This window comes from Marmota monax, unplaced genomic scaffold (genome assembly GCF_021218885.2).
Source record: "Marmota monax isolate L192 unplaced genomic scaffold, Marmota_monax_Labrador192_F-V1.1 WCK01_AAM20220418_F8-fsc00014, whole genome shotgun sequence".
Classification (NCBI taxonomy): Eukaryota; Metazoa; Chordata; class Mammalia; order Rodentia; family Sciuridae; genus Marmota; species Marmota monax.
The window spans coordinates 7,812,721-7,956,899 of NW_026695222.1; the positions used below are offsets into that span (position 1 = coordinate 7,812,721).

The 144,179-nt window shown below is 39.2% G+C and overlaps 1 protein-coding gene, 2 non-coding genes and 1 pseudogene across 4 annotated transcripts; 1 reads left to right on the forward strand and 3 right to left on the reverse strand.

Annotated features, from left to right (window-relative positions):
• Positions 1 to 7,129: 7,129 nt before the first annotated feature.
• Gpcpd1 (glycerophosphocholine phosphodiesterase 1) lies at positions 7,130 to 59,572 on the forward strand. Of its 2 annotated transcripts, none has more exons than XM_046433102.2 (20): positions 7,130 to 7,290; positions 13,191 to 13,267; positions 15,406 to 15,502; positions 20,516 to 20,600; positions 26,814 to 26,889; positions 28,734 to 28,775; positions 29,523 to 29,646; positions 33,557 to 33,788; positions 34,927 to 35,089; positions 35,405 to 35,537; positions 36,970 to 37,024; positions 39,979 to 40,071; positions 42,106 to 42,183; positions 42,903 to 42,942; positions 44,358 to 44,419; positions 48,040 to 48,105; positions 50,615 to 50,751; positions 51,171 to 51,306; positions 51,676 to 51,836; positions 58,190 to 59,572. In XM_046433102.2, exons 2-20 carry the CDS (start codon positions 13,219 to 13,221, stop codon positions 58,365 to 58,367), a joined length of 2,007 nt encoding a protein of 668 aa, XP_046289058.1. In that variant the 5' UTR covers positions 7,130 to 7,290; positions 13,191 to 13,218; the 3' UTR covers positions 58,368 to 59,572. The 2 variants fall into 2 exon arrangements, with proteins under 2 accessions (XP_046289058.1, XP_046289059.1); XM_046433103.2 differs by having other exon boundaries at positions 13,195 to 13,267.
• Positions 59,573 to 68,713: 9,141 nt separating this feature from the next.
• Positions 68,714 to 69,515, reverse strand: LOC124085353 (MAPK-interacting and spindle-stabilizing protein-like; annotated as a pseudogene).
• Positions 69,516 to 70,829: 1,314 nt separating this feature from the next.
• Positions 70,830 to 71,015, reverse strand: LOC124085992 (U2 spliceosomal RNA). The gene has a single exon (XR_006849668.1). It is a non-coding gene; the product is annotated as a U2 spliceosomal RNA (small nuclear RNA).
• Positions 71,016 to 90,832: 19,817 nt separating this feature from the next.
• Trnaa-cgc (transfer RNA alanine (anticodon CGC)) lies at positions 90,833 to 90,905 on the reverse strand. Its single transcript has one exon. It is a non-coding gene; the product is annotated as a tRNA-Ala (tRNA).
• Positions 90,906 to 144,179: the final 53,274 nt, after the last annotated feature.

Genomic DNA, 144,179 nt, shown 5'->3' on the forward strand with positions numbered 1-144,179 from the left:
GCACATAATTAATGCACCACCAGTGCCAAGAAGCCCTGACTCCCTGATTCCAGTCCCAGCTCGCTTTGGCTGGCTGCCAGCCCAGAGTTGGCAGCTGGGTTTTTGAGCCCAGACTATTAGACATCTTTTGTTCACAGGAAGGATATGTCCTGAGAACAGCAGCTCATTCTGTGGACAGTCATCAGTATTTTCATAAAAATGACAAAATGATGGCTGACCAATCATGGAGCCATTTAAGCAGGAAAGGGAATTCCCATAGGGAATCTATTTGAATAGGAATGCACAAGACCAGGAAACATTTGGAAAGATAAAATAGTAATAATAATAAATAGAACAGGCGGGACACAAAATGGCTCAGTTTTCCAGTATAACTTTTGCTTCTTGGCTTAATAAGGTCTTTACTCCTAAAGAGTTCATAGGGCCCTTGTGTTCTAGGATTGCAGTTATGTTCATTTATGTTACATGTAGTAATGTTTCTTTAAAGCTTCTTGATACTGGGCTGGGGATATAGCTCAGTTGGTAGAGTGCTTGCCTTGCATGCACAAGGCCCTGGGTTCAATCCGTGGCACCACAAAAAAATAAAAATAAAATAAGAAATGTCATTTACAAATGTTATCTCACTATTTGGGATATTTCCGCAATGCTATCAAAACATGAACAATTGAACTAACACCTTGATGGGTCAAGTTATCCCAAATGACTTATTTCCAGTTAGTCAAAATTGAATGGAAAGTTTTCCCAATCAGTTATGAAAAATAATTGTCCCTTTCTGTGGGGAAGAAAACTTTATAGAGTGACAAATATTTTAAGACTATTCTTCCATTAAGTAAATTTAAAAAATTCTTTCATGCTCTTGCTTTATGTTTATATGGATTTAAAATATGGGTAAGGAGCTGGGTGAGGTGGCTAATCCCCGTAACCCCAGCGGCTCAGGAGGCTGAGGCAGGACGGTGGCAAGTTCAAAGCTAGCCTGAGCAATTTAGCAAGACCATAAGCAACTCTGTGAGACCCTGTCTCAAAATATAAAAAAGAGCTGGGGATGTGGCTCAGGAGTAAAGCACCCCTGGATTCAATCCCTAGTACTCAAATAAATTGATAGATAGATAAGTGTAAAGAAATCTAATTGGTAGATACTGGAGTTTTTTTTCTTCTTCTTCTTTCTTTCCCTCACTAAGCAAATAGCTTCATTGCCATAATTCTGTGATTTAGAGCAGGTATTACTTTATTCCAACTACTCTTGGGTCTTCATAATTTTTTTCTAAGTTTTAAGAAAGCATAAAGGTATAGTATAAAGAAGAGCCCTTTTTGATTCTTAGTATTATCTTACAATCAAATCAAATTTCATGAACTTGGTGGTTCTGATAGGGAACAGATTTGAGTGGTGGGAACAAGAGGTTGAAGAAATAATTTTATAAACTGGGCCTATTGTAATGATCCCTATATATTTTCTTTTTCTTTCTTTCTTAATATTTTTTTGGGGGAGGAGGTACTGGGGATTTAACTCAGGAGCACTTTACCACTAAACCATATCTCCTAATCCTTTTTATTTTTTATTTATTTATTTTTGGTACTGGGGATTGAACTCAAAGGTGCTTAACCACTGAATCACATCCCCAGCCCTTTTAAAAATATTTTATTTAGAGACAGGGTCTTGCTGATTTGCTGAGGCTGGCTTTGAACTTGCAATTTTACTGCCTCAGCCTCCAGAGCCACTGGGATTACATGCATGTGCCACTGTGCCTGGCTCTTTACTTTTTAAAAGCCATTTACCTGTATCCCTGCCTGGCTTAAGTCAACAGGATATGTTAAATTCATCAGCAAACACCCTTTCATTCACAGGAGAAATGTAGGTGAACTGCTGATGAAAAGAATACAAGTTACCCCAGAGAGGGGACTTTTGTGACCCTTACACAGACCAGATCCTACAACTCAGGGAGATAAGGATAATTCTCCCTAATCATAAGAATAGGTTACAGTCTGGTGCAGTAAAACACACCTGTAATCCTAGTGACTTGGGTGGCTGAGGCAGAAGGATTGCAAATTCCAGGCCACTTTGGCAATTTATAATGATCCTAAGCAATTTAGCAAGACACTGCCTCAAAAAATAAAAAGGGTTGGGGCTGTAGCTTAGTGGTAGAGTGCTGCTGGGTTCAATCTCTAATACCAAACCAAACAAAACAAAAAACAAAACAAGCCGCCACCACAAATAAGATTCCAATTAGAACTGATCAGCATGGGTCAAACTGACCTAGAACTGCCATGCACAGTGGAGACTTGAAAATTTGATATCATTTTGCTGTGAGCCAAAAGGTGGACCTGAGCAGAACTCTCTGGAAAGTTCCTTGGGACTCTATGATGGTCAACTTGACCAGTCAACTTGATTGGATTAAGAGATGCAGAAGATTAAGAGGCTTCTGGATAAGTCAGTAAGGGTGTGTCTAGGAATGACTGGCATGTGGGATAGCAAACTGAAGTGTCGACCCTCCCTAAGTGTGGGCAGCACCACCCAGGAGGTTGGAGGCTTAAACAGAATAAAAGTTGGAAGAATTAGGAAGCAGCAGCAGATGGAAGCTTGGTTCTTCTTGATTGCTGCCGTGATTCCCTGAGGACATCAGACTTTCATTCACTCTTCCAAAGTAGACTCTGCCAGTGATTTTTCAGGGACTTTCCAGAAGCCTTCAGTCTCAGACTGGGGAGCATCGCTGATTCTTCTTGTTCTGAGGTTCAGCATCTTGGACTGTGCCGCTGCTGGTTCCTCCAGCTCTCCAGCCTGCAGAAAGCCATTGCGGAATATCCGGCCTCTGACTGTGTAAGTCAATCTAACAAATCCCCTTTTCATAATCATACCTCCTGTTGGTTCTGTTCCTCTAGAGAACACTAACTAATATAGACCCCAATAAAACCAGAGGGCAGGAGAGGCATGCAGCCCTTTTCCTTTCTGAGAGGTCCCACTCTCTCTCTTGAGAGTGTCCCCTTTTTTCTTTTCCTATCCCTTCAATAAACTCATGCTTACTCCTCTTAGCCACATGTCTGAAATATTTCTGGCATGAACAAAAGAACTAGGGTGAAGAGGGGGGTCTTCATTTCTGCTTCAGTTTTCTTTCTTTTTTGGTAACAGGGATTGAACTCAGGAGCACTCGACCACTGAGCCACATTCCCAGTCCTATTTTGTATTTTATTTAGAGGCAGGGTCTCACTGAGTTGCTTAGTGCCCCAGCTGTTGCTGAGGCTGGCTTTGAACTGTGATCCTCCTGTCTTAGCCTCCCCAGCCACTGGGATTACAGGTGTGCCCCACTGCACCCAGCTCTGCTTCAGTTTTGTGGTAAGACTCTGCCCTAGAACAATTCCTTCATGGAAGGGAGGTTTAGTGAAGCCTGGAAGGGACCTCAGCATTATAGAGGAGCAGGCACTGTGCTAGGTGGCTGCTGGGTGCCTTTTCAACCTTCATCTGAAAAATCCTGTGGTGCCTGAATTTACAGTTAACTGGAGAGGAAATGAATCAAGGATGACAATTGATCTTGCCATTTGAATCTTTCTTGTTTCAAAGATTTTAAACCTATAATGGGCTGGGTTCAGTGGCCCAGGCCTGTAATCCTCAGAACTTGGAAGCCTGAGGCAGAAGGATACCAAGTTCAAGGCCAGTCTCAGCAATTTAGTGAGGCCCTAAGCAACTTAGTGAGACCCTCTCAAAACAAAAAATAAAAAGGACACAGGGGATGTGGCTCAAAGGTTAAGCACCCCTTAAGTATCAAAATACAATAAAATGAACCTAAAGTGAATTTGAGAACTCTGAAAGCAACATGGGAAAAAGCTGTAGCCAGTTTGAAATTGGTTTTATGGTTCAGGTTTTTATTTTTATTTTTGGTATTGGGGAGCAAACCTAGAGGTGCTTTACCACTGAGCTACATCCCCAGCCCTTTTTATTTTATTTTGAGACGGGTCTTGATAAATTGCCCAGACTGACCTTGAACTTGAGATCCTTCTGCCTCAGCCTTTCAATTTTCTGGGAATTCAGGCATATGCCACCACACCTGACTTGAAGGCTTACCTTTAAGTCACTTGAATTGCTTTGGAACCCAGAAGTTACTTCGATTTCCTCTGTGTGGGAGTGATCTTTATATGAAAGAACAATCAATAGTTAGCACTAACATTTTGTCACATTCATGAAGCATAAGTAGTGCATATTATAAGTTGGGGAATTATCTGTGATGGCAAACAGAGGAAATAAATCCCTGAATTCAGCGGAAAGGCTTTTTGAGGTACAGGGCTACCAGTGAGTTGCACAAAACACAAAAGTGATAGCATTTGAGTCTGATAGTGGAGCAACTGGAATACCGGAGGAATACTCACAATATTTCATAGATTGGGCAAGAGATAAGTATCAGCAGTGAGTGTTTTATCTAGTCATGATGAATGTTTCTGGGAGAAGAATCAGAACAACAAAACTGATAATAGCTAAAATTGCCATGATAAAAATGTGCTGTTATGTAAACATTATTGAAAGAATCAATACTTTGTGAAAAAAATACATGTTTGCAAAATTAAACTCAGTAAAATAATGGCCACAAAAAGAAACTCACAGTGGAAGAAGCTATAGTTGGTGGTTTGTTTAAAAAAATAATGGTATGAACATAAAAGTAATTTTCTGTGGTAAAATACACATGAAAGGTAAAATGCATATGAAAATATTGAACCTAATAAAAATAATTTCAGCAAATAAAATGGAACATATCTAGAAGACATAGAAGATATAAGCATGTGTTCTAGATAACCTAATTAAGAAATTAAATGGGCTCACCAGATTTTTCTGTCAAAATTTATCAATGGCAGTAAAATTTACCAAAGATTTTATTTAAAATGTCACAGACAAAATGACGTAGTAGTAAAAAATAAAATAAAATAAAATGTCAGAGACAGGTAAAATAGAAGACAAGTCAGGGGGTCTGGCTCCTAATCTTGCAGTTCTAATTTCAGCTGCAGCTCTTTTGGAAACAGTGAGGTAAGACTTAAATTAATCTCATCAACCATGTGTCTAGAAAATTACAATATTCCACAGAAGTGGCAAGAGAAAGGAATATGTTATTTATGTTCTACTTCAATATCTCAATCATAACCAAATAAACAGCATAATCTAAAATATGTTCTATAACAGTTTGTAAGCAAGACTGCAAAATAGCATCTCCAGGAATCCCTTTTTTCCCTGTGTAGGTCCATGTTCTATGTTCATCATCTAATGCTATTGGCTTGTTTCATATCTTTTAGAAATTCCTTAATTTTTGGCCCAGTCAGGGGATTTTTGTTGTTGTAGTTGTTGCAGGATTGGGGGTTGAATCCAGGACCTTGCATAAGCTAGGCAAGTGCTCTACCGCTGAGCTACATCCCAGCCCTTAGGATATTTTTCAAAATGTGTATACAGTTGTCCCTCCATATCCATAGGGGATTGTTTCCAGGACTTCCTGGGATAACAAAATGATTAAGTAAGTCCCTTATATAAATGTAACTGTTTTAGTCTAATTTCTGCACATCTTCCACATTTTCTTTTATATTTAAATCATCTCTAAGTTACTTATAGATGATGTACTCAATACAAGGCAAATTTTGTATACTCTGTTATTTAGGAAATAATGAAAAGAAAAAGAACTCTTTAAATGTTTAGGACAGATGCAACTTTTTTTCCTGAATATTTTTGATCTGTGAGTAGTTGAATATGCATATATGTAGGGCCAACTGTAATTGTTATTTCAACAGGATTTAAGGAAGGAATATGGTTTAGGTCTATCATTGAACTATAAACAATTAGGCAAATAATAGCTTGACTAAAAAAATAACTTGACTAAATGGTGAGCACAGGAAAATAAAGATCTATAAACACTTAAAGAAAGCAAATATATGAAAAAAATCATCACTTAAATATGACTAACAGCAGAGGAATGAAATTGATTCCAAGTTATCTAAGGACAGTGAAAGCAGCAGACTTTAACAAATAAAGGTATATAATAGGAGGAAAGTTTAATTCTTCAAGAAATTTGGGATTAAAATGAGTGCAATAAAAAATGAAAAAACATTGTATCTTGTGTCCAGCAAAAAGCAAGCACCCATTAATTATTTAATAACTGAATGACTTTGTCAGAAATGTCCTGGGATCTAATCCAAGTTCAAATATCAAATGTGGCCATAAACAATCTGATTTATAAGACTAGAAGCTGGGTCTATAGCAAGCAAGAGTTTTTGTGTTTGTTTTTTTAAGCCAAATACCTTTTTAGAAGGCCCAGTTGAATCAACTTGTAACTACAACTATCTTTTACTGAAGATAACATCTCCCAAAAATGTGGTTCTTAATTTTCAGTATTTCACTAAATTTAAATGTTAACATAATTTTACTTGAAATTAAGCAAAGGTTAACCCTGACGCTGGTAGCAGTTTGATAAATACTGATTAATTTTTTGAGGACCATCAAAGGAGAGGGAAAAGTTTTTTTTGTTTTTTTAAATAGGGTTTATTTTTAGAACATAAGAGACTACAATTTCCTCAGAAAGGGTCTTTCTACTTTTAGAAAAGTTCCTTCATACTTTCCTTGGCATACAAATAGCCTCGGGGTGTTGTTGAATGCAGATTCGGTTAGGCAGGTCTGGGATTAGATGGGAGCTGTCTCTTGATGCTGCGGGCCTGTAGACTATATTTTGAATGGCAAAGGATCAACTCTGAACCATTTTAGGTTTCCTGATCTTTATCTTCAACTTTAATGATTTGATCCCAAAGTGACTGCTTTGTAACTGAATGAAAGTTTCTAAGAAACATCAAGCCTTCTAATCTCCCTCACTTTCAAACGTGGAAGAATTGCCGCTTCAGCCTCCGCCCTTGGTCCTTGATGAACGCGGCCGGAGCTGGCGGAACCTCTGCAAGCGCGTTTACCAGCCCAGATAGGAGTAGTAAGGCAGCCGCGGGGAACCCGGGGATACCCGTCCACCTTCGGCCGCCGTCGCCGGCCCTTTCCAGGAAAGCGCGGGCCCGCCCCTGGCGCGCGGCCTCCGATTGGCCGGGACAGGGCCGGGCGTGACGTCAGGCCCCGCCTCGCCGCCCTCCGGCCCCGCCCCATGGGGTGGCCTGGCCGTTTGGTCTGGAGCAGCTGAAACCGGTTTGAGCGGAGGCGCTTCCTACCGCTCTGCGCTGCCGCGGATCGCCTGGAGGAGCGCTGGCGAGGTGTGGACGGCGGGCGCCCGGCACCGCAGCCTGCGGCCCTCGCTCTCCGGCGCGGCGGTGCCGCGGACCGCTGACCCGGGGACTCGGCAGGTAAGGCTGGCGGGCCGGGCGCCGGGTGCGGGCCGCGGCGGCTGCTCACGTGGCAGGCGAGGTGTCAGGGCAGTCCCAGCCCCGGGACGCGGCCGGGCGGGGGGCGCCGGGCCGAGGGGCTGGCGGGGTCCCGCGGCTGCGGCCGGGGCGCCTCGTCGGGAGCCTCGGCGGCCTTGACGTTCGCTGCGGTGGTAAGTCGGTGGGTGGGAGTATTACCCGCTTTTGTTCGCGACCACGGTTCCCCGGGACTGTCCAGTGCTTGGTTCCCTTTTGAAACATGTGGCCAGAATTTATAGAGCGTAGGACCACCAAGAATATACACAGTACTAAGTTAAGGAACAAAGAAACACAAAATGCAACAGAAGTCCCCTGATACCCCTTTCCCACAGCAGTCCCCTTGCCCACTACCACTGTGTCCCTAAGTAACTCACAGTGTCTTGACAACTGTTTTTCCCTCCCAATTGCCTAAAAATAGTGACCACAAAAGAAAACTCCCCAAAGTAGCAGAGTGAGCATTTGATATGGACCAGAAGTCTTGGGCTTGCTTTTAAGTCAAGTTCTTCCAAGGAACCACAGTGCCTTTCTTTACTAGGAATATTCCTATTCCAGGAATAGTCATCAGTGCCCTCGATAAAATTTTGAGGCTGCTGTCCTCCTCCACCTCTCTTAAGCTTTGCTTATTCCATATCTCCCCAAACCTGAGTTTTCGGAAAAAGCCTCATGAGTTAGGCGCTTCTTCTGGCCCCTTCCTCCCTCACGCACTGCCTAGTTGGAAAGGAAATCTGGCAGGAATTGTAGATACTTCTTTCACCTTGAGGCAGCTGTTGAGTCTGTAGTACCAGCAAAGAGGAACTGATCAAACCAAGCAAAAGCAGGATGTTTGGATCTGAGGGTGTTTTCACACTCCTTTCTGTCACCCTCCCGGTTTCTGCCATGCTCCTATCAACTTACTCTACCTCTTAATGCTGCTGCTTCTATTTGCTACATTTCTAACAGTTATTACATAACTAAGAAAAAAATACAAGCCATCAGTCTTTTTCCTATTTTTAGTGCTCTAGATACAAATAGCACAAAAATCAACCGAGGCAGGACTGCATAAAGCCCAGTCCATTGCTGGTTTAAGATCTAGACAGTGTTCTATACAAAATTTAAATCTGCAAAGTAAGACAGGAAAACTGGGCTCAAAGAAATGAGGACCACAAAAGCAAACTCATAGTGAATAAAATTTGGTATGTAAAAAAAGTAGGTTGATGAATCAAATTTTAATCAAACATTAAAGTATATGAAATACATATGCAATATACATGTATATGAAAGTATATGAAATATATACATCAGAAAATGAAATGGAAAACATTTGGAAAAAATGTTACTGCATTGTTTAGAAAGTTAATGTAGCTTAATGAAATCTACTTCAGAAATACTTTCTAAATAAAAATCCATTAATATGTACATTGTGTTGGATTAAAACATCGAGTTAAAGTATGTAGAGGTCAGAAAAGTGGGATCATGATCCTCCACCCAAAATAACAGATTAATTGTAGGGATTTCATATGTTCCTTTACTATAGCTAGTTAAGAGGATCACAGCTGCTGGAGTCTAGAGAAGAGCAAGGCTAATTGGAAATAACTTTTTCCTTGAAGAATTTGGAAAGAAAACAGATTCTTTTTGGCCAGACATACACTCTTTAGCAAAAAATATCTGAGTTCAGTTTACCTCTAAACTAAATGTTCCTGTACCTTGGTTTGTTTAAATCTTTTGTTTCCCAAGCTTGTGAACTGGTAAAGTCAAGTGTTGGGAAAGTTTGTTCGGTAAAAAGAATACAGTAAAATTTATTTTGACAGGTAGTGTGAACTCTAAAATTTTTAAAGATTTAAATTAATTGCAATATCATTTTGCTAAAGTTTTAAAAATGTTACAATAGTTTTAAGCACTACTCAATCTCAGGTGAGATTGCCGTTTATCTTTTAAAAGCCCAGTTTTGTTTTTGTTTTTTTTTTTACTCAGCAAACAAACCAAAACCTGTCTCAGGAAGTATATGTAGTCTGTGAGGTAATAAGTGAATTGTTTTAAAATATCTACATAGTCAGCTCGGTGCATACAGTGACTAGCTTTTTTTTTTTTTTTTTTTTTAATCTTATTCTAGTTTTCTGTTTATCTGGAAGACCTCCCCCTCTGTTTTGGGATGGTTTTTGTTTGTTTGGGAGAGGAAGAAGTACCAGTGGATGTGTAAATTTTGTGGTCCGCAGTAGATCCGTTTTTCACTTTGTCATTGCTGTTTTGGTGATAGCTGGGTGCCAAAACTGTATGCTTCAACCCTGCACCAGAAGCAGCTCTCTCTTTTGTTGGGATGATATTTATTTTTGGAGAGTGGATATTTGAACTACTTTGCTTGATTTGACTTGTCAGTTCAATGGAAGGTGATGCTTTGAGTTTTGGGGAGGTTTTTTGGGGGTGGGGCAATTTTGTGCTTGTATATATAACTTTGTACAGTACATTTACTGCAGCTGTTTACTGCCAAGTTACTATAGCCACTTTATAAAACAACTTTAGGAATGAAAAGCCCAATTTTAATAATCAGCTGATTTATTTCCCTTTTATTAGATTTACAACCTTTCCTGTTGGTTTTAATGTAGTAGAAATCTAGGGATAGTTTTGTACCAGCAGTTGTTTTTAAGATATAGAAATGGTTACATCTGATTTCTCTCTTTAAAAAAAAATTTATTTTTTAGTTGTAGTTGGACACAATACCTTTATTTTTAATTATTTTTATCTGGTGTTGAGGATTTAACCCAGGGCCTTGAACATGCTAGGCAAGCGCTCTACTGCTGAACCAACCACAACCCCAGCCCTATATCTGATTTCTCTTATTGGTTGAATTGGTTATTTAAAATTGGTCAGAGAATATTACGCTAAGTGAATTTAGCCAATCCCCAAAAAACAAATGCCGAATGTTTTCTCTGATATAAGGAGGCTGATTCATAGTGGGGTTGGGAGGGAGAGTAAGGGAATATTAGATGAACTCTAGATAGGGCAAAGTGGAGGGAGAGGAGGGGAGGGGGCATTGGGGTAGGAAAAATAGTGGAATGAGATGGACATCATTACCCTAAGTACATGTATGAAGACACATATGGTGTGACTGTACTTTATATACAACCAGATATGAAAAATGATGCACTATATATGTGTAATATGAACTGTAATTCATTCTGCTGTCATATATATAACAAATTAGAATAAAAAATTTTTAAAAAGCCAAAAAATAAAAAATAAAATTGGTCAGCAGTGATATATCAACTCTGTAATCATGTAGATGAGATTGTTCTTAGTTGAGAATTGTGTTAGTAAACCCTGTTAAAGTACAAGTTATAGGGCTGTGGTTGTGGCTCAGAGGTAGAGTGCTCTCCTAGCATGCTTGAGGCACTAAGTTTCAGTCCTCAGCACCACATAAAATAAAATAAAGATTATGTCCACCAATAACTAAAAAATAAAAAGTACAAGTTACAGTTTAAGATTGAAGTTGGCCATTTAGCCATTTTGTTGGATGATGAGGTTTATGCTCTCAAAATTAGTTGCTTAAAAATCAAGATTTTTTTTTTTTTGCTAGCCTTAAGGTTTCTTCTTCATATGATAGAGGTATGTTAAATGTAAGATTGTAGTGCTTCAGTGAACAATTTTATTCGAAAGAAATATACTCTTACGGTTATACTCAGATTAATATCAGATGTCGTCTTAAATTATTAAAGTATTCAGATAACAAATTAATGAGGGAGTAACAATCTAGAGCTCTTTATTTTGAGAATGTTCTTTGACAATTCCAGAATTGGATGTATATACTTTAAATTGATGGTGTTTACTCTTAGACACAGAAAGTAGAATGACATATCTTGGAAATTATTTTGATCAAGGACAAGTTTTCTCCAGTCTTGAATTTATTAACTGAAATAGTAGAGTCATCAAATATGGAATTCTTTGTCTAAGTACATCATGACACCAGTATTATAAAAGTATAAAGTGTATTTTTAGTATTACATTTTATAATTGATATAAATGTGATGATATATAGTTTGTAGCTCACATTGAGCTCTGACTCTTTTTTTTTTTCAAGAGAGAGGAGAGGGAGAGAGAGGGAGGGAGGGAGAGAGAGAGAGAGAGAGAATTATTTATTTATTTTTTTAGTTTTTTGGCGGACACAACATTTTTGTACGTGGTGCTGAGGATCGAACCTGGGCTGCACGCATGCCAGGCGAGCGTGCTACCGCTTGAGCCACATCCCCAGCCCCGAGCTCTGACTCTTGATCCTATTTCTATAGCTATTATAGGTCAGGTTTCTGAACTTCAGCCTTATTGATATTTGGACCTGAACATTTACATGGAGGGATGTTCTGTGCACTGTGGGGTGTTCAGCAGCACCCTTGGCCTCTATCCACTAAATGTTAGGAAGAACCCTCTCAGTTGTGACAACTAAAAATGCCTCCTGATATTACCCATATTCCCTAGAGGGTAAAATTGCCTTTAGTGAGAACCAATGATAATAGATACCTTGATGTTGTTAACTGTTGGGTAGCAATATTTATTAAATGACCTTTGTAGAGTTATGCATTTGTTCAGAGGGAGGGAAAGGAAGCAGAGAAGAAATAGAGGAATGAATAGCTATGAAAATAATTTAGGATTATTTTATAATCTATAGATGTTAATGAAATTTAGGTGATTAGTTAATGGAAATGATGCAGAATAAAGACATTGAAATTCTTTTAGGAACTTTGATGGATTGGGATTTATAAGTCTTGGAGGTATTAGAAGTTATAGTATGATATAACCTTATGGAGAGTATGTGTTTTAAACTATGTAACTATTTGTGTGTGTGTTTATATATCTAGATATCAATATGTATGTATGTATTTAAAGCTGTTTTCTGTCTTTCCTCAAGTTACTTAAGTTAGGGGATGGTTCCTTTGACCAAGAAAGGGAAGAAGGAAAAAATTAGAAAATGTGAAAACAGTAAAAGATCTCAAAATCTTAGAGATTTAGATTTCTATAAATCATCAAAGTGATTCAAAGTCAGGAATGTAAGGACGAATATTCTAGTTGACATAAAATGTGTTACTGGAAAGAAAGGGGGAAAAAAAACTAGTTAGTTTCAGTGAGTGATACTTTTGTTTGGTTGTTTCCTTGTTACTAAAGTCAGCAGGTCAGGGGTCAGGGTGGTTTGTAATCCCAGCAACTAGGGAGGCTGAGACAGGAGGATTACCTATTTGAGGTCAACTTCAGCAGCTTCACAAGACACTCAAAAAATAAAAATGTCTGAGGATATAGCTCAGCATTAAAGCATCCCTGGATTCAATCTTCATTATCTTAAATAAGAATAAAAATAAGAATTACATTCCACACCTTCTTATTGAAGTAGAAATCCTCTTGAGTCAAACTTTTTTGTATTTATATTCCCCCCACCTCCCTAATAACATGAATCTGGTCAGGAAAGATAGGTTGAATTCAGAACAGCTACTTATCAGAAGAGAAAATGTGTGGCAAGAAACTCTTGACTCTTCTTAAGTTTGGACAATTTTCTTAGCAATATTTCAGGTGGGTCCATTCTTACAGAATAGGTTTGTTGTAAATTTTACTTTAAATCTTGTTAGGTATTTCCCAATTAATGCAGTCATTTTATATATAAGGACTCTAAATTAATGAATGTTTTGGTCATAGTTGAGATTGATTTTTCATTTTTTTGCTTTTTGACCTTTTTTCTTTGAATATACAACCCTCTGTAAAGCTGCAAAGACATTAAATGTTCTTTTACAAAATGTAAACATAGTTCTTGGTTTTACTTGTTTCCTGATGATAACTGTCTAATGCCAGTATTTTAATGTACTGTAAGTAACTTTTCTTTTTCTTCCTAGCAAGACATCCTAAAACAAATCCATCAAAATGACACCTTCTCAAGTTACCTTTGAAATAAGAGGAAATCTTTTACCAGGTATTGTACATTTTACTTTAAAACAATTTTTAAAATTAAATGAGCATTTTTCCCTATCTAAATTATTTAAATATGGAGTTGTTATTAAAGTGGTCCTAAATTTTAGATGAAAATATCTATAGCCTTGCTTATCAGAAATGTGCTGTGAGAACAGTAAATGCTTAGGGGAAAACCTTCCTCTAAGTGTCTCATTCTCATGTTTGAGAAAAGCTGTAGATTTATTTAATTTTGCACAGAAGGAAAATGGTTGGGCTGTGATTTTTAAATTAACATGAAAATTAGGGAAATTGTGCTAGCTAGTCCAAGAAGCTGGTGAAATATTTAGCTAAAATAACTTTGGATACTTGTAATTATCTTTTAGTTTTGTAGAAGTACTAAGAGTACTATGAGTAGTCTGTAGAAGTACTATGAGTTAATTTTAGTTTAGATAGCATATCAAAACAGTGCTACATCCAGTTTATGGACCTCTCTCTTTAAAATACTGAGTATACTGGCTACCTTTCAGTTCCTCAAATCTGCTATGTTCCTTCTCCTTTCCTCTTGAGTTTTTCTCAAATGGTTTCCTATGTCTACTCTGTGTCCCCACCCCACTCCCACTCCTAACTTCCACAGTCCACAAGGTAAGGACCCCTGCAAAATTTTCTTAATGTCTGGCACTGTTTTGTAGCATATTCTAAAGATTTTATTAAAATTATTTCAATAATTTTTTATTGTTGTGGGCAGATTGTAAACTCTGTGAAAACATGGTCTTGTTTATGTCAAGTTCCTGCACCTAGCATAGTGCTTGGCACAGACTAGGCGTATAGTAAACATGTATTCAAAGAATAAATTAGTGACTCACTGTGTAGCTAACATCTTTATTCTAGCAACCTTCATGGCAATTGGCAAAGAGTGTGTGTGTGTGTGTTTTCAAGTTCATGTTGTCAAGATTATCTGGTACAGCTCTACCTCTGAGTAGATTTTGCAGTTTGAAGATTGCTAGTCACCTGACTTATTGACTCTAGAGGGCCAAGTGCTCACCTCTGGTCCTCTCCTGGAGAGAAGACAGAAGAACTATATTATACCCTTTAAGGGAGTTGTGAATAGGCAGTTTTAGCTTGAAGGAGCTGGCCATGTCAGGCAGATGGACTGGCCACAGAATTTCAGCTTTATGAGGGGGGACACATTCTCAGGGACTAGAATGAAGTAGATAATTGTGCCTATTGACTCTATAGGTGGGAAGGAGGAAGTAGAGGGATAGGGAAGAGACATGGGAAGACCCCACTCCTACCTTCCATAGCATCCCATCGCCTTGATTTCCTCTTTGCAGCATGATCACTGTTGAATGTGGAGAGTAGGGAGTATGATTAGAAAGAAAAGTGAAAGGGAAGGAACAAGTAAAAAGGATATGTATGGGGGGGAGTCCTCTACAAATTCTCTTTAGTTAGCATTCACATCTTTGTACTGTCTTAAAAATGAGGGCCAGTTAAAGATAGAGGTGGATTTGTTTTAATAAAATGTTTCCTTTTTTTTTCAGAAATGTATTCCCAGGGAATCAGTAGAAATACAAAGTAAAATTGGTAAAATGCAGGCATACCTATATAGATGAGAAGTATTCAGGTGAAAAAATAGTCATTATTAGAGTGAGGAGTACTGGATTTTTCACTGTCTTTGTTTTGAGGGTTTTATAGTTAAATTGCTGCTATTGTCCCATTGATAAAGTTCTTGATTAATAGTTAATAGTCACTATTTGAATTCTTGGAAAACATTGGTTAATATTTCTTTAGAAGGCTTACGTGCATTTAGGGTTTGCCTTTTTAGATTGGAAACTGCCTTGAAGGCAGTAACTGTGGCTTGATCACTTTGTATTCTTGAGTGCTTGTTACTATCTCAGTACGAAGTTGAACAAATGAAGAGAATTTCTTCTGTGTGCCTTCCCATTTTCTCTGACTTTGGTTCTAGAGAGGTGAGTCAAGTTAAATAAAATATAGGTACTAGTGGGTCCCTGGATCTTCCCCATGTTTCCATGTGAAGCTTTTCTATCTTGGCCAAAGAACACACAGCCAGTTGAACTAGTGCAAAGGGTTATTCTTTTCTTGTTTCCTAAACTTGAAATTTGAAACTTTCCTGCTTAGGAAAAGACTTTTGTATTTCTTTAGGCGAAGTTTTTGCGATATGTGGAAGTTATGATGCTTTGGGAAACTGGAATCCACAAAATGCTGTGGCTCTTCTTCCAGAGAACGAGACTGGTGAAAGGTAAGCATGGCAATGTCAGGTTACAGAGTAATTGTGACATTCACATTATAAATGGAGGAACTACTAAGATACTTTAATATACTTTTAATATACTTTATACTAGTGTATAATTTTTCTTTAATTTATGCCAGAATATTACATGTATGCTATTTAAAGAGTGAAATAGTTTTACAAAGTTTTTGTGAAAAACTGGTTTCTCTGTTCCTCAATCTCTTTCCTCTCAACCATTTACTTGACTGGTTCTTTGGATACTTACTGCTAAAGAGCAAAATTGTCTTTTTGGTTTCTCAGTTCAACTTTTTTTAGTTTTGGGGATCAAATCCAGGGCTTCACATGCGTTCTACCCCTGAGGTATATCTCCAGCCCTCAGTACATGTTCTAGATAAGACATCCAATTAATTTTGTTTTCACCTATGAAATTTATATCCTTGAGAAATACAAGATATTAATTAAAAAGATTAGAGAATGGAACACACACTTAGATATCTTAACTAATAAAAAGGAATGTAGCACTAAACAGCACAGATGCAGTGAACTATGTGAAGGGGAATCTGGGTGTCACCAATATTCAGTTAACTAATCTTGGGCAAGTCTAATGTCTGTAGGTCTCAGCTCATCTACCTAGTAAAGGGGTTAGACTCGTAGATAGTCAACAGAGGTGGCCCTTATCCCACTTCTCAATATTTGGAAGTGTTATGCATTGTCTTAAATAGTGTACAAATACATCCAGTGCCACTATAAAAAACCAGCTAAGCAAGCCAAGTGTGGTGGTGCTTGCCTGGAATCCCAGCATCTCTAGAGGCCAAGGCAAGAGGATGACAAATTCAAGGCCAGCCTCAGCAACTTAGTGAGACCCTGTCACAAAACAAAAAATGAAAAGGGCAGGGGATATATTTTAGTGAGAAAGCTTTTATGGATTTAACCCCCATTAACAAAAAATAAAAAAGAAACATCAGGTGAGGTGATTATTTAAGACTCCTTAGGCTCAAAATTAATTTTCCCATAAAGCAATGCTACTAAAAATATGGCTGGTAGACCTATCCAAAGGACTTTTTTTCAATCAGTGATATGAACTGATACCAAATTTTAAAGTGCAGAAATTGAGAGCAAGCATTCAGAAATGAACATGGTTAAACATCGTCTAAGGCTCATCTCATTGAACTACATGTGTAGATGTGGAGTATTGGTCATTGGACACATTGAATAAAACAAATCAGCAGACAAGAACTGGTCCTCTACAGTAGTGGCTTCAGGAGCACGGATGGCAAAATCCAGGAAAACAACAAAGAAAAGTAAATCAGTACCATATTGTGAGCCAAGGAAAGAAAAACAGAAGCACACAGAATACCCCTTTTCCTGTTTGTCAGTCGTGTGATCCACTTTCCCTTCTGGTCCTCAGCTGTTTTTATAGTTAAAGTTTTATTCATAGATGATATTGGTATATACTCCTTGTTAGACTCTCCCAGAGGGACAAGGTGTTTATTTTTTTCAAGTGGCCATTTTTTCTTTGATTTTTCAGATCAATTATTCCTGTCTGCATTGAAACTTTTCTGAACTTTTCTCTAAAACACACTTCTGCTTGTCTTGAATTATTTCAGCCACCCTAGTCAAAGTGACGTGGACCGAATGACACAGTACTTAAACCTATCGAACCTTAAGGGACCAGCCATTTATACATTGCCGATGTATGCCAAAATAAAGCCAGAGTCATAGGGAGTCATATATAGCAGATAAGATAGTGTGAGTGCTTCACAGGGAAAAAGGAAGTGCTTTTCAAGAGTACAAGAGAATCTGCTTGCCTTCAAATGACATTTTTTTTTTTTTTTTAAGAGAGAGAGAGAGAATTTTTAACATTTATTTATTAGTTTTCGGCAGTCACAACATCTTTGTATGTGGTGCTGAGGATCGAACCGGGGCTGCATGCATGCCAGGCGAGCGCGCTACCGCTTGAGCCAAATCCCCAGCCCCAAATGACATTTTTTTGTATTTTAGAAGTATGGCATATCTTTGGGATTTCAATGTGCTCTACCTCTAGGGCCTCTGTGTCCCTCTTGTTCACATTCTCTTTAAGCTTATTACTAGTTTTTGGTGCCAGGTGGTAGCTAGAGCTCTGTTGGAACTTTTTTCCTACTTACAGATCATTTGAAGGTTGTAGTATTGTTTCCTAAGAAGGGTGAAGATGTGGGTCACTTATGATTTTATTTGCTTTTTTTGGATATTTTATTGACACTTTAGGAGAGGATAGGAGCACATTTCAACCCTGTACTCAATTTCATTGCCCTTTTTCCTGAAATTTAATCAGATTATGTTCAATCTTGAATTCACTGAACTCATGAAACAGTTCTGGTTCATTTTTTAACTTAAGAAGCATTTTGTTCAAGAAGTGAAGTAAAAAGACGTGGTGTATTGATTTTTCCATCGCTTTATTTAGTAATTCTTAACCAGAGGAACACAGAGTCACTTTTAAAAAAATACACATGCCTAGATCCTGCTTCTGGATACTGCGAGGTAGTGGATGGGAGAGGAGCACCAGCACATTTTTCAAAGCTTATCACTAATTCTTCTGTGCACATCTGGAGCTAGTTCTATATATTCTGGCTGGCTGCATGCCGTATTCCTGGCAATCTTCCCTCTTCTGCCTTTTTTTAGATATGGTAGCAGCAGAAATAAGTTGATGAATCTACCTGAAGCCCTCTGTTGAAAAGGATTTTGAGGCTTACCCATGTAGAGCATTTGCTATCCTTGCTTTGTAGCAGTGATAGGCAACTGGCCATATACATCTGATTGGCCTGTAAAGTTTTATAAGTTCTGTGTGGCTAGGTGCCACCTAAAGACTCATGAAGTCAGAATCTCCCAGGGTGGATCCTGTGCAGGCAGGCTGGCAGGTAGGCTGGCATACATATAGGCATACACACGTGCACGCGCACACACACAAAAATCATTTGGAGCTGCTGTATGCACTGAACTACTCATGCTGAATTAATGATTAGGTAATGGTCTGTGACTGTGGCTCTCAACCTTAAGTGTTCATCAGAGTCACCTGGAACCTTGTTAAAATATAGACTAGAAGAACCTCTAAAGCACAGGAAATAATGCCAAGCATTAAGAGGGATGACATCAAATTAAAAAGTTCCTGCACAGCAAAAGAAGCAATTGGGAATGTGAAGAGAGAATGTATAGGATGGGAGAAAATCTTTGCTAGCTACTCTTCTGACAGAGGATTAATATCTAGAATAAAGAACTCAAAAAATTTTACATCAAAAAAACCAAATAACCCTGTTAATAAATGGACAAATGAGTTGAATAGATTCTTCTTAAAAGAAGAAATATAAATGACCAAAAAAATATGAAACAATGTTTAACATCATTGGCAGTTAGGGAAGTGCAAGTCAAATTACACTGAGATTTCATCCTATACCACTCAGAAGGGCAGTCATCAGGAATACAAAAAATAATACATGCTAAAGAGGGTGTGAAGAAAAAGGAACACTTTTACATTGGTGAGATTGTAAACACTGTGGAAAACCAGTATGGAGGTTCCTCAAAAAATATGACCCATCCATACCACTCCTTGGTGTGTGTGTGTGTATATATATATCTATCAAAGAATTAAAAGTCATTATACTACAGTGATACATGCATACCCATGTGTATAACAGCATAATTCACAATAGCCAAACTATGGGATCTGTCTAGGTGTCCTCAGTGGATGAATGGATAAAGAAAATGTGGTATATATACACAATGAACTTTTGTTCAGCCATAAAGAAAAATGAAATTATGTCATTTAGAGAAAAATGAATGGAACTAGAGGTGATTAAGCAAAACAAGTCCAACTCAGAAGTTCAAGTGTCATATATATTCTTTCATATCTGGAAGCTGGAAAGGAAAAAGAGAAAGGTGTTTGATAGGGGGAATCTCATGAAAATCAAAGAGAGATCAGTAGAGGAAAGGGGCCAAGTGGGTGGAAGACAGGAAGGGAGTGGGGAAGTGCTGGGGAGTAATCTTGGCCAAATTATATTGTGTGCATGTGTGAATATATAACAATCTCATCATTATGTACAACTATAATTCACCAATTAAAAAATGTGAGTTTCTAATTCAGTAGGTCTGGATGGGTCCTGAGAATCTGCATTTCTAACATGTTTCCAGATGATACTGATACTCCCAGGACTCCACTTTGGATATCAGTGGTCCATCATTTGAAGCTACAAGATCAGTTAAAATCATGAATCACAGTTGAGGCAGCTATAGCATAGTTCAGAGGAAGACATTGAGTTGAAGCAAGTAACAGATACTAAGTGGGTGACTTGGGAATAACTAGAGCCTGAGTAGTAATATGAGTGCAACTTGTCAGTGTTCCCTCCTTACTCGTGACCTAAAGCCTTTCAGCCCAAAGCCTCTTAGCAACCATGTAACATCCCAAGCTAAGTAGGAAGGCAAGAAGATTGTGATATAGGCTTTCACCTTTGCATTACTTGGATTCAGCTCAGATAGTTCTTCATCACTGAGGCCTTTGTTCCAAAGGCATCTCTAAAACTTGGAGTGTATCGCAGGGCACAGTGGTACATGCCTGTAATCCCAGTGGCTCAGGCAAGAGGATCAAAAGTTCAAAGCCAGCCTCATCAACAGTGAGATGTTGAGCAACTCAGTGAGACTCTGTCTCTAAATAAAATACAAAATAGGATTGGGGATGTGACTCAGTGTCGTGCCCCTGAGTTCAATACCTGGTACCCCCTCCCCCCAAAAAAACAAACAAACCATGCAGTGTATCTTGTTTGCTTATTTGTCTGTCCACATAGGAAAGCAAACTCCTTAAAGATGGGGCTGTCCTACAGTATAGCTGTGTTTCTGTTACCTGCTGTAGAGTAGGCCTGTATTAAATTTTGTGTAGGAATAAATGGATGGTATTGGCCACATACTGTATCTGAGAGGTTTTGTGAACTGTGAGTTGTTTATGTATAATTTTAGTTTGATATTGATGCTGCTTTGATTTTTTTTCCCCCCTCACAGCATGTTATGGAAAGCAACCATTAAACTCACTAGAGGCATATCAGTTCAATATCGCTACTTCAGAGGGTGCTTTTTAGAACCAAAGGTATGTTTTCTTTATCTAGTTTCCAATTTCTTTATTATTTGCTTATTTCAAAAGCAACTAGCTTAACTTTGAAAACATTAAAAATAAAATGAGTTTGTTTTGGTCAAATAAGGAATGGAGTTCTCAATAACATTTTAGTACCAAAACCCAAGTAAGTAGCCACTTCAGAGGCAGATGTTGTCTGCCATGGAATTTTTAAAAGACTGATAGTAAGTATCTTCTGCAATATTCTTATCATGAAATTTGTTTTAATGATGAATGTTCTGTAGGTTTGCATTTTTGGTAACTTTTGTAAGTTAGTAATCAGTTACAAAGGTTTTTCTTTTTCTTTTTTTTTTTTTTTAATTTTATACCATGTAGATATATTAAGAGGAGAACGTAGCCAGCTTTAAATGGTTAATTGTTTTAAAAAATTATTTCCCAGCAGTCATCTCTTAGTGACTGTGTTATTTAACTCCTATCAATATTGAAGTGATTCCTCCTAGATTTTTTTTACAAGGTAGTATTGATTGGCCAGGATCTTTTCTGAAAGTCTTTGGAATATCTGTTAATTCTCAATCTGCCTTTTCAGGTGATTTATTATTTTGGGATTGTTTTCATATTTAGATAAGAATAAAAGTTGATTCTTTTTCTCTTAGTCTACAGATACTTATTTGCTGAAAGGATTCTTTTCCTTCAGATTTTTACCTTTGACACTCTTAGGCTGCATGTGAACAAGAGTTTAGGCAGGGATCTAGGAAAAACACAGATTAGATCTTTTTAAAAAAGTATTTCCCTTGGGAGTCATTAGATTCTTTTGCTACATGTGAAAAATGCAAGCAGTCACTGTTACCTCATTTTCTTAGCCACCATTACAAAGAAGAAAGAAAACTGACAACCCCATTTCAGCTGTCTTTTGCACCTATTACGTTTTTTATTCCGAGTACTTTGTAAATACTAAGTAATTGAATTTAAATTACATTATGGTTGATCATTGTGTTGGCTTATCTTGACAATGATCTCACTTTAACAACCTAAGAAAAGAGCATCTATTATTTATTTGCATAGGGCCACAACACCATGGTGAAGATTTTCAGTATAAATTGAACTATTGTGTCTAGCTACATAGGCCACAATACTCCTGACTTTGGAAGTTTGAGAATCCTGGTGTGTGAAATCTAGCTTTGTATCATAGTAAATCAACTAAATTTTACTTGGAATTTGGAAAAGAAAAATCACAATAAGTCCTCGACATAGTTTTCTAAAGTAAGACTATTGTCAACAGGTAAAATTAAGCCAACCTGTAATATTTTCTACACTTCATTGAAAATGTAACCAAAATAGCAATCAGTCCAAAATGCCATTTTGAAAAATTGGCAAGAAGTCTCTTGAACAGTAAAACAAACAAATAAATAACAAACAAACAAACAAAAAACACAAGTTTATCCCCATGTAATACTTGCAAAAGTTTACAGTATGTGTTGGTGAGTGTGTTTCTTTAAGTAGGTGCTTGCTCTGTATCGTGTACACATGTACCGTGTGATGCAGGGGCTGCCATGGTAAGTATGTTTTTCATGGAATAGAGTAAATAGCTGCATAAAATCCCATGTATATGGCTATTTTTCCACATGCTGGCTTAAAGTGATACTTATTTTAAAATAAGTCTGTGGCACTTTTTAAATGAAACATTTTTACTATAAGTATTATCAAAGTTTGTCTCAATTGTGTATTGTCAAATGATAAATGTAATGTGCAGGGAATCTTAAATCAAGAAATGATTTAAATTAATGGATTATATTTTTATGATCATAAATAATGATAGGAAAGCAAAACAATGATGAAAATATTAAAAAACCGTTATGGGAAGTAATATTAATTTTATTGGATCAAAAGTTTAGGGGGTACTCTAACTAGGCAGTTGTAGAACCTAAGCTAAAAATCTGTTATTTTTGGACAAGTCACTTGGCTTGTATAGTTTAGCTGCTTTCAACTGTAAAATGAAGGGTTTGAACTCCAGGTTTCTTAGATTCCTTTCATTACTAAAATTTTATTGTGAGCAAATAAAATTTTACCATTTACATTTTCTCGTCCATACTTTGCTTTTTTTGGCATGTTCCTTTTAGTTTAGAATTTGAGCTCTGAAGTCCTTTTTTCTCAGATATGTATTTTTACATTTTGTAAAATTAGAGTGAGGTGTTGATATGTTGAATCTTAAAATAATTTTACACGTGACAAGGCAAACTACTATCTTACTTAAGCTTAGCAAATAAAAGTAATGAGTATTCCTGAATGAAAACATTTGAGTCTACAGTCCCATTAATGTCACATCTTCACCAAAGATACTTTTGAATTTTCATGTAATTTAAACATTTTTTTCTTTATTCATGTTCACCCCTCTTTGCTGGTAACTAGAATTAGGGGTGTTTTCTCATTGTGAAATGTTAGCCAGTTTTTAATTATCCTTTGAAGGCTTTGTTCTTTTTTTGTGTGAAAGTAGGTCTTTATGTTTCAGTAACACGTCTATTTCTAATGTTTACAGGTGCTAACATTCAGTTAGATTCAATACAAATTCTTATTTTGATCTTAATCTCCCTTGATTTTTCTTTAAATCCTTGAACAAGAAAATCATCTGTCAGAGGTCGATAATTGTTAATTTTTAAAATAGCTTAGGTTGTCATTTTGTGGAATGGTTTCTTATTATAGTGAAGTTCTGTGTGCTAACTGCTCCTAGCTATCCACTTGAGATTTGAGCCACCTTAGAGATATACCTGTTGACCTAGCTTCCTCAGTTCTAATCAGTTCTCATCAGTGACCATTTTTCTTACTGGTCTTACAAAAACTAGTGATTTTTTAAAATAGCAGTGCGTTTGGCTTCTGTATGACTTCATAAATAAAAATTACTCAGTCCTCTTTTACATACAAAATTGTGGTAAAAATGTTGGAAGTTCATATCTGCAGTGATAGAATTCACTGATAATTTTGCTTACTGGTTTGTTCAGAAACAAACCCCTAGTCAATGTGTTGAACAATCTTATTTCCTTCTCAGTGCTTGATGTAGCCAAGTAATGTCACTGTTTAAGAAAGCAATAATTAAGATTTTTTTCCCAGAAACAAATTGATTTTAAATGTTTTTAAATGTTTTTGTTAACATACATATTCAAAAACATTCCTATATTCATCTGATTTTAGATATACTAAATGTGAAATAACTCTATTAGTACTGTTTTATTGTCTTGGACTGGTATTCTTCCTTTTTTCTTCCAAAGATCCACCTTCTACCTTACTCTGAAAACTTAAAATCATTGCAGTATTTTGCAGAATAGAACTGTTCGTTTTCTAAAATGTTGACGAATGAATTATTATAGTTAGTATATTAAAAAGAACGGCATGTTTGAGAATTTGAATTTCCCAATATTTAGGTTTAGCTTTTATTTTTTAAAAGGACTTCAGTAAAGCTAAAATTTAAGATTACCTTCTCAAGTTTAATAAAGTAGTAATATCAATTTTGGAAGTTAAGATGTATTTTAAGAGTAGGTTCCCCCCTTTTTTTTTGGTTATTATATCACTTTGTATACCAGCCAACATGGATTTGTAATGTGAATGCTAGTGAACATCATCTTAAAAATCATCTGTTGAGCTGTACTTATGGACTGCCCCTCAGACACACTATTCAAGAACTGGGAATGTAGCTTAGTGGTTGAGTGCATGCTCAAGGCCCTGGGTTTGATTCCTGGCACTGCAAAAAATAAATAAATAAACAAACAGAAAAACAGCTCTGGGGCTAAAGATATAGCTCAGTTGTTAGAGTGCTTGCCTTGCATGCACAAGGCCCTGAGTTCAACCTCTAGCACCACATTATTTCTAGGTGATTTTATGGCATGAGTGATGGGTTTGTTACTAAAATAGATGAGTGGGAATATTAAAGTTGCTACTAAATAAGTTTCCTATCAAATATTTTAATACATACACAGAACTGTCCTTACGAGATAGACCAGTCTGAATTTTATGTTCTCCTGACACTTGAATTAAAAGAATGAAAAAAATCTTTTTCTGTATTCACATTTTTATTCCTGTTGACATATTAACAGCACGCCTTTCAAATCTAGTAATTTTTATGAGAATGTAATCCCATATAATTTGGGGGGAGAGGTGAAAGAAAGGCATAGATCATTTTGGCTGTTTTTCATTAGTAAAAAAAATTGTTCCTTTTTTTTTTGATACTTGGGATTGAATCTGTGGGTGCTTTATTACTGACCTGCCTCCCCACTCCTTTTTTATTTTGAGATGGGGTCTTGCATACTTGCTTAAGGCCTGGCTGAGTTGTTGAGGCTGACTTTGAACTTTTAATCTCTTGCCTCAGCCTCCTGAGTTGATAGAATTATAGGCATTCACCACCAAGCCTGGCTTTGTTCCTATTTTTAATGTATATATGTTTCTCTCTTTTATGGGTTAAAAGTTAAATGTTTAAAAAACAAACTTAAAATATATATCAGGAAAGAAGTTGTATTAAAAAATATCTAGTGGAAGGAAAATACATGTATTTCCTCTTAATATAATGGAAATGATATTCACATTTAAGATGAGTAGTTTAACATTATTATACTTTTTTTTTTAATCTACTCAGTCTACCAATTTGTAAATAAACCCTTACAGCAAGGAGGTATTTAGCTAGAGAAAGATCATTTCATTTATAAATTTAGGATTAACAATTTCAGTGAATAATGCTGTTGTAGTTTTTAAGCTTCAAAAGTTGCAAATTTAAAAAATTAACCTGGTTATTTGAAGTGATTGAATTATCTCATGTTTAATTAATAATGTCCCTCATTTGTTACATACTTGTTATCATTTGGCACACTTATCAAATATAGTCAATCAGTATTAAAATCCAGTAAGATATGTAGAAGAGTGTTTGACATCATCTAAAGATGTACACTCTAGAGATGGAAACTGTATGTTCCAGTATTTTTAGTATATGCTTAGGAAAGAGCTCAAAAGGTTTATATGAAAATATTGATAATGATTATCCCAAAATTATGTGCTACTAGATTTTTATATAATTATGTAATTGAATTTCTTTAGAATAAGTAAATAAAAAATAACAGTATCTTGAATTTTGAAATTTTGCTTTTAAAATGTGTATTGAAGGGGCTGGGGTTGTGGCTCAGTGGTAGAGCACTTGCCTTACATGCATGAAGCACTGGGTTTGATCCTTGGCACCACATAAAAATAAATAAATAAAATAAAGGTATTGTGTCCATCTACAACTAAAATTTTAATTAAAAAATTTTTTAAAAAATGTGTACTTAACAGCTTTATTTTAATTTTAATTATTTAATTTTAATTATTTAAGATTCTTAATTAAAGAGTACAATACTATAAAATTTCAGTCTTTTAGATATATTCAGGGAACCTGAACATACTTTAAAATTGTTGTATGTTAACACATACAGCTTTATTTTTTTCTTTTTTAGTAAAGGAATGTGATACCAGAAGACAGTATTAGGAATTGTCACAGTGTATGAATTTATAAACTCTTAGGCATAAGAATTAAATTTGGACATTAATTCCCCTATTATCACACTTGTTCTTCAGGTTTACCTGCCCTGTGTCCTTTCTTTAACGGGTTTTCTGTCTTTAAAGACACTGGTCAGAAATCTGATGTTCTTATTATTTCCCACTTAGTGTTCTTCAATAAATGTAATGAAAAACTTTATTATGCCTTTTAATTCTTTGAGTAACTTGTGATAATTGATCTCAAAGTACTCATTCCTACTATTTCTCATATTGTAGTCTTGTTTAAAGTGTTTTCCAAACACTTTCTTAAATAGAGGAGGGAGATGAATGTTTTATCTGGCAGTTCCTATGCTTGCCAACATTCCAGAGTATATTTGATATTAACTTATGACAGAAATAATATCAGATCAAAATGAAAATTTATTTGGAAAAAATTGAGTATTGTAGGCTCATTTATGAATGGGTTTAAGAGAGTTTTGTGTGCCAGTTCATCTCGTTTTTCTTTATTTACTGCCTCACTTTTTATTTTTTTTCCAGCATTACATCATATTTTGTAACCTGGGTACATTCTTGATTTTGGCATATAATATTGATAATTACCTAGATGAATCTCTTGGTCTCATATTTAGTATAAGATTTAGGCCACAAACATCTAATGGAGTCATGGGTAGAAAATAAGATATAAGAAATTATTGCAGACGTTTAACTTTTAAATTGCAGACTATCGGTGGTCCATGTCAAGTCATAGTTCACAAGTGGGAGACTCATCTACAACCACGATCAATAACCCCTTTAGGTATGGGCATTAACTGCATCTGTTTGAGGCATATGCATAAGTTACTAATATGCTGCACAATGGCTTAGTGGGATTTAATAAATTTTTATTCTAAAGTTTAAAATTAATGCATTGTTAGTACTACAAATTTCACTTAGCGTTTCATGAATCTTATTTTCAAAACTAAACAGTTATTAATTGCCTTTACAAATTTTATTAGAAATGCTTGCCTAGTTATTTTTGTTTTCTTGGATTAGATTAGTTTATTATGAAATACTTGCTTTCATTTTGAAGGGTTAGGAAGTTTATAACATTCTTCTTGACTGAGCATCCATGGCTTTATTTGATTGCTTGCTCAGGCTTAGTAAAAGAACATTTGATGAATGAATTAATCCAAAACAAAAACTTCATAACTTTTAGCTTTGAATAGTAAAGGTACTAGAATAAATTATTCTTTTTTTAAATGAGTAAATACTTGGATAAACTTGTATGAGTGAATTCAGATATCTTTGTAGTTGACATAGATTCTTGCTAGTTTATTTAAATTCTTGCTAGTTTATTTAAATTCCCTGCTGCCTTTGGAAGTGGTAATCCCAAGAGTTTGGTTTTATTCAGCTTTCTTGTGCCTAAAAATGGCATTTCTCTTCATACAAATATTTTTGAATTTCCTTTTCCATACTGAAAGTGGAATTTGAAGTTCATTTTACATACATTAAGTTACCCACTTGTATTCATCTATATATTAACGTAGTGCTGAAAAATGTATCTTTCAGTTCCTAGGCAGTTAAAATCTAAGAATGATAACTCATTTACTAATTTACTAGCTTACATTAATAAGGAGTAGGAGTTTCTGCTTTACCTTATATCAGGACACATCTTGTTTAAATAGATGTCTCATTCCATCCTCTTTATTGGATTTTCTTTTTATGTGTTTTATTGCATTTTTAATAGTGTAATTAGAATCTTTATGGTAGTATACTTAGAATTATAATAGTCCCATACTGAGGTTGGAACTTACTAGGTATTGAACATTTTAAGAAGTAATTTGCATTTGAAGCATCTTGTAGTTAAATACATTGTCTTATTGTGAGAAGTGAAATGATTTTGTTTCTTCTCTTTTAGAAAGAAATATATTCTATATAATTTTTAAACTTAGAAGCTGTGTGAAATCTACCAGAAAATTTGCACTAGCAACTGTAATACTTTAACAAGTATTTCAAACTCATGTTTAAATGAATATGGGAAGGGAAGTAGGAGGGAAAGACAATTAGTATTTAGAGGCTTGGATCTCAAAGCTTTTCTCATTTATTTGAATGTTAGGTGAAGGGGATATGCTAGCATTTATTCTTTTTTTGGTAGTTCCTCACAGCTCTGTATATGCAGGTAAGTTATACTGTTTGTAAAGCTTTTAGCTGGCTACAGATTATAGTTGGGATTTGAGAAGAATTACATTTTAGACAAGTTCAGAATATACACTGCACAAGAATAAGCATTTTAATTGTGCCAAGACTTTTGTTTTGAAAATTCACAAGGAGTTACCATTGTCCAGCAACCTGTTTTGTATATTGGTGGGTGTAGAAGTTCATCCCAGTGCCTCTAGAGCACCTCTCTGTGGAGTTTTCTTTCACTTCCTTATGTTATCATGGATAATGACAAAGTCTGTAAGAACTGTACTACTTGTTAGTCTCTTTAAAGGGAAATTCTTTATAGAGGGCTACAATAAATATGCTTATTCACTTTATGCTGCTTTTAAGTTGTAGAAAAACTTTAATATTTTAAACAGTCCTTAAAGTTTAATTTCTCAGTCGTTCATTTTTTAAACATTATGAATTTTAACGATGTCTTCTATTTTCCTTGAATTCTAGAAAATGAAATTATTATTGATGATGGACAATTTGGAATCCACAGTAAGTGAGAGTGAATTTTGAAATGTCCACTGATGTTTTTTGTGTGTATACACGTGTGTGTGTATATATATATATTTACACACACACACACACACACACACATATATATATATATATATATATATATATATATATATATAATATGTCTTTTAAAAGTTCTGTTGATGAAAAACCTTAGGTCTAGTTGACAGCTTCTTTGTTATTTATGAAAATTGTATTATATATAAATTTTATTATATATAAACTTCAAGTTAAAAATTGGTAAAACAATACTATTACAAATGTGACTTTTTTATGGCAGGATATATAAATAGGAGTCTGTAAAACTATAAAAGTTTTGTTCTTACCTTCTCGTATCTCAAACCCAGACTAGTGGCATAAGTAGTTTCAACTAAAAGTTTCTTATGGAACTTTGGGAATGTAATGATCCCTAATGGAACTATTGCTATGTTAGAAATCATTTTGGAACATGTTCTCTTTCATTGTAGATATGGATTACTTCAATAATGGATTTGATAAGAAGGCTTTAATTTACTAAAGTTGTTAAAGAATAGTTCATTGTTAATAGTCATTTAAATTCTCCCAATCATATAAAAGTTCTTTTTTAATGACAAATTTAAGGCTACAAGTATATTTACTTTGGAGGTGGTGTGTGACAAGGCCAGTGTTTTATAACCTCAGTGTATTAAAATGTGAATTTGAACTAGCATTAAAATAATTACTATTCTATCTGTTTACTCTTGACAGATGGTGTTGAAACTCTGGATTCTGGGTGGCTGACGTGTCAGACTGAAATAAGATTACGTTTGCATTATTCTGAAAAACCTCCAGTCTCAATAACCAAGAAAAAATTTAAAAAGTCTAGATTTAGGTATGACTATGTGCTTTTATTACTTAGCCCCCCCCCCCTTTTAAAAAAAGAATGCTGTAGAGTTTGGATCCATTTTGTTTTAGCCTTTAAGGGAATAAAATAACACAGCTGTTGTCACATTTTCTAATAATCCTAGAGATCTGTGATAGTGAATTGCTTTTCCCCCATAGATCACTACTGTTACATATATTTATGTTAGTATCTTTTTTTTCCCCCCCTTATGGTACTGGTGATTTAAACTAAGGGTGCTCTTCTACTGAACTATATCCCAAGCCCTTTTTATATTTTATTTTGAGATGGTCTCACTAAGTTGCCCAGGCTGTCTGTGAACTTGAGATCCTCCTGCCTCAGCCTCCTGGATACTGGTTACGTGTGTGTACTACCACAGACCTGTAATCCTATCACAGTATCAGTGTTGAATCTCAAAATTTTGAACCAGAAAAGTTAGTTTTTACAAAGATCAGTGGTTTCTAAGCTTGTGTATTTTTGTAATTTCTATCATTTAATATTTCTTAGTGTAGTAATAATTTGTTTTAAAATGAACGTAACAAATGATTTTGTGCTGAGGAGGGAATAGCATAAATAGAAAAAAAATTATTGGAAATCTTTCAGAGATTTAAACTTTACAGTGATTTGAAAATGGAACATTTCCATGAAGAAAGGTAGCAGTTTCAGAGTTTTTGTTTTTTTTTGTACCAGGGATTGAACATCTAGAGGCATTTAACCACCAAGGCACATCCCCAGCCTCCCCTCCCCCACACTTTAAAATTTCTCTTTTCTTTGAGACAGGAACTCAGTAAGTTGCTGAGGCTAGCCTAAAACTCTGTCCTCTTGCCTCAGCCTCCTGAGTTGTTGCTGGGATTATGGGCGTGTGCTTATGCCTGGCTAGATTTTTTTTTTAAAGTTGCTTCAGTTTTAGAGATAGAAATAAAGCTTTGTAAATGGTTAAATCGTAGCTTCTTTTTTCTGTGATATTATTGTATATATCTATGAGTGAACTGGCTTAAGACGCAGGGAGCCCTACACTAGAATTTTTGTGACTTTGGGACTGAAATATGTACCATAGCTTGATTGTATAACACAGCTTTTTCTGAATAAGATGTCAGGAGTGGGTTGAAAGTAACTGAAGATGTTTATCTTTTTAATAGCATTCATAATGATACTGATGTCTGTAAGTCCTTAAATATTTTAACTGTCTAAATATTACAGCACTTTTATCCTGATCATAGACAAGGAAAAGTGTGGGTGGCACTTCACAGCCCTTTGTGTTGGCTGTTCTGATAGAGTATAGGGTTTGGGGTGTGTGTACCTTGTCCTCCACATGGTCAATCTACAAGATCCACTGGACCTCAAACTCTTTAATAGTTATCTATACATATTTTAGTATTTTGCTTACTTGTTATTTTAAAAGAAGCAAATTACAGCTGTAAACTGACTAACAGAATAAGACATAGAAATAACAATATAAGGAAAAACCTTGGTTGGTTAGCTTATTAGTACTTTTATTTCCCTTGGATGCAGTTAAGCAATTAATAGCTAGGCATGGTAGCACATGCCACTTCTCTCAGTGATGGGGTTGGAGAGCTAAGGCAGGAGGAGGATTGCAAGTTTGAGGCCGGCCTCATCAATTTAATGAGACTTTGTCTCAAAATAAAAAGGACTTGGGATGTAGGTCAATGGTAAAGTGCCCTTGGCATCAGTCCCCAGCACAAAAAACAAATGTTTGGGATCTGATTTGGAATACAAATGAATACTGAGTCTTAAGGACATTCTTTGACTGTATATATTATTGAGTTGCTTAGGCTTAAATTAAAATGAAATGTACTTAGTTGGAGTCTACCTATTAAATGACTTAATTCTAGAAATTAGTGCTTGTTCCAATGATCTTTTTCCCCAAATTCATTTTAGTGCTAGACTAAGCCTTCATGGAGTAGGAAATAAAATTTATCTGTGAGGATTTCAGTATTTTAAAAACTTGGCAACAGCTTATATACTTTGTTTTATTTATTGTTTTGTGCTACAAGGGATTTAACCCAGGGGGACTCTACTACTATGGGGCACACTATTATTAAGCTATGTCCCCAGCCCTTTTTGTTTTCCTGTCTCAGCCTCCTGTGTTACTGGGATTGCATATGTGTGCCTCTATACCTGGCCAGCTTATGCATTTTTAGAATAAAATAGTGAGCATGCACTTTGTTATCAACAAGTTTTAAACAGTCCTTCCTTCCTTCCTTCCTTCCTTCCTTCCTTCCTTCCTTCCTTCCTTTCTCTTTCTCTCTTTCCTTCTCATTGTTTCTTTCTCTTTATCTCTCTCTCCCTCTCCCTCTCTCCCTGTCTCTCTCTCTCTCTCCCCCCCCCTTCCTCTCCCTCCCTCTCCCTCCTCCCCCTCCAGGGGCAATCAACAACTGGGCCACATTCACAGCCCTTTTTAATTTTTTATTTTGAGACAGGGTCTCGCTAAATTGCTGAGGCTCTCTTTGAACTTGCAATAATCCTGCCTCAGCCTCCCAAGCTGCTGGGATTATAGACAGGCACCACTGTACTTGGCCCCCACATTTCTTTTTGATTGATTATACTAGCAAATGAAAAGCAATGGAGATGTCTCTTTGTTGCAGAGTATAACATATATATAGCTATTTGACGAAAACATTTAATACAAATAAAATGAATTAAGTTTTATCATAGGTCCTGTCCCTTTAAGTTTGTTTATTTATTTTTCAAAAATGACTGTCTTGCCTACTAATTTCTTTCCATTTGTAGTTTCTTCATGTACCTCAGGGGAGAATGTTCCTTCAGGTTTACCAATAGAATCAATCTTCCAGAATCATTCCCAAGACAATTTGTTTTCTGGAAAGATGATGATTTTTGTGTTGAGTTATTGAAATACTACTTTAGATTTTATTGAGTGATTATAGACAGTATTATTAATGGAATAATCTATATGTCTGAAACCTCAGGAAAAAACTGTTAAGACAAAGCCTCAGCAGGGCTGGAGATGTAGCTCACTTGGTAGAATGCTTGCCTCGCATGCATAAGGCCCTGAGTTTAATCCCTAGCCCAGCAAAATACAAAGACAAAGCCTCAGCAGTGATTAGGAGGAGGGAGGTCAGGGTGGGCCACTATTGTAATTATTTGCATTCTATATTAAATCTCATTTAAGTGTCAAATGAAAAATTGTTGTAGTTTACCTATTACTCTCTATAATAACTTTGCATCCTATATTAACATTCAGATTGTTTAATCTATATGTGATTTAGTTGGTACAAGAAATATTCCAGAATTGAATTTACTTTTGGTATTACACATATTTTGTGTAAGTAATTGCTTTTTCATTGGGAGTAGATCAATCTTTGTGACCCCTATGGCTGGATAACTGGTATTTGTTTTCATTACTGTGAGACCAGTGAGAGGACTTCTTGGATTATTTGTTTCCTTTATTAAAAAGGCATAGGCTGGGGTTGTGGCTCAGCGGTAGAGCGCTTGCTTAGCATGTGCAAGGCCCTGGGTTTGATCCTCGGCACCACATAAAAATAAATAAGTAAAATAAAGATATTAAAAAAACTTATACTGTTCTGTCCAAAGATAAAAAACAACCTTAGTGTAGGCATAATGGATACCTATCTCATTTTAATATCTTGTAGAAATGTTTGTAGATAAAGCACATCTAATGCCTTAATCTATTTGTAGTCTTAATGTAATATCTTATTTTTGTTATTTGAGCATGTTGGAATGACACTTTTTTTTTTTTTGGTGGTACTGGGGATTGGAACAAGGGACTTATGCATGTGAGGCAAGCAGTCTACCAAGTGAGCTATATCCCTGGCCAGCGAACACTTAGGTTTAAGTAACATTTCTATGAAGTTATATTCTATGCCACTTTTGCATTTCGTTATTCTTTCCTATTTTTCAGGGTAAAGCTTACACTAGAGGGTCCAGAGGAAGATGATGATGATAGGGTGTCTCCCACTCTTCTTCACAAAATGTCCAATACCTTGGAGATATCTTTAATAAGTGACAATGAGTTCAAGTGCAGGCATTCACAGCCAGAATGTGGTTATGGCTTACAGCCTGATCGCTGGACAGAGTATAGCATACAGACAATGGAACCAGATAACCTGGAACTAATCTTTGATTTTTTTGAGGTGAGTAGTTTTAGGGAAGGTGTTGAAAAAGAATGCAAGCATGAGCTTACTGATTTGTGTAAAGCCATGATTTATAAGAACTCTTTAGGTGTTGGCTCCTATATAATTTTAGTAGATTTTAAAAACTCAGAGGTGACAAATTTTAAGTACTATTAGGAAAACAATTAAGAAAACTGCAGTAGAATTGATGTTTTAAATCAAGACTGGATTTGTTTTTGTCCATGCCTCTTAATCTAAATATAAATGAAATATATCTAAAGGAGCTTTCAAAGATAAGTTGAGGGCCAGGAAGGCTGTGTGACCCTTGGCAGATAATCTGATGTAATTAGCATTATTGAATCCTCTTCATGGTAAAAATCTGTCTTTCACTGAGGTATTTTATTACGAGGATTTGTTGTGACAGTGGACTATGTAATTTTACTCAGTGTTATAAATGTGTAATAAATCTAGTTAGAAAGTTTGTGCTAGATTATGCAGAATCAGTGCTGCCAACTTTCCAAAGCTACTTGTGTTAACTTACACTAAAACTTGTTATCTCACTAGCTGTTCAGATGCTCTCACAAATAATACCTGGTGTACCTCCCTAAGGTCCTTACTACAGTGTGATATGGTTTAGTGGTTAAGCACCCCTGGGTTCAATCCCCAGTACCCCTCTCTCCCACCCTTCCCAATAAAAACCTCTTAAACACCTAACTTTTCATTTGGTTGGCATTTTTAGAAACAACTGTTTTTTTTTTTTTTTTTCATAGATAAGGCTGATAAATACCAACTGTAATCTGAAAACATGTACTTGGTCTCCTTGGGAGTTACTATCCCTAGAGGCCACCATGTGGACATGTTTGTAGAGAACGTAATTTACATTATAATTTATTAGAAGTGTATATCTTGGTCTTTCATTGTAAAGTGTTTAGAGATTTTCAGACTGTGCTTTATATTCACCTAATACATATTAGATCAGAAGTGAAGAAAATATATCATTTAGAACAAAAAAGCTATCTAAATTACCTGGATATAAGTTTGATTATTTCTTCCTCATCAGTCCTTCATAGACTATCAGTTGATTTTAAGAGAGTTCTTTGATCATGAATTTAAAACATTTAAGAATTCAGAGTATTCTGTCTGAATCTCATTTTTTCAGGAAGATCTCAGTGAACATGTAGTTCAGGGTGATGCCCTTCCTGGACATGTGGGCACAGCCTGTCTCTTATCATCCACCATTGCGGAGAGTGGGAAGAGTGCTGGAATTCTTACTCTTCCCATCATGAGCAGAAATTCCAGGAAAACAATAGGCAAAGTGAGAGGTAAGTTTAGAAAAATAGGCAAGTCCTGACAAGTAAAGCTAAGGTTAAGTTAGAACTTTCATTATTTCTAAATTGAGGCTTTGAGAATGGTAATGATTAATAATTTACATTATTAACATAAGAATTTAGATTAACTAATATAATAAGAAGTTAAGTATGTTTATTGAATTTTCTACAACTTTGAATCAATTTTGACTTATTTTCTATTTGATAGAGATTAATTAAACCGGTTTAAGTGCTTTTTAAATGTCATTGAGCTCATAATGAACTTTTTAACCATTTTTCTTTGTCCCTCCCTCTTTCTTCCTATGGAAGTTGACTTTATCATTATTAAGCCATTACCAGGATACAACTGTGACATGAAATCTTCATTTTCTAAGTATTGGAAGCCAAGAATACCACTGGATGTTGGACACAGAGGTGCAGGGAACTCGACAACAACTGCCCAGTAGGTTGAATATTTGCATAGAATTGGCATTCAGTAGTTCATAAGGTTAGATTGGTTTGACCCACAAAAGGGTCAGATGATGCTTTTATTATCATCTGGGGAATTAAATGTAATTTCACAATCAGGATTACCAATTCAAAATAATTAAAGCCCAACTCTAATCTCCTAAGATTCTGATTAGTCTTTGATATTATACTGAATTGATGATGAGAAAGACATTAGAACCACAAAGCCAGGAAGTAAAGCTTGCTCTTGAGAATCTGTGTCTTTCTTGATTTGGGTACATTGCCATTCTTTAAAATGGAAGGGTTTGGATGTTCCCTAGTGTTCTGCTCCTGGTTAAGTATCCATGACTCCAAGAAAGTTTAAGTAAACTCAGGGTGTGTTTATTTGTTCAGCCAACACCTCATCAGAAAGATGCCTCATCTCTTCTCAACAGACACACAAATTTCAGCCTGGTACAGTTGGTTGTTCCTTCTAGTTTTGAGTTTTATTTATTTACAAGTACTCTAGCTTGTTGCCATTGGCTTTCTACTGGTAGTTTTAATTCCATTCCTTTTATTTTAAACTGCTGCTGCTGAGTGCTATGGCACATGCCTATAATTCCAGCTACACAGGAGGCTGAGGCAGGAGGAGCACAAGTTCAAAGCCAGTCTTAGTAAGACCCTGTCTCAAAAAATCAAAAGGGCTTTAGATGTGGCTCAGTGGTGAAACACCCCTGGGCTCAATCCCTGGCACCCCAAATAAATAAAGTGATGATGTGATAGCTTTAGGACTTGGTCATGATTATGATTAAGTCTATAAAACAAATCAACTACCATTTAAGAAAGAAGCATCCTTAGGCTCCATCAAAGTAAATTGTCTTCCCTTTTTTTCTTGTTCTTTAAATAAACTTTTCATACTTCTATCCTGTTGGTGTATCAGTGTTTCCCCCACAGTCTGGAGGTTTTATTTCAAAGAACAAGTTTCTACGTCTCTTTTTTCATGACATTGAAAACAATTGTTTTCCTTAATTGGTTACCTTAACTTGTTCCAAGGGGGGGAAAATCCTTATTATAGGAGAAGTATATGTTGTGGTGTAGCATGTGTCTATATTTCAGCTTATAAGTATCTATAGTTGTTAGAGCTTTCATTTATGGAATAAATGTACATTAGCCAAGTGTGGTTACAGTCCTTTTTTTTTTTCCACAGTCATATTTTGGGGATAGCAAAATTAGCTTCAAGATAGAATAAATACTATTTCCATTGTTAAAAATACAGTTGAGGGCTGGGGATATGCTCAGTTGGTAGAGTGCTTGCCTTACATGCACAAGAACCTGGGTTCAATCCCCAGCACCACAAAAAGACAAATAAAATATAGTTGACTTTTTAAAAAATATATAGTTGACTCTTTTTCTGTAGTTTGTGATAGCATGTTTCTTCTCTATTTCAGGCTGGCTAAAGTTCAAGAAAATACTATTGCTTCTTTAAGAAATGCTGCTAGTCATGTAAGTAACCTTATTTCTTTAAATACTTTGGGCTATTCAGTTAGAAAAATGTGGCTCAGGACGATCTCCTCCAGTCTACATTAGTATGTTAAAGAGGAATATTTATGCTTGTTTTGAACATGTTTCTAAGTGAAGACTATGTCTTGGCATTATATTTCAATCCGTGGTAAAGATTGGGATGAGAACAATAAGATCATAAGCATCTTTTTTTCATCTAACAGATTTTGAGTTGTTTTCTTTAAAAAAATTTCCACTAAGCATTGATATTTACTATCTGAATGATGTATTTATTCAGGTATTCACTTTTTTTAAAGGTCAAAACCAGATTGGAATATTTATTTACTGAACAGTGTATGTGCAGCTGGTGTTATGTATATAATAATACAAGGGGCAACTGCTTTCAGGTGGCCACTGTATATACTAAGATTATAAATTGAGGCGGGGTGAGTTTGAACCTACTGGCACAAGACCTTTTTTCTGAGATCTCAGTGGTGTTCTGTTCCCTCCTTTACACTCCTCTCTGGGGCCTGGGATCAAAGCAGCTGACCAGCAATATGGCATGAGGAGTTGGACAGGGCAGCTGTGACTTATGCCCTAAGAATGTGGTACACAGATTGTGTGCACCCCAGCAGGCTCTGTAAAGTTCATCATGGTCCCTTGTATTCCCCCTTTTTTGGGGGGGGGTACTGGGGATTCAACTCAGGGGCACTTAACCACTGAGCCACATTCCTAGCCCTGTTTTATATTTTATCTAGACACAAGATATTTCTGAGTTGCTTTAGGGACTTACTAAGTCAGCTGAGGCTGGCTTTGAACTTGGAATCAATCTTCCTGCCTCAGCTTCCTAAGACACTGGGATTACTGGCATGTGCTATTGCACCCAGCTGGTATTTACTTTTTACCAGATTATGTTACATTTCTTAACTCCTTTCCCAGTCTGATTTTTAGCACCTGCAGTTTGACATTTTTTAGTTGAACCTGGGGTTTCCTCCTTCACCCCTTCCTCTGTGCCTGACCAGAATGTCTCAGGTTCTGAAGTTAAACTAGGGGGAAATGGAGGAAGATCTCATTTTTGTATTTTCACTTGTTTCAGTGTCCTCCAGATCAATTAAACTTTGCCTTCTTAAAAATTGTTCAGCAAGTAATTGGGTGTTTATCACTTTTGTGAACCAACATCTTTTCTGACAGACCTTTTCATATCTTAACCTCTCTGAAATTGGAATAGGTTTTACGGTTTATCTTTGAGTCATGGTTTAACTGGAAACATCCTCACCAGTACTATAATAATGATACATTTTATAATTCATGGCATCCTAAATTAATTATAGTAGTTGTTTGATATTTAAAATTTTAGTAGTTTTATTTTTGTGTTAAAGATTATACTAATTGCTAGGTGTGGTAAGACATGCCTGTAATCTTAGCAGTTCAATCCCAGTACCAAAATAAATAAATAAGTAAATACAGCCCTTATTTATGTATATTGTGGTATATATTTCATAATTTGGAACCAGTTTTATTTAACTGTAGCCAGCTAGTCTAAGTATCATTTAACTAACGGTAAAAACGTGATTGACTGCTGTTTAAAGAATTTTCAGGGTCTCCATGCTTTTTTGGAAGGAGGATTTCATTTACCCTTCTATATTCTGACAAAATCCTTTATAACTCACATGGGTCACATTTGGTAATGTCTTATTTTAATTATTAATTGCTTATTAACTTGCTTTAATGTTAAAAACATAATTTTGAAGGTGTTTTAATCTGTTATTATTTCTTAAAGCTCACGTGAATTTTGGGATTAGATTTTATCTCTTAGTAAAATTTTTCCCAGAAGGATGATATGTACAGCTATGTACGATTAAACATTTAAACTAGAAAGATGTACATTAAAGTGTTAAGTAGGTGTTACTATTTATGGTGGTAGGGTTTGTTCTGTTTGGTAGAAATGGTTTGTGTTTTAATAGAAGTAGCTACATTTTCTGCTTTAGACATCAACAAGGAAGTAGACTTCATAGCCAAATTCTTGAGCTCCTTTGGTTGTAATCATATGTGCTGAGAAGATAGGTACCATTTCATGACTTAGACGCACTGTAAACACTTCTGTTGATCACAAGTCAGTAACATACAGAATTCTCAAATCTTGCTTCCTTTGATCCCAACTTTTGGTGAATGTACACATTTACATGTCAGTTTATGTTCTCAGTCTTTATCTGCATTAATTCAGAGAATAGAATGGATTTTTTTTGGTGATAGGACTCACCATATTGCCCAGGTGAGTCTCTAACTCACTGTCTTTCTGCCTCAACCTCCAGAATAGCTGGGATCACAGGTGCTCACCAAGGCCAGCAAATCTGACTTTTAAAAATATATTCTTAATGCTAATTCATGTCTTCCTCCTAATTTGTTTAGGTCTCCATCCAGGCATTTGGCATGTGCATCATTTTTGTTGCCTGATTTGTTTTATCTGTTCAGGAATAGTTGTAGCTTCTTTAATACACTATTGACATTCTCTAAGAAAGCGAACTAGGAAGCAGAGCAAAGGGTCTCTGGGTTACTCTTTACTCATATCATCTCTGAGGTCTAGCTAATGCTAAAGTATGCAGTGGCAGCAAGGAGGGGAAACCCTGTATTCTAGGTTCCTATTTTATTCCATTTCTGCTAATCGCAATAGCAGAGGTGATACCCATGAATGCTGTCACTGTTACTGACATGCCCTTGGATGTTTATCAGTGGATTCATGTCCACCCCTCTTTTTGGCCAGGTAAAAATTGTGCTTTTACAAAGGAGGGGGGCAGGTAATAAACAGCTTAATATGTAGTATTAAATAATTAGTGTGGTATTTTTGTGTACTGATCTATTAATTTTATAGTAAACATTAAGCTTCTTAATGTTCTTGTGCTTTTAGATGTATTGCACACCAGATAATGTTTTTCTAATACTTGGCTTCCTCCTGTCAGGGTGCAGCCTTTGTAGAATTTGATGTTCACCTTTCAAAAGACTTTGTGCCTGTGGTATATCATGATCTCACCTGTTGTTTGACCATGAAGAAGGTATATGGAAATTCCTTTATTTTAAACTCATTGTTAGCTAAAAGGTGTGAAACGAGGACATTTGTTATATTTTTAGTTATTTATTAACTGGAGTCAGCTCAATTCATTTCTTGGTGAATTATTGCCAGTATTTTCCTGTCTCTAGCTCTGGCAACTTTAAGATAGTGAAGAGATGGGTACTGATTTCCTCAAGTAGGGTCTCTGTTTTGTTCAATTTATATTTTTATTCCAGGTGGTATATGTACCAGTGTTTATTTTCTAAGCCCCCATCTGTTTTTGCTTTATACTGTTTCTCAAATTTATAGGATAGTTTGGTATAAAACAAGAGGAATCACAGTAAAAAATTGAAGGTCCCATTGAAGAAGGAATGGACTTAAGAGCCAGGGAAATATGAAAGACTTTTTAGCTGAGAAGGAAATGTCAAGAACTAAAATCCAGGGTTAATCTTTTAGTAAATAGAAATTTCAGAAAAAACAGACTGGAGGCAAGGGAAGTAGTAATGTGGACCATAGGTACAGTAGGGAAAGGGAGAATGGAGAAGAGGGCATATATGATGGAGAGCAGAATTCAGAATGAGATTTTGAAATCCATATAATTTTAAAAGTTTGTTGTCATTGTACAAACAAAATTGTCATTGTTTTTTCATCCCTGAGCTTCAGTATATACAAATTAACTAAAGTGATTTCTCAGGAACTTAACCTAGGAAGGTTCAATGTAGAACACTGTACCAGATATGTTGTATAAAAGACAACGCACCTGGGTCTGCCTGCTAGTGGATTTAAGAGTTCTTGGGGATTGGGTTGCTATGATAGCTAAAAAAAGATACTTCTGTTTTTGTTAAGTGTTATCAGGAGAGGGAGGGAAGGAAGGAGATACATGTATTCAGATGATGAAAGAAGTAGAATAATTAAAAAGAATGGAGCAAGTAGCTTTTGCTGTGGGAGAACACCATCTCTAAAAATGTTAATTTAGTGAAGAGTTACTGATCTCCAGTTTTCACCAGACTGTCTTGCTTTGACGTTGAAGCTGAATGAGTTAATTGGGGAATGAAAGTAGTGTATGTATTATTTTTAGGTTGATTTTAATTTTAAGCTGGCATTTTTCATATAAAAATTATTTGTCTATTTAAAAATGCAAGTAGTTCAGATTTATGAAATGAAAAAAATAAATCTTCCCCTTTTCCTTGATCTCATTCCCTTATTCTTAATAGTTTCTTGTGTATCCTTCCAGAAAAACTTTAGGCATACACAGGTTCGTACCAGTGTACATGAATAAATATATATGTACTTAATGACTTTTAGCGTGTTTGTTGAATTGATGATTTATTTATTGGAGGTACTCAACTAATTTCCAAAAGATAATGGTACCTCTAACAATGTGATGTTTGCTATGGCATTAAAATCTAGAAGAGTATATTTGCTTGTGGGGGAATCATGATAGATCTGAGTTCTTATTAAATAGTATTGCTTATAAAGCTAATTGCACAGTTTTGTTATGGCAATTTCTTTGCGTGGCTGCTATTTTTATCTAGACTTACATTTGAAAAGTTTTAGAAACTTAGAAACAGAAATTTGCATGTTGATTTCCTAGGCATGTAGCATGGATTATATGTCAAATACAAAGTATATAGCATGATAGAAAGCAGGGGAAAGGATGACTGACAGACATTTCCTTGTGTCCTCAGTTGTGTCTTCAGTGCCACAACTTACTCCCCACAGGCTTTTCTGTCCTGGCATTCCGTGCCTGCTTTGGGGGAAAAAAAAAAAGCCAGGGATTTGGGGGTAGGCTCATTTGTAGAGCATTTGCTTAGCATGTGCAAGAACTTGGGTTTGATCCCTAGCACCGCCTAAAAAAACAAGAGTATAAAACTGGGAGGTAATGTTAGGTAAAAATGATTTTTCTGCATGGGGCTTTCTAATAGTTACTCTTATTATTCAGTTAATTGAAATTATAGGCATATCCAGAGGAAACATTTCAGTAATAATGAAACAGGCCCATTTCTCTCTCTTTTTTTTTTTTTTTTGTGTTTTTTAGAAGTTTGATGCTGATCCAGTTGAATTGTTTGAAATTCCAGTAAAGGAACTAACATTTGACCAACTCCAGTTGTTAAAGGTAGTAACAGTAGCATAAATGTATATTACCATTTCATAAGTTCTACTTACTGATAGATGGCTATGTTTTTCCTGCACACAGGATTGACTAGTTAATATACATAATGTGTGCTTTACTTTTCTGCTATGATTTGGAAGATGCTGATTCATCCATTTTCTCTAACAGTTTTTATGGATGTCATTGATTTTTGTGTTTTTGAAAGAACTAGGCCATATGTCTTTGTAGGCCATAGGGGTTAGCCTTTCACATTCATAATCTTAAATTGCTTTTGTTCTGCAGTAGCCCTTTTCTTTATGGCTGTCTCTGTTTTATAGTTGGCCTTTTATTTGATAGTAGGTTTTGTACAAATGTTGATTAGGATCTTTGTATTTTGGGTTGTACCATGTAGTTTTACATGATTCTTTTTTCCATTCTCATTAGATACATAAATAGTTAAGTATGAGCAGTTTCTGGACTCAGGAATTTTTATATTCTTCTTCCCTACCTGGGCATTTGATCATGACCTTAGGTTTATGATCAAATGACCTTAGGTATATAAATGACCATGACCTTAGGTATATAAAATAATTAGCGTAGTGTTTATTCTTAATAAACTTGTAATTCTACATTTTATATTATTTTCAAAATTCCTGAGTTTTCAAGTTATAGTTCTATTAACCATCTCCTCATAAACCAGGATTTGTTTTTCTCATTGCATGTTGTGTGTTTGTGTCTTCTAGCTTGCCCATGTGACTGCATTAAAATCTAAAGATCGACAAGGTATGCACCAATATGGAAACCTGTTCATGGTCATTTTAATGAATATAATACTGGGCCATCTGAATGTATTTTTATAGATGTGATGGCTATACATGTGTTAATTTTTAACTGAAATATGTCATGTGTAATAACCATTCTGTTATTTTTCTTAGCAAAGCCATCAGAATTCTTCACAATTTTTGTACTTATAAATCTTTCCAAATGTTCTAATCATTATTGTTAGAGTATATCAAGTATAGAATTTGGCTACAGAGCCAGAGTTTGAAACCAGCTCTCTCAAATATCAGCTATGACCTCGGGCAGGTTACTTCAGCACTCTGCCTCCATTTCCTCAAAGCTTGTTGTTGCCTGCCATATCTCTTTGTAATTACACTTTGCTTTCTACTCACCTAGGGTTTAATAGGTTTCCATTCATTTGAGGCTTATTGTATCCTTTTTGAATCCTTTGTGTTTATGTTCTTGCTCTTCAATTAAGCCTCTCAAGTGTAGAAAAATGGTTTCATATTTCTAGAGATCTACTTTCACAGTGTTCTACATTTGATAGGCACTTTAGTAGTTTGTCTGCTGTTGTGTTATTGACACAATATGGATGCCTTTATGAACAAACTGTGAGGTGCTTAAGACTTAAAAGATTATCTCTGAAGCATAATTATAAATGCATAGTGTTACAGATATTTAATGACTGTAAAACTAATTTTGCCTTTAATTTATTCAACTGGAAAAATTTGCATTATTTTAGTTTTAGTTTTTTGAAATATACGTAAATTGGCATTTGTGTTTGTATTTTAAGAAACGTTTGATATTTTAATTTTTTTCTCAGCAAAATTATCTTCTAGATCTCTTAGGATGATTTATTGGTATCTATAGATTATTTTATCTAATTTCTGAGCTGATTTTGATATTTTAAATAGAAGTCTTAGCAAAATAACACAACTCAGTTCCATTGATAAATGACTGATTATTGCTTTTGACTACTTTTAAGAGAGTAGTATTATGATCAGGCACTGTGATGCACACTTGTAATCCTAGCAATTTGGGAAGCTGAGGCAGGGAGATAGCAAGTTGAAGTCCAGCCTGGCAACTTGGGGAGATGCTGTCTCAAAAAGGGTTGGGCATAGCAGCTCAGTGATAAAAGTACCCTTGGGTTCAATCCCCAATGTTTAAAAAAACAATCACTCTTGAGACCACAGACTATGGTGTTTATACTACATGTTTCAAACTAGTCTTTATGAGGGATGCTTGTTTAGAATATGCAGTTCAATGTTGAAAATAATCCAGGAGACTTCAGACGTTTCAGACATTAAAGGACCTTATGATACTTTCAGCATATGTTCATTCTACTTTTTTAGGGTTTGAAAAATCTTAGTGATACAATGGCATTTTATTTACTAAATTTTTGTTATTTAAAATTTCAGAATCTATGATTGAGGAAGAAAATTCCTTTTCTGAAAATCAACCATTTCCTTCTCTTAAGATGGTAAGTTTCCGAGGAAAACTAGGACAAGTCTATCTCATTAATCTTATTGCCTGAACAATTTATTTTGTTCTTTTAAATGGGCACTAAAAAGATGGTGTGAATAATGTGATTAATGCAAATCTGTTATCATTGGTGCTTCTAGAAGGTGTACTTTTGTGTGATATACTTGTGCTGCTTTTTTATCTTAAGAGTAACTTATCTCAAATAAATAAAAATTTCCTCAATGGCTTAATTTGGTAAGAATAGCATATGTACATATTTCTGTATATAGAGGAAGGAGAAGGCAAAAAAAGGGCTGGAAGAGGGTGAGATGTTTAAAAAAAATGATTGTTTTCAAACAATAGATTTCAAAAATTCACTGAGAAAGAAATTAGGATGAAAAATTTTAAAAACCAGGCAATTAATACAGGAATTCTTTTGAAAGCATCAGGAAAGCCCACATAGGTGCAAAAGAGATGATGGGTCTCCCTTGGTTTCTACTGTGCCTCTTAATACCTGCTCTTATGTGGTGTTTTTTTTGTTGTTTTGAGTTTTTGATACCAGCGATTGAACCCAGGGTCACTTAACCACTGAGTCACATCTCCAGCCCCACCCCCACCCCCTTTATTTTTGTATTTAGAGAAAGGGTCTCCTGTGTTAGGTCCTTGCTAAATTGCTGAGGCTGGCTTTATACATACACTCCCCTTGTATCATCCTCCTGAGCTGATGGGATTATAGGTGTGTGCCATCTTGCCTGGCTTGTCTTTGTTTTTTTGTTTTGTTTTGTTTTGTTTTTCCTGGTAATGTCAGATGTGGTAGATTTCTTAAACAAAAATAGGTGATTACAGAGTATTATGATGTGAAAAATGTATGTTTTAGGCATGGGGGCTTATTAGTGGAGGTTTTTTTTTCAGTTTATGATTCTTTATTTTCATATTCTCTTCTTTCCCCCACATTTTTTTATTGGTGCATTATAGTTGTACATGCTAATGGGATTTGTGGTTATATATTTGTACATGCAGAACAATATAATTTATATATAACAATATGTAAATATATAACACTATAATTTATATAACAGTATAATTTAGCCAATATCCCTTCCTAGCACTTTTCCCTTCCCTCCCCACCTCCATGCCTTTTGGACCCTTTCTCTACTGATCTCCCTTTGATTTTTAGGACATACAATCCCACCTGTTTTTTTTCTTTTTTCTCTCTAGCTTCCACATGAGAAAAAGACACATGACCGATAACCATCTGAGTTTGACTTACTCTGCTTAACATGATGGTCTCTAGTTTCATCCCATTTTCTGCAAATGCCATAATTTCATTTTTCTTTATGGATGAGTAAAACTCCATTATAGTATTAATGGGGTATTTTTTTTAATCTAGTATGTTATCTGGTTGCTAAAATATGAAGATAAATAATTTAGAAAAGGAGTGACAGTAAGGACCTTGTAATGAGGTATTTTGCTAAAACACTTAGGTATGTATTACCTGAGAAGACATTCATAAAACAATCTAAATAATTAAAGTAGTCAAAGTATTGATTGGCCAGCTATGGTGTTGAACACCTATAATCCCAGCAGCTCTGGAGGCTGAGGCAATAGCATCTCAAGTTCAAAGCCAGCCTCATCAATAGCGAGGCTCTAGGCAATTCAGTGAGACCTTGTCTCTAATGAAAAATACGAAAATAGGGTCTGAGGATATGGGTTAGTGGTTGAGTACCCATCTCTGGTACCCGCCCCCCCAAAGAAGTATTATTCATTCTGCAAAAATGTTGTCACAAAAGAACCCATAAGTCATTTGGTTCTCAGAAATCTCATGATTCCCAACCTTTTGAATTACTGAATAGAAAGAAAAGCAAATTTTTAAAAATTATGTTATACATGACACTAGAATGTATTTTGACATCTTACATACATGGAGTTTAACTTCTTTCTTTTGTGGTTGTACAGTATGTGGAGTTACACATCATAGGAATATAGGAGAGTTTATCCAGTTCATTCTACTGCCTTTCCCATTTTTATCTTCCCTCTCCTCTCCCCACTCCTATCAAATTCACTCCACTGCCTCACCCCATGCCCACTTGTGAGTCAGCATCTGCATATCAGAGAGAACATGTGGTCTTGGGTTCTGGGAATTGGTTTATTTCACCTAATGGTCTCTAGCTCCATCCATTTACCCGCAGGTGTCATAATTTCATTCCTCTTTATGGCTGGGTAGTATTCCATTGTGTATGTGTACCCTATAGAAATAGACAAATTTTAATTGTGTATTGAATGTTTGACAACATTTATTTAGCCTAATAAGTGACACTCAGATGCATCTAACACACTTAATTTGCCATTATCATTATGTAATCACAAAGAAATTTTAACAAAAAACTATCAAATATAATTTTAGTATAAGGACAATCTTTTTGCAAATTTTATGCTTTATAGTCTTAACACTATAACACACTTTTTCCTTATCCACTGAGCCTCATCTGTAGCACTGTTTTATATTTTATTTAGTGACAGAGCATCAATGAGTTGCTTATTTATGCCTTCCTTTTGCTTAGGCTGTAATTGAACTCAAGATCCTCCTGCCTCAGCCTGCCCACCCCTGTTCCCAGCCCCTGGGATTACAGGGATATGCCACCACACCTGGGTAGGCAGTGGGTTTTTTTTTGTGGTGCTGGGGATTGAACATAGGGCCTTGTGCATGCAAGGCAAGCATTCTACCAACTGAGCTATATATCCCCTGCCCCAGCTGTGCTCTTTACACTAACTTTTTTTGTTTGTGTTTTTATTTGCTTTTATAAAATTAAATATATATATTTTATACATGTTAATGACACTCTGAAGTTTTGAATCTGTTAAAGTAAAAACAATGTATTTTGATTCATTTTGCCCTAAGCATATTTGTGTGTTGCCCTATCATTTGTTTTAAGACTAAATAATTCAGATTTTTGTTTTTACTTATTGATGGACCTTTATTTTATTTATTTGTATGTGGTGCAGAGAATCAAACCCAGTACCTCACGCATGCTAGACAGGCACTCTACCACTGAGCCACAACCCCAGCCTCAGATGTTTTTTAATAAATAGAATAACTATTTGTTCATTTATATAGTCTTTTGCTTTATGAGTTTTAGTATATTGTTTCATTTGGAGATAACTTTTGGGGGGGTTATCAGCATGTTTTTTTTTTTTTTAGAGTATTATTGCTTCCAAAACAAGCTAAAAATCATTGGTTTTCATGTAATCATACCTTAGTATATCAATATACCTGAATATAATTTAGAATACATAAAAGATGTCTTCCTGAATTCTTGATGTTGTCTATAACTCACATGGAATGTTCTAAAAGGAATGGTGAAAAGGATTTTAGGTTAAGGATCTATCTTTCTGGTGGTAGTTATAAGTTATTACACTTATTGCTTGAAATTGCTCCTTTTGCTGTTTTAATTTGTCTTATTTAATATAGTGGTCACTAACCATTTTGTCAGTTTAATGAGAAAACATAGTAGTTTTTACTGAAGACATTAAACACTTTATCCTTACTAGTAAAGTATTCTTATTGATTGCTTCTTATAATAATTCTTTTATTTATTTGTTTTTATTCTACCATCTGTTTCACCAAAAACAAAACTCCAGGTTTTAGAGTCTTTGCCAGAAGATGTAGGGTTTAACATAGAAATTAAATGGATCTGCCAACAAAGGGTAAGTAATTCTCTATGCAATACCTGTCCCCCCTTTTCCATTTTTAAAGTTTTTTGGTTTCTGTGTTTTTGTTTTAATGCAATTAAGTTAAACTGAAGTTTTTCAACTTTATCCATCAAAGTACAGTACTTGTTAGATCTTTTTACAAAAGCCTATGTTACACTAGCTAATATGTGAGTACTTTTTAAATTAATGATGCATTTATAATAGAAGTTTTGATTTACATACACCTGATTTGTACATTAATGAATGGGTTCTAGACAGATTTATAAAGTAGACAATATCTCTGATTTAGTTAATACTTTCTAATTCTTCATCTATATGTTTATTTTAAATAATTTTCTGAGCAGTTTTCTGTTGAGGAGCAGTAGTTAGTAATAGTTACCAGGAAAAGAAATTTCTTCAGCTATGCTTTAAATTGTTTCCAAATTTAGTCATTTCTTTTTTTCAGTAAATATTTAATAGAAAGCTGCTACAGTCTAGGCATTTTCTGAATACAGTGGATAAGCAGTGAACTTTAATAAGGTTCTGTATTCTTGGAATGTATCTTTTAGTTGAAGAAAACATGAGAATCATGGTGAGAGAGTTAGATTGAGGACAGGTATTGAAAGTAGTTTATTCAGGTGTCATAATTGGTCAGTTGGACTGATTGATGTCCTGTATTTTGTTTTGGTCAGAATATTCTGACTCTTCAAATCATGTCTGTCTGTCTGTTTGTTTATTTATGGTACCAGGGATTGAACCCAGGAGCACTTAACCACCACCAAGCCACATCCGCATTCCTTTTTTTATGTTTTATTAGAGACAGGTCTCAATGAGTTGCTTGGCCCTCACTAAGTTCCTGAGGCTGGCTTTGAACTCCTCCTGTTTCAGCTTCCCCAGTCACTGGGATTATAGGCATGCACCACTGTGCCTAGCTAATCATAGCTGTTAAGACAGGCTATGATGGTCCTGGTTCACATAGTAAATGCTGGTCTTGCATTCATCTGTGAATATAGGAAAGTTATATTTGGTTCATTCTATTGACTTTCCTATTCCAGTCTCCCTCCCTTCTTCCCACTCCACCCTGTTCAACCCAGTGAACCTCCCCTTGCCCTGCCCCTGCCCCTGAATTATTTAACTATTTTTAAAGGATAGTTGATAATGTCTGAGACCCAATGAAGAAGAATCACAACTGTTATTTTTTTAAATAAAGGATTGTTTATAATGTATAAGGTTATTTTGATGTTTGTTGTTTTTTGGTAAAATTAATAGGTTCTCATTTAGCAAATGAAACAGTTTTTATGAAGATTATATAATATTTTAAATCAGTAGATTATAATTTTTTAGAATTTTATCTTTTAACATTAAAGTGAAGCCTATTAATGATAGTGACTTTTTATATGAGTGTCTATACCTGAATTATGATTTCTTTGCCATCATTGAATAACTGTAGTCTTAGGTTACTTTATCTTTTCAGGTCTTTGACTTCCTCATCTGTGAAATCAGGGTTGGTTAAAAAGCATTAAGAGATAACACTCCATACCTGTTAGGGCAGTTGTTATCAAAAAGTCAAAAGATAAATATTGGTGAGATCATGCTTAGAAGAGAACTCTTATATACTGTTGGTGGAAATGTAGATTAGTGAAGCCATATTGGGGTTTCTAAAGAAATTAGAAACAGAAGTACCATATGATCCAGCAGTCCCTTTTCTGGGTACAAATTCAAAGGAAATTAAATCATTACCTTAGAGATACTTTTATTCATTATAGCATTATTTATTCATTATAGTATTCATGATAGCCAAGGTATAGAAACCACCTAAGTGCCCTTTGATGGACAATTGGATAATGGTCCATTTGTAAGTTGGAATATTTATTATTCAGCCCTTGAAAAGAATGAGCTCACATTCACATTTGCCACAAAATAGTTGAGCCTGGAGGACATTATATATTAAATGAAACAAGCCAGACACACAAAAATATTGTATGATCTTATTTATATGTGGGATCTGAAAACAACTTAAAATTCACATACATGAAGAGAAAAAACAGTGGTTACAGGGTTGGGGAGAGGAGGAGGAGGAGGAGGAGGAGGAGGCAATGGGGAGATATAAGTCAAAGGATAAAAATAAGAAGTCTAAAGTGCTCATGCACAACATGAGGGCTATATGTAATGATATTGTATGTATGCAAAATAAGTAGATTTGGGCTGCTCTTGCCACAAAAGGGAAGAGTATAGGGTGTATCTTGGTGGTAGGCAGCATGTGTGTTCAAGGCCCTTGGTTTAATCCCTAACTCCAAAAATAGAGGAAGAGGGGCAACTGTGTGAGATGATTGATATGATAACTTATTTCAATTTAGTAATCTTTGTACTGTCTTTATGTATTCCATAATATTCTGTAGTATGCTTTAAATGAACATAATAAAGTATATTTAGTAATTTTTGAAAAATATGAATTAGATGCTCTTTTTTTTTTGCATTCTGATTCTAAGGTGTGCAATGGCTTTTCCCCCCCCCCCCTACATAGGATGGAATGTGGGATGGTAACTTATCAACATATTTTGACATGAATATGTTTTTGGATATAATTTTAAAAACTGTTTTAGAAAACTCTGGAAAGAGGAGAATAGTCTTTTCTTCATTTGATGCAGATATTTGTACAATGTAAGTAATATTCAATATTTTCCTTCTGTCCTCTTAGATTGTAGCTAGCACTCAGTACAGATGGTGGTTGGAGGTTGGGAAGTTGTTCGGCTTTCCCTTGATTTGGCCTCAGTCAAGTTCCCTGTGTTTTCATGATGGCTTTCTGATGGTTTCCTGTGAAATCCTAGAGCCTCACACCCTGTGGGCTTCATGTACTTGTGTGTCATGCCCTTCTTAACTTATGTAAACCTTCCTGGGCTTTCTCGTTGCTCATGCCTGAGAGTATTTTATATTTTTCTTGAGTTAATGGTGGTTATATATCTGAGTAGTTCGACTGTTTTTATTTTGTTTCAATTTCTTCATGTTTTTAATAATTTCTAAAATTTCAAATCAATATTATAGTTATTGCCCCACAGAAAGTATCGTTTTGTCCTTTTTAGGGTTCGGCAGAAGCAGAACAAATATCCCATATTATTTTTGACTCAAGGAAAATCTGACATTTACCCTGAACTTATGGATCTCAGATCTCGGACAACCCCCATCGCAATGAGCTTTGCACAGTTTGAAAATCTTCTGGTAAGTTGTTTGAACTTCCACTGTTTTGCTTCTATTGTTTTGTATCTTACAGTGGTAGTAAATAAATAAGGTTTCATGTTTATCTACCTAATGGTTAAAGATTTGACTGTGTCATAAGCAAGTAGCTCTATTTAGAAATGAGGATAGCCATACAGTCAACATGTATGTTTACAAATCACTTACATATATTAGCACTCTGTTTTAACTGCATTATATATTGAAAAGAATAAGGGAAATTAGAAGGAAAAAAATCTAACATTTTCTTTCCTTGCCTCTTCACTCTAGAAAGCATTGACCCATAGAATAAGTATTTAACATTTATAGTAAACATATTACTTTTTCATGAACAACTAACTTTTCTTCTTTTAGGGGATTAACGCACATACTGAAGACCTGCTCAGAAATCCGTCCTATATCCAAGAGGCAAAAGCTAAGGGACTAGTCATATTCTGCTGGGGTGATGATACCAATGACCCTGAAAACAGAAGGAAATTGAAGGAATTTGGAGTTCATGGTCTAATTTATGATAGGTATTTGGTTTTCATAAAAAATTTCCACGAAATGTTAGGAAAAGTGTAGCTTTCATCTTATAAAATTATAAATAAAATTAAACTTAGTTAAAATTCTGTAGTTTGGCCTGAGGTTTATCTTGACATTTGTCTGTCAGTGAGTTTTTTCAAACTTTGAAGTGTATCAGTCAGTTGAGAAGCTTGCTAAAAATGCAAATGAGTAGGTCCTAACCCAGATGTACTAAATCATTATAGGGGTTAATGGTTACTGTCTGCCACCTGTTTTCTGTCTATACAGCTTTCTCAGTGGTCTCGTCATACTCTGTGTCTTTTCATATCGTCATATATTTCTAACATTGTATGTGTCCAACTCAAGACAGTTTCCCTGATCTCTAAACATTTATGTCCAGGAACCAATACCTATTCCTCCTTTCATCTTCCTGATTTCAACATAAATGAAAAGTGTGGTTGTTCCAGTTCCTCATATCCCAGATCCAGTGAGACAGAAAATCTTGTTGACTCTGACTTTAATAAGATATCCTGAGTCTGTCCCCTCACCGTGTTTGCTGTTGTCACTCAGCTGAATCAACTCATCTCAGTGTGCACATCACTGAAGTAGCCCGCACCCCGGTGATTGCCTCCACATTTGTCTATTCTCACACTGCAGCCAGTGGGAGGCTTTTAAAACCTGTGTCAGATCATTTTGCTGCTAACATGGTTTTCTGTGCCACCTAAAAGGAAAAGCCATAGTCCTTAGTAAGGGCCTTGTGTGAGCTGACCCCCACCCCCTTTCCCTGTACCACCTTTCATTCCTCATTCCGTTTCTGACGTTTTCTTCCACAACTTCCCCCATTTGCTGTTTCTCTTTTCAGAGAAAGATTTCAACCTGTTTACTGTGTTTCCTAACTTTTCTCCATGTCTTCTCACCATCTGACATACCACATATGCATATCATATGGTACTTGGCTATTTTTCTTCCTGACCCCTTTCTCCCCAACTCTTCCCCGCTTTCTGATGCACACAAACAAGAACATAAACTCCATGAGGGCAAAGCTTTTCCCTGTTTTATTTACTGCCTCCACAGGCTGGATGTGTGTAACACAGTAGGAACTCATATTTATTGTACTGGTCTTTTTTAATATATTTTTTTAAGTCGGCTTCCTGGCTTCCTGACTGACACTATCTTGAGAGACAGATTTCTTTAATGTAAAGAAGTTTGGGATTAGAAAGGATGTTATTAAGGTGGTAAAATTGTAGGCATGTAAAGAGGAAGTAATAAAATCCTGACTGGACCTGCCTTTCCTTGAATTTAGTTCGTATTATTATTTGTCCTATAAATTTATATCACTTTCTTAATAAAGCTTTCCCCCCACTATTTTGTCTGAATTAGTCTGGTTTTTAAATTATAGCCAAGATCCTCCCTTCCTTGTTAATGTTTGGTTTAATTTTGCATAAAACAATATGTTCTGTAACTTAAAAATAATTTCCAGCTAATTAGATGAAAATTAAAATTTTAAATGAACAATTTGAAGGAAGTGCTAGCTTGATCAAATCTTTGAAGATTTCGTATATGTGTACACACATAGATGTGTGCATATGTGGAGGAAGGAGTGATTTCAAATATTTTCAGGCAAGAACAGTGTACTCTGAGATTATGAATGTATGGCTTTATAAGATGTATGGATTTATAAATTTTTAGGCAGCTCCTTCATCTCATGGGCCTTGGTTATTGGCATCAAATGTTCACATATAATGGAAAACAGGAGGCACTAAAGGAAGTTCTTCCTGGCTTGGAGTCTTAAAAGAAGAATTAAGTTAGAAGTTAGTTGAGGATAGATAAGATAGACATTTTAGGTAGAGGCAAGAACATAAATCAGGGTAGGACTCTGAAAGTGTGGAGAGACAGAATGGCACCAACTTCTTCTTAGAGTCTGATAAGAGATAAATTAGATTATGTTAACTCTGGATTGTCTTTCTAATGTAACCAAAGAACTTCATGTATTATAATTTAAAAATTCAAATAGTTTTGTAAGGCTTATAATAAAAAAGCCTCAGTCCTTTGTTCCAATTCCTTTCACTGTCCCTGGCCATGTCCCTGCCTCCTTATTTATTTATTTTTAGGAGACCCCCTATTTCTCTCTCTCTCTCTCTCTCGTGCTGGGGATCGAACTAAGGACCTTGTGCATGCAAGGCAGGCACTGAGCTATACCCCAAGCCCTTACCTCACTATTTCTAATTAATGTTTATTGCTCTTATAGTTACATTATCAAATTTAGACATGAAGACAGTTTTTTAATGTTTACTGATTTGGAGCTATTTAGGATTGGCGTGGTAAGAGTGGGTGTTTTAGATTATTAAAAAACTATTTTACTCTTCAAAGGCATTAAAACACAGATTTCATATTTAATCATATTTTTGTGATATATAAACTGCATTCGATTTTCTAATATTTTGTTTGAGAGTTTTACATTTTTGATAATTAGTGAGATGACCTTTAATTTACCTTACTCAAATGGTTGTCTAGTTTTGAGATCAAGGATAGTACTGGTCTGATAGAATTGCCCTCTTTTTTTTTTTTTTAGATGATGGGTCTTAAACACAGGGCCTGATGCATGCTAGGCAAGTGCTTAACCACTGAGCTATCCACTGAGTTCCCAGCCGTCCAATTTTAGTAAATGGCTATTTATCAGTTTAGATGATTAAAATAGAACACAATACAGTAACAATACAACAGATACCTGTGTTTAAAATAAATACCATTATAATTTTACAGTCCCTTTCTTTCTGCTTCATACATAACCACTTACAAAATTATTTTTTCTTTAACATTTTTAGTTGTTGATGTTCCCAATACCTTTATTTTTGTTTAATTTATTTTTTTTATATGGTGCTGGGAATTGAACCCAGTGCTTCATGCATGCTAGGCAAGCACTCTTACCACTGAGTCTGACAACCCCAGCCTGATTTTTCTCTTAAAAATTTAATCATCTTTCTTTAAATAATTAGCCATTGAGTTTTACATAATTTTTAACTTCATACTTTATTTGGAAAATAGCTATTATTCATTTTCATGGCTGTATAACATTCCGTTCTGCTTTTTAAGAGCATTTATGTTGTTTCCAACTTTTTGTTATTATGCACAGTGTTGCTGTGAACTATTTATTTATCATCACCATCATCATCATTTTTGAAATATTGGAGATTGAACCAGGGCCTTACACATTCATGTTAGGCAAGTGCTTTACCACTGAGCTACATTCCTGGTCCTTGCTGTGAACATTACTAACCAGGTTTCCTGGAATATATGTATAAGGTTTCTTTTTTTTTTTTTTTTAATATTTATTTCTTAGTTGTAGATAGACACAATATTTTATTTATTTATTTTTATGTGGTGCTGAGGATCGAACCCAGGGCCTTGCGTGTGCTAGGCAAGTACTCTACCGCTGAGCCACAACTCCAGCCCCTGTATTAGGTTTCTCTAGGACAGTATCTTTTTTATTTATTTTTATGTGGTGCTGAGGATTGAACCTGGGTCTCACACATGGCGAGGCGAGCACTCTACTGCTGAGCCACAACCCCAGCCCTAGGACAATATCTTTCAGAACTTTTTGACCCCCAGTCTATTTTGCATTGCAATCCATGACACACATAGATATGTATATTTACGTATGTTTATCTATATAAACAAAATTAAAGAAATGTGCCTTGAATATTTCATATTCATGAGTATGTACTTGTTAAATGCAAATGTTAACTTCTAAACTGATTTTGTGACCCACTAGGTCTCTAGCCCAGCACCATCAGGCATCTGCCTGTGGGTCAGGCATTGGAAGTACAACAGGAACTATTGGAAGTACAACAGGAACAGCCTGGAGTGGGCTGTTCTGTATTTCCTGCTGCATTGTAGCCTACCATCAGTTCTCAGGAGTAGGGCCAAGCATTCTAATCCTGTCAGGTATTGTAGAAACTGCCTCAGTACATGGTGCAGATGTACTGAATTTAAGTAAGACTGGTTCATGCTTCCTAGGACACCTGTCCTTAGGTTACAGGGCTGCTAGAGTGGCAGTGGCTCTCTTGGAATGGTATCCTTAATATGCCTTTCTCTTTACTGGGATAGCGCCACTACAAAATTGGTTGACCTCTGTGGGCACAAGTGCCATCCTGAAAATTTTCCATAAGAATTTTAATCCCCCTGGTGCTAAAGATGGAACCCAAGTTCTCATACATGTCAGGCAAGGATTCTACCACTTAGCTGTATCCCCAGTCCTGTTCTTTCATCTTAAAAGCTTTCTAAACTGTTTGGAAATCCAAGGTTTCCTTCCATGGTACGGTTGGGACTTGCAAAGCTTATTGGACATTCTGGAGGTATGAATGGGGTTGCTGACCTGGTCTTTACTGTGGGGTGATGTCAGTAGATTTAGAACTTTACCCCCCGACACACATTGCCCCAGTCCTAGGAATTGAACTCTGTCACACTCTACCATTGAGACAGGGTCTTGCTAAGTTGCCCTGGCTGACATTGAACTTGAAATCTTCCTGCGTCAGCCTTCTGAATTGCTGGGAGATATATGCCACCATTCTTGGCAAGAACTTTACTTTTTGACTGATCAAATTCCTCATAAGAAAAATCTGTATATTATTCCTGGGGCATCCAACACTGGCTGCCAGGAATTAAATGAGGGAAGACAGGTGGGCGAGGGAGGATGTATCTGGTTTTAGTATTTGTAATATGCTGTCTCCAAATTCCCCTGGTACTGTAGCTGTGGTGGTGGTTTTATAAAATGCTCAAACCCCCACCTTATCTGGTTATATTCTTTTGTGTGTGTGTGTGTGTGTGTTGCTGGGGATTGAACCCAGGGCCTTGTGCATGTGAGGCCAGCACGCTACCAACTGAGCTGTATCCCCAGCCCCAATTATCTTCTATTCTAAGAGACATCCAGTTAAATTCAGAGTCTAGTGTGAAGGAGGCACAGCCTCAGCAGCTGGGAGTAGAGGAAGAAAATGCTTATTGCTACTCCACATCTTCACCTCTTCTTTTCTTTTTTTGCTCCCTTCCCTTTCATTTCAGTTTAAGAGGAATTTGCTGCTTTTAGCCTAGCCTTTTTGTTTTTCCTACTACTGGCTTGTGAACTGGTCTTTTTAGGTTGTACAGAGAAACTTCTAATTGTTCATCCATCTGGTTTTTTTAACCTTCAGTTTTATTGCTGTCTCTTTGAGTTTTTCTCATACTCATGGAGAGTGTGTGTGTGTATGTGTTACCAACGAATGAACTCAGTGCTCTACCACTGAGCCATGGAATGAACTCAGTGCTCTACCACTGAGCCATACCTGCCATACCCTCACCCTTTATATTTTGAGATAGGGTTTCACTAAATTATCCAGGCTGAACTTGTACTTGTGATCCTTCTGCCTCAGCCTTCCCAGTAGCTGAAGTGTGCACCACTGTATCTGGCATACTCATGCACTTTTAAAAAAAAAATTCATTATTTTTAATTTTATATATTTATGTTTGTGGTGCTGAGGATTGAACCCAGGGACTTGTGCATGTGAGAAAAGCACTGTACCAACTAAGCTATATCCTCAGCCCAGAAATTCCCTTTATTTTTAACAGAACATAGGAAGGGAGTAAAGTTAGATGGTTCTGTTCTTTCTGTCTCATACCTTGACCCAGAGGTCACTTTTCATTCCCTCACATGTCTAATTAACAAAATCTGTTGTACTAGAATCAGATATTTAAAGATGTTGTTTTTAAATCTTGTTTAATAACTTCTTACCAACTGTGATGTTTGTAAAAGATTCTCACATTTCCCTGTACAGTTACTTGGCTTTCAAGTGTGGTGTGAGAGGCCATCCTATCCTTTCTCTGCTGATGGGTGATGCCAGTGCTCCTATGAGTCATGGGAGACTCTTTCTGGGCTCTGTACTACACAGAGTTAGGGTAGTTCCCACACTGGGCAGTTTTTTTTTCAGTTCAATCTTCAGTGACTTTGAAGTCAGAACAGGGTATGAATTCTAGCTCTCCAAACATTTCCATTTTGAAATTAAGGCATTGCCAGTTGAATCACTTAAGTAGCAGATACTTTCAAAAGTCACTAGTAATCTATACATTTCCAATTCAATTGCTTTATAATCAGCTCTTTTGTATCAGGGATATGAAAAAGCAGTGCTGGTGTTCAGGGTTACTAGACTAGGAAGAAGAAAAATTTTAAATGTCTCTGATGCTTTTGTCTTTAAAAACAAAAGAAAAACTCAGTAATCTATGGATGTTCCAGACATTTTGTAAATGAATTCTCATGACAATGTTAAGTCAGGCAGTTCTTAAATAAGCCATAAAATTACACTATTTTATGTATTCTGTGTTTGTTTCATCATAGGATATATGATTGGATGCCTGAACAACCAAATATATTCCAAGTGGAGCAGTTGGAACGCCTGAAGCAGGAATTGCCAGAGCTTAAGAGCTGTTTATGTCCCACTGTTAGCCACTTTGCTCCCTCCTCTTTGTGTGGGGAGACTGGTATCAATGGCATTGATAATGTGGAGAATGCTTAGTTTTTATTGCATAGGCCATTTTGGGGCATGCACCGCTGTTCTGGATAATCAGTTTTCATCATTGAGCATTGTTTATGCCTTTTGGGTTTCTCAGTCCAATGAAGCAATAATGAAGTATTTCACTCTTTCACTACAGTTCTTGAAAAAATTTCAAATATGCTATTTAAATCACTTGGCCAGGTATAATTTCCAGTCAGTCTCTAGACAAGGAGAAAATTTATTGTTTGGTAAATATTTTTAAACTAAATATTTAAGCCTATAATGTTAAACAAATCTTCATTAAAAGCATAGACTTTGAAATTAACTATATAAATATTTCATATTTACTCTTAGAGCTTTTCATTTGATCAGGTCTGAAATCTTTAGCACTTGATGAAAGTGACTACGCATAATTATACCTGACCATGGAACAAATAAGTACCTCAAATGCATGCATTTGCACTGGTGATTCCAGCTGCACAAATGTTTGTGCCATCTGTGTATATAGGTATTTTTTACATGGATTGACATACACATACACCATTTTCATTCAGTTTAAACCTTGAGGCTGCTGCCATTTCCCTCACTTAACCAAACCAGCCTGGAGGTGAGCCTTGAAACTCATTTCATTTTTCAAAAGTTGTTTTGCATAAATGTTAAAATCTCAAAATGCTGCAGGGTAATTTAATGTATAAAATATTAGAAGTATGTGTTACATATGTAGTAGAGTAGATCACAATATATAAATTTGATTCAATGCATGCTTTAGGTTTTGAGCATGAAATTATACATGTTTACTATTAAGTCCTTGCATCTGTGGTGCTAGGGAAGTGTGAGAAGATGTCAAGGACTGAAAATATTTTGTTGCCTAAAACAAAAAACAACAACAAAAAAAACTAAGGCATTTAAAGTATGCTTATTTTAGGAGTCTCTCACTACCTATTTCACACTGTTGCTTTGTGGGTTTATTTTGTGTGCATATTGTACAGTAGTTAAATGTCCATGCAGAAAAATAAATGTCCTAGATTCTTACATTGATTTTCTTTATTGGTTAATATATATCATGCATGTAATTTATTTAGAAATGTGGAAGATCTTACTGAGTGTATATGCATGTTTTTAAGATTATACTAAGGTTGCTTTCATTAGAAGCAGATTGTATTGACATCTGTAACTTAAGAATGAATGTTAAATAAAATGACAGATTTATTTTCTTCATTATAAAATGGAATTTCAAGAAGTTATTACTTTTTTAGAATGGTTTTATAATGTTATGAGAAATCATCTACCTTTTACTGTGTGTTTTTCACAAGGCAGTTTATTCATACATTGACATAATTTTGGTAGTGTCTGAAAACCTAGAACTTGGAAATTACACATCATCTTTTTATTTTTTAAACTAAGCAATGCACTTTTGGTTAGATCTTAGTTGTATATAAAGATAGGGTTGGAAATCCTATGGTATTTTGACATTGATATTTAGTGAAAAATAGTCTAAGGATTCTATATACATTTCCCACATGGAATGGTATTTTTAATATTTTGTTTTGAATTGGACACAACAATTAAAGTAATTAGTGTACTTTACCTGCAAACCTTTGTACAATGCAGTGACCATTCCCTATTAGAACCTGATGGCCATATATGTGTGTTTCTGTTTCCATCCTATTGCCCTTCCTGGGCCTCTTTACTTCCATTTCCACTATGATGACTTGGGAACAGAGGGGATGCAGATCATCATGGGGGTGGGCAGAAAAGAGATGTCAGGAAAGGAGAGGGGAGTATGTGCTGCCAAACAATTTAATTTGCTGAGAGGAGCTTATAGTAACTACTTATGTTATACTTATTTCCTAGCCACTCATTTAATTTTCTATTTCTTCCTGACATACAAACCAGTGAGAGTAGAGGGTTAAAACAAATGTTTTTAGGGCTGAATCCAGGCCTCTGTGTCACCCTCTGTTAACGCTTAAACTGTGCTCCAGCCATGTAGTACTTGGGCTAGAACCTGCACATACCATGACCCCACATTACCCAATCTGTGCCCATCTGCCCTCTGCCCAGAAGTCCTGTTCTTCCCAGGCACGTTCTCCCTGATACACCTTCTGTGCCCTTGCCAAACCCCATCAGAGGAAGGAATCCAGTTTTTCAACAGATAATATTACGTTCTCATGTTCATCATGCTGTGCCTCACACTACATTCTAGGTAGACGTAGTTGATGTTTGCTCACCTACCAGGCTGCAGCCTCTTCAAGGGCAAGGTTCTTTATTACTAATTATTTTTATTTCCATAGTACATGGAACATAGTAGATAAAAAAATGTTGGAATTACTGGGTTATTGACAGTTGGGACAGCTTATTGATATCAATTTTGAAATGTAGAGTTAATGTTAAATTATTTTATAGTTTCTGGAAGTACAGTGAAATGTTTGATAAAATGCCGCCATTGTTCTCTGGTATTTTCTCCTCTCTGGGATTGTGTTCTGTAACTGCACTTCAAAGTGGGTAGTGTCTGAGGGCTACAGCAGCTGGCTTCCTGCCGCCGTGTACTTCTTTCCATTTTTGTGTGACACTTGTCTCTTCTCCCCTCCAAAGCCACACTTCCGCCTACCGCAGTGCCACTTTCCTTGTCTGAAATGCCTTCTCTGCCTTTCATCAGTATCCCGCTTGGGTGCCACCTCCTCCATAAAACTTGCCTCAGCTTTTGATCCGAATCCTGATGGAAACAAGTGCAGACAGCCTCTAAATCTCACTACTACGTTTTTCTGCTGGGTTAATAATACCAGAGAGGTTATCTGATTTACAAGGTTGGAACTAGAACCTGGATTTCATGACTTTTAATCCTGCATTCTTAAACTACGCTGCCTTCTGAAGTCTTGTGGAACTTGGCATGAGCTTTTTTACAGTCCAGCTCTCTTGTGTACTTTCTATACTTTCCCTAGTAAGATTGTAAGACCCATAAGGGCAGGCACTACTATGCTTAGTTATGAACTAGATAAATAACAGTGGTGGCAACAATCCTATTTTCCTAACTCTGGTTTCACAGTAAACATAGTTTTGTGAGGCGTGCTTGACTGTATTGTCTGGAGTCTGTCTGCTCACATGTTTGTGTGTGCATGTGTTTATATATTTACATCTGGAGTTTTTCCTCTGCCCCAATTGCTTGGAGTCAAGTATTTGACATGTTACCCTACCCAATTTCTGCTTCACTTTGAATGAGGAGAATTACCAGAATCCTTATTATTTCATTGATTTAAGTGGGACATAAGAAGTTGCTGCTTTGGTTAGAACTTGTGTGACCTGTGGAACAGGTTTTCTGTCTTGGTGATTTCTCTGTAGCTGTGACTGATTTGTGTCTTCCACAATATTACTGGTTTGATTCTCTAGGTTGATAATGGAGTCCTGTTAATTTAGACTTGTATAATTGATTTACTCCTGGGGTTATGTATTTTGGGGGTGGAAAGTTAGTTATTTATATTAGAAAAAAACTATTATTTTTGCATTCATGATTGGAAATGCATTCAAATATAACCTCTTAGTGGGCTTATACAGTTAGAGAAACAGATTTGAGATGCTTAAATGCAAGAGAGCTTATTAAGACTGCCATACCAAATGTGTGTTGGAAGTAATGGAGAGGGAATCATAGGTTGGAACAAAGACTTCATGAGCTCTCGAGCTCTTACAGAACAAGGTGGTGATCTGGACAGTTGTGAAAGCAGTTTGAGTAACTATGGCCAGGGTGTAGTTGTAGTGTTTTTTGAGGAATGAAGGAGCCATTTTGACAGTAGAGAAGATATTGTGAATACCAGATAGAGTCTTCGTGTATGTGTAGGAGAAAATAAGCTTGTTAATGATTTTAAAGAAGGAAAGTGACATGAAGGGGAAGTGTTTAAAAATAATGAGGAAAATAGTTCAGGAATAATAAAAGAAGTACTTTAATTATTCTGTCTAGTCCTCTATTATATTAATCCAATATACTTCTATCCATTTCCTCAAATGGAAAACAGAAATGTGGGTGGGTAAACTTCAGAGACTAATTTGAAAATTCAAATGACATAATTTCAAAGGGAGGAACGTAATAAAGGCTTAGCAAAAGTTCAGCAGTATCTGATTTCAAATGTCTCTCTGCAACCCAGACCTCTCCCCCAAGTTCCAAATTCACCTATCCAGCCCTGTCCCCACCTCCACTTAGAATGAGCGGTTATCTCTTGCTTACTGCACTTCAGCGAGGCCCTTTATCCTTCCCTGTTTTCATCACTCTGCTCCCATCCCGCCCCTTCCCTTGTGCTGTGGCACATGGACTCCTCTCTGATTTTTCTCCTAGTGAATCCATATTCTTTTTTTTTTTAAATATTTATTTTTTAGTTCTCGGCGGACACAACATCTTTGTTTGTATGTGGTGCTGAGGATCGAACCCGGGCCGCACGCATGCCAGGCGAGCGTGCTACCGCTTGAGCCACATCCCCAGCCCCGAATCCATATTCTTAATGTGCCTTGTATTATGATATGTGATAGGGAAGTTGCCCAGATTTTTTTTATTTTTAAAAATTTCATAACATATCTTTGATAATTTGAGAATCAGCTTGTCAAAAGACAGAAAAATCTAAGTCCCCATGGGATTTTGGTCTGCTTGTATTGGTTGGCTATGTTGAAAATATGAGGGATAGATTGTTTAAAAATATGATGTTCTATTCAGAACACCGTATGTCTGATTTATTCAAAATGTTTTCCAGTAAAATGAGTTTTTGTTTAGATGTTGTTTGCTTTTTAAAGTTCATTTTTAGATTTTAAGTTTTTGGTACTGAGGGTTGAACTCAGTGCTTTATCTGAGCAATATCCCTAGATTTTTTTTTTCCCCCAGACAGGTAGTTAACCCAGGCTGACCTTAAACTTACTGAGCTGCTGCTGCTGTAACCTCGCAAGAATTGCTGGCATTGCAGGTGTGTTCCACTGTGCCCTCCTATTCTTAGAATTTAAAATAATACTCAAAATAGGTTTTTAAAATTTTGTTTTACATTTCCTCAAATACTTCAGTTACAAGCAGTAAATTTTTGTTAATTGGTCATAGCTGTAGCTACATTGCTGAATGCATTTTTTTGTTTCCATTTTTAAAAATATATTTTTAGTTTTTGATAGATCTTTATTTATTTTTATATGTGGTGCTGAGAATCGAACCCAGTGCCTCACACGTGCCAAGCAAGTGTGTTACTGCTGAGCCATAGCCCAGCCCCTTGTTTCTAATTTAAAAAATTATTTCATTAGCTAGTAGCAATCACAGGCATCCTTGTTTTGTTTTTCCTGATTATCATGGGAATGGAAGCTGTGCAAACTCTTCTCTTTCTTTTAGTAAAAATGTGATAAGAATTTGAGTTGCCTATTAGACATCTCAGTTGAAAGGAGGGATAAGTGTGTGTACTGTGTGTTGCATTTGAGGTAATTTCCTCTGTTCCAATTTGCTAGTATACTGTTTATTGTTTATTTTAGACACTAATTAAGCCATACATTTTTTTCCAAATTTTCTAATTGATTCTTCTTTATGTACATCCAATTTTATTTCATTCCTTTCTTTTTTTAAAAAATAGTTCAAAGTCTTTTTTTAAATTAAAGTGTAACTTCTATTTATCTCTTTGAATACCCTCAACTTTTGTTTTAAATCTTTTTCAGGATGTTCAGATTGTTGATTTTATTGGTTTTTCTCTTAGCATGTCATTTCCTCATGTGTGTTGTCATTTTGTGATTGTGTTTTTGTCTCTTTCCTTCCCTCTTCTAACTTCCGCCTTGCGATTGCCTCACTGGAAAGCTCCAAAACCCGATCTGAACCCAGTTAAATGATTTATAACTGGTAGTTGGTGAAGGACACCTGGGACATTGCACATCACCTTAGTGTCATCAGATGGCTTCATTTTGGTTTTTGGCCCAAGAACATTTTTATATTCTATTTTGGTCAATTTTGTTTTATCTTTTTATAATTTGTCCATTTTTCTTGGGCATAATTTTCTACTATGAGAGGCAGAATCTGTTGCTTACACCCAAGAAAATTAGATTTATATACTATGTACTCTATTAGACGCATATGTATGCATCTGTAGTGTATTCAGAGCCAAGACGTGCTTATTTGGCATGATTCTCTGATCATTATAACACTGTTAGAAATCACTACCATCCTAGAGGAGTGTGATATGGGTGCCGCCTTCCCTCAGGAAGCCCAGATTAAAAACATAACTGTAGTGGAGAGATTTGTGGTTCTGCAGCTGTTGAGTGCCTGCTTTCTTTTGGGAGCAGCATTTCCTTTTTGGGAATTCTCTCTCACATGTTGGGTGTAGTCTTTAAGAGCTGTAAGACAAAGTGCCTTCCTTTCCACCAACGAAGGACTAGGCACATCAATGGAGCCAGACCCACTGAATCTCTGAACTCTCCTGGATCATTATGTCTTCATCAGAACAGCCAGAAGCTAGAACAAGTACTTTGACTGTTTCCATTCCAGGATGTCAAGTGAATTTTGCCATGAAACCCATTAGATCATCTTGACTCATCCTTTCTGACCTCCAATTCTATGAGATCTTTCACATCCCTCTATCAAACTGCTTTCTTTTAATATCATTTAGAGGCAGATTCTGTTGCCTATCCCCAAGAAAACTTGGCTGATAGAATATGTCCCCTTGCAGACATAGCTGTGTATCTACAGGTACTTACATGTTCAAATGTGGATTTCATATACTTGCTTCAGTTCAGCAGCTTGCATTTTCTCCCCACGAGATAATCTATGTAATACTCAGTATTAGCAGGAAGCATTTATTAATTCAAGTAAGTTCTAATCTGACTAGCTGTGGTGATGAGGTAACAACTGGCAGACTCAGTTGTTCAAGTGAGTTCAAGTGCTCTTGCTGTATTAAAAGCAGAATGGCCAGAGTGGCTCTGTCTCATAAGCATTCTGCTTCCCTGTTGCATCACAGCCTTGTCTCCAGCATCTTTCACCAGGGCCTTCCTGTCCTATTCTGCTGCTCACTAACTCCAAAGTCACTAGTACTTTGCTTCCATCTCCATCGTTTTTCTTTTATTTCACCTCTCCTTGCAAGACACTCCATAGCCTTGGAGCCTTTTATGAATACCCTAGCCTAAGCACAGTGCCTTTCCTTCCCCTCTCTGAATTTGCAGAGTAGCTGGCTATGCTTCTCTTCATAGTTGCTTGCCTTGTTACTTTTTGTCTGAGTCCAAGAATAATGAGATTGCTTTGATGGTATGAATATTTTATCTCCCAGGTGCTGTGGTCAGAGAGGCTTGTGTGTTTTGAGTGCTTATTATGGCATTATATCTGTGCCCTTTGGTCCATTAAATGATTGTACACACACACACACGCACTTCTCGTTACACATCGCTAATGATATATAAAAAGTTAGGTGCCCAATAAGGGATTGGACCCACTTCTACCTCAGAAACCTGCTTCCTGAAAGTTCTAGCATGTAACCATCTTCTTAGCATCTCTCACCCAGCCGCAGACACTTACCTTCTCATGCCAACCTGTCTTGTCTTCCCACTTCATCCTTTTCCAGACTTTCTCTTTTGCCACCCCTCTAAGTTATCTTTTTTTTTTTTCTTTCTTTTGGTACCAGGGATTGAACCAAGGGGTGCCCAACCAATGAGAAACATCCCCAGCCCCTTCTATATTTAATTTAGAGTTAGGGTTTCACTGAGTTGCTTAGGGCCTAAGTTGTTGAGGCTGGCGTTGAACTCTGGATCCTCCTGCCTCAGCCTTCCAAGCCACTGCAATTAAAAACATGCACCACCATGCCTGGCTTATTTCTAAATTTTAGTTGTAAAGGACACAGTACCTCTTTATTTATTTTTATATGGCACTGAGGATTGAACCCAGTGCCTCACATGTGCTAGGCAAGCACTCTACCTCTAAGCTATAACCCTGTTTCTGGCTCTAGGTATCTAAAGGTATTTATTGTACCTCTAGCACCTAGTAATTAGAGAAGACAGCATCATCTACCTTAGGTTAGCCAGTGGGTGACATCCAATGGATGGTCTTGGCTGTATTCCCATAAAACTGTTTACAAAAATAGGCCGTAAACTGAATTTAGCTCAAGACAGTATTTTGCAAAACCCTGGTACAAAGGCAAATCAAAATTAGTGATTGCCTAGAGCTATACAATTAAAATATGACCCAGGGGCTGGGGATGTGGCTCAAGCGGTAGCGCGCTCGCCTGTCATGCGTGCGGCCCGGGTTCGATCCTCAGCACCACATACAAACAAAGATGTTGTGTCCACCGAGAACTAAAAAAATAAATATTAAAAAAATAAAATAAAATATGACCCAGCAATCACACTCCTGATATTTATCTCAGAGAAATAAAAACTTGCATCCACACAAAAATATGTACATGATTGTAGCAGCTTTATTTGGAGGAGCTCCAAATTAGAAATAACAAAAATATTCTTCTATAGGTGAATGGTTCAAACTGAAACATCTAGACCATGAAAAAACACTCAACAATAAAAAACAATGAACTGGGCTGCGGCTGTAGCTCAGTGGCAGAGTACTTGTGAGCCTGTGTGAGGTACTGGGTTTGGTCCTTAGCACCACTTAAAAATAAACAAAGGCATGGTGTCCATCAAAAAAAAAATTTTTAAAAATAAAGTAATGAACTATGACACTTCAGAACATAGCAACTTGAAAACATCTCAATGGCATTGCATTGAATAATAGAAAACCAATATGGAATCTCAAGGATCATGTATTATATGATTACATTTGCATAACTTTGAGGTAACAAATCAGAAAAGTGGAAAACAAATTAATAGTTTCCAACTGTTAGGGATGTCATGCAAGGGGTGGAGCTGGTTCTAAAAGTACAGCAGGTGGGAGACCTTTGTAGTGATGGAATTGTTCTAGATCCTGAATGTAGTGAGGGTTGTGTTGTCTGATTCAAAGACACAGAACTAACTACATAACCTTGTGCCAAATGTCAATTTTTAGGTTTTTATGTTTCTACTAGGATTATTTAAATGGAACCATTGGGGAAAATTGGGTGAAGGGTATATCTTTGCAACTTCCTGTGAAACTATTTCGAAAAAAAACTGTATACATGTATGTATATAGAGAGAAAATGAAAAATTTCCACATTACTCTTTAGCATTTTACAACTTCATTTTTAATGACTAATACTTCTGATGGTTCTGTTAACATTTTTAATTTCCTGCTTCCTTTTAAATGACTCAGGAGTGGTAGCTTGCAGTTTATCTTGGGGAAAATTGGGCCATGAGGGCTTCCCTCTTTGGAGTCTCTAAGAAGTATTCCCTGTGTCCCAAGAGCTTGGAGCCCTCTTGTGCCCGAAACAAGGAAGGCATCAAAGACTTAAGGGATGAAGTGAGAACAGATAAGCCAATCTGAAAGAGACTCCAGAGAGGACAGTCTTGACACTAATGGATGTCTGTGACCTAAAACATATCGTCCTGATACAATTACAAAATAAAATAACCAAAACCCTGCATTTGTTGCCACTAGAGCCTAACCTAGTTCTCTGTCAGTTTATAAACAAAGGGACAGAATCAAGCATTTATCCTCCCTTTGTGTTTCAGTTGTATTTCAGGAAAATCAAGGAGTTAATAAGGAAAATGTTTCCTTTATGGAAGAATTCCAACTAAAAAAAGCAAAGGAATGACAGAATTAGACAAATTGTCACCTTGTAAACATCAGTGGAACAGTGAATTGTAGGCAATGGTTGTCCAGAGATTCTTGAACCACAAAGTGAGAAGTTTATGGTGAGGAATGAATGTGACCCCTGCCTGAACCTCCTGAACATTTTGGCTTTGGCATCAGCAAGAGTAACAAAGTTTTTATGTGCCTTCTGGCACATGGCCGTAGCAAAAGCACAATATCTATTATCAGTTCTTTCCTAAACAGCTAAAACTGAATGTGAGTATGCCTTTCCCTGTACAGGAAATACAGGGAAAAGAGGACACCATAGGTCATAGATGACACTAAAGGATGCAAAAAGCCATACAGAGGACATGGAACATTCTAGAAGGCTCTCTGAAAGACGTGCATTTTGGATTCACATTGTGGAAAGGGAAGAGTCATGTCTGTTTGGCTAAAGTTCTCTAAACATAACTGGTATATGTTCTGATAGCAGATCCCTAGAGTGTGTCAGTTTTCCTTATAAGAAAGTAATCAAGAGATGTGCTCCTTCTAAAGAACTGGGGTAGTGTGAGGGGGCAACTACAGGAAATGGCCTGGGTAGAAGATCTACCTTCTTTCACAAATGCCTTCAAAAACATTCAAAGTGAAATCAGCAATTTTTATACAAGCCTTAATATGCATATATGCATGCAGTTTGAAAAATGCCATCTTTTCATCTGCTATCAACTTAATGGCAGGAAGGGGAGCTACCAGCTGTTGATGGAACACCAGAAAGTCCCCAAGACACCTGGAAAGGATTACTGGGAGTAGGAGAGAGTTCTGGTGTGGGATATGATCCTGCAGGTGCTGGGGGTAGTCAGGCTCCTGGTAGCCCCATGTCCCATGAAACGCGTTGCTGCTTCTGATGCTTGCTGAGGAGCAACAGTGAGATATGGCCCTGGAGATGGCTATGTAGTACATTAGGGAAAGGATACGGTCCTACCGATTCTGATGCACAAAGCCCAGAAGACATGAATCCCTGTGGCCCTAAAAGACCAGCTCCTGCTGAATCTGGGTGCACCATAAGGTATATCTGCAAAGGGCATATTTTATATAATATATAGCTGTATGGGGTCAGGGCCTGGCATGGATCAGGCTGGGTAAAAATCACCAGAAGGGGGCCATGATGATCCTGAAGGAGGAAAGGGCCCTGGGGGTCCTGGAGGGGGTCTGGTGGGAGGCACAGAAGGAGGCATTTCTGTTGGCGCTGGTCCAATAAGCACAGTGGAGGGTGTAGCACTTAGTGGAAGTCCAGATGGCACAGAAGGGTTGGAGCCTGGCCAGCCTGGAGGAGGATGGAGAGCTTCTGTGTTGTTCACAGTAGGGGTTTTGGCAGGAGAGTGTTCAGAAAATGTATCAGTCATTTTCCTGGCAAGATTGGAGCCCACTACAGGGTATAGTGGCACAAATGGGTCCAAGGAAAGTGGGTGCTGAAGAATGGGGTACAGCCTGGCTGAGGGCAGGGTGCAGGGACACCTGTAGGGAGGCATGGGGTTTCTGGAGGGAAGTGGAATGCAGAAGCAACCCAGGGTTGAACTGTGATAATCAGGAGTTTATTTGTGTTTTCTTAGCTAACTAGGGGGAAAAAAAAGGAAGAATGATTCATCTGATGCAATTTCCCCTTTTTCCTTCTCATTGCAATTTAGGCTGTTGGTTAATTTATGGGCAGAGAGCACTATGCTGAGGGTATGAACTGGAGATTTGCCTATTCACCAGTTGACCTAATGCAGCTGGGTATTGTGGGTGGTTCAGTTCAAAAGCCTCTCACTCAACATTTTGTTCATTGTAACAAGATTCCAAGTGTGCAGGGAAATGTTTGCAATGAGACAGGAATGAGGTGAGGGTGAGCAGAAGGTAGAAAATTCTGGATGAGCAGCTATAGTGTCTCTGAATGATGAATGTGGTAACGTCAGTCTAGTTTCTGGATTCTTGTACTACCTATAATCTGGTGTGTGTCCAGAGTAAATACGGTCATTGTAAAATTATATTAAGTCAAATATCATTAGATAATATGCACTTTCAAAAAAAATCACCTTTAAAAATGAATTGGGAGTTATTTATGCCATGGCTATTCAAAATGACGAACGTGACTATGAATTGATCTCTAATTGGTATACAATTATTTGATCTCAGAATTCATAGTCCATTGTCTTAAATACCATCTATATGCTGAAGATGCTCAGATCTATGTCTCTAGGTTCATCTTTCCTTTGAACCAGAGACTCCTGTTGCCAATTGCCTTTTTAAGATCTCTAGTTGGAGGTCTAACTGGAATCTCAAACTTCACAAATCCCAATGGGAACTCATGTCCTCCCTCTGTGCACCCCAACGTTTTACCAGCTGTCTCCCCTATCTGATGACATGTAACTCCATCCTTCAAGTTTGCTCAGGTCAGAGCTTAGAGTCACCCTTGACTCCTCTTTTACTTTCAGACCCCACTTCCAATCCATTAGTAAATCCTGTCGAGTTCTTCTCCCTGCCCCTTTTGACAGAGTGAATTGGGATTCCCAACTAGCACTGGGCCTCCTACCTACCTGAAAAAATTCATGGCCTCAATACCATGTCTGTTTTGAGAAAATCAGGACTTACCTCTTTATGACTGACTGTTGCCTTTGCTTATTCATTCCAGGCACCACGAGACTCCCAAGACTCCCTGGTGGTCCCTCAACCTTGAGGGACTTGTCCCATAGGACTGTGCATCTAACTCTCTGACCCCTTCTTCCATTCCTGACCATCCCTAGAGCCTTCCTCTGGGCTGCTTGGTCATTTGTCAGTGAAATGCCATATGTCTTCTACCTTTTCTTTTTTGGTGCATCATTCCTGGAGATACTGTAATCTGTTTGATGCATGGAGTATACAGAGCAGGCTATTCCATCTCCTATTTCCAAAAATCCATTTAATGTATTGTCCTTGGGTAGAGGACATATCAGATACTAAGCTGATAAGAACAGAAACAACATTTGATCTTAGCCAAAAGGCTGAGAAGCAATCTCGACCTTTCCCCTCCATGGTCCCTTCATCTTTCTCTAGGCTAGCACTGAACAAGAGAATGGTAGTGAGAGCCATATAGGCCTCATTCCAAATCTTCTAGTAGTAAATAAGAAAAAAAGTTGAAAGGTGAAATTAATTTTAATAACATTTTATGTAACCCAATATATTTCAACACACAAAAACTATAAAAATATTAGCTATTTTATATCCCCCACACTAACTCTTTGAAATCAGCAATGCATTTTATAGGTAGAGCACATCTCAGTTTGGATTTCCAACAGTTACAATGAAATGAAATCCTACCAAATCAATAAACCTATGTTTAAGAGAAAAACATTTGTTATAGTATGGATCTGGAATGTTCCCCAAAGGCCCATGTGTTAAAGGTGTGGTTCTCTGCTTGGTGTTATTGGAAGGGATTGGAACCTTGAAGAGGGTCTAGTAGGAGTTCTTGGGGTCACTGGGGAGGTAGCCTTGAAGAGAATGGTGGGACCCTGTCTGGTCCTCTCTTCCTTTCTTTGCTTCCTGACTGCCAGGAGGTGAGCAGCTAGCTCCACCACATACTCCCTGCTATGATATGCTGCCTCACCACAGGCCCAAAAGCAATGGGGCCAAACAACCATGAACGGAAATCTCTGAAACAGCCAAAATAAACCTTTCTTCCTTATAAGTCGATTACTTCAGATCTGTGATACAGTAACTGAAAGTTGACTAATACAATATTTTACTCTGATTCAGTTTTTAACTGAATTTGAATTAAGTTCTATTGAAAGTTCAGTTCCTCGGTCACACAAGTCACCTTTCCATTGTTCAGTAGTGGATGTGGCTGACTTCACAGCTCTGACTGCAACCTCTTTTTCCCTTCTCGTTCTCTCAGAATGCTGATGTCTTCTTTCATGCCCTGTTTGCATATCCATGGGCCTAAAGGTGGCTGTCTTCCTCACCATTCATTGCTCCTTTCCTGGAACATTCTCCCTGCTGCTATGATACCCCATTTCTCCCACCACCTTCCTGGTGACAGTCATCTACCAAAGCCTGCAGAGGACTTTCTTCCTTGAAGGTTCACTTCCTGCCTCACTGTCACTTTCTCTAACACTCTCTGTTTGGTGATGTCAATATCTTTGTAAATAACATTTCCAATATCCTGGCATCTCGGTTCTCTGCCAAAGATCTTGTCTTCTCAGCCATTCATTCCAATGGTCATTTCCCAGACCTGTCCTGACAAATACTGACAGCTTTCCCTAACAGAAATCTTGTGCATCTTGCTCCCTATCACAGCTCACTCCCTCTGGCACCCTCCCCACAGCCAGACCACCAATGCATTGGTCCCATCCCCTTTAACAGTGGCCTGCTACCTCCTCTCAGACTCTCACTTTCTGCCTCTTCCAGCTTTAATTACCCAGCCAGTTGTTGGAATTACTTCCTTGTATGTGCCCTCAAGGCCTTTGTCTTGCTTCACCACATTCTATTTCCATCTCACCTCCAAGCCATGGTCTGCACCCACACAGCTGAACAGAGCTGGGGGAAAGCAAGCAGCAGTCTGATGGGTCTCACATGGCTGAACTCACCTTAGAGGATCTGCAGGGCTGGTCTGAAACCTGATAGTCCCCCTAGTCACACAACTTTTATCTCATCAATAGAGATTCCACTTAGGGGTGCTTTACCCCTGACCTACATCCTCAGCCCACCACACTTTTTTTTTTTTTAAATAATATGTTGACTTTATTTATTTGGTGCTGGGGATTGAACCCAGGGTCCTGTGCATGTAAGGCAAGCACTCTGCCAACTGAGCTGCATCCCCAGCCCCCACCACACCTTTTTGAGACAGGGTCTCCTTAAGTTGTTGAGGCTGGCTTTGAACTTTTGATCCTCCTGCCTCAGCCTCCACAGTAGCTGAGATTATAGGTATGAACTACCACACCCAGCTAGATGATATTTTATTATGCTTGAAAGTCTAATTTTCTAAATTCATTGTTTCCCTGGATATATCACTTAGGAAAGCTACAAGTTTCTGGATTGGTAAAAAAGAGATAATGCCCACCTTAAATAACTTCATATCACATATGGAAATCACATATATTATAAATGTGCAAGTCAAAAATTAGAGATGTCTTTAGTGAAAATTCACATGCTAAATTCACTTTGATAGGATTTGGCATTTTCAGTTAAAAAAAAAAAAGACGGGGAGGGTTCTGATTCCCTATTTACTTTATCCTAAATTGATCTTGTTTCCCTTCTTCCACCAAGTTGTTGCCTGGGTTGGGGGGTGGAGGTATGAACATGAACTGCTGAGCTGGGATGGCAGTGAGTAGGCAGGATCCCCATGGGTTTTCTGTATGTAGATGAAATAGATGTATGTCCAATAGACTTTTCCTGTCTCCCTCCTACCTGCCTGCCTATCTTTACATTCTTTTCAGTATTCTATCACTTAAGTACTATGGAGTATTTGGCATCTTGATACCTCTATACTCCCAGATAGAAATGGGAATTGGAAAAAGTCAGCTTTGCAAAGTTAATTTTTAAAAATGTAACTATTGGTATCTAGCCATCTTACTTTCCCTCTGCTCAACACCAAACCAAATGTATGGCAGGAAACTACCATTTGAAGATAGCTGTTTATGCTTACTTGGGATCTATCACTTCCAGGAGTTGTTAATTCATGGCATTTTGGGTGTCTTGTAATTTTAGTTGTACAATTAAAGTGGGAAACAAAAAATGAAGTACTCTTGTAAAGAATCTTATGAACTTTTTTTCCGTATATTTTATTGGTGTATTATAATTTGGCTGTTGTGAATTGTGCTGCTATAAACATGGGGAGCATGTATTTCTTCAGTATGATGATTTTCTTCTTAAATCTTTATAATTTTTTAAAATTCTTTTTAGATACACATAATAGTAGAGTGTATTTTGACATATCATACATACATGGAGTATAACCTCCCATTCTTGTGGAGTTACATTGGTCGTATGTTCATATATGAACATAGGAAAGTTATGTCTGATTCATTCTACTGTCTTTCCTATTCCCACCCCCTTCTCTTTCCTTCATTCTTCTTTGTCTAATCTAATGAACGTCTATTCTTCCCTCCCCTCTTATTGTGTGTTAGCATATGCATATCAGAGAGAATATTTGGCCTTTGGTTTTTTGAGGATTGGCTTATTTCGCTTAGCATGATAGTATCCAGTTCCATCCATTTACCAGCAAATGCCATAATTTCATTCTTTATAGCTGATTAATATTCCATTGTGTATATATACACCACATTTTCTTTATCCATTGGTGACTTTAATTCTTTAGGATAAATGCTGAGGAGTGGTATAGCTGGGTCAATATGGTGATTTCATATCTAATCTTTTTGAGGAACCTCCATACTGATTTCCATAGTGATGAACTAATTAACAATCCCACCAACAGTGTACAAGAGATAAAACTTTTTCTTGATAATAAATTGCTAATTACTGTTATCACTAATTCCAAGCTAAGGGATATTCTCAATTGGTGGTGGGAATGAACATACAAATAATTAGTTGCAAAATATTTTTGATGAAGAGAAAGACCCTTTCCGGTTTAATAGTGTTGGACAGACTTCAAGGATCACCAACAATCACAGGTTAGACACGAGCACCACCTAGCGGAGATACGGTGTACTGGAGGATTGTTGTGGATCAGGCAAACGGGGTTAAACCGCTTTACACCTCAGTCTTCACCATCTGTATTCCATTACCGAAATTCCTAACGGCTCTAGTCCACCTTTTCCCCGTCTGTAAAATGAGGATAATCATCAGTATTCCAGATGAAAACAGTAAAGTTTAATAATGTATGTAAGGACTCGATTATATATATGCCTGACATAGGGTTAAATTCTTAATTAACAGATTATTAATTTACAGCAGCAATTACAGATTCTTTTATCAAGTATCATTCACTTCCGTCTTCAGGAGCAAATTTTACTGAGCACTCGGAAGGATTTTAACTACTTGATCTTTTGTCATCTTTGAAATCTTTGTATTTACCTCAACAAATTCTGCACGTGCTTACAACACATTATCATCATGCCCTGTAAGCCTTGGAGTGTAGAGTTTCCCAGGATGGCAGAGGAATTACCAGCGGAAAGTTCGGTTTCAACATTTTCTCAGTGGAAGAAAGTTTTAAATGCTGTGCCCATGTGCTGCCATCTTATGGTACTTTGGAGGAACATGCGTCCTATATACCAGAGTCCCTTGGCTGACTTGGTTAGTCCAATCCTTTTGGCTTATATATTATATGTACTTATACATCCTGCATAGGCGCCCATAACCCCACACACAAAAGCAACAACACAACGGGTCCACACAACGTCGTTCTATATGTAGGTAGCAAGTCACATCCTGCTAAAGAAGAAAAGCACATGCCCCTTCACCGCCAAGGAGGCTGCCCTATTGAAGCAGTATTCACAGATTTGGGAAACCTGTGACTTTAAAGATTCAGTTCACAATGTACCCAACTCTAGATTAACTCTTTGGATCTGCTAGTGCGCCTTCACTATTCTCTCCCCATCCCTCAACACACACCCTATGTCTGCCCCAGTCATGCGCTTTCTCTGGAAAGCTCCACACAGTCCACATGTGAGCTTCTGCAGCATCTGCCTCAGCCCACTCTGGACACTCTCACCCTGAGGGACAACTGGCTTGTGACCTGTTTGTGTGCTTATGAATAAAGCTGCTATAGACATTTTTGTATAAGTTTTTGCATGAACATAAATTCTCATTTTTCTTTGGTAAATTTCCAGGATCATAATGACTAGGTCTTATGGTAGTTTCATGTTTAATTTTTAAAAGAAACAATTTTACAGAGTGGCTAGTATTTACACCGGCAAAGTATGAGCGATCCAGTTGCTCCTCCTCCTTGCCACCACCTGGTTTTGTCACTATTTTTTTTCCTTCATCTGTGCTGGTAGGTATATAGCAATCTGTCATAATGAGCTCCATGTGCATTTCCCTAGTGGCTCACGGTGTCAAACATCTTTTCGCATGTTAATTTTGCCATCTCTATATTCTCTTTAGTGAAATGTCTGTCTTTTGCCCATTTTTTTCTTTTTCACTTTAATAGTTGTAGGTGTTGTTGTTATTATTGTTTCAGTAGTGAGGATTGAATCTAGGGTCGCTCTATCACTGAGCTACACCCCCAACCTTTTTTTTTTGAGACAGAAATATCTCACTAAATTGCTGAGGCTGGCCGGAATTGCAATCCTCCTGCCTCAGTTTCTTAAATTGCTGGGATTACAGGTTTGCACCACAGTGTCCGTAATGAATTTTCTTTATACAGTCTGTATATCTTTGGTCAGATATCTAGTTTGAAAATATTTTCTCTTAATCGAAGAGACTTGTTTTCTTAGAAGGATCTTTTGCAAATGGAATGTCTTTAGTTCTGGTAAAGTCCAGATTATTTTTTTTTTCCTTTTACAGATCAAAATTTTGGAAAAAAATTAACAACTCTTGGGCTGGGGCTGTAGCTCAGTGGCAGAGTGCTTGCCTAGCATGCGTGAGGCACCGGGTTCAATCCTCAGCACCACATAAAAATAAACAAATAAAATAAAGGCATTCTGTCCATCTACAACAACAAAAAGTATTTAAAAATTTTTTTTAAATGTAACAATTCTTGCTGAAGCCTAGACCTTAGAGATTTCAATTTTTTTCCTTAGAAGTTTTATAACTCTACAATTTACATTGATGTTCATAATCCATTTTGAAGTTTTTATTTGTTTTTGAGACAAGGTCTTGCTAAGTTGCTTAGGGACTTGCTAAATTGCTGAGGCTGGCTTTGAACTTGTGATCCTCCTCTCTCAGCCTCCCAAGCCGCTGGAATTACAGGCATGTGCTACCACATCCAGCTTTATAGACATTTTTTATCAATTTGAGGAATGTCTCCTTTAATTCTATTTTCATAAAAGATATTTTTTTATCATAAATTTTTGTACAGAATTTTGTCAAATGGTTTTTCTGCGCTGCTCAACATGCTCATTTTTCTTATTTAGACCACTAATAGGTTGGATTACATTAAATTATTGATTGATTTTCAAATATTGAACCAGTCTTACATTCCCAGAACTAGCCCTATTTGTTCATGGTATATAATTCTTTTTATAAATTGTATGATTCTGTTTGTCAACATTCGGTTATGAATTTCTTGCATCTATATTCATGATGAATGTTGATCTCCAGTTTCCTTTCCCTTCCTCCCTTCCTTCCTCCCCTCCTTTGATCCCTGCCCCTCCCTACTTCTTTTTACCATTTTTATCTGGTTTGGGTGTGAGGGTTAGGCTGGCTTCCTAGAATGACTTGGGAAGTTTCCTTGCTCTCTTATTTCCTTTAAGAGAGTTTGTAAAATTGGACTTAGCTCTCTTTTGACTGTTTGATAAAATTCTCCAGTGAAATCTGGGTTAGCGAGTTCTTTTTCAGAAAATTAATTATAAAATCAGTTTCCTAATAGTTTTAGGTGGCTTTTCAAATTATCTAGTTCAACTGTGTGAGTTGTGATAGTTTTTGGTTTTAAAGGAATCAGTCCATTTCAGCTACATTATCAAACTTAGGTTAAGTGGAATTGTGCCTTTGGATGCCTGCAGGGCTCATCATGTTATCCTCTGTTTCACTCCAGCATCGACATTATAATGTCTAAAATCTATAATCTGAGAGATATATGTGATTATTTGTTTTGTCAATATTGCTAGATCTTATCAAACAGTAAATTCTCCATTGATATATACATTGTTTTTTGATTTTAATTTCATTGATTTCTCCTCTGTATTATAATAAGCTTTAGGTTTATTTTGTTCTTCTTTTTCTAGATTCTCAAGGGAGAGTTGGGTTATCAATTTGAGACTTTCCCTCTTTGCTGATGTATGCATTTAGTGCTATAAATTTTCCTCTGGCAACTGCTTTAACTATGTTCCACAGATTTTGATATGTTCTGTTTTCATTTTCATTCATTTAATTTCATTTTTAAAATTTGCCTTGAGACTTCCTCTTTGACCTATAGTTTACTTAGCATGTGCTGCTTAGTTTCCAAGTGCTTTGGAGATTTTTTGTTCTTTCTGTTGTTGATTTGTGGTCTGGCTACTGGGCAACTCGTCTGTAATTTCCTCTGAGTCCATAGGACCAGTCCCCAGCTCCTCTGCCATCTGCATGACCTCTGCCCCTCCCCCAGTAACTTGATTCAGAGAATTGCCTCTTAGCCTTCCTTTGCCCACATCCTAGTCTCCAAGGGACCCTTCTTCCAGTTCCTACTTCTGTCTAACCACAGTCAGCTCCCATCTGTACAGTGTGAGTCAATACGTGGCCCATGTTTGTACAAGAAAAACAAAACTCAGACTCAGTATAAACACTATTATAGTATATAATATAGTTATATTATAGCATAACACAGTATAATACCATTATAGTATATAATAGAGTATAACACTATTAAAGTATATAATATAGTATAACACTAGTATAGTATATAATATAGTTACATTACAGTATAACTCTCTTAAAGGAAATAGGAGAGTAAGGAAGAACAAATGTAATGAGCAGAAACAGAAAAATGGAACCCCCAGGCAAGTGGCCAGTCTGGGGACTTAGATAAGGAAAGGTGAGCCTAGGCTTCAGAATTCCAGCAACAGGGAGCACAGGACATTGTGGTCTAAGCAGCTTAAGCTGGGGACAATGGAAGGAGTCAGACGTTCTGGTGTCCTTGGCAGCTAGCACTAGAACTGGTCCTAGAAAGACACACTCAGCCCTGTCTACCGAAGACCTCTGTGGGGCTTTCCTAGAAAACCAACACCAAGCAGAGGTTGGAGCCTCCTCCCAGTCACTGGGTTATTTCTTATCATACTCAATAACTTGGATAGAATAACTTCAAAGAGGTCTTATTTTAAGAAACAGCACGGGCTGGGATGGTGGCACAGTGGCACTTGCCTAGCATGCGAGAGGCATTGGGTTTGATTCTCAGCACTGCATATAAATGAATGAATAAAGGCCATCAACAACTAAAAAAAAAAAAAAAATCCAGCAACTCCCTCCCCTGGCCTATCCTCATTATCTGCCTTGCTAGAAAATAATCTTTTCCTCTTTGAGCTGGTGTCCTGTTATCACCCGCCCCCACACATACACACAAACACAACACACCACCATTCTGTCCCCAGCTCTGCCAGCTCCACTTCAAGCTGTCCTGCTGTCTTCCCTTCTGTTCTGTGAGCAGGTAGATCTCAGAATCTTCACACTATAATTTGTTGCAACAATATGGGTCACAGTGGCTCCTGATCTAAGGCAATGCTTTTCTGGTAGGTTCCCAGTAAGCCTTGCTTTGCACTTTTCTTTCTTTCTCATGTTTTTTATGGTAATATTTTTAAAAAAAGTGTCTATAGCTCATCCTTTCTTGCTAAATTATCTCTGAATGAGGTAATCATTTTCCTATTCATTTTAATTTTTTTTTGTATTTGTAGATGGACAGCATACCTTTATTTTTTTTTAATTTATTTTATGTGGTGCTGAGATCAAACCCAGTGCCTCACACATACTAGGCAAGTGCTCTGCCACTGAGCTACAGCCCCAGCCCATTCCCAAATCATTTTTTCCCAAAATCATTCTTTTAGCAGGAAGTTCATTTGGAGGAAGATGGAGCACTGTGATCCAGGTTCTCATGAATTATCATTAGAAAGCCAAGATTTTTTTTTTTTTTTGCAAGGGATTTTTCTCCATCTTAAAAAATGCAATGCAGCAGCTAATATGAAAGAACATATAAATTGTATATGTAAGGCAGAATCCATCCCGGGTAGCTAGTGCTCAGCTCCAGAAACAGAACCCCATGATTATTTCTGCAGATCCCCCTAGACCCTCAACCAGTCACATCCCTGGCAACCACTATCTGGAATTTTACCTTTCTATATCAATTACCTTTCTTTGTAGTGTGTTTACAGTTCTTTGTGTTTGCAAATCACACATTGGATGGTTCTGCACATCTTATTATGTGTATTGCCCTTCTGGACCTCCACCCCTTGTTATCGACTTTCTTGTGCATTGAAGCATGGAGTCATTGTTTGCATTTTAAAAAAATATTTTTCAGTTCTAAATGGATTATTTATTTATTTATTTATTTATATAGGGTGCCAAGGATTGAACCCAGGCAAGCACTCTACCACTGAGCCACAACCCCAGCCCCCGGTTTGCATATCTTTACTGCTATGAAGTATTCTACTGCAGTAGTTCTACCATATTTTATTTCACCATTCTTCTGTTAACATACATATGGAATGTTTTTGCTGCTTTAATCAAGATTTGCCCATTTTCAAGGACACATATGCAAAGTATTACTTGGTCATGGAATTGTATGTTCTCCTTCCTTGGATAAGGCCAAACAGTTTTCTAAAGTGGTCTTATCAATTTGCACACTCAGTGAAAAATGAGTTCCTACTAATGCTACTTCCTCGCAAATATTTTGGATTTTTGCATGATATTAACATGATATTTAGTTTTCACTAAACAACAGGTTATTGTCGGGCTGTATTCAAGAATAAGCCACACCTTCCTCCTCCACCAAAATTATTGTTTTTAGTCATAGCAATTTTCTACCATCCACTATCACTCTTTACATATTATTTGTAGTTGTTTCCCCTCCCTCTTACAATGCAAGTTCCAGGAGGGAAGCTTCTCATGTGGAGGCTTCCATTCATTCGCCTTTTGGAGAGTTTTGAGAAGGCGACTGATTTCAAAGGTTCTGCTTGTTACTGGATCACCTGGCACCTGCCCCTCCTGGCACACTAATGACCATAGGCAGCAGGCCACAAGGACTTGGGGGTCTCTATGGAAATTGTCTACATTAAAATAGCTCCCAGAGATCACTCTGGGCTCTGACTCTGAAGACTACAGGGTCTTGCAGAGGAGACCAAGATGGATCTTCTAGTCCCAGGAAGTGGTCTGAATCTTGTATACAAAGACAAAGACATATTGAGGAAAACAAAGATCAGTATGTTTTAAGAATGTAGATACTAAATCCTCAACAAAATGATAGTGAATTAAATCTAGCAGCATATGAAAATGTTCAGACACCAAAGCCATGTGGGATTTATCCCAGGAGTTCAAGATGCATCAAGATGTGAAAAATTAATTAATCTAACACATCACATCAATAGGAAAAAGATAAAAGCACATGATTTTCTCAACAGACACAGAAAAATCACTTAATAAGATAAAGGACACCTTCATCATAACAGTAGCCAACACATTTGGACCAAAAGGGACATTTCCCTTCCTGGTAAAGGGCATTTGTGAAAAGCCCACAACTAACATCATATTTAATTGTGAAATACTGAACATCTTCCCCTGAAGAATGGGAACAAGAGAAGAATGTTTGCAATAAACCATGTCTATTCAATACTGTATTGGAAGGTCTAGCCAGGAAATTAGGCAAGAAAAAGGAACAAGAAGAATTCAGATTAGAAAGAAAGAAATAAGACTACCTTTATAAAAATGAAAAAAAAAATCTACCAAAAACAAGATTTCAGTAAGGTTGTAGGATATAAAATCGATATACAAAAATGAATTGTATTTCTGAGCATTAGCAATGAAAGACAAAAGTTAAAACTAAGGAAAACAATTGTTTCTAACAGAATCACAGAGAATAATATATGTAGGAATAATTTTTTAAAAAATCAGTATCAAACTTATGCTCTGAATATTAAAAAGTGTTGAAATAAATTAAAGAAATTCTAAATAAATGGGAAAACATTCCATGTTCACGGATCAGAAGCCCTAATAGTGTAAATATGCCCATATTCATGTGATGGCTAATTTTGTGCAACTTAGAGGATATTTTTAGGTGAGATTAATATGTAAATCAATGAACTTTGAGTAAAGCAGATTGCCCTCCATAATTGGGAATGACTGGGTGGTCCTCTTCTAATCAGCTGAAGGCCTGAGTAGAATAAACTCCCTGAGCAAAAGGGAGTTCTGTGGCAGACTGTCTTCAAACGTCATCTGCACTCTCAGTTCTAGCTCTCCAGCATGCTCATTTTCTGGCTATAACTGCAACATACGACCTCTTGGATCTCCATTAGCAGACTTTCAGACTGGATTTTTTGGAAGGTCAACTTTCTTAGGTCTTGAACGTGGCAGCTCATGCTGCAGATTTTGGACTTGCTTGTTCCATATTCATGCAAGCCAATTCCTTATGATAAACATCTCTATATATGTACATCTTATTGATCCTGCTTCTCTAGAGAATCTTGACTACTTCATCTCCCCAGTTGAGTTATGTGTTCAATATAATACCTATCAAATCTCCAGCTGACTTCTTCGCAGAAACTGATAAGCTGATCCTGAAATTCGCATGGAAATTTGAGGGATCCAAAATAGTTCAAACAATCTTGGGAAAAGGCAAGATGCAGAGGACTCACCCTTCTTGATTTCAAAACTTAATAAACCAGCACTAATCAAAACAGTGCAACACTGGCATTAGGATAGCTGTACTGATCAGCGAAGCAGACTTAAAAGCACAGAAATAAGCCTTATATTGTTAGATAAAATTATACTTTGACCACTAGAATCACTTTCCAAGAAAGCTGCCAAAACAACTCAATGGGGGAAGGATAGTCTTTTCAACAAATGGTGCTGGGTAGCCACAGACAAAATAATAATGTTGGACCCCCCCCCGCCCCATCCTACATCATTATACAAAAACTAATTCAAAATGAACCAAAGGGCTGAGATTTGGCTCCGTGGTAGAGAGCTTGCCTGGCATGCTTGAGGCCCTAGGATTAATCACCAATACTAAAAAAAATAAAAAATAAAAAAATCAAGACTTAAATGTAGGAACTAGACTCTAAAACTCTTTGAGGAAAACATAGGAGTAAATTTTTGGAATTTTGTATTAGGCAATGATTTCTTAGATCAGATACCAAAAGTAAAAACGAGGGACTGGTGTTGTGGCTCGGTGGTAGAACACTTGCCTAGCATGTGTGAGGCACTGGGTTCTATCCTCAGCACCACATAAAAATAAATAAATAAAGCAAAGGTACTGTGTCCAGCTACAAAAAAAAAAAAAAAGTAAAAATAGATTGGACTTCATCAAAATTAAAAGCTTTTGACTTCAAACGACACCACGAACAAAGTAAAAAGATACCCTACAGGATGGAGAAAATATTTGAAAATTATATATATGATAAGAGACTTATATCTAGAGTACATTAAAAAAAATCACTCTTCTGGGGACTCACTGATAGAGCTCTTGTCTAGCATGTATAATTCCAAGTACCAAAGAACAAATATGAAAACAAGAAAGAAAAAGTAAAACACCAACTTTTAGAACTCAACAACAGCAAAAACAAACAAAAATCAAATTAGTGGAAAAAATAAGCAAGGATTTGCATGGACATTTCTCTAAAGATGATATATAGGCCAAGGAACACATGACAATATGCTCAACACCATTATTCATTAGGGAAAGGTAAATCAAAATCACAAGATACCACTTTTTTTTTAACCCAAGAGATTGACTGTAATAAAAAATAGAAAATAACAAATGATTAAGACCAAATGTTTTCTCTGATATGCAGATGCTAATTCACAATAAGTGGGGGGTGTGGCGCTAAGGAAGAATAGAGTTACTTAGATTAGGCAGAGGGGAGTGAAGGGAGGGGTGGGGATTTGGGAATAGGAAGGATAGTATGATGAAGCAGACATTATTACCTTATGCACATATATGACTGCAGAACCAATGTGATTCTACAACATATACAAATCAGAAAAATGAGAAATTATACCCCCAAAAAATAAAAAAATAAATTATACCCCATTTATACATGATATATCAAAGTGCATAAATGCATTCTACTGTCATGTATAACTACTTAAAACAAATTACAAATTTTTAAAAAAGAAAATAACAAATATAATGAAAATAGAGGAAAAATGGAATCCTTATATATTGCCGATGGGAATGTAAAACAGTGTAGGCACTTTGGAAAACACTTTGGCATTTTCTCAAAATGTTAAACATAGAATTCCACTCTGACCCAGAAATACACACTGTGACCTAGATATCTACTCAAGAGAAATGAAAAACATGTCTACACCAAACTACCCAAATGTTCATAGCACCTTTTTCATAAGAAAAAGTGGAAAGAGTCCAACTCCCCATCAACTGATGAATGGATAAATTGTGGTTATGTATACCATGGAATATTTTATAGAAATAAAGAAATGAAATTCTTATACATGATGCAACAAGAACACGTTTTGAAAACCTATTAACTGAAAAAGCTAGGCACAAACCTGTTGTATGATTCCATTTATAAGTGTGTGTTAGTTAGCTTTTTGTGGCTGTGACAAATACCTGAGAAAAACAACTTAAAGGAGGAAAGATTTATTTGGGATTATGGTTTCAGAGGTTTCAGTCCATGGCTGCTTGGTCCCATCACTATGGGCCTGTGGTAAGGCAGACTACCAATGTGGGAAGCATATGGCAGAAGGGAGATATTCACCTTATGGGCATCAGAGTGGAGATAGTGAGCTCAATGGGCAAGAGTCAAAGTATAGTCTCCAAGGGACGTTCCCAAGTACCTATCGCCCTTCAACTAGGTCCTACTTCCCACAGCCTTCATCACCTCCCAATGGTCCATTCAAATTATGAAAATCAATGAATTAATCCACTAACAAGGATTAATCCACTAAAAAGGTTAAAGCCCTCATAACTCAATCATTTCCTAAAAGGCCCATCACTGTACTTTGTTGCTGTGGGAATCCTCCAGATCCAAACCATAATAATAAATATTATCAAAATTGGCAAATCTATAGGTACAAAATCGATTAGCCATTATGTTGTGGTAAACAGGTTGTGGTAAATGGAAAGTGGTTGCTAATGGGTACAGAGTTTTCCCTTGGGGTGATGAAAATGGTCTAAAATTAGATTGTGATGAAAATTGCACAATCAATGCTGTTATTATACTAACAACCAGTGCACGTTTTCTTTCAGTACTGGGAACTGAACACAAGAGTGCTATACAACTGAGCTACATCCTTAGTCTTTTACTTTAAATTTTTTAAATTTCAAGACAGGGTCTCACTGAGTTGCCTAAGCTGACCTTGACCCTCCTTCCTCTGCTCCTGAATAGCTCAGATTATAGGTATGCACCACTGCAATCAGCTCCAGTGTACATTTTAAATGAGTGAATTTATGGTATGTCAATCATATCTCAATATAGCTGGTTTTTAAAAGAAGAAAAAAAAAACTCAAGCAGTCTGTGGTCAAGACTTCTGGGCAACTACCACCCAATCTTCCTTCAACCCTACTTCTTTTCTCCCTTCCTCTCTTCTTTTTCATCCAGGCTTCACAGGTTTCTCTCTTTGATTGGCAGCTGGTGACCAGCTGGTGGACCACTTAGATGGTCGGGCGGGCCACAAAATTCAGCCAATCAGAATCATCCAGCGAGTGGTCCCTTGAAGTAGAATCAGTTAAACTGACAAAGATCCCATCAGATGGTCCAGTATTTCAACGACTCAGAAGATATTGGCCATGTTGGGACACTCAAGACTAAACTGACTTGTCCAGGTCATTGAGTCGGAGGGGAGGTCAGTTGGTGGAATAGTAAAAGTCAGGAAGATGGCCAGTGGTCAGCAGGGTCAGGCCATCCAAGGACAAAGTGTGAGCCAGCCTGGGTCCTAGAGAAGGACAAACATGGCTGCTGGTAGAGGAGCTTCTATGGATAAGAAAGTCACCTTCTGTCTGGTAAGAAGGGATGCCCCATGGTGGGGTCAGGCATGAGACCCCTACCAGGTCAGGTCATGTCCCAGGGATGGACATCTTCTGTGTAACCTGCCTCCTACAGAGCAGCTGGGGACAGGCTGAGGATGGGGAGGAGGTGGTACAGTCGCTCTCAGGATCAGGGCAGATCCTGGACTTGAGGATTCAGGAGGAGACAGGCAGGCCCTCTGTCTCCAGAGAATGAGGGTAGCATCTACTATGGCTGACGTCAGAGCTCATGGTCTAAACCTTGACTTGGGTTTTACCAGATTCCTTCCAGCAGCACAGATGCCATGGGAACCATGGTCTGGAGGGGAGGGACGCCTGGTCCTGAGCTCAGGTTCAGTCTTGAGAGTGCACTACACAGAGATGCAAGCAGACAGACAGAAGGTGCACAGGCACAAACTAGTGTCGACACCCTCCGTCCCTCCCTCCCTCCTCTTTGCAGCAAGAAACATTGAGTGGCAGATAGGGCCTCAGACAGCATTTCCAGGAGGAGGGACCCACAGGGACAGTGAGCTCCCTGTGGGCACCACTGGCCCAACAGAAGGAGCCCCTGGGAGCCAGGCAATGAGGCTGAGGAGGACAGTGTGAGAACCAGTCTAGAATTCCCTCAGAGAAGGACCAGGCCCCCAGGAACAAACATAGGGCCAGGCGTGAGGTGACACATGCCTGCAACCCCAGCTATACAGGAGCCTGAGGCAGGAGGATGACAAGTTCAAGTCCAGCCTGGGGAACTTAGTGAGACCCTGACTCAAAATAAATTTTTAGGGTTGGGGTTGTGGCTCAGTGGTAGAGTGCTTGCCTCGTACCTGTGAGGCACTGGGTTCCATCCTCAGCACCACATAAAGATAGATAAAATAAAAAATATTTAAAAAAATTTTTTTAAAAAGGCTGGGGGCATAGCTCAGTGGTAGAGGGCTTCCCTAGAATATGTGAGGACCTGGCTTCACTCCCCAGAACTTCAAAATTAAAAACAAACAAACAAAAAAATAGCACATATGGGGAAAACAGATCCAAATGGGGGAAGAAAGGGGACCCCACTTGAAAATGGGGCTCACAACCTACCACCATCAGAGCACTGAGGCCATATTAATTGGAAAGCCTGCCCAGCACTGAGAATAGGGTGCACATCATTCACCCTAACAGCACAATCCCTTGAGTCTGTGCTTCCCAAGGGCTGACATCTTGCTCGTCTTTTCCTCTAGCAATCAGCCACAGCTGCCGGCACTGCCAATGCTCACAGTCTCCTGCCTCAGGGACTGCCGCCGTGAGCAAAGCCACTGGAGGGACTGGGGACGAGGACCAGGACACTGTCACCTGCACCAAGGCCTCTGGATGAGCACAGAAAGGACAGAGGTCCAAACCACAGATGCTGAAGGAGGACGGTGGCCACAGGGGAAAGGAGGCGCAACCACCAGGTGTACCTGGGCTGAGGGACTCAGGGGAGGTGGCAAGGACCAGAGGACACCTCGCTCCCCCATGGTCCAGGCAGGAAAGCCACTTCTGCTTTAGGGGCTAAGTGTCCCATAGAAATCACCTTATTTGGGCTCTCCAGGCTGCAGAGGCTGCACGGCTCCCCACCCAGCCCAGCTGGGCTGCAGCCATCCAGTTCAGGTGCAGGAATATGGTCATTTGCTTTTCTTCCCCTTGGGAACCAGACTAAGGGGAACAAAGTGATACTGATTACCTGTTGGTGATCATATGCGTTCCTGTAATTCTCAAACGTTTGGAAATTGCACTTCTCAGAAGAAGGCAGAGTAATTACAAACATTAGACTCCTGCTGGACCTCACGATGACCCTACCCCACCTGGAGCTGGGCCCTGCTGCAAGCATCATGTGGTCAGATTCAAGAGGGACTGTCAGGAGCAGCATTCTGGAGACTACACCTCATGTGACTCCTGCCCAGACCCTGGCCCTGACCACTGTGGCTGGGAGGGGAGGAGACACAGGCTGGCTATGGGCCTGCGCTCCTGTCCACCTTGACCTTCTCTAGACTCCAGTTTGGAACCCAACAGGATGAACACAGAGGAACCCTGAGAGCACCAACACAGAGAACGTGCGCCACAGAAACCTGGGGCCTTTGACTCTCTCCCTTCTCCAGCCCCTGGATGCTCCATGCTGTCTGGGTGCTGTGGGTCCTGAAGGAGGGGCCTGGCGCTCTCCAGGCTGGGCCGACTCCTCCTGGAACAGGGCCCACAGCTCTCAATGAATCTCTCTGTGCTTTTGTTCTCTTCAAAATGGTGACGAGAACCCACACTACTGACGTGTTGGGGTTTCCAGTGAGTTTCTTGTGCAGAGACCCGGGGCAGCACTGGCCATCAGCAAGGGCTGTGGCCATTCTTGTGTAGGTCACCACTGAGCAAGGAGCACCTCAGAGCCTGGCAGTCCCTGGCCACCCCTGCCTCTGGCTTGAGGCTCAGGGGAGGGAAAGGCCACGTGCTTTCTTCAACAGCCACCAGCTGGGCACATTTCAGTTCTCTCCAGAGTCTAAAATCAGAGTCCTTTTGATGTGGCCAGTGGCCCCAGTGCCCAGAGAGAATAGCTTGGTGAAGTTATTGGTGTGGCGTTTTGGTTTTGTCTTCATAGAAAACCAAAGGGCTTAAACATTTACATTTGCCCTGAAGTTGTAAGCAAGTTCTGACCCCCTGAAGATGAGACAGACCCACCTTGACAGTCAAGTTCAAGTCTAAGCCCCCCTCCCCCACCCCACTGCAGGGGAAAGTCATTGCGTGTGTGAGGGTGTTTGGAGCAGTCAGGTCCCCCAACCAATTCCTGTGCTGGGCCTGATGGGTCAATTTGGATTTGAGGACCTCTCTCTGGAAGCATTTCGTGACCAGATCGTCCTGGAGATGGTATCATAGACTTTGGTCTTCTAAATATTTCTTTTGCTGATGACTGATTTTTATCTCATTTCTTCTTTCTACAATTCCCGTTGTCTTCTTGGGCTCAGTGGCAGGATGTAATTGAAGAGTTACAGTCTGCCCAGGTCTCACCCCACTGTCTCTCTGTGCTCAGATCCCTTTCTGCTCATTCTCAGGGCCTGGCATCCAGGACTTTTTTTCCCTTTTGGGTGACTTCCTGTGCAGTAGCCAGCTGCTGCTCTGACTGGACCTCAGTGAGACGTTGCACCCCTCCCCTCCCTGGGTGAAACACACCTGGACATGTGCCTTGATCTACTGCTGTTGTCCCAGAAGCCTTCTCTGCCTTCTTCCTGTTCCAGCCTAACTCTCCCTCCATTCTACCCACTGCTTTTCATATGGGGAAGGAAACGTCCCAACCTTCCCAACCTCTAGAGGTAAAAATATCAGAACCCCAAGAGGGTGGTCCTCTCAGGGTCGCACAGAGTTGGTAGTGTAACCCATGAAACTGGTTCTTCAGAATATGACTGCTTGCCAGAGGTGTCCCGTCTGTTCAAGAGTCTCGGTAAATTGGGGTGAACAAGGACCAAAGAGGGGCGGTCTGGTCCTGCCCACCCATACACATGGCCTGAGGTTTCCATGGTGATGGTAAATGAGCCTCACCTGCTGCCTCTGATCACTACTGCATGTCCCCTCTCTTCCTGTCCTGTGCTAAATGCCTGGTCGCAATAGACTCTAGGGGAAATGGAGCCCTGCAATGAGGGGCCAGTCACGCAGGGACTGGGGGCTCTGACACTCTTGAGTTCATGGGCTTCAAACCGTGGGAGCTGGGCAGCAATGCCTGGGGTAGAGGCAGTGAATGGTGATTAGGGTCCAAGTTTATATATGGAAGAAAGAAATATAGCCATGGTTTGGAGAATCCTAAGGTTCATGTGGCAGATTTGGGGCCAGCTGGAGGGAAGATGGGTGCTAGAAGTTTGTCTGAGAACAGGGAAGATACATGGATAAATAGGGTGTCTCCTGGACGGACACTGGAGGTGCTTGAAGAGAGGCCCAAACTCTGTTGCAGGGACAGTGCTGAGGGGATTCAATCAGGGGATAGGAGTAGGAAAAGGCACTTTAAAAACATCTGGTTTCAAAATCCAAGTTACACATTTGTGTGTCTTTAAGAGGCAAATAACTGTACAAAGCTCCCAAAGAGCAATGTCCTCTTTTCCCCCTTTGCTCTCAGGCAAGAGTAATGTTTTGTTCTAAAACAAAAACAAAAAGAACAAAAGAACGTCATCTCATGTGTTGCCCCTGATAGTTATCACTTGTGTCTCTGTGTTTGCCTCTTGATTTTGGAGGTGAGTGCTTTGCTAACTTTGGGGAATTTGAAAATACTTGGTTTTACTTTCCATTGGCCTTGTGGTAGCCTTTTTCCCCCTCTTTTTGTTGGTGGAGAATTTTTTGCCAGTTCTTTGTTTTTTCTTTTCCTGTCGTCCTTTTTCTGGTTGTATTTTTGATGAACTAAAATCTCCCACCAGGACCTGCCAAGCTGGTGACCAAGCCTTTAACACATGGGATTTGGAAGGACATTCTAGATCCAAACCATAACAGTATGTAACTGTAGTGAGTATCAGTGAAGAACAGTGTAGCCCATTTCTCGTCCCAAGAAGCAAAGCACCACCACTACTATTGTGGGGCTCTGTGTTTACCTACATACCAGTATTGTGTAGGCCACAAGCATCTCTCTCCTTCACACTCAAATAAACGTTATATTGAAATTTATGCTTATTGGTCCCTTTTCTTTATACTTTGTTTATACTTTCTTGCCCACCCAGTATACATGGCCTGAGGTTTCCACAGTGATGGCAAATAAGCCTCACCATGTTGTTCTAATTAGTTATACCTGACAGCAGAATGCTTTATATATATAATGTTAGATCATATTCAGAGAACTATTTTTGCATGTCCTTGAACATTACCTATAAAGGATTTAGGCTGTTTGCTTAATAATGATGCATAACAAACCTTCCCAAGAGTCAATGGGCTACTACCATAAACATTATTCCATGGCTATGCGACTGAGGATGGGCAGGGCTCAGACAGACTTGCATCCAGGACACAGGCTTCATTTAAATCTGTTCAACATGCCTCTAATCTCTGGATGGATGATTTCCAGAGTCATGTTTTTTTGTTGTTGTTGTTGTTGTTTTTTGGTGGTGCTGGGGATTGAACCCAGGACCTTGTGCATGCGAGGCAAGCACTCTACCAACTGAGCTATATCCCCAGCAAGAGTCATGGTCTTTGAAGGTCAAAAGGCAGAAGGTAAGACAAACATGCAAGTTCATTTTTAGTGTGCATTTGTGTCATTCCTTGAATCGAATTGACCAAAGCAAATCATATGACCCAGCCACTTAAATAATGTCACAATTACATTGTGCATTGTTCCATATTGCACATGTAGCTTATTCCTTTTCACTGATGATTAGTATTTTATTGTAAGAACCACACTATAATTTTTTTTCTCAATCTTTTTTTTTCTTGGTACCAGGGATTGAACCCAAAGGCACTTAACTACTGAGCTACATCCCCAGCTGTTTTTCTTTTATTTTGAGACAGGATCTCTAAGTTGCTGAGGCTGGCCTTGAACTTGTGATCCTCCTGCCTCAGCCTCTTGCCTCAGCAGCTGGGATTACAGGTGTGCGTGATCATGCCTGGCCTCTTATCCTTTTAAAAAAATATTTTTTCTTTAAATTTTTAAGACAGGCTCTCATTAAGTTGCCAAGGCTGGCCTTGAGTGTACAATCCTCCTACCTCAGCCTCCAGAGTCACTGAGGTTTGCACACCTGGCCCATTCTCTTTTAAAAAAATATTTTTAGTTGTAGATGGACACAATACTTTTATTTTTATCAAACCCCATGCCTCCCATGTGCTAGGCAAGTGCTCTACCACTGAGCTACAACCCCAGCCCATTCTCTTAAACTTTTGAGTGGTTTCTAGGTTTTGTTAATAAAGATAACTCTGTTTTGAACAATCTTAGCAACATATTCTATGGCACGTAAAACAGAATTGTTATAGATTCTTTAGTTAGCATAATACCCCCAATTTTGAAGCAAAGTAGAACAATGATTTATGTGATATTTGAATATTCAAAAAGTACTTTTTATTAACCAATTTGCCCCATAGTTCCAGATTGGAACACCTGTAAAATATAGTATATAATATGTAATTATATAATTAAAACAATATAATTATAATCATATTAATTAATTTACATGAACTTTAGACATTACTTAAAACTTACTTTAATGCTCCTGTGTCAATTTTATTGAAATATTTGTAGAATTGAAAACTTGGGACTTCAGGGTTAAGTACACTTTAAGGTCATCTGAATGTCATAAAACTTTTTTGGCTTATTATTTATAATTAACTGAGTCAATCTTTTATAACTCTCTTATGTGGAATGTTAATTTGTAGAAAACTAGTTAGGTATGTCTGTTTCTTAAAAATTCAGTAAAGGCAATGACACCAAGAATTACAGTATTATTGCCCTGTGGGGCAATGATGAGTTTTGTATCAAATTTAGCAATTTTATTTCTGCACTTTTCCTACAGATTATATAAATGCCAGTTCCCATGCCTTAATTGAATCAATTTTATGTTGTGCTGTTTCATTAATAAGTTAGATACAATCTTGAACACATACTTATCAATTATTTATATATGAATTGGTTTGGGCATTAGATTAACACTTATATGTCAAGGAGTATAGTTGCTGTTTAAGAGGAGAGATCTACATTCAACTTTAGTTGACAAGATCAAACTGTTTTCCAGTAATTGGGTGTTTACACCCAATTCCAGAGTAACAGACTTTGCCAAGTAACAGGCTGGTTCACGAGAACAAACCACCCGTGTTTTTCTCCTCTATGAAATTAAGCTGCTTCCTACAAACTTGCTTAAGAAATATCACTGGGCTTCAATCACTCTTTTCCACCCCATATCCCATCTTGCAAGAAGGGGGTTTGGTTTTGTAAGTCAGGATGCCTCCCTCTTCTTGGAGGACCACATCTTGCAAACTCAAAGTCTGCATGCTTGAACATCTTGTGTGTCCAGTCTCTATGGTTTGGGCCTCTCTTCTGCTTATTCCATGGCTCAGAATTTCAGTTTTCATTCCTAGATTATTTGGAAATGGGTGAGTATATGGATCAGAGCCCTCCTCTGGTATCTGCAATGACAAAGATACACACACAGTCACACTTGAAAGCTGGACATTGTTGAGGAGCTGGGGGCCAGGAGATGAAAGAGGCTTTTGATTCAATCTGTCCTTTCTGCCTCTGGAATCCCCCAACTAGTCATTACACCCTTAGCTCCCCTCCATCTCTCTGCACCTCTGCATGCACCAAGCTATTTAAAAGTCCTTTTACCATTAGATTTTTAGTTAATTTCTGACTCTTCCTATTTAATCCTATATTTTTCCATTCTATGCTATCCAAGACACACCAACAAATATTTACAATACACCATTTGAATTCCATGAGTGGAGTGAATGAGCTTGGGAGTGAAACTCTCTCTTGGGAGTAAAACTCTCTCTTCCCCCTTCAGACCTCCAACCTCCCCTTACTCAGCCTTTCTCTCAGACTTAGCTCCATCTGTATCCTGGACAGCTCAACATCATTCATGGTCCCTCTGCCTTTAGAGTAAAAACCAGTTCTCAAATTCTTGCAGTAGGCAAGAAAGGAATTTGATCAATAGAATCATGATTACTTATCTGCATTGGATTACTAATCTTTCTTACCCAATCCCCCTTTGCCCACGTGGCTATACTTGTTCTCTGAGTACTGACTAGTATACCATCTTTTATCCATGCCCCTGTGTTGCAAACAGAACTGGTGTTGTGAGAGTAGGTGACCATTTGGTGTTGCTATAACCAAATACCAGAGACTGGGAAATTTATAAAGAATAAAACTTTTTATCCACAGTTCTGGAGACAGAGAAGTCCAATAGCAAATTTCCTGCAACAAACAATAAACTTCTTGTTGAATCACCCTACATGGAAAATGAGAGGATGAGAGAAGGCAAAAGAGGGAAGGAAGGGAACCTAATTTCATTGATTTATCAGAAACAAACTCCTCCCATGATAACTTACCTGCTCCCTCTCTTTCTCTCTTTCCCCTGCTCTCTTTTTGGCAGTACTAGGGATTAAGTTTTGCCAATACAGACTTTTTACTATTATATTTTAATTTGGAAGCAGGTTCTCCTTAAGTTGCTGAGGCTGGCCTTGAACTTCTGATCCTCCTGCTTCAGCCTCCTGAGTAGCTGATTTGAGACATTTTGCCTGGCAACATGCTCCTTCTCCAAGAGCATTCGCCCACTGATGAGAGGATAGAGCCTTCAGGACCTAATTACATATTAAAGATCCTCTCAACACTGTTGTACTAGGAATTACATTTCTAACACATGAATTTTGAGGGGAAACCATAGCGGTAGGTAAGGAGAATTCCTCTTCTGGTTAAAAATGTAGGAAATATCAGTTTCGTTTTTGATCATCCAATGTACATTCAGGTATGTTTTATATTAAGCTCATCCAAATTTATTTATTTATTAGAGATAGCATCTTACCAAATTGCTGAGCTTAACTTGAACTTGCAATTCTCCTGCCTCAGCCTTCTGAGTCACTAAAATTTGGTGTCATTGCTCCTGGAATATTCATTTTAAAGGAAATTGCAGATATTTCCCCAAAACATAACAAAATAAAGTGGTGCTTCCTCAATACTGACAAAGACAACCTGGGATGAATGTACAGTTGTGACCATAGAGCATGTCATCCTTAGCTGATGACTGATGAGTGGGCTGGTGACTGATGATCTCTAGCCCTGACAGCTCTCCTGGTCCTTGGATTTATCTAGTGGGCATCTCACATTTTCCAGTTTATCTTTCATCAAGTTACTGGATATCAATGGGTATTGGTTTTCTTAGCTGGAAAGGAGTCTCTCAGAACCACCGATATCATAGAGCTACAGGGACAAATAAGAAGATGCTTTGTAACCTTGCTCGTGACACCTCCTCTCCAACTGATGGTGCAGTTTCTGAAGTCTGTTTGTACTTGACCTAGAGGCCAGGAGACATCTCCAGGGTAAATGGTGTCAGAAAACAGTCTCTCTTCCCAGCTCAGTACAACGCCTTTGTTAGAATTTGCTAGGAATTTAGACTTTGTGGTATTTATTTATTTAGGTCCTGGGGATTGAACCCAGGGGTGCTTTACCACTGACTGCATCTCCAGCCCTCTTTTATTTTTTATTCTGGGACAGCATCTCCTTAAGTTGCTGAGGCTAGCTTCTAACTTGCAATTTTCAGCCTCCCAAGTCACTGGGGTTACTGGTGTGGGGAGGATTGAATCCTTCTCTCAGTAGGTTTCATGGGCACCCTGGGCATCCCCACACTGTCCCTGACCCGACCCGCAGAGAAGAGCAGAGGACCGCAGAGTTCAGAGGCTGAGCAGGACAGAGGAGGCCAAGGCCTTGGTAGAGGAGGAGATGTAAGGGACCTGGAGGAGGAGCAGGAGGCTCCGCTGGGATCAGACCCTGTTGGGATCAGGCCCTGGCAACCAGTCTCCCCTCTACCCGCTGCAACTGAAGTTCCCTCCTAAATTCCCCCAAGAGCTGTCCCTGCCTTACTCTGTCCCAGGGGCACATCTAGCAACAGCCCTTCCTTATACTTCAAGCTCTTGCCTCCCCTGACCCCGACCCCACTCCCATATCGGGTATCAGTCAGGATATGACCCAAGTTTGCAGGAGAAAATGTGGTCTAGGGAGAGATGACACTCTCATGTCACACCTTCAGGTGGAAGTCTGGCAAGCCCTTGAACCCAGAGCTCAGTCAGGAAGCCCACCTGAGCCTGAACTTCTAAGACCTCCTGGAAGCTGGGATGGGCTAAGCCTGCTCAGAAGCACTAGGAAGAGGATTGGCTCCGCCCCTCCTTTTGGTCCTGCCTCTCCTTTTGTCTTTGAGCATCATACCTCTCCTTTTTATTTTATTTTTAACTTTGTGTGTGTGTGTGTGGGGGGGGGATTGAACATAGGTGTTCTCAACCACTGATCTACATCTTCAGCCGTTTTAAAATTTAATTATTTCTTCTTCTTCTTCCTCCTCCTCCTCCTCCTCTGCCTCCTCCTCCTCTTCTTCTTCTTCTTCTTCTTCTTCTTCTTCTTCTTCTTCTTCTTCTTCTTCTTCTTCTTCTTCTTCTTCTCTCCTTCTCCTCCTCCTTCTTCTTCTTTCCTCCTCCTCCTCCTCCTCCTCCTCCTCCTCCTCCTCCTTCTTCTTCTTCTTCTTCTTCTTCTTCTTTTCTCCTTCTCCTCCTCCTCCTCCTTCTTCTTCTTTCCTCCTCCTCCTCCTCCTCCTCCTCCTCCTCCTCCTTCTTCTTCTTCTTCTTCTTCTTCTTCTCTCCTTCTCCTCCTCCTCCTCCTCCTCCTTCTTCTTCTTCTTTTCTCCTTCTCCTCCTCCTCCTCCTCCTCCTTCTTCTTCTTTTCTCCTTCTCCTCCTCCTCCTCCTCCTTCTTCTTTCCTCCTCCTCCTCCTCCTCCTCCTCCTCCTTCTTCTTCTTCTTCCAGTTTCTTCTTGAGCTTGTGATCCTCGTGCCTGTCCCATCCTCTTGAGTCACTGGGATTATAGATGTGCACCACCACACCTAAATGATCCCTCCATTTAAAAACACCTTCCCATGCCGGATGCTTGGGGTTTTCATAGCTACAGAAAGCAAACCTCTACTTCTTGGACCTCCACACTTGGCCATGATCCCATACACTTCCAATCTAATTTTATCCTATCAAGAATGATACTCCGGATACATTGGATGTGATAAGAAAGGTGGACAATGCAGCCCTATTCTGAAATTCCAGTAGCCCCATTTCCCAGAGGTAGGCCTTGGAGGAAGTACAAGGGAGATTTGGTGATGTGGTTTGGGAATCTTACAGCCACTGGGTCTCCTCTGCCCATCCCACAATCTAATGAACATTCTATTTAAATAGAAGGTACTATTTCTGGGGACTGCCATATTTAGGACCCAAAGTGCCTTTATGAAACTCCACTGTCAGTTATCTTTATTAGCTTCTCCCTATTCCATCCTTCACTGGCACCTGCCACTAGACAGTAATGGTCTGATCAGCCTGTGGATTCTGTGATGCCCATCCTTGAAGAGTCCTTTCTCTTTATCTACACAGGTTGCAAACAGGGGATCTGTGCAATATGCTGCCATAATGTTTGTCCCTGTAGAAGCTAAAACTTGATCATTCACTTGTCCCTTCACCAACCATAAGATCACAGTGCTTCTAGGTGTGGTGACACATGTCTGTAATCCCAGTGCCTTAGGAGGCTGAGGCAGGAAGATTGCAAGTTCAAAGCCAGCTTCAGCAACTTAGTGAGATCCCTAAGCAAATTAGCAAGATCCTGTCTCAAATTTTTTTTTTAAAAGGCACAAAATTCTTCACCAATTTTTCCTGATACATTCCAAAGGAATGATCACCCAGAGTGATCTCAGATCTATAGGATGGGTAATCTCATGAAGCACGAGAGTATGGAAGGGTGCGACACAGTTTTGAGACCAAACATTACATGCATTAATTAAAATGCTGAGCCCCAAAGAGGGAAAACAACTTGGACAAGCTTACCCAGCAAGTTGGTCAACTCCCAAGACAGCAGTCTTCGAAGTGAGTGAATTTTTGCTGCTAGGGTCTCACTCTCGGCCTTGGTTTGTTATAGAGCTGTTCTGATCTCTCCAGGTAGTCAAGGATTTGGGATTCTCTCCCCTCCTTCAACTCAGGCTCCCCAAGTCTCATTATCTAACTCACATACAGTATGTTAAAAATATTAGATTTATGATTTCTTGTCTGGCTTGGGCTCAGGTCGTCAAAAAGGATCAAGATAGGTGGCCACATTAACCATTTGTGTGACCAGTGAAATACCTTTCTTCCCTGAGCCTGAATATTTATGCATAAATGGGGCTTGACTCTCTGGTCAGAGCTTATTCTGGGTCCAACATCTCTGAAGGGCAAGAGGTACCCTCAGAGAAGCGGGGTCTCAATGACCCAAGTAAAGATGTGATATTGTGAATTGAATGTGTTCCCCAAGTTCCTGTGTTGAAATCCTAACCCCCCAACTTCATGGCATTAGGACATATGGCCTTTGGGAGGTGATCAGGTCATGAAGATGGGGTCCTTAGGAATGAGTTTGTGCACTTATGAGACATGAGACAAATAACTTCTCTCACTGCCATGCGAGAATACAAGAAGACAGCCATCAATCTGCTAGCAGGAAGGCCCTCACTGAGAACCTGACCATTTTGGCACCTGATCCAAAACTTCCAGCGTCCAGAATTTGAGAAATAGATGTTTGTTGTTTAAGCAACCCAGTCAACGATATTCTGGCATAGCAACTTACAGGAATGATAACTCACTCCTCTGCTCGCTTCCATCATCAGTGTTGGCTCTAGGATCTCAGGTTATCCCTCTGTGAAAGCAGGAGGAGAAATCTGAATACTCTGCCTCCAGGAACCAGTACCAAAAGACTCATGATGGAATAGAAGGGGCAAGGTCCCTTGGGAAAGGGCCTCTATTGCAGTATGGCCTTCCTGGGAAACCCTGAAATCCTGTACCACATCCACTAAACTGTTACCTTTGCCCTACAATATCCCTCTACATGGCTTAAAAAAAGGTATGCTTGTGCATGCTCTTGGGTTTTATTTGCCTGTGCATATGTATACACATTGCATTTTTTTTTCCATTTTAAATTTTTTTTTTATTAACAGAAATTTTGAACAGACACTTGGCCCAGGAACATCTATGGATACCAAACGCAAGAAAAGATGCTGGTCATTTGGAAATACAAGTTAAATCCACAATATAATACCACGCTCTATATATTAGAATTCCCAAAATTAATAATACTAACTATAATGAGGATTTGGAGGAAGTGAAACTCTCATATACCGTGGTAGGAATGGAAAATGGTAAAACTAATATGGGAAACTTAGTAGTTGTTTCCTAAAATTTTAAAGGAAGACAGAAAAAAATGAATGTATTACATTTTATTTCATTTATATAAAATCCTGGAAAGTATAAACTTATATATAATGATTTTAAAAATCACTAGGTACTACTGCATAGAAAAAGAAGGGATGGGTTAAACATTTATCAAAATGGGTATTATATTGTGGGTTTAACTTGTATTTCCAAATATGTGTATATGACAGTAAATTCACTTTGTCTCTGAAACTACAATAGTAGGATACACATTGCATTTAGTTGCTCAGCTAATTGCCTCCAGTTCTGAGCATTTCCTCTACTCCTTTTTTGATACACACAGAAATACATGTAAAACACATTTTCAAATAAACTGGAAAACTGAAACACTAACTAGAAAATAAGTAGAAGAGGTACCCACTGTAGAGATTGAGCATAGATGTGGGGAAAAGTGAAGATGCAGATTGCTGAAGGAGCTGGCAGATACACTTCTCAAAGAAAAGAGGCATCCTGAGTTGCAAAGCCAGTCTCTTTCCTTGCAAGATGTGGTATGGGTTGCAAAGTGTGTTAGTCAGCTTTTCATTGCCATGACCCAAATACCTGACAAGACTGGCATAGAGGAAGAAAAGTTTATTTTGGCTCATAGTTTCAGAGGTCTACTCCATGGTGGGCTGACTCCATTTCTCTGGGCCCAGTTCAAAGTGAGGCATAACATTGTAGTGGAAAGACATGGTGGAGGTGTACTACACCATTCATGGTGGCCAGGAAGCAAAAACAGGGAGAGAAAGAGGTCACAGGGAAAATGAACCCTTCCTGGGAGACCCCAGCCACACCCCGACCTGCCTACAGTTACCACGCAGTCAGCCCACTAAGCTAGGATGGACCGATTAGGTTACAGCTTTCATGTTTCACCTCCAAACATTCCTGCATTAACACAGGAACTTTGGGAGGACAATTCATATCCAAGTCATGACACACAGGCTGGTGGGAGCTTTCCTGGATCAAATGAGGGTCTACCAGCAAGGTGGAAGCCAGGAAAGGAGACAAATGAGGAGCTTATCTTTGAGAACCAGCTTACAACTGGCTAGAGGAGAAGTCATGATATATAAAAATAAAAATTATCAAGTATGACAAGGACTTGTAGTAGTGGAAACTCTTTTACTCAATCTCTTTGGAATACAATTTGATCTTTTAATTAGTGATAAATATGGATTTATCCCATGAGTCAATGATTCTACTCCAGTTGCATTCTCAAATTATTAAAAACATAATTCTTACACAAATAGATGATGAGCATATGTCAAAATTTTATTTATCCTTTAATAAAGGAAGAAGAAGAATAGAAAATTAATAAGGATATGAGAAACCAGAATTTATATAATCAGAGTAAAAATTTCTAAATTCAAAACATTTAACTTTTCGTTATCTTTATCAAGTACAAAAATCATTACAATTTGTCATTTTTCTACAAGTTCATCTCTAAATTCATTGACTTATAGAGCTTTATATAATCCTTAATAAGTCAACAAGGTTATATCCCTGAGAGAGTTGTATAACCCTCTGGAGGCTTAATAAAAGTTCTCCTAGAATGCTTTATAAAGATTATCTTTTTTGCTTTACTTCAAAGTTCTGGGTAATTTTGCTATCCTGTGATTTAATCTTCAGCAGTTCTCAGACACTTGCCCCAGGAGGGATGCACAGCTTGTCCAAAGCAGCATTGTATTGGCAAATTTTAAATGTCCATGGGAGAATTATGGAAAAATTAGTCATTAGAATGGAACACTACATGAGTTAAAATGAATCAAGTACAGCTACGTATTCCTACATGGAAGCATTTAACAAATATAATCTGTACTATCCTGAGAGATTGAATGACAGACTTGATGTGTGACTTGTTATTGTGTTACAGATCACCATTACCCCAGCCTCCTGGAGGGTAGAGATGAAATCCCCACATATTGATTTTAGATTATGCCTTCTGACTTGCTTTAGCCATTGAGATGCAGGCAGACATGACACAAGTGAATGCCAAATATACACTTGCATGGCTGGGTTTGCTCTCTGGTGCTCTGGTCTTTTGCCATGAGAAGAGACTTCCTTGAAAGCCAGGTGAACCAAGCCTGGACTCACACCACAAACCAGCTGAACCTACCTCAGTTCAATACAATGGATCCCAATAAATACACAAATGAAGATTGATTATCATTTTATGCTAATGAATTTTGAGATCATTAGTTGTAGAACAACATTGGGCAATAGTTAGCTAGAACAGCTACATTGTGCTATAATGTTTACATAGTATTATATTCAAGGACATGCAAAACTACTCTTTGAGCAAACAAGTGTAAACAAAATCTATTTTTTTTAAAAGACATGACAAGAACAATTTTATTTTATTTATTTTTTTTAAAGAGAGAGAGAGAGAATTTTAATATTTATTTTTTTAGTTTTCGGCGGACACAACATCTTTGTTTTGTATGTGGTGCTGAGGATCAAACCCGGGCCGCGCACATGCCAGGCGAGCGCGCTACCGCTTGAGCCACATCCCCAGCCCAAAAATCTATTTTTTTAAAAAGCAAGCAATCTATAACAATATCAGGGAAGGGGAAATGATTGCTGAGGACACACAGATGACTCAAAGATAATATCTGTATTGAATTTCTCAAGCTAAGAGATAGGTACACTGGTATTAGTACTTTCCAGCTATATATAGACTTTATAAAACATCTCATTTACAATACATATTTCATTTAAATTAGGGAATAGCAACTATAGTCAAAAAACTTTAATGAGACATGTAAAAGCATGACACATACCTCTGGGACCTCCTTCATATATGACTCTTACAAAGAGGGACAAATATGAGCCATCAAAAAATAATGAGAATAAAAATATAATCAAAATTACTAAAATAAAGTAAAAACAAATGACTAAGAAAGAAAACTCACCAGAAAAGCAAGTTCACAAGTAACACTTAAAAGTTGAAAAAAATTTCAATTAGATTAAAAACGTAATGGATCAAATATCAAACATAGAGATACAAGAACTTGGGGAGGAGAGAGGAGGGCAAAAGCATAAAAAGAAAACTGGTGATGCTCAGGGAGGGGGGAAAAGCTTAAATCATTGCAAATAGTTTCTTCTGGGAACAGGCAGAATGAGAGAAGGGATTCTTTTTTAAACTGGTGCATTGTAACTATACACAATAGTGGGATTCAATCTGCTGTATTTATATAGTTACATAAAAGTTTGACCAATCTCATTCCCCATTCCTTCCTTTTTCATTCCCTCCTTCCTCCCCTGATCTGCTTGCTCCATCCTAATATTCTACCTTCTATTATTTATTTTTAATTAGTACATTATTATACACACAGGATTCATTGTAATATATTCATACATGGACATAGCATAATCTGATTCCCCAATACTTCTCCATGCCCTCCTCTCCTCCCTCCCTCTTAATCCTTTACTCTATTGGTCTTCCTTCTATTTCTGTGTTATCCCCTCCCCTTTTTATTTCTCTCCCCTCTTCCCTCTCTTTCCCTCTCTGTGTAGTTTTCACATATGAGAGAAAACGTTCAACCTTTGACCTTCTGAATCTGGCTTATTTCCATTTACCAGCAAATGACAATGTCATTTTTTTTTATGACTTGACTAAAACTCCATTATAGATGCCATATATTTTTTTTCATTCATTTGCTGTCAGGCACTTAAGCTGTTTCCATTACTTGGCTCTAGTGAATTGCATTGCTGTAAACAATGGTATGCAGGTATCACAGTCGTATGTTAGTTTTAGTTCTTTTGGATAAATACCAATAAGTGGGATAACTGAGTCATATGGTTTCATTACTAGTCATTTGAGGAATCTCCATACTGCTCTTCAAAGAGGTTGTATTAATGTGCAGTTCTACCAACAATGTATACTTTCCTCCAACATCCTTGCCAGCAATTATTTATATTCTTGATGGTTGTCATTTTAACTGGAGTGTAGACTTGAATTGCATTTCCCTAATTTCTAAGAATGTTGAACATTTTTTTTGGTACCAGGGATTGAATTCAGGGGTACTTAACCACTGAGCCACATCTTTAACCCTTTTTTGTATTTTATTTAGAGACAGGGTCTCAATGAGTTGTTTAGGGCCTCACTAAATTGCCGAGGCTGGCTTTGAACTCGCGATCCTCCTGCCTCAGCCTTCCAAGCCACTGGGATTATGGGTGTGTGTTGTCACACTGGGCTTCTATTCATTCTCCTGAGAATTGTCTATAGTTTATTTGACCATTTATTTATTGGGTTATTTTTTTGGGGGGGAGGAAGGGTGTTTTTTGAGTTCTTTATATATTCTGGATATTAATCCTCAGTTGGCAAAGTAGCCAGTAAAGATCTTCTCCCATTCTGAAGGCTCTCTTCTTGCTCGTTTCCCTTGCTTTGTGGAAGCTTTTTAATTTGATGCCATCCCATGTACTGATTCTTGGTTTTAGTTCTTGAGCTTTAGGAGTCTTCAGCTGCTGCCTGTGCCAATATATTGGAGTGATGACTTTGTTTTCTGTCAGTTGCAGTGTTTCTGGTCTAATACCCAGGTCTTTGATCCACTTTGAGTTGATTTTTGTGTAGGGTGAATATAGAGAAGGGATTTTTTTTTAATCCGGGTGCAGTAGTGCACACATTTAATATATTTTTTTTAGTTGTAGATGGACACATTACCTTTATTTTGTTTTGTTTTTATATGGTGCTGAGGATCAAACCCAGGGCCTCACACGTGTGAGGCAAGCGCTCTACCACTGAGCTACAACCCCAGCCAAAGAGGGATTTTTTTGATATTCAAAATATGCAAATGTACAATTGTCATATTTTCAAACTGATAAGGAGTGTCTTTTCTACCCCTTCCTCATAACTGAGTCATTCCCAACACTGTCCCTGTGACAGTGTTTGGGCCTCTGTTCAAATACCTCCACTGCCTGGGAAATACCATATTTATCCTGATATCTGTTCTGCTCTCAAGGCAAAACTTCCAGCACCCATCTTCCCTCCAGCTAGTTCTAGATCTGCCGTATGAACAAACCAAGCCTATATTCTTACTTTCACATATAAATTTGGACCCTAATCACCTGTCCCTCCACTGGGAATTGCTGTCCAGTTTCCAAGGTTTGAAGCCCTTGAACTCAGAGTTTCAGAGCTCCCAGTCCTAGTGTGACTTCAAGGCCTCCACTCTTGGGTCAAGCTCCATTTCCCGAGTCTTATCACATCTGGGCACTTAGCACAGACCGGGAGGAGAGGGGACATGCAGTAGTGATCAGAGAGGCAGCAGATGAGGCTTATTTACCATCACCATGGAAATATCAGGCCATGTGTACTTGGTGGGGCTTTGGAGATGGAGGGCCAGACAGCCCTTGTTCACTACAGTTCACTTTTGGACATGAGGAATTCCTGAAAGAGGCTATCCCTGTGGAGCCCCGTTTCAAAGCTCTACCCCATTTCAAACTCTGAAGAACACCCCTGGGAGCAAACAATTCTTTCATCTGTGTAATGTGGGATACCTTCTGACTCCACAGAGGTCAGTGCAGAGGTGAGTTGGGGTGAGAAAGAGCAATATTGTTGGCATGATTTCCTTTGGATCAGGCTACTGGAGAACATGTAGCCCACAGGAGATTTCAAGGATAGGTGGGGTGGAGAGGGTGCAAAGGTCTGAATGAGTCAAAATGTGGCAGGCATATTCAAAATTGGCCAAGTAGTTATGGGGAAGGGGATTTAAGTTTGGATTGTCACCTTTGAGACCATAAGGGCAATCTGTGCACAAAGAAGTGACTCTCTAGCTCCTGATACTTCTGGAGACATCCCCCACCCCAGAACCCTTCAAATCTAACTCTCCTGTCTCAGACAGTGGCAACATTGAGGTAGACAGAGTGGAAACAGCTGCTTCAGGAAGAGGAGCAGCTCTGGGGATGAGGAAGGTGGCAGGTCAGTGCCAGAGTGTGAAGTCCTAAAAAAACAGGACAAACCCTCTTCAGCAGAGGTCAATGTCCTACTGACTCCCACTGTGCCTACCACTAACACCTGGATGAAAAGCCTTGATGACACCCATTGATCAAGAAGACAATGTCCACAAGAATTAACATCATCAGCAATGTACCAAATAAATTACCTTCATTGCCTATTGGAGAAAAAAGAACACCAGGAAATGAAAGTGCCTAAAGAGAGTTCAGACGCATTAAGAGGGGTGGCCTATCTGATGTCCTTTGAGCTAAGAAACACCAAAGACGGAGTGAACCTCTGTGAGAAAGTGGAGGGGGCAGTTCTTTTTAAAAAACACAGTGCTCGGGGCTCTCTCGCCTGAACACGTAAGATGTGGGCAGATTTGCTTGAGGAGTTCTGAGATGGAGGTCCACCACCATTCCTTTTCCTGAGCTTTCTCCATGAAGAGAAGGCACTGATTCAAAAACAGAAGGAAAACAAATCCAACTGCCAAAAAGGATTGGCATTTTCCCTAATTACAAAGAGAGGGTAAGAACTATCAGGACTCGTTTTGAAAACATCAGCATGCCTCATACAAAGAAGCAGATTCCAGAAAAGAAATTTTGGGAGGTGAAGCAGAAGTTTTGACGGAAAGCGAAACACTAGATCACAGTAGCGTGTGCTACCAAATGGACTATCTGTAATGGAGCCTCAAAAGAAAACTGGAAATGCTGAGGAGAAGAAATGAGGTAAAAGTCAGGCATCGGCAAAAGAAATATTGGGAAGACCAAGGTCTATGATACCATCTCCAGGACGATCTGGTCATGAAATGCTTCCAGAGAGAGGTCCTCAAATCCAAATTGACCCATCAGGCCCAGCACAGGAATTGGTTGGGGGACCTGACTGCTCCAAACACTCTCACACACGCAATGACTTTCCCCTGCAGTGGGGTGGGGGAGGGGGGCTTAGACTTGAACTTGACTGTCAAGGTGGGTCTGTCTCATCTTCAGGGGGTCAGAACTTGCTTACAACTTCAGGGCAAATGTAAATGTTTAAGCCCTTTGGTTTTCTATGAAGACAAAACCAAAACGCCACACCAATAACTTCACCAAGCTATTCTCTCTGGGCACTGGGGCCACTGGCCACATCAAAAGGACTCTGATTTTAGACTCTGGAGAGAACTGAAATGTGCCCAGCTGGTGGCTGTTGAAGAAAGCACGTGGCCTTTCCCTCCCCTGAGCCTCAAGCCAGAGGCAGGGGTGGCCAGGGACTGCCAGGCTCTGAGGTGCTCCTTGCTCAGTGGTGACCTACACAAGAATGGCCACAGCCCTTGCTGATGGCCAGTGCTGCCCCGGGTCTCTGCACAAAAACTCACTGGAAACCCTAACACGTCAGTAGCGTGGGTTCTCGTCACCATTTTGAAGAGAACAAAAGCACAGAGAGATTCATTGAGAGCTGTGGGCCCTGTTCCAGGAGGAGTCGGCCCAGCCTGGAGAGCGCCAGGCCCCTCCTTCAGGACCCACAGCACCCAGACAGCATGGAGCATCCAGGGGCTGGAGAAGGGAGAGAGTCAAAGGCCCCAGGTTTCTGTGGCGCACGTTCTCTGTGTTGGTGCTCTCAGGGTTCCTCTGTGTTCATCCTGTTGGGTTCCAAACTGGAGTCTAGAGAAGGTCAAGGTGGACAGGAGCGCAGGCCCATAGCCAGCCTGTGTCTCCTCCCCTCCCAGCCACAGCGGTCAGGGCCAGGGTCTGGGCAGGAGTCACATGAGGTGTAGTCTCCAGAATGCTGCTCCTGACAGTCCCTCTTGAATCTGACCACATGATGCTTGCAGCAGGGCCCAGCTCCAGGTGGGGTAGGGTCATCGTGAGGTCCAGCAGGGGTCTGATGTTTGTAATTACTCTGCCTTCTTCTGAGAAGTGCAATTTCCAAACGTTTGAGAATTACAGGAACGCATATGACCACCAACAGGTAATCAGTATCACTTTGTTCCCCTTAGTCTGGTCCCCAAGGGGAAGAAAAGCAAATGACCATATTCCTGCACCTGACCTGTATGGCTGCAGCCCAGCTGGGCTGGGTGGGGAGCCGTGCAGCCTCTGCAGCCTGGAGAGCCCAAATAAGGTGATTTCTATGGGACACTTAGCCCCTAAAGCAGAAGTGGCTTTCCTGCCTGGACCATGGGGGAGCAAGGTGTCCTCTGGTCCTTGCCACCTCCCCTGAGTCCCTCAGCCCAGGTACACCTGGTGGTTGCACCTCCTTTCCCCTGTGGCCACCGTCCTCCTTCAGCATCTGTGGTTTGGACCTCTGTCCTTTCTGTGCTGATCCAGAGGCCTTGGTGCAGGTGACAGTGTCCTGGTCCTCATCCCCAGTCCCTCCAGTGGCTTTGCTCAGGGCAGCAGCCCCTGAAGCAGGAGACTGTGAGCATTGGCAGTGCCAGGCAGCTGTGGCTGATTGCTAGAGGAAAAGACGAGCAAGATGTCAGCCCTTGGGAAGCACAGACTCAAGGGATTGTGCTGTTAGGGTGAATGATGTGCACCCTATTCTCAGTGCTGGGCAGGCTTTCCAATTAATATGGCCTCAGTGCTCTGATAGTGGTAGGTTGTGAGCCCCATTTTCAAGTGGGGTCCCCTTTCCTCCCCTATTTGTATCTCTCCTCCTGATATGTTTTGATATAAATATGTTTATATATGTGTGTATGTGTTTTTATTTTTATTTTTCAGGTACTGGGGATTGAACCAGGCCCTACTCATGCTAGACAAAGCCTTTACCACTGAGCTACACCCCTAGACCTTTATAAAAAATTTATTTTGAGACAGGGTCTCACTAAGTTCCCCAGGCTGGACTGAACTTGTCATCCTCCTGCCTCAGGCTCCTGTATAGCTGGGGTTGCAGGCATGTGTCACCTCACGCCTGGCCCTATGTTTGTTCCTGGGGGCCTGGTCCTTCTCTGAGGGAATTCTAGACTGGTTCTCACACTGCCCTCCTCAGCCTCATTGCCTGGCTCCCAGGGGCTCCTTCTGTTGGGCCAGTGGTGCCTACAGGGAGCTCACTGTCCCTGTGGGTCCCTCCTCCTGGAAATCCCTGCCTGAGGCCCTGCCTGCCACTCAATGTTTCTTGCTGCAAAGAGGAGGGAGGGAGGGATGGAGGGTGTGGACACCAGTTTGTGCCTGTACACCTTCTGTCTGTCTGCTTGCATCTCTGTGTAGTGCACTCTCAAGACTGAACCTGAGCTCAGGACCAGGCGTCCCTCCCCTCCAGACCATGGTTCCCGTGGCCTCTGTGCAGCTGGAAGGAATCTGGTAAAACCCAAGGCAAGGTTTAGACCATGAGCTCTGACGTCAGCCATAGTAGATGCTACCCTCATTCTCTGGAGACAGAGGGGGCCTGTCTCCTCCTGAATCCTCAAGTCCAGGATCTGCCCTGATCCTGAGAGCGACTGTACCACCTCCTCCCCATCCTCAGCCTGTCCCCAGCTGCTCTGAAGGAGGCAGGTTACACAGAGGATGTCCATCCCTGGGACATGACCTGACCTGGTAGGGGTCTCATACCTGACCCCACCATGGGGCATCCCTTCTTACCAGACAGAAGGTGACTTTCTTATCCATAGAAGCTCCTCTACCAGCAGCCACGTTTGTCCTTCTCTAGGACCCAGGCTGGCTCACACTTTGTCCTTGGATGGCCTGACCCTGCTGACCACTGGCCATCTTCCTGACTTTTACTATTCCACCGACTCCACCCTGACTGAATGACCAGGACAGGTCAGTATAGGGTCCAGTTGACTGTCCCAAGATGGCCAAGTTGTCTTGAGTCGTTGAGACTGAACCTTTGACAGTTTAACTGAATCTGTCTCTGTGGAACCAAGTGCTGCATGATTCTGATTGGCTGAGCAGCATGTCCCATGACTACCTGAGTGGCCTTCCAGCTGGTCACCAACAGCCTGTCAAACAGAGAGACTCATGGGATCTGGACAAAGGCAAGAAAGGGAAGGCTGGATGGCGGATGCCTGGTGCCTCGCCCACAGGCTCATCACTCTCTGGAGTTAGTGTTTATATTGGTCTTCTCTGCACGGACCTCTTGTTCAGAGGCAGAGCTATTTCTGGAAGTTTCTTGATATGAGGCCCATCAAGTTTCACAGAGACAACTAGGCTCCTGAATTTTTGTGTGAGGAGAGGACATAATGACAATTATCTATCTCTCAATTATGGCCAACATAGAATTAAAAAATGTTGGGAGGCACCCTTCATGGAAACCTACTGGAAGCTCAGCAAAGAGCTAGAATAAATCTCAAAAGATTCATGTCAGCTCTATGTCACTCCTGCTCCTGGAAGCTCAAATTGGCTTGGAGGCACTTGAGGGGTATGCTAAGGCCTGGGCTATAAGTGATAGTGTTGGGGGAAAGGACATCACCTGGGTGGCTACCTGAGTTCCAGTTGGGACTCAGTGCCCTTCTCTCAGACTCTCCAGAGCAGTCCCCACACAGAGGGGTGTCTGAGACACCCAGCTCAGGACGGAAGTCCCTCATTCTGACCTGCTGTTTGGGGCAGGGAATGCTGTGTGTATGTGGAGAAGTAGCATCTCTGGAAGTTTCCCCCACAGGACACAGTTCACACCTCAGAGCATTTGTGTTCCTGGCGGCTGTGTTGATCCCTGGGAACGTACCGCATTACTGCACAGAGTTAGGGCTCCAGACTGCCCACATCTGCCTTCCTTCCCCAAAGGCTCTTTGTGGCCTCCTGCCTATGACCATTCATATGCTGGGAAGGACAGGTGCCAGGTGCTCTGGTAACAAGTAAGGTCCTTGAAACCACTCACCCCCTGAAGAATCTAGTAAGGCAGTTAGGTAGAGGCCCTCTGTGTGAGAAGCCATCCCACGCTGGCCACTGGGGCTGGTAGGAAGGCTATTGCCTTTGTGAGTTGGAATTTAGGGTCAGGGTCTTTCTCTCCAACCATGTGGGTGTCATTCTAGCTGCTTCTAAGACCCAAGAGTTGCCCAAGTTACTGCCACTTTGTGATGGCAAAATCAGACCTGGTTGTACAATGAAGTTATAAAAAACGTTATGATAGGAAACCAGTGCTTGGGAAAAGGGTCAGTTCCCCTCCCCTCTCTCAGCCTTTCTGCAGAAATCCTAATTAACCATGGGGTCCCTACCTTTTGTAAATGACTGTCCCAGGAGTCTGACTACTCCCTCTTGAAATGTGAATATCCCTGTGCCAGGTTTTCAAGGCTAAGATTTAACAGATGCCCGTGAAAAGAGCCATTTCTTCTTATGTGTTTCTGTAAGCATGTTTGTTTGTTTGTTGGTTTGTTAGAGACCCTGCACAAGGCCTCCAGCCACATAGATAAGGATTTTTTTTGAAAAGAGGGGAAAGCCCCCAATAATAGGATGGATCTAAGCTGACATCAAATAACTTATAAATGTTGTGAGAAAATGTGGATCAGGGCTCAGAATTTGGAATTTATTCTTTTGGGGGCCCACGGGAGAAAATAAAATTTGGAGCTCTCCTCTCCAAGTGCTGCTTGCCGCTTCTTGATCCATTTCCCATAACAACACGGACCCTGCTTCTCCAGCTTGTGACAACTGCCCTGTAGTGGTGAGTGTTGATAGCTTTTTTGTTTTTTCAGTGCTGGGAACGGAACCCAGGACCTTGTAGTGCTAAGCAAGCACACTCCCTCTGAGAGCTGGATCCCCAGCCCCTGAATGTCAATAGTTTCAAACCTCCCAGATTATTGTAATGAGCAACCATGGTTAAGATCTCTGCACCAATCTGTCACCCTTCTAGTGGCATCCTTATCACCACCTGCCACCACCCTCCGCAGAACACCTGTAGGACCTAGGGTGACCGGGTTGCTCAAGATTCAGGGAGTTTCCTGGCATGTGGCCTTACAGTTTGAACGCCAGTTCTGCCCTGGGCAAGTCGGGATGCACACTCTAACCTGGACTTCCTGACCAATTCTTTCAAGGATGGAACTTTCAGCCCAGTTCACAAACTCTTCTTTGCTTTAACTCTCCTCAGAGAGTGCAGAGAGCATAAGTAGAAATTGCGATGCCCAACTTCACAGAAGATCCTTCAACAAGTGGTATTTATCCTTGATCGTGGGTTCTTCTCTGGCTAAATTGTGGGCCAAGGGCAGCACTGTTAGCTGCAATAGTTCTTAAGGACCTGAAGTGCAGGGAATTTGCCCGAGTCTCCTCTCTACTCATCTCTGTTGAGCATTGAGCCTAACTGGGGTTTTCTTCATGCCCCAGTGTTGGTCCAGTGGCCGTCCCTGGGGGGAGTCAGCAGCATGGAGGATGACTGATAAGGTCTTGTGGGGGAGGGGGAGTGTTGAGCTAGCTAGGGAAAAGCAGGTGCATGGCCAGGCCAACTGCAGTGCACCTGAGATGTGTCCTTGTGAATTTCCATAGGTCTTATGGGGGTGGTCGACAGCCAGTATCTCACTGGTGGTTCTTCTAGTGCAGGGGAATCCAAGCCACCCTAAAACTTAAAATATCAAATAATTAGCAAATAACAACATACAAATACTCAGAAATATATTTACAAAAGGCAAAGCTCCTAATAGATCTAGTCCACATGGGTTCCGGAACTAGACAAAGAAAAATTGGCTCCAGTGGTTTGTTTAAGGGGGTACATCAAAGGCAGGGATAGGGTTTCAAGGGTGCAGAGTCTTGCTTCATGGTGTCTTGCAGTCAGCAGGTTGATTGACATCTTGGCAGGCCACACCCATCTCAGGTGCTGTGTGGGATCTCTGGCAGAGCTTGAGAGGGTAGTTCACCCACATCAGGCAGTAAATCCCTGTTGGGGGTGCCATGGGAAGTTCCCAATGCCAGACCTATCCCCTCATGAGGCTACTATGAGCAATAGTCCACACACAGCCCATGGATGGCTCGTGACAAGAAGGGCCATGAATTTTTCCCAGCCTGAAGAGGAGTTTGCCAGGTTCTGAAACATTCAGGGTGCAAAATTGAAGAAGACCCTCCTTGGGTCATGCAGGTGCATAGTGAAGACCTCCTTTGATTTTGTGTCCCAGGCACTTTCCTGGCCTCCAACCCAGGTGACCATAGTGGAAGACCATGAAATGCAAACTGGACAAAGAAGTGAGAACAGGATGGGGTGCCATGGGGTAAACAATTAGGTGCAATTAGAGGACATGGGCCTGGCTTATGTTGAAGAACTTTGGGGAATTAGATGAGTAGGAGCTTGCATCCTGTAGGTGGGGCGCTTAGATCAGAGATTTTGAAAGATTTGCAGGCACAGAATAATTCCTATGTTGTGACCAAGGGAGCACATGCCTGGGAAAGGGAAGAGGTGAAGGTCACTAGAGGAATAAAGTCAGAGATGCGTGGCCAAGGTGTTAGAAAGATGATGTACACGGTTTCTATGGACATGGATATTGAAACCACCCAGGCTCATGACAGGAACAGTGTCAAGGAGAAGGCAGAGAGCCAGGAGCTGAAATCCACAGGGAAGGCCACCCACAGGAGCCAACAGATGGCTGTGTAGGCTTGAAGCCACAGTCAGAAACTTCTGACCCAGAGAAAATAGAAATGAAAACAGAGCCAAGGAGCATGAACACCCAGGCAAAGCTTTAATGGTGGGGGGTTACAAGCCTAATTAGCTAATTGGCTACAGGGCCTCCTGCAACCAACCAAGGCTCAGTTACTGTGATTAAACTCTATATTGGTCTTAAAGTGCTTGATGCAGGAACTTAGTCCAAGTCAATAGCCTCCCTCGAGAAGAGGGGAGATGATAGTGCCCATAGAGATCAGACTGCTTCCTGAACAAGGGACAGGGCCCATTTCTTATCCTGGTGCTGGGCTGGGCTAGGGTCTGGTAATTTTCCACTAGTCATGATTTTTTTTTCAAGAAATTTCTTTCTTGTGAAAGATACAAGTCAATATAATTTAGTTTATTCTTGGAGACATTATGGTACCCAATATGTTGGTGTACTTGCCTTGCAATAAGATTGAAGTATGTAGTTTGATCCTCAAGACCACATAAAAATAAAGGTATTGTGTGCATCTACAACTAGAAAGATATTTTTTTTAAAAAGATTAAAGTATGTAGGAAAGAAGTAGGGATGAGGAAGAAATAACTGATTAGGAGCTTAAACACTCCCCTCTTCCATCTTTTCTGCATACTATTCTTTTAATAGATGAAAGTTCGGTGATTAAGGCCTTGTTCCCTCTGATCTCTGCCTCAAGTTTGGTCTGATGGGTGGTGAGTTATATACTCTGATCACATGAGATTAAGAGTTGGGCATTTTAGGGAAAAAGTAGAGGAAATATTCTGGGTTTTAAATAAAATTTGTGGGAGGCTATTGACTTGGACTAAGTTCCTGCATCAAGCACTTTAAGACCAATATAGAGTTTAATCACAGTAACTGGGCCTTGGTTGGTTGCAGGAGACCCTGTAGCCAATTAGCTAATTAAGCTTGTAACAAATTGATTGGTTGATTGACTGAGCTCTAGCCCATTAAGTTATTTTCTACTTCTCAGCTCTATTTTTCTATAAATACTACCCAATTATATTGTTGGCTGTCCTCCAAACCTGCTCTGGATCTAGGAGCTGCCTGATTTGAGAATCTTTTTTTTACCTTAATTTGTTTTCCTTTGCTCAGATAAACTTTACTAAGTTTAATTGGTCGAGGGAATTTCTCTTTTAATCTATGAAAGCAGCAAGGACAAGAAAGATGCATCTCAAGAATCTGAGCCCAGCAGGGAGTGGGAGAAAAAAGAGCCACCACTAGAGGGCAGCAGAGGACCCTGGTGCCCTGGCAGTGGGTTTCTCTTGAGAGTAAGAGGATGATGTGATCACAGACAGTCCTCAATTTATGATGGTTCGATTTACACTTTCTGGAAAGTTTGATGGTGCAAAACCAATACACATTCAGTAGAAACCATACTTAGTTATTTTTCCATTTCTCAGCTCCGTTTTTCTATAAATACTCTGCAATCACATTGTTGAGTTTTGATCTCTCTTCCTGGGCTAGTGAAAGGCTGCATGATGCCCTCTTGCATATTGGGCAATGCTGCAAGCCACAGCTCCCAGTCAGCCATAAGATCCCAAGGAGAAATCACTGATATGCTACAGTGTGCTGTGCTGCTAAGGAAGGACATTCAGGAGGTTGAGCGTATTAAATGCATTTTCGACTTAAGATACTACTTTCAGTTTAGGATGGGTTTATCAGGAAGAAACCCCATTATAAATCTAGGCACATCTGCATATAGATGTGGCCATCTAGGCCCAGCTGTGTTATGAATCCCCATGTGGGGAGGGAGATGGAGACAAAAGGTAAAGGGGATAACTGAGAATGTAGCCTCCCACGCCACAGCCATAGAAAGTCCCATTAAATTTGTCAGGGGGAGCCCTGGGAATCTGTACTTTCAGTATGAGGCTCTAATGCAAGATCACTGGGTGACCCCTTAGAATCACTGCCTCCTGGGTTTGGGTTCTGGACTTAGTTGGGACATTCTTGGACAAGTCACTGAATCTTTGTCTGAACTTCCTTGTCTACAAAATTGGCATCATAATACCTATATGGGTTTAATTATAAGATTAAAATAGTATACTTGACAGGCTTGTGGGTGTGCCTTGCATGTATCAAGTGCTTCAGGGATGGCTTTATTATTGTTGTCACTGTTCTGGTTTTGGGGGGTGGGTAGGTGCTGAGGATGGAACCCAGGGATGCTTAACCATGGAGCCACGACCCCAGCCTTTTTTATTTTGAGACAGGGCCTCACTAAGTAGCTGAAGCTGACCTTGAATTTGTAATCCTCCTTCATCAGCTTCTTGGGTTGCTAGGATTATAGGTGTATGCTACCACTCATTGTTCTTAATTATGGAAATAAACTAAGCTGGAAATCAGAGCCCCGAGAGCCACTCAGAGTACTCAGAGTACAAGTCTCCCTCAAATTCTGCCTTCCCCTCAGAAAGACAGCTGAAAGTCTAAGCTGCTGTGATGACAAGGAGAGAATGGACTGACTATTACAGGTGTCAAAACTGAGAGAATATAGGGCTTGCTTAAAGACCCCCCCCCCCCCCCGGCAGGTGGCAGATTCATGTAAAGTCCAGGAGCCTATGTTCTACTGATAGTCTCCTCCCCTCCAGTGCCCACTGAACCCATATTCCTTTCCTTTGAGTGAAGCTCAAATCCAGCTTCCTCACTTGCCCTGGGGGAACAGAAAGTCTGACAGTGCAGGCAGGCACTGCGGGCAGGAGGGGCAGCTCCTGCTTGTACCCGATGGTGCCCAGGCAGGCATGCGGGGCTCTTGCAGGAGTATTTGGAACAGCTGGTACTTTGTCACAGAAACTACAGTGGGAAAGAAGCATCTGCTCGTGGGATCTATGCGAAGATACCTTTCATCTGGCCATTCTCCTGCTCCCGAACTCTCAATGGCCTAAGAAAAAGCATCTTCAGGCCTCCTAAAAGACAAAGCTACCTACGCCCTTCAATCCAGGAAAGACAGACCAAGTGCTCTTCTTTAAATGTGTCCAAGTACTCTTTGTTCCCAGTTTCTCCCTACCACCTTCCTTGTTTTTATTATCATTGCCACTAGGATTCTGTATCCTCCTCCATCCAGCTTTTACCTGCCACTGAGACTGTTTAGATGTGAGGTATCCCCCAAAAGCTCATGTGTGAGACTATGCAAGAAAGTTTAGAGGTGAAATGATTGGGTTATAAAAACCTTAACCTAATCCATGTACTAATCCACTTGAATGGATGAACTGGGTGGTAGTTGTAGGCAGGTAGGGTGTGGCTAGAGGTAGATCCCTGTGGGCTTTCCTTTGGGCTTTATTTTTTTGGAGAGGGGTACTGGGGTTTGATCTCAGGGGCACTTGACCACTGAGCCACATCCCTAGCCCTATTTTGTATTTTATTTACAGACTGGGTTTCACTGAGTTGCTTAGCGCCTCTCTTTTGTGGAGGCTGGCTTTGAACCCTCTATCCTCCTGTCTCAGCCTCTGGAGCCTCTGGGATTACAGACGTGCGCCATGGCATCCAGCTGGGGGCGGGGGTTTATATCGTGTACCTGATGAGCAGTGCTCTCTCTCTTTGCTTCCTGATTGTCACATCCCGATCTGCTTCCCTTGGCCACACCTTCGGCCATGATGTGCTGCCCCCCTGAGGCCCAGACCTACGGAGTCCGCTGTCTATGGACTGAGACCTCCAAAACTGAACCCCAAATAAACTTTTCCTCTAAAATTGTCCTTGTCAGTTATTTTGATTATAGCAACAAAAATAGTTTACTCAACCAGGGACCCAGAGGAACTTCTCAGTCCCTCTTCTGACTTCTCCTAGAGTAGTTCTGCAGCAGTAATGGACAGCAGGTCCTATTTGATCCACAGGAAAGCTCTCTTCCAGCATTTTTGGGGATTTTTCCATTACGTTACCTTGAAATGGCTCTCACCTTTTTCTTCACACAGGTACCAAATTGTACACAAGTTAGTGCAGGTGTCAGGAATTCAGTTGTTCACCCTCAAGGTGTAGGGGCCTGGAAAGTGGGCATTTGGTGTAGTCAGGCCTTGAAGAGCTATTGTGACTGCAGTGAGTCAAGAGGGAGGGAAAGAACAGAACCCAGAGAGAGGTGAGAAACACACAGGGAGGACCTGGTTTCCCCCTCCCCTCTACCCTCAATGCCTTTATCCTTGACCCCTTCAGAATCCCATTTCTCCTTGAGAACTCAGACGCTGGCTTCTCAGCAAGGCCATCAGGGTCTCTGTGGCTGACACTCATTCTCCCTGTCTCTGTATTCCTAGCCTTTTGCTTACTTTTGTCATCTTGGCTACTCTGAGTCTGGTCTGCATCTTGTGTGCCTGTCTCACCCAGTTAACTTTCAGTTCCTTGGGAACAAGAACATGTTTTCTTCTTATTTTGCATTCCCACAGCACCCATTCCAGTGATACACAGAAACAATATTAGTTTTGAGTCAATTATTTAATGGATGCAGTTCAAAGCAAATGCATGTGCCTTGAATATAATGGACAGAGGAGTACACTAATGAGGGAAGAACAAGTCCTAAGAGGAGCTGTGAAAAGAACTTTGACGGCAATCACTTTACATCAGATGGTGAATTAGAACGGTTTTTATTCAGTTGGCCACCAGAGGGCACTCCAGGTAAAAGATACTGAGGCTGCCTCCCTGGCGTACACACACACACACACATACACAAACACACACACACACACACACACACCACCTCACCCCCGAAATCTCAGGGACACTCCACCACTGAGCCACATCCCAAGGAAAGGATGGGCACGGTGGGCACATAGTCTGATGTAAAAAAAAAAAAGCCTGGATCTTATGGACTTGATGTTTACAGGTTTCTGACATTGGGTGAGCTGAAGCAAGAAAACCACCAAATCAATGGTCTGCTGTTTGCTAGACTAAGAACAAGACTGGGTAAATGCAATGCAGTTATTGCAAAGGTCTCATGAGTCCTGAGCTGGTCTCAGCTTTACCAATTTCTGGAAGTGTAACACTAGGAAGGTCATACTCTACCATGGGCCTGCTTGCCCTCTACCAAAGTCTGGGTTTAAGTTCCAACTCATCGGCCTTTGTAGCCTGGGCTGTGGTCATGCAATTTAGTCCACAGAGGAAGCCTGACCCTACTTTTCTACCTCTTCTAAGGAACCACAAGTATGGAAAGCAGCCCTTTCTGCAGTAAGAACTGCTGATGTCCTGGACATTTCCCATATTCTCCCCAGGTCACTCATATATGAGTGAGACATTTAGATAAAGAAAAAGAAGCCAAGTCTGTTCAGACGTGAGTCTAAAAATAGATGCTAGTTATGCAAATTCTTGCAAAACACAAAGATTATGGCATATGATTTATGATTCATTCTTGTGTATAAGAGTAGGGCAACATGTAACTGAATGAGGTACCATTCGGAACTGGGTAATCTTGGAAGGAAGACAAGGAAGGAAGAAGAAAGAGAACAACAGTTTCTATGGTATTTCATAAGAGACAGACATAGGTGGACTTCAAGATATGCTGTGGCAAGATATCAACTAAATGTCAGATGTATCTGTTTGGTTCTTAAATTGCTTTTTGTCATCCTTTCTCTGTTTGACCCATTTTTTGATTGAAAATAATAACTATTCAAGAAATTTAACAAACTACAGGAGAGCTCACCAGCCTTTCAGAGCACAGGTTGATCTAGGGAAGCTTCTTTAGGTAGCAAAACTTTACATAGATGAGGTGTATTCATGAAGGATGTTAGATTTCCTAAGCCCAGACAGAATAGGATAATCCTAAAAGAGGGAGACCTGCTCTGGGGAGGAGTCCCAGCTCCTGCCCTGGCTTTAACCAGCCCTAAAGTTTCTCAAAACTTTGGGGCTTTAAATGGAGAGAAAGCTTCTCCTGTCTACTTCACGTTGTTGTAATATGCATCATACGAGGTGATATTTGTGAAAAATAACAAATATCTCGAAAATAACAACCAAAAGATGCAAGTATGTGAAACACGGACTCATGTTTGCCAAGGGAATACTCCTGAGGCCTCATTTATTAGCAACATTAGTAGCAAGAGCAGCAAAGGGAGAAAGGGAGAGTGGGCAAAGCAGTAGAGAGAGAAGGAAAAATGAAGACAAGAGGAAGACTTACTGACAAAACCCAAGAAAATCGTTGCTCTTCCTAGATCCTGAGTCAAGGGCTGTCTTTCAAAGTAATGGAAATTATAGTTTGTGAAGAATAATTCCTATTATCATTGTCATTAGAATGCAGATTGATATTTATATGGCTTTCCATGGTGAGTCAAAAGTTCTTTCCTATGGGGGACACAGGGCTTCAGTTTTCATAGTTTAAATCATGGGCCTAGAGACAGCACCAAAGACACATTTATTAAGTATCAATAGGGAATAAACTAGAAGAAAAAAGCAGAGAAACACTAAGCTGCTCAGTGCAGTGCTTCCAACCGAGATCCTGTTCTATAAACCCCGGGGGATCAGTATGAATTGGACGGTTCCTTAAGGTTCAGGTTAAACTCAGTGGGTTGCAGACTTTCTGGGACAGGAAAAAGTCAATTTCTATTCTGAAAACCTAGCACTGCCTAAGAAAAAATTTAAGCCATCAAATAGAAGCTTTGCAGGAGAATTGTTAAGGGTATAAAAGAGTGTTCAGAAATGCACCCATAGAGACGGATGCCAGGGGCAGCCAAAACCTAAATGCACAGTGGGTGGCATTTAACCTGGTACCTCCCACCCAGGTACCTCCCACTTTTCTTGGACCTGTCCACTGCTCAGTGGCCGCCATTCCTCTTGCCTTATGCCATGCCTAAGGACCCAAAACTTCTTAGCCTCTCTTTGCATTCTTAATATGAGCACCTTATCCACTCTACGCTGTTATAGGTTTAATGCTTAAGAATATTCATGTCAGAAGGACCTCAGAATCCAAGAAGTGGCTTGGGGAGGGCAGCGTAGTGAGATACAAGAGTTCTGCCATCAGACAGACTTGGATTTGAGTCCCAACGTCTACACATGATAGTCTCCAAGACCACCCACAGTGACCCCTGACTCCTGATATTCATACCTTTGTCATTTCCTTGCACATGGAATCAGGGTTGGTCCTGAATGGTCAATAGAATATGGTGGAAGTGATGGTGTCTGAATTTCAAGGTTAGGCCACAATGAGCATTACTGCTTCCATCTTGTCTACTTGGATTACTCTCCCAGGGATCGAACACTCTGAGGACACTCTCAAGCAACTCTGTAGGGAGAGCTACCTGGAGAAAACCTGAAGCCTCCTGACAATACCAGCCCCAACTTGGCAGCCTTGTAAGCAGCTTCCAGCCCATGGGAGCCTCCAACTGACATCTGACTATCACGAGGGACTCTCCATTTGAACCAACCAGCTTTGCTGCTTCTGGAATTCCCCACCTAGTAAAACCATGAGACAATGACGATTGTTGTTTTTAAACCTAAATTAGGTAGTAACATGTTAAATACCCTATTAACAAGAACTTAACCTTTCTAAGTTTCAGGGGCATCCAGGGATAATATTCATTTGGGAGGTATCTATACAGCTGTATCCATTGTTAAATAGTTAAATATTTCTATACTATTTATTAGAGAGCCTCGCATTTGGATTTGTGTAATCTTGGATTGCTAGTGCTCCAAGGTGGTCCTCTTCCAAGGAGGGTCTCAAATTATTTCAACAGTTATTTTAAAAATTCTATATCCATTACGGAACCCAAGGGTAAGTGGTTCAAGGATAAAAGTCACATTTTTCAGCCACCTGGAAGACACCCTTCACCCAGGCCTTCATGTGAGAGAGAATTCAGGTTATGGCGGTGGATTCAATGCAGGAGGTTGTGGGGAGAAGAAACCAAACATTGGGAGAGGTATAAATGGGCCAGAGGAAAGAAGCTCTGACTCTTCAAGAATGGGACTCAGCTCTAGGAATTGCAGAGATTAAATCCCTCTCTTTCCTGATCTCCCAAGGGTAGCTGGACCTCAAATAGAGTAGACAGGGAACCGGGACCTCGAGAATCCTGACTGTTTCTTTTCAAAATAATCCTGTCTCTAATCTTAGGTAGGAGAACAGCCCAGTTGCCTCTTTAAGGTGGCCTGAATCATGAACTTATGAGGAGACCAAAGTGTTTAGACGTTCAGGCCATCCTTAACTGAATGTTTGAGGTGCATGAGACCCACAGGTTCCTAGAAAACATGACCCAAAAAACCCCATTCCTGTAGCCAGGAAAATGGAGAGTTGGAACAGCAGTATCAGATGTAGGAGAGAAGGGAAAAAAAAAACCAGTGGTGATTTCTTTCACCAAAAAATGTAATATAAAATTAAAAACCACTATGGAATATTAGCAAAATCTGTGACAAGTCCTCCTACCGATGAAGAAATTAGAACCAGAAGTGAGCCCCCAGCCTGCTGAGTCACAGACTGTGTGTGGCCTTTCCCTACATCCCTCTGCCCTCATGGATGTTGTTGAATACTATTCCTCTCGTACTCTCAGGATATTGGTTTTTCTGAGCTTTACAGAGCACCTGGCACTTCTTTCCCAAAAAAGCCAATATTGGCCCACCCAATGTGGCATCGTTTCTGCACCCCCTGTTCTTTCCTTTCCCAGGCTGAGTTTCAATATCCACTGCTTCCTTGCAGACAGGCATCTTCGAGAGCTCTTTCACGTGACCCTGCCAACTCATCATGGCATCCTGCTTTGAGTGATGCCAACTAGAATATCTAAATGCCCTGAGCTTGTGGTAAAAGTTACATACATGTCCTCTAAGGGCTCATGTAGTCAAGGCTTGATCCCCAAGGCAGTAATGTTTAAAGGTGGGGATTTGGGAAGTAATTGGGTCATAAGGACTCTAAGCTCATCAATGGATTAATCCATTGATGGAATTGTAGCTGGATAGACTGTTGGGAAGTGGTGGCAACTGTGGAAGGTGAAACCCAGTTGAAGAGAGTGGGGTCCTAGAGGGTATGCCACTGGGGACAATACCAGTCCCTTCTCTCCACTTCCTGGTTACCATGAAGTAAGCAGTTTTGCTCCTTTCACCCTCCACACCTCTCCCTCACCACAGCCATACAGTGATGGGGACAAGGAACTATGAACTGAAACCTCGAAACTGTGAGCTCAAATCTTTCCTCCAAAAAAAATTTACATACATGGGCAACTAGGAGGAGCTTGGTTCCTTTCTGAGGATAATTTTGAGAAGTAACTCCCCATTGGTCAGAATTTACTGAGGGTCCCAGCTCTATTAGCAGATGAACCCTGTCTCTGAAGTTGACCAAGGCGTGTCCAAGCTACCCTCTGCCAGTTTTGCGAGGCAAGGAAGTTGGTCTAGGTAACTTTAAAGATTCCTTCCAATCCAAAGAAAACTTTGATTATCAAGAAAAAAGACAATTGTCAATTTTATGAATAAAATTTATGATTTCTAATCATTTTGAGGGTGTATATTCTATCTTATCAAGCTCCCCACCTAGTTCTATCCACCATTGTGATTTCTACCCTTCTTCTCTTCATCTACCACTGTCGTGGTCTGGAGAGACTCAACACTCAGTCTCAACTAGCTGTGAAAATCTGAGCAAGTCACTGACTCCTCTGAACCCCCGTCTCTTCATCTTTTCCTGCATGCATGGAGTTGCTGTTGATAATGAATATGGAGACCCATTATAGCGTCAACCATATATAGCCCCTCAGTAAACAGAAGCTTCAGTCACCTGGCCACCTGTCTTGTGATCACTGGTTGACCTGCCTATCTTTCCTTCTGGAATCTTCTCTATCTGTACCTCCAATCCCTAGTCCAGAGTCTCATGGCTAGCACCTGCTCCATGAACTCATTACGCAAACATTGTGAGATACACAACTAGAAACTGTGACTACAGAGTGGCTGGAACAAGATGTAGACTCTCCAGCAAGTTTCATCTGAACAGGTGAGATCATCACACAGACAATCAAATGCTGAGTTCTAAGAACTCAACTATAATTGTTAGCTTTCCTTGACCTTTTAAAATGACTGCTACACCTTGAGCACACGTCAAAATAGTTTACCTGAGATGGGCAAAACGTCATTAAGAATGAAAGCATTTGAATTAAGGATTACTTTTATTTTCCTTGGGGTCTTTGAAAGCTTAAAGAGAAATAGAAGCAATAGTAAAATAACAGAGAACAGAGTGCTGCAATTAAATGTGATTTTACCACAACTTAAGTATCACTTTCAGATAGTGTCAAATTAAGGCATTTAAGAAAATTGCTGAAAAGAGGACTTTTTTTTCTTATCCAAGTGAAATGCTGGCACAGGAGGCCTCCAAAGGGAAACCGCCAGATGCTGCTTTATGTGCTCCCCATGTTTGTACCTAACATCTCCTTAGTGGCTTTGAATTTTACATTGTCTGCAAAATTGCTACTTCATTAAAACTGCCTCAGAAATTCCCCTTTAAAGAATGGAGGTAATTGTCAACCTGCATCTGTGCTGCGTAGTTCACTCTTTTAGAAATTTAAGAGTTTATTTTCAAGCATACTTTTATGTAACCTTGAGTATTCTGTTTTCAGAAAAACATATACGTTGGTCCAGGCCACCAGAGAGATGACTGTTTGTTTATTGGTACTGGATTCCACCACTGGGAGTTATTTTTTTGAGACATGGTTTGGCTAAGTTTCAAAGGTTATCCTCAAATTTGCAATCCTCTTGCCTCAGCCTCCTGAGTAGTTGGTGTTATAGGTGTATGCCACCACACCCGGCAAGAGATAACTTTTTAAAAATCAGTTTAGTGTTTCTCCTTGTTTAAACTGTTAGGAACTAAAACTTCCTGAATTTTGACCTTCTTTTTCATTGCTGAAATATATGGCAGAAATCCTCAATAGAATTTTATTTTAGCGTTGACAACATTCTCTTACAATTCAGGGTTCAGTGGGATTTGTTTAAGGGTGGATGGTATAGGTAGAAATATAAGGATACAGGTGGCAAGGTAGGAAATTTTAGTTTAATGTGCAAATTTTAAAAAGCAATGCACATACCCAGAGGGAAGAGTCAGCCAAAGGCTCAACAAATTAGCATGATCTATTCCAGGCTAGGTTCAAGGCTCGGAGTGGTTCAAGCATCTCAAGTTTTACTTGAATCTCCATTCAAAACACAGTTGTCAGAAAACAGAAGATTTTCCTAGGCATCAGGGCTTAAGGTGAACTACAGTTAATAGAGTGCATGAGTGGTAACAGACAAGGTTACTAAAAATGTGCCAAAAGTAGGTAGGATATGGAAATTTTATTAATGACAATTTGTAATAGATCTTATATTTATACAAAATTTTAACTTTTTATTTTCCATAACTTTCTTTGATTCTACATAAGTGAGATGTGTGTTCATATGTATGTTCTTGTGTATATGAAGTTCCTTCATTATTGATATAGCATTGAATTGTTTGACTAATGATTAAAAAGATTACAATGTCCAACCTTACTGAATTAGTTGGAGGAGATGCTAAACTAATTAGCTTCAAAAATGAGTGGAATCTGAAACACTAAAAGGGAAAATAACTGTACATAAGTCCTGTACCATAGCTGATAAGGTTGTTTCCCAAAAGGAGTACAGGTCAAAAATTCTGACACTGCAGTTCATGTATATTGGGATTGGACATTTAAATGGGTGATACATTGTAGGAGCTGGGTGTCTCCTTTTTGAAATTTTACAGATTAGCAGAGTAGTTAGGAAGATAGAATGATCCATGTCATGATGGATCAGAGTTGAGGACATCAGTGTGGACTCACATTTCACTTAACATATAGAATGTTACATTCTGGAATATTCATAATATGTACATATACATGTGTTTGTATACACATATGTATTTCCTTATTCCTTTTAAAAATATTTTTTTTTAGTTGTAGTTGGATACAATATCTTTAATTAATTTATTTTTATGTGGTGCTGAGGCTCGAACCCAGAGCCTCATCTGTGCTAGGCGAGCGCTCTACTGCTGAGCCATAACCCCAGCCCCTATTTCCCTACTCTTTGAGGTGGAAATACCTTTAAAGATGACATTCAGCAGGATTCAAGATGGCAGTCTAGAGGGAGGCTGCATTCTGTTGTTGCTCTGGGACCAGGGATTCAAGTAGTGGGAATACTCTTTCTCTGAGAGTGATTAGAGGACCCCTGACAGATGCTTCCGTGCAGGAATCAGGGCCTCCATGCCACGTAGGTCTCCTGGCTTCGGTGTTAGCGCAGGACTCCAGCCACTCATCCAGGCAGGACCTCAGGGTGCCCAAGCAGGACCACCAGCACTAGTACCCGTGCAGGACTTCTGGCCACCTATCTGCACAGGAACTCTGGCCGCCACTCCTATGTGGACCCTCACCTACCAACCTGGGGCTCCCCCTGTCGCCTCCATCTTGGGACACTGCAACACTGCCATAGTCCCATCTAGGGACACCACACTGGGTCCAGAGACAGCCGCCAGTCACAACACTGCATGCCACAGAGCTGTATCTCTGAATGTGCCGCTCATGTGCCAGCACCCAGCCCCACCCAACCTGACACCTATCACTAAAGCAGCCACCTTCATCTTGGGACACTTTCGTCGCCATTTTTAGTTGGGGCGACTCCCAGTTTGGGACACCAACTGGGGCTTAGAAGCAATATCAAGGTACAAAAGTCCCCAGCTCCCCACTCTCTGCAGTAGCCACTAACCTGGCACAGTGCTTGCAGCTACCCCTGCTGGTCCATAGCTCGAAAAACCAGGTCCTGAACTGCCCAATATAAAATAGCTCACTGGGATGGGTGTCTAGCCCAGAAGCCCTCCGGAGAGAAAGTTTCCTAGAAAGGGAGGGGGTGAGTGAGATACAGTTTAGAGACAAAATTAGAGACCAGGATTTGAGAGGTCTACAGATGATTTAAGGAGATAAGACCAGGTGCCCACATCACACAAGCGGGCCCCAAAGGAGATCCATGGGGTGCAGTCTCTCATCAGGGACCTGCAAGTACTATAACCTATTTCCAGGAGCAATGCCCCCAAGACCAATCCTCCCACCCTAATAACCTTCACCATCCTGAAAATGGAGATACCAGCAGACAACAGACAACCCCACCTATTGGATGAGAAGGGAAACAGGACAGATACTGAACTCCAACAAAATCTTTGTATCTTCCTTAGAGATTTTTTAATTCTTTTTCTCTCTCTCTCTTCTCCTGCCCTCATAGCCCAAACATCTGTGAAACCAAATACTTTTCTTGAATTAGGCTATTGAGGACTGGGATGTCTGAACAGTATATTACAGTTTTGTTGTGTATTCTTTTATCTCCTATTTTTACATTTTTTAATTTTTCTTAATATTTATGGTTTTTTTTGTACTCTCTCACTTACTTGTCTCCACAAAAAATCACTTTCTCTCTCTTTTCCTGTTACTAACCAACTTCTTTAGATTCCTCTTTCATGCTATCTAAGATCTAACAACTCTATACCTCACCTCCTACCCCCTGAACATGTCATCCTATACCTCACGCCCTGGTTCTTTGTCCACCATCAGAAACTGTAAAACCTTTTGCAAACCTACTGTTTATATTGTAGATAATAATTGAACTCACCATTTCTATATATTGTGACAAAACTGTAAATGTCTTAATAGCAGCTATTTGGTTTAAGGTTGTACATTGTTTGTATTGGGATCTGTTTACAATGTACTCCCCCTTAAAGGAGAGGTACTGGAATCCTGCAGGGGCCCTATAAAACCTACAGGGTAAAAACAGTAACTCCTCTGATCACAGTGCTAGACCGGAAGACACGCAAACAACATGAAAAAACAAGGAAAGAAAGTGCCCCCACAAACTAAGAATCCGTGGCCAGCACAACAGAAGAAATTACAGAGAAGGAATTCAGGGTGTACATAATTAAAATGTTCTGTGAATTAAAGGATGATATAAGAGAGAAAAATACAGGCAGCAAAAGATCATTTCAAAAAGAGCTACATAAGCAAATACAGGAAGCAAAGGATTACTTCAATAAAGAGATAAAGGTTCTAGAAAAAAAATCCCAGAAATCCTTGAAATGAAAGAAACAATAAACCAAATTGAAAGCTCAACTGAAAGCATCACCAACAGATTAGATCATTTGGAAGACAGGACCTCAGACAATAAAGATAAAATATATAATCTTGAAAATAATGTTAACCACAGAGTGAAGATGGTAAGAAATCATGAGCGGAACATTCAAGAATTATGGGATAACTAAAAAGGCCAAATTTAAGAGTTATTGGGATAGAGAAAGGCATAGAGTTCCAAATCAAAGGAATGAGCAATCTATTCAATGAAATAATATCAGAAAATTTTCCAAACATGAAAAATGAATTGGAAAATCAAATACAAGATACTTACAGAACACTGAATGTATAAAATCACAACAGATCTACATCAAGTCACATTATAATGAAAATGCCTAGCATACAAAAGAAGGATAGAATTTTTAAAGCCACAAGAGAAAGGAACTGGGGGAAACCAATTAGGATATCTGCAGATTTTTCAACCCAGACCCTGAAAGCTAGAAGATCTTGGAACAACATGTACCAACCTCTGAAAGAAAATGGATGCCAACCAAGAATCTTTTATCCAGCAAAATTAAGCATTAGATTTGATGACGAAATAAAAGCCTTTTGTTTGATAAGCAAGAGTTAAAAGAATTTACAATTAGAAAGCCTGCACTATAGAACATCCTAGGCAAAATATTCCATGAGGAGAAAATGAAAAACAACAATGAAAATCAGAAAAGGGAGGTATTACACTAAAGGAAATACCAATCAAAGGAGAAACCAAGTCAAGTCAAATACTAAAAACAAAAACAAAAACAAAAATGGCTGGGAATACAAATCATGTCTTAATAATAATCCTGAATGTTGATGGCCTAAACTCACCAATCAAAAGACATAGACTGGCAGATTGGATTTTTTTTTTTTTTAAATGACCCAACAATATGTTGCTTTCAAGAAACTCAACTCATAGGAAAAGACATCCACAGACTGAAAGTGAAAGGTTGGGAAAAAAAATACCACTCACATGGACTGCAGAAGCAAGCAGGGGTTTCCATCCTCATATTAAATAAAGTAGACTTCAAGTCAAAGTTAATCAAAAGGGATAAAGAAGTACATTTCATACTGCTTAAGGGAAACATACATCAACAAGACATAACAATTATAAATATGCCCCAAACAGTGGGGCATCTAACAAACTCTTCTCAAGTTCATCAAACAAACTCTTCTTAAGTTCAAGAGTCAAATAGACCACAACACAATAATTCTGGGTGACTTTAACACACCTCTTTCACCACTGGATGTATCTTCCAAATAAAAGCTAAACAAAGAAACTATAGAACGCAATAATACAATAAATAACTTAGACTTATATATAACAGACATATATTGACCATTTTTCATCCTTCAACTATTGAATACACTTTCATCTCAACAGCACATGGATCCTTCTCTAAAATATGCCATATATTATGCCATAAAGCAACTCTTAGAAAATACAAAAAAAAATAGAGATACTACCTTGCATTCTATCAGATCACAATGGAATGAAATTGGAAATCAATGATAAAATATAAAAATAGAAGCTACTGGAGACTAAATAATATGCTATTTAATGAAAAATATGTTGCAAAAGACATCAAAGAGGAGATTAAAAAATTCTTAGAGGTACATGAGAACATTATACAACATATCAAAATCTCTGGGACACTTTGAAGGCAGTACTAATGAACATAAAAATTCTCGATAAAATTCTGGCAAATCAAATACAAAAACATATCAAAAAGATAGTGCACCATGATCAAGGGGTTAATCCTAGGATGCAAGGTTGGTTCAACATATGAAAATCAATAAATGTAATTCATCACATCAGTAGACTTACAGGTAAGAATCATATGATCATCTCAATAGATGCAGAAAAAGCAGTCAACAAAGTATAGCACCCTTCATGTTCAAAACACTAGAAAACCTAGGGATAACAGGAGCATATCTCAACATTGTAAAACTATCTATGATAAACCCCAGGCTGACATCATTCTAAATAGAGAAAACTTGAAAGCACTCCCTTAAAAACTGGAACAAGACAGAGATGCCCTTTTTCACCACTTGTATTTAAAATAGTTCTAGAAACTCTAGCCAGAGCAATTAGACAGATTGAAGAAATTAAAGGGATACAGATAGGAAAAGAACTCAAATTATCACTATTTGCCAACAATATAATCCTATACCTAGAAAATTCAAAAAATTCCACCAGAAAACTTCCAGTACTAATAAATGAATTCAGCAAAGTGGCAGGATATAAAAATCAACACCCATAAACCAAGGGTACTTCTGTACATCAGTGACAAATCCCCTGAAAGAGAAACTAAGAAAATTATCCCATTTACAATAGCCTCAAAAAAAAAGTACTTGGGAATCAACTTAGAAAGGTGAAAGACCTCTACAATGAAAAGTACAGAACACTAAAGAAGGAAATTAAAGAAGACCTTAGAAGATGGAAAGATCTCCCTTGTTCTTGGATAGGCAAAATTAATATTGTCGAAATGACCATCCTACCAAAAGCACTAAACAGATTTAACGCAATTCCAATCAAAATTCCAATGACATTCCTCATAGAAATAGAAAAAGCAGTAACAAAATTCATCTGGAAAAGTAAGAGACCCAGAATAGCTAAGGCAATCCTTAGCAAGAAGAGTGAAGTAGGTGGCATCACTATACCAGAGCTTAAACTATACTACAGTGCCGCAGTCTGGCTGGGCACAAAATCACGAGCCACCACACAGCTTGTAGATTCAAACAGCAACTCTTTATTCCTGAACTCACACCAGCCGTCTACAATCACGTTCTGGGGAAATCCTCGTTCTCTGCCCAAATCCACCCCCACTGGGCTTCTGTCTCCCCAAAAATACTGCCTGAATCCCATGAGAACTCAAGGGGAACTCAGGCAGTAGGATACGCCCTATTCCCAGCAGGAATAACCTTAAACCTGGAATGTCCTAAACCGGGAATGCCCTAAACCCAGATTATCCTAAACCGGGAACACCCTAAACCCGGATCTGCCCTGGTCCTTGAGCAAGGTCACCTACATGCAATGTCACTGCAAAATGTCCTATTTCCACGAGTCCTTCCACTAAGCAATATGGGGTACACTGGCAAGGAAATTGTCATACCTACTTGGCTAATGGCTCCCAGCACTACAGAGCAATAGTAACAAAAACAGCATGGTATTGGCACCAAAATAGACTTGTAGACCAATGGTAAAGAGTAGAGGACACAGAGACAAACTCACATAAATACAGTTATCTCACATTAGACAAAAGCACATATATTGGAGAAGATATACTGGAGAAAGGATAATCTCTTCAACAAATGGTGCTGGAAAAACTGGAAATCCATATGCAACAAAATGAAATTAAGCCTGTTCTCTCACCATGCACAAAACTCAACTCAAAGTGGATCTAGAACCTAAGAATTTAGCCAGACACCCTGTGCCTAACAGAAGAAAAAGTAGACCTAAATCTTCATTATGTCAGATTAGGCCCTCACTTCCTTAATAAGACTTCTATAGCCCAAGAAATAAAATCAAGAATCAATAAATGGGATGGATTCAAACTAAAAGCTTCTTGTCAGCAAAAGAAATAATCAGTGAGCTGAATAGAGAGCCTACAGAATAGGAGAAAATTTTTACTACACGCACATCAGATAAAGCACTGAGCCCTAGGATATACAAAGAACTAAAAAATCTTAACACCCCAAAAACCCAAATAACCCAATCAAATGGGCCAAGGAACTGAACAGACACTTCTCAGAAGAGGATATACAATCAGTCAACAAATATATGAAAAAATGTTCAACATCTCTAGCAATTAGAGAAATGCAAATCAAAACTACTCTAAGATTTCATCTCACTCCAGTCAGAATGGCAGCTATTAAGAATACCAACCACAATAAGTGTTGATTAGGATGTGGGGAGAAAGGCACACTCATACAATGCTGGTGGGGCTGCAAATTGGTGCAGCCAATATGGAAAGAAGTATGGAGACTCCTTGGAAAACTTTGAATGGAACCACCATTTGACCCAGCTATCCCACTCCTTGGTTTATACCCGAGGACTTAAAAACAGCATATTATAGAGATGCAGCTACATCAATGTTTATAGCAGCACAATTCACAATAGCTAAATTATGGAACCAACCTAGATGCCCTTCAGGAGATGAATGGATAAAGAAACTGTGGTATATATAAACAGTGGAATATTAATCAGCATCAAGAGAGAATAAAATCATGGCATTTGTAAGTAAATGGATGGAATTGGAGATTATTATGCTAAGTGAAGTAAGCCAATTCCAAAAAACAAATGCCAAATGTCTTCTCTGATATGAGGATACTGATCCATATGGGGATGGGGGGAGAGGAATGGAGGAACTTTAGATAGGGCAAAGGGGAGGGAGAAGAAGTGGGGTAGGAAAGATGGTGGAATGAGATGGACATCATTATCTAAGTACATGTATGAAGACATGAATGGTGTGACTCTACTTTATGTACAACCAGAGACATGAAAAATTGTGCTCTATATATGTACTATGAGTTGAAATGCATTCTGCTGTCATATATAACAAAATAGAATAAATAAATTTTTTAAAATATTAAAGGAAAGAAAGAAAGAAATGATAAAATAATACCCAGTAGCACACCCAACCCCCACATCTTAATTCCTGAAGTCATTCTCAAGTAAAAGGAAATAGAGCTGTTTGGAGAAATGGCTGATTCTATGGCTGGTGTAGGAATTATACAAGATGAGCCTGTAGCATCTTGTAGGGCCTAAAACTAAGGATATGCTTAAAAAAAAAAGATTGATGGGAATATGTAAAGAGACAGAGTAGCCAATTAAAAGAACTCTGAATGCCAAAGCTGGAATAATTTGATCCAAAAATAATCCTAGTAATATTGGATTATAATCTAAAATATAAAATTAATATCCACGATTTCATGCTTTATATAAGTAAACTATTGAATATATTGATAAATGGTGGAGATGAAGCAAATCTTCCACACAGAAATCTAAATGATTTATGTTGATACTTTGCCCTCAAGGAGGGGGAAATATCAGTTCTCCTTACTTAAGTGTGATCTGAACAGAATGACTTCTTGCCAAAGTGCACAGTATGGAAAGGGGACCTCTGGAGGGGTAGGATTACAGTGGAGAAATGTGGCAATCCCTTCCTTAGCTAGATGATCCAGGTCAGCATCAATAGTGAAAGTGGCACTTTACCTCCATGACTTTTCTCCCCCAAAACCCATAACCCAAGTTTAATCATAAGACAAATATCAGATAAATTCTCAGAAGAACAGCTCATGAAAAAAAATGTGACTAGGCACCTCAAAACTCTAAAGATTGTTAAAAACAAGGGAAGTTTGAGGAACTGTCAAAGCCAAGGAGCCTAAGGGGATGTGATGACTAAGTGCAATGTGGTGTCCTGGGTGGGATTCTAAAGCAGGAAATGGACAGGAAGTAAAAACTAGGAAGTCCAGTTAAGCATGGATGGACTTCAACCACTAATTATATATTAATATTGGTTCATTAATTGCAACACATGTGTCATAGATGTTTGCTAGCAAGGGAAACTAGATACAGGTGTATGTGAATTTTCTGTATTCTCTCCTTGTTTTTTTTTTTTCTGTAAGTTTAAAGCAGTTCTTGACAATAAAATCTACTTTTTAAAAATCAGAAAAACAATGTTGATTGATTTGTTATACACTGTTATTAGCAGCATAATAGAATTTGATAGCAGCTATGACTTGTTTTAGACAAGTTCCTTTGTAGATTACTTTTCTGGCAGAAATTTGATATTAGAGATTGGTAACTACTGGATATCTTATGAGTTTGTGATTTAAAAATCATAAAACCTGCAAAAAAAAAAAACCCGTACCATATTAATAAAAATTCTGTCCTTTCTGGAATTTGTCATAGTGTTGAAAAAGATTATTGAACCTAGAACATCAGGTTCCTGCATGAAACATTATTTCTATTTATCAAGAGATGTTCACCAATGAAAGTGTACATTATGCCCAAGGCACTGAAATCTTATAAAAAGAAATAGGAAGGGAAATTTTTTTTTTCCCCTATGAGGACATTGAATTTTAACCATTGATTACTCTTAACATGCTAGGAGTGAAATTCAGATTAAGATAAAATGTTTCAAAGGAATTGCTTATCTTAACACAGTCTCAAGATAACACGCTCTCAAGATACAATCTTTGACCGATAAAGACCCAATCTAGCAAGTCTTTTCCATAATCAGTGTGACGTTCAGAACAAGATGGTACCATTGACTTTTTACCTTAAAGAATACATGAACTTAAACATTTTAAATGTATCCCTTTTAAAGGAAATTCATCAGACATTTCTAAACTTAACAGAACACAGCAAGGTCGGAGGAAGATAAAAGCATAGATTAAATCATGCTTCAATTCTACAATTCTAGAGGAAACAATAGTCCCACTGGTGGGGCTGCCTATGGTCGTTGTGGTGTGATTTGGGAAGGAATCTTGAGGTTCCAGTACTGGGTTCCATGTTTTGATCCCTCAGCATTGGAAACAGGAGGGGCTTTATGTGGTTGGTGTTGTATTTCCTATGGTCTAACTTCATCATGTCATCAGATCTCATCATGATCTTCCATTCTCCCCTCTTTGGGTTTTTTCCTTTGGCCACTGGTCTTCTTTCACTTTGTTTGGAGGAAAAGTGTTGAAAGGCATAGGGTGTAAACTTCACACTTATTTTTGTTTCTTTTGCTTATCCTAACACATGCTCTCAAGATAGAACTTTTGATTGACATTGGCACTGTGAAGATGAGAAGATGTATACAGGGGAGTGTGTTGGGCAGTGAGTTGATGAGCCATAGTTTTGATTCTCTGCAGCCCTGGTATAGAAGACAGGTACATCCATGGAAGATGTGGCTATGTGCTGTCTTCCCACATCAGGAATGCTAAGTGTACCCATCGCACTTTTTCGAATTGTTCCATAGTGGGTGAGAGTCAACAGGAGTAAGGTGGATACAGCAGCATGGAGGGGTCCCTGGCAAGGCCCAGAAAGAGGACTAAGAGACCCTTCTCCCAATCCTTCAATGACATCCAGGTGAGAGCAGTAATTCTCTTAGCATCTGGTCTACCTTTTCCCAGGCCAGCATATTATTGTATGTGATCTCAGTGGGTGAATGCCAAGAGAGGAGAGGGAGAGTCTCATGGAATTTCCTTCTGAGCCTTGGTTCTTTTACCTTCAGCAAGATGTGTTTATCACCTCTTTGTGCAAGTGGGATTAATCAATTAGCCCTCCTTTGCTCACAAGACTGTTATAAGTAAGCACTATCACAGGCCACACAAGATGAGCTGTCTTCTTTTCCAAACAGCTGCCAGGGACTCTTTCCCAAGTTCCCCAAACTTTCCTACCTGTATCTAATATTTGAAAATACAATCATGGGAAAGGAAGGTGATTTTGTAACTCAGCAAGTGTCAGAAAGTTGAAGATTTTCTAACAGCATCTTGGAATATGAAGGAAGGAGGCCCAGATTCCTATTCGGTTACTCTCATTTCCAGCAAAGCCCACCCTTGTATTATAGAGGCCCATTGTAGATAAATATGGGCTGCCATCAGCAAGACATGGCTTGGGCAAACCGCCCAACAGATGGTTCAACTCTGTGTACTAGCCAAGGGCCAATGTGGCAGACAGTAGCTTCTGTCTATGTCTTAAGTTGGAGCTATGGATATAGAATAATTGTGGGATGGCAAGAATCCTTGGTATATTTCTACCCAAGACAAACTTCAGAATCCTCTTTCAGGGATTTGAATACATGGCCTTCTCTTCTGCCCCTGCAAAGCCTTGGCCACATGAGCTGAGTGTTGAGAAGGGTCAAAGACCCTGGGCAAGAGGAAGGGAATGTTTTCGTGTGATTCTGAAGATGGGGACAAAGCTTGGACCTTCCTGTCCTAGCTGAGATCCTGGTCTTTTGATGTGCAGATAGCAACAGAGGCTATTTCACAGAGTGGGTCAGGCCTTGCACAGGGAGATTATGATGGTTAATTTTATATGTCAACTTGACTGGGCTAAGGGATGCCCAGGTAGCTGGTAAAACATTATTTCTGGGTGTGTCTGTGAGGGTATTGCCAGAAGAGATTAGCATTTGAGTTGGTAGAGTGAATAAGGTCAATCTGTTTTCACAAATGTGGAAGACATCATCTAATACACTGGGGGCCCAAATAGAACAAAAAGCTAGAGAAAGAGTACATTTATTCTCTCTGCTTAAACTTGCACATGCATCTTCTCCTGCCCTCAGACTTTCACCCTACTGGACATTTGGATTCTGAGACTTACACCATCAGCCCCCGATTTTCAAACCTCTGGGCTTGAGCTGAATGACACCACTGACTTTCCTGATTCTCTAGCATAATGTCAGGAGCCAATCCTTATAATATCTCCCCGTATCTGTCCAGCTATCTCCTAATGGTTCTGCTTCTCTGGAAAACTCAACCAATTCAGGGTTTTTGTTTCCCTTGGGTCCCTGAAGTGAGATGAGGAGGTGGTACAGTGGAAGGTGTGCTTGGGAAGTTAGGCAGTGGGTACAAATTCTGGATCTTTAAGTTATAGGTTATTTAATTTCCAGAAGAATTTTGTCTCCCATCTTCAAGATGGGCATGATGTCCAGCTCATAATGTTGCCTTAAAGGAAGGATCTACCCAGCATGGTGCTTGGTGGCACTTCAGTATGTCACTCCATCCCCTTGCCAGTCATGGCTGCTGTTGCCCTCAGAGGAGTCACCCTCACTGTCTGAAAAGCAGAATTTGATGCATCTGAAAAGCATTCCCCTCACAAGCTTCACTGCTGAGAACCCTGAGAGGTGCCAGAGTCAACAGGGAGCACTTTCTCCCCTCCCCCACCTTTTGCCCTTCTTCTCTCACTGAAGGGATGGCTACCTTAGGATGGAAGGAATCTAAGACCCAGCTCCCACCTGCCATATAAATGTTTTTGATGTTAAAACTTCAGCCATGGTCTCAAGACATGAAATCATCAATCAAAATTCTATGGGCTATAGAGGAGTTGGTACCCATGAAGAATAAGACCAGGAGCGGGTGCAGCTGAGGACACCTGCACTGTGCAAGGGGCTCAGGTTTGGGAAGGGCCTGTGCCATGATTGTTGTGATCTTGACTATTCTTGTAGGCTCTCAGCCTCAGCTTCTTCATCTATAAAATGAGAATGATAATACCAGACCTCAGGCAAGTTTGTCTGTGTGTTAATAAGATTGCACATATAACAGTACATGTTACGCATTACAGTATGGGAATTATTGAACAATAAAGAGCACACGTGATTTGCCTATAAGAAAATGAAGGTCAGAAGTCATATGGAAATGGCTGTTCATCGGAAAAGGAAATGGAATAAGGGACTGCTACAACTCGGAGCCGCAGCCATTAATTAAGGTGATACCAGATGCCACGGGTGATGGGGGATAAAGAAAAGATAAACAGACACACACAGGGAGAAAAATCTGGGGCCAGGTGGGTAGCCAAGCCTTGGTGAGGTTTGAATGACTTCAGAGCAGCTAGCTCAGCAAGTTTATTATATTAGGTTTCATCATCAAAAGATAATTGTATGGGCTGGGGATATGGCTCAAGCAGTAACGCGCTCCCCTGGCATGTGCGAGGAACTGGGTTCAATCCTCAGCACCACATAAAAATAAAAATAAGATGTTGTGTCCACCAAAAACTGAAAAAAAAATTAATTGTGGGGGCTGGGGCTGGGGCTCAGCGGTAGCACACTTGCCTGGCATGTGTGAGGAACTGGGTTCGATTCTCAGCACCGCATATAAATAAATAAAATAAAGGTCTATCAACAACTAGAAAAATATTTTTTAATAAAAGGTTAATTGTGGGAAAGTTTCAAAAAAGCAGGCAATCTGTAGGGCGCAGGACTAGCAAGACAGTAGGGTCATCTTGTTTTGATCAGAATCCTCATCTCTGGAAGAACGTGCTGAACTCAAGGCCTCAACTGTTAGAGCCTCTAGCCTTCGCACCATAGCCACCCCTGGCCACCCCATAGCAACTGGGCATCTTGACCTACACCTTCACACAGGTAACTCCCAGCCAAATGCAGCTATGAGAGTCAGACCGACTATAATTTAGCTTACTCCACAAGGGATAGCAAAAGATTTTTTTTTTTCCTGAACTGGGGATCAAACTCAGAGCATTGCTCATGCTAGGAAAGTGCTCTGCCACCAAGAAGCATTTCCAGCCCAATCCTAGATGCCTGGGTGTTTCTGTAAAAAAGCGCACTTGCAGGATGGCTGCTTCGTGTGCTGGTTGTTGGGGTGACAGTGCACATGGGAAGTTGGTGGCAGAGAACAGCAGGGTCAGGTACCCTGGGCTTCTGTTGGGCCCAGGGCCTTCTGCAGTGTGGGCAACTGGTCACCTCTAGAGCTCTCTGGGGTGGCAGTGGAGGGGCACAGTCTCTACTTCTGGGGCACAATCTGCTCCAGGAGGAGCACTGTTGCTTTCTGAAATGGAAACGTTTCATTTTGTGTTATTCTGAGTGTTTTTGTTTAGGAGATGAGAAGTGGGATGATTGATCAGTCAAATTATCTCCCCTCAAAATCTGCAAAACTAACAGACCCACAAACTAGAAAGTGCTTTTTTTTTCTTCCTTCTATTTTTTTTCACTTTACCCAAGTTTATTTGTGGGAGCTGAGAGAGAGAATGTTTAATTTTTATAACAGATTCCGTTTCAGAGACAGCAAGGAGAAATATTCAGGGAAAAACAAAACAAAACAGAAACGAACCCCGAGGTGCTACTGAATTGGGATATGTCTTGGCTGTAGAGACTCAGGGACTTCCTAAAATGGTTTTGTTCCACTAAAGCACCTCCGAAAGAAAAAGGGAGAAAGCACGAGTGAGCTATTAGAAGAAAGGTGCTGTGAAAATTAGCAATGAAGTGAGAAATGGCTTGAAGGAGATAAACTCTGCACCACAGCTGTGATTCCAAACCCAAGTTTTGCTCCCCTCACCCCTTATCTGCAAATAGGCTGGGATGGTTTCTTTTTCTTCCTGGTAAATGGAAGACATTTAAAGTAGATTACAGAATAGGATTGGAATGATTTTGCTGCAGGTCCCATTAAAAAGAGTTTGTGTCAAAGGTCAAGCCATATACATAAATAATGGTGAGCTGTCTGGTTCCCTGATTCCCAAGATGTAAACAGGAGTCTCCTGAGCAAGGTGGTTACTCCCCACCAAGGAAACCACATCTTCAAAACAATAAATAAAGGACTTCTACTTATATCAGAGGGATCCACTGGGGATCTGACCCTTTTCTCTATGTCATTAAAAAAAAAAGAATAAAAGAATCCAGTTAGAAGGGGCATTTTTGAGAACAAACTCAGAATTTCAGGAAGCAACATAATACCTTCTTTCTGATTATGTTGAAAATAGTTTTTTTTTTTTCTAAAAGGAAAAACAAATGCTCAGGAGAAGATCACTAAGTAGAATTCAACTAAAATGGCCTCAAAGCATTTGTACTGGGTTTATGTCCTCAAATAGTTTTTTTGTTTAAAATAAATGTGAATGTCCTATTCCTCTGAACTACAAAGGAGCCAGGATGATTAGAGTTAATCAAGAATAGGTAGATAAAACTAACTAACTCTACTTCAGTATTGCTATTTCCTTAAATTTTGCTCCTTTTTTTTAACCAGTACATAATATGAGCATGAGGATATAGTAATTTATGACTAAATCTTACACTATGATTGTTAAATGGGACACTTTGGTCTTTAATACTTGCAACTGCTATTTTTGAGGCACAATGAAATTTATTTAATGGAAACTCAAGTATTTTTCTGTAAGTCCCTGCTGGTCACACGAAGGTAGTTTGCCTCAATTTTAACTATCACGTGGGAGAAAATAATCATCTTTGGTGATTTTCAAGCCAAGTTTTGTTCAGCTTTCCCTGCATTTATATAGCAGAGGAGTCGCTGTGGAGTTATTGCATTCTCTCTATTGAAAATATGCTATTGACCAGAAATAGAACTTGTCCTATAAGAAAAGGAAAATCATTCTTTATGGCAGGTTATGGCAAGAGCACAAAAGTCAAAGCAATTTCCAAGACTACAAACCTCTATTTAAGTGATATTTTAGCTAAGGAAAAGTATCTATGTAGAAGAGGTGTACAGAGCTGTAAGATGCCCAACTTTGACCTTGTTCTGCAATTGGTCCCTTGGGGAATGATGGGTTTGCACATGAAAGGACATGGGCCAGGGAAGGAAGAGGGGTTCAAGATGCTGTTCTCCCATACCCTGCATGATCTTGGTCACATCACCTGATTTTTTCACCTCTGAAACACTGATTAATCTCCTCTTCCTCACCATACAGGGTTGCTGTGAGGACCAGGTGGGCTCTGATATGGGACTGAGTGTATGTAAGGCAGAGACTATATTTCTCATGACTTTTGCATCCTCCCATCAGCTTTTATGGAATTATCCTTTAGTTCTTCGAGGACCCAAACTGGATGAAACAAATGTACACAATATAGAGAAACAGTTATTGAATGTAAGACCAATATTTCAATTCAGATTAATGAGAAGGCACTTAGTTCTCATATTCTTCCCCCAAACTTGACTTTACAGTATTGCTTATATTCACCCTCGTATACTGGAGCTGGCTCCTACCAGATGGAAAAAGCCAATTTTGTGCATGTCTTTCCAACTTCAAGTTCAGAGCCGTCAAGCAGATAGGTTCAAATTGGCCATGCTGGAATGATTTACATGGTGGAAATTAGCAAATGCTACATATTAGAGCTTTTTATAAGTACCTGATGTATGTAGGTACAGTAATTTCTCCTCCTCCTTGTTCTCCTCCTCCTCCCTTTTCTTCTTCTTTTTTTTTTCCAGAGAGTCAGTTGTTAAATATTTATTGGCATACTTTTGCTTAGATTTTTCCTGTACTTGTGAGTAGTTTTGATTGGGTTCTATACATTGGAGAATCCACAAGCTTTACGATTTTAGGGATTCTAAAGTGAGCTGAAAGCCAGAAGAAAAGTTCCCTTGATTTACTTACTCACAATGCATCTTAGGTGCTTCCCAAAGGCAGCATAGAGATAGACATGATCTGAGGCCCATCTCCATGGGCCATCCTGAATGGAGACTGTGGACTATAGAACGTTCCCTGATTCCACTGAAGGCCTCCGAAAATTATGACTCCAAGAGGAGATTTGAGAGGAGACTTGAAGTTGGGGAGACCTAGATTCAATTTCCTTCTTATCCTACTACCAGCTATGTGACCTTTGACAAATGACCTGATTTCTCTAAACCTCTGATTATTCACTTGTAAAATAGGCAAAAACACTTACTTCATAGACTTGTTTGAGATATTATGTGTGTCAAAGCTATAAGAAAAGACCTGACACCAGGAGTTTTATAAAGAATTGAGTTTATTTCTCATAGTGTTGAAGTCTAGGAAGTCCAGAAGATTGGCACTAGCATCTGGTAAGGGCTTTTTTGCTACATAATAACATGACAAAGGATACCATCTGGTGAGACAGAGCAAGGGTGCTAACTCAGGCCTCTCTTCCTCTTTTAATAAAGCTACTAATGTCATCCTGTAGGCCAGACCTTCATGACTTCATCTAATCCTAATTACCTTCCCAAGGCCCCAGCTCCAAATACTATTAACATATGAATTTGGATATTGTTTCTAAAACATAAATTTTGGAGAACATGTTGAAACCATAGCAGCATGTAAACCACTTATCATAGAGTTTAGCCTATAGTAAGCTCTAAATAGCAGTTATCAGTCAAATTATTGTCATGATGACCCTCATCATCAAAAAGGACTTGTGAATAGTCACAACAACCCATTCCTGTCTCTGATAATATCTCCTAAGGTCACAGGTGATTGATTCACAGTTCATTTCCTCTTTATAAATCTCTGATAATCTTGGATCCCATTGCTATAGGACTCAAGAAATCTCTGTTTTTCCCCTTTCTCTATGACAAAGTCCAATAATATAACCAGATCAAACAACAGACAAGAATTAGCATTTAATAGATCTGAACATATCACCCAGTTAATTTTAAACCATCACATTTCACTGTCTCTTGATTTCTAAATCCACTGAAAAACATAAAAAAAAAATAACCCAGAAGATGGAGACCAAAATATTCCTTTATTACTAAGATGGAGGATACAGAAGGTACATGAACCAAATGGTCCCGCATAATAGGATTCAGAATTGGACAGACTCAATCCCCTGTCTCAGGCAGTTCTACACAGGTGATTGCCCCTGGAGGTAAGAAAGGGAACATGTACTCACTCCTAAATGCAGCTAACTTCCAAGAAGAAGAGAAAACTGAGCAGAGCATACCAGGTCAATTTTCTAGTGGTTAATGGTCATACACACTACCCAACTCCACTTGGATAGACGAATGGACGGATAAATGGATAAATCCATCTTTCTTAAATGTAATAATCCTGCCTTCGTATCCCTTTGACACTTGAGGAGGGAGGCCAAAGACTGATTATGCAAGCAAGTTTGTGCATTTGTTAGTCCTGCTTTGAGTAAATGAAAAGGTCACATAAGGTTTACTTCTTTGTACAAGACTTTCATTTAAAAAAGTGCTCAATGAGAAATGCCTGTATGCTCTGTTCAGTGCTCTCAATGGGGACATAATCAATCCCTCTGTCCAAGGGGTTCATTTTTGGATGGGATTAACAAACATATAAACTCATTATTCCAAGACCAAGTGTACGGTGCTGCTATAACATATGATGAGCAGGCTATAGGGGGATATTTTAGGAACACCTGGAGAGGTTAGGAACATGTGTTTAGTAAGCTATTTAGATTACTATGAGCCAAACTCCATGATGAGTGATTTGCATGCTGTTATGGTTTCAACTTGTCCTCCAAATTTTATGTGTGAGAAAAAATAGCCAAATTCATATATTAATGGTATTTGGGGGTGGGGCCTCTGGAAAGCAATTAGTATTAGATGAAGTCATGAGGGTCTGGCCTACAGGATAACATTAGTAGCTTTATTAAAAGAGGAAGAGAGGCCTTTTCCTGAGAGAGCATTTTAACATCTTCTAAATGCTTAGTGATACAGATTGCTGCCTGGATTTGCAGTCCCATATCTCACTCATTTCCTCCTGTGATGGCCAGTTTTGACACTGTTCAACTATAGTATTGACACTGTTCAACTCTGGCTGACCCATATGTCAAGGCATTTGAATGAAAAGTGAACATTTCAGGAAGTCATAATAGGTCACTGAATCCTCCCTTTCATCTACTTTATGTCTACTGAAATGATTTTTCATCTTCAGCTCATCTGACTCTCTCATTTTCCCAGGGATGCAGGCAGGATTGGCATCTATTAGAAACCTACGGGCACCATGCTGCACAACTCCAAGGATGCCTTGCACATCATAGTGTCCAGCGCCACTGGAATCCTGACTAAAGAAAACCCTTTCCTTTGTTTCTACCACACAAACCCATCATCCAGAGCCCCATGTTGCCTTTCATCCTCCTCCGAGATGACCCTACCTTCTCCCACTCTACTTCCCCATACTCCAGATGTGTTCTGGGGAACCTATATTTCTACTGGTCTATTCCTTAGGACCCAGCTCCTAAGGAATGAATGCATGACATTGTGGTTAGTGAGTTATAACAAGTTGGTCCTTCCAGATTAATTTGCTGGTATTTTGCTTGGTATATTTGCTGGAGGCTGGACTTCAATCCAGAAAAATGGGTAGAGTTGGGAATTCCAGGATGGGAACTGGCAGCCTGGCAGCAGGGGTGGGAGGGACATTTTTGACATAGAAGAGTATTGGAGGAATCTGTAGACTCTCATTTCACACATACATAAAGGGACTGCTGCCATGCTTCAGGCAAAAACCTGTGTCCTTTAGGTGAGTTCTTACCAAAGGCAGGATATCCTGCTAGTCTCAGCCCTGCCAAAAGGCGAGACCTGGCATTCAACAGAATTGATAATAGTTGAGTTTTTTCTCTCAGGAGGTAAATATGTATTTGTCTGGTATTTGCAGACTCTTCAGGAACACATATACATATGATAGAAAGATTAACTTGATTTTTTGCTAACTAATTACATCTACATGAAGGTGGTTCAAATGCTGGTGGAAGCATAATAGAATGATATGATTTTTGTCTGCCTTTCAATTGGACCTAATTGCTTATTTATGCTGAGTTTGGATTGCAGGGAAAGTGAAGACTTGGATATTCATCCACATATTATTTCAGTCTCTATGCATTACAATAAAAGTTTGGGTTTTTCTTCTGATTTTCCTTCACCTCTTTTTGCAAACAAGTTGAAATTCTACAAGGGAAGCTCTTCAACGATTTGTCCAATTTCCAGTCATCAAATTTCCACAATTCTATTCTAAGAATAGATCTGGGTTTTATGTTTTTCTAAAGGTCTGGCTTTAAATGAAAATATCCTGAAATACTTATAATAAAAAACCCACAGTCTCCTGACTCCAAGCTCTTCTCCTCAGAAACACCTAATTTTAACATTTTTTTCATCTTTTCTTCTAATCAGAAAAATGCTTCCTGAATTTTTTCAAATAACATGCTTAGGACATAATTTTTATGGTTTTTCAGATTAAATACTATTAGCTCCTGTTGTGCTCGATGAGGAGTTAGTTTTATAAATCTCCCAATTCTTTCTTCTCCCAATGGATGTGTTAATATTTTATTTTAAATTACTAGTCACCATTTACATTTTTGTGGCTTTTTACATATTTTTCACGGAAAAGTCCTTATTGAGCTTTGAGACTATTTCCTTTCTTGGATAGCTTCAGTAGAGTGCTGACCACCATTTTTTTTTTTTTTTTTTTTTTTAGAGGGACGCTAGGGCACCTCCAGAGAGAAGGATTAGCAACGCTTAAGTACGTGCAGAAGGCTCAGGGCCACTGCAACAGGGCTGACCTTACTGCTGTCATTTGCATGCATAGCTCAAAGCCTTGGTGTCTCACTTGATATCCATAGAAATACCTGCTCTGAGTGCGGTCTAGCTGTGGGCTGCAGGAGCACAGCAAATATGTTTGAATGAAGGTGGCTTTTGGGGTCATAAACACGAGAGCCTAAATCTAAAGCATTGTCTAAAACATTGTCTGTTCCCTAATCCCTGGAACCTGAAATATGTCACCACCCTTGGCAAAGGGTACTTGGCCCATGTGATTGAGTTAACAATCTGCCGATAGGAAGGATCCCTGATCGTGTGTGTATGTGTGTGTGTGTGTGTGTGTGTGTGTGTGTAGGGGCCCAGTGCAGTCACAATGGTCCTTATAAGGAAAAGGGTGGGGGGAAGCAAGAGAATCAGAGGATGTGATGACAGAATCAGAGACAGGAATAGTATGCTTGGATAATGGAGCCACAAGCCATGGAGAGCAAACAGCATTCAGAGGCAGCGAGAAGAAAAAGAATGTCAGTTCTCTTCTGGAGCCTCCAAAGAGAGTACAGCCAACACCTTGGTCTCCCACTCCCTCTGTCCTCTTTCACCAATGAGGGTGTGCTGCTGCAGTTTAAACACAGCCTGTCCCACAAAACCATGTTGAAAGTTAGTTCCATTATGAGATATTAAAAGGTGATGAGTGCTCTTCCTTCATGAATGGATTAGTGGATTTTGGGTCGGCTATAAGAGCCAATTTGACTAGATTTTTCTCATGCTCTCTGTTTCTTGCCTCAGAACTCTACCAGCAAAACAGCTAACCCCACATGCAGCCCCTCCACCTTGGACCAGAGCCATGAGCTAAAATAAACCTCTTTTCTTTATAATGCACCCAATCTGTGGCATTGTGTTATTAGCAACAGAAAAATGGACTAAAATAAGTGCCTACATGAGAACCTAGTACCCATTGTCATACACCTGCATGTGGCAGAAATGAGAAGCCCAGATGCTTTAGAGAGATAACATGATTCAAATTGGAAACCTCAGCTCTGTCACTATTAGGCTGTACATGATACTGGACACTCCCTTAGTTTCCCTCAGCCTTAATATCCACAAGGGTTGAAGGAGACAATTGGATCAGTGGATCTCTGAAAGGCTTTGCAGCTCTAAATTTCCCATTCTTTGTCCTATTTGTCT

Coding starts and splice junctions, on each gene's coding strand:
- Gpcpd1 (XM_046433102.2), top strand. CDS start 13,219: ATGACACCTTCTCAAGTTACCTTTGAAATAAGAGGAAATCTTTTACCA. Junction 37,025..39,978: donor TAAGAAATGCTGCTAGTCAT/GTAAGTAACCTT, acceptor TCCTCCTGTCAG/GGTGCAGCCTTTGTAGAATT. Junction 44,420..48,039: donor CATTTCCTTCTCTTAAGATG/GTAAGTTTCCGA, acceptor ACAAAACTCCAG/GTTTTAGAGTCTTTGCCAGA.